At 62.7% G+C, this 106040-nt stretch overlaps 4 protein-coding genes across 7 annotated transcripts; 2 read left to right on the forward strand and 2 right to left on the reverse strand.

The window, feature by feature from the left end:
- Window positions 1–2376: 2376 nt before the first annotated feature.
- On the reverse strand, window positions 2377–16855 carry FAM76A (family with sequence similarity 76 member A). The gene is made up of 9 exons (XM_054292338.1): window positions 16774–16855; window positions 15679–15743; window positions 14829–14883; window positions 14125–14277; window positions 13056–13213; window positions 12570–12656; window positions 6429–6564; window positions 5871–5972; window positions 2377–4544 (listed from the first exon to the last, which is right to left on the reverse strand). The coding sequence occupies exons 1-9, from the start codon at window positions 16852–16854 to the stop codon at window positions 4458–4460; spliced, it is 924 nt and encodes a 307-aa protein (XP_054148313.1). The 5' UTR covers window position 16855; the 3' UTR covers window positions 2377–4457.
- A 5732-nt stretch (window positions 16856–22587) lies between these two features.
- On the reverse strand, window positions 22588–28208 carry LOC128947843 (digestive cysteine proteinase 1-like). Its single transcript, XM_054292334.1, has 11 exons — window positions 28134–28208; window positions 27043–27102; window positions 26702–26794; window positions 26453–26625; window positions 25516–25759; window positions 25203–25395; window positions 24919–25112; window positions 24264–24355; window positions 23989–24150; window positions 23225–23414; window positions 22588–22911 (listed from the first exon to the last, which is right to left on the reverse strand). Exons 1-11 carry the CDS (start codon window positions 28183–28185, stop codon window positions 22724–22726), a joined length of 1641 nt encoding a protein of 546 aa, XP_054148309.1. The 5' UTR covers window positions 28186–28208; the 3' UTR covers window positions 22588–22723.
- A 5349-nt stretch (window positions 28209–33557) lies between these two features.
- FGR (FGR proto-oncogene, Src family tyrosine kinase) lies at window positions 33558–39571 on the forward strand. Its single transcript, XM_054292335.1, has 12 exons — window positions 33558–33606; window positions 33842–34094; window positions 35177–35279; window positions 35549–35647; window positions 35786–35889; window positions 35959–36108; window positions 36585–36749; window positions 37661–37840; window positions 37924–38000; window positions 38073–38226; window positions 38738–38869; window positions 39096–39571. The coding sequence occupies exons 2-12, from the start codon at window positions 33854–33856 to the stop codon at window positions 39302–39304; spliced, it is 1614 nt and encodes a 537-aa protein (XP_054148310.1). The 5' UTR covers window positions 33558–33606; window positions 33842–33853; the 3' UTR covers window positions 39305–39571.
- Window positions 39572–45627: 6056 nt separating this feature from the next.
- AHDC1 (AT-hook DNA binding motif containing 1) lies at window positions 45628–96225 on the forward strand. Of its 4 annotated transcripts, none has more exons than XM_054292331.1 (7): window positions 45628–45756; window positions 46246–46366; window positions 88377–88539; window positions 89236–89276; window positions 89652–94712; window positions 94822–95421; window positions 96144–96225. In XM_054292331.1, the coding sequence occupies exon 5, from the start codon at window positions 89729–89731 to the stop codon at window positions 94667–94669; it is 4941 nt and encodes a 1646-aa protein (XP_054148306.1). In that variant the 5' UTR covers window positions 45628–45756; window positions 46246–46366; window positions 88377–88539; window positions 89236–89276; window positions 89652–89728; the 3' UTR covers window positions 94670–94712; window positions 94822–95421; window positions 96144–96225. The 4 variants fall into 4 exon arrangements, with proteins under 4 accessions (XP_054148306.1, XP_054148307.1, XP_054148305.1 ...); XM_054292332.1 differs by lacking the exon at window positions 45628–45756 and adding an exon at window positions 45902–45918; XM_054292330.1 differs by lacking the exon at window positions 45628–45756 and having other exon boundaries at window positions 46182–46366.
- The last annotated feature ends 9815 nt before the right edge of the window (window positions 96226–106040 follow it).

Consider the following 106040-nt stretch of genomic DNA (forward strand, 5'->3'; position numbering starts at 1 on the left):
GGAAAACTTAAGGCCCATTCCAGAGCCTAAAAGGGCTCCAGGAGAGCTGGAGAGGGACTTGGGACAAGGGCCTGAAGTGCCAGGACAAGGGGGAATGGCTTCCTGCTGCCAGAAGGGAGGGATAGATGGGATATTGGGAAGGAATCCTTCCCTGTGAGGGTGGGCAGGCCCTGGCACAGGTGCCCAGAGCAGCTGTGGCTGCCCCTGGATCCCTGGAAGTGTCCAAGGCCAGGCTGGACAGGGCTTGGAGCAGCCTGGGACGGTGGAAGGTGTCCTTGCCCATCAGAGGGGGGCAGAAAAAGATGAGCTTTAAGATCTCTTCCAATCAAAAAGGTCTGGGATTCTCTGACTCTTTTACTGGGTTTGGTGTTTCTCCTAAGGGACAGAAGAAAAAAGAAAACATGAAAAGAAGGCATAAAATCCCACCCTCACAACCATGGGCTGTCCCAGCCACAGCACTGGTGCTGCCTGACAGCCCAGCACACAGGAGTCACCGCACAAACAACTCAGGATTCTCCTGGCAACAGCCTCCTCTGGCTCCGGGCTGAGCTCCTGCCAGCAGGGGAACAGCAGAGCTCCCTGGCACTGCAGCGCCAGCCGCACAGCCCACGGCTGGAACAGCCACCCTCGGCACAGCCCACAGGCCCAGCCTCTGCATGCAGGAGGGCACGGCCACTTAGAAACGGCCCTGGGCATTGCTCCTTGTCCTTGTCCCTTCCTGGGGCTATTTTTAGGGTGTTTTGCAAACACGGCTCTGTGCTGAGGCTGTGGAGTCTGGGTGCCTCTGGCCACCTCAAGGTTTCCACTTCTGTCTTTCCATTTGTGTCATTTCAGAGGCACAATTTGGGGGCTTCATTTCACGTGATCCGAGGGACCGCGGCCCCTCACTGACCAGGGTCAGAGGTGCTGGTTTAGCCTCTGTCACCCTAGCCCAGCTCCGTCACCTGCTCCTTCAGCACTGTCACACCCACAGAGCTGCAGGACAGGGGCACAAGCAGAGGTGCTGCTGGTCACCAGCCAGCCCTGGGGCTGCCCAAAGAAGCTGTGGACAGGGCTTGGAGCAACCTGGGACAGTGGGAGCTGTCCCTGCCCATGGCGAGGGTGGAACAAGATGAGCTTCAAGGCCTCTTCTAACCCAAACCATTCCATGATGACTCTGCAGTTCCACCTGAGGCCATGAGCTCTGTGTTTGCTCTGGCTGAACACATCAGCCTGGAGGGGAAAACACATCTCTTCCTTTGCATCAGCAAAGACAACACGGAGCAAGCAAAGTAGGGGTGGCAGAGAGGGGGAGGCTGCCTCTGTTCTCCCCTTTCTGCTCCCCAAAAAGCTCTGGATATTAGAGGGACAGGGCTGTGGGTGTGCATCAGGCGATGATCCAGCTGGAGATGCTGCCAAATATTTAATATAAAAATATCTCATCAGAAGACACGAAGGGCTGTGCCAGGAGGACATTTGTCCCCCAGACAAGTCCTGCATGTCGAGCAGGGCTAGGAGGGGCCAAGCACCGCTGGGCTGGCACAGAACTCCAGGTTTTGGGGCAGCACGGGATCCCCCCTCTGTCCCTCACCCCTGGTCAGCCCACCCAGCAAGCACGAGGTTACCTGCAGCACTTTCCCCAGGTGGCTCCTGCTGGCTCGGGCTGTCAGCAGCATCTCCCTCCTGCCACAGCAGCCTCCCAGGCTGGGAGCCAGGAGCAGGCCATGCTGGCCAGTGCAAAACAGCTTCAGCACCCCATAGAATCATGGAATTGTTCTGTTCAGAAAGCTCTCTAAGACCACAGAGTTTAACTATTACCCCAGGATGGCCAAGGCCACCACTAACCCATGTCCCCAAGTGCCACCTCTGCATGGCTTTTAAATCTCTCCAGGGACATAAAAACAAGCAAGGGTGGGTAATTATTTTGGGACTGACAGTGCTCTGGTTACCATCCTGCTGACTGGAAAAGTCTGGTGCTCCAGGAAAGCTGAACAGCAAGGGAAGGCCGATTGCTCAAGGTGTGTTACCTTGGAGGGAGTTGGCTGGGGACAACTCCTGCTTTTTTCAGCAGCTGGTGGCTTTGGGCAGCCCAGATTCTGAGAAGAAAGGGAAGCAGCAGAGACCATACAGGGACACTGAGGGAACACCTGGGGCAGGTAGACATGGAAGATTGTTTCAGTGTCTCCTTTCCTTACATGCTCTGCTCAAAGATCAGCATGCTCCATGTGTGCCAGGAGACTGGATATGAATAAGGAAAACAGTCAAAGCTAAAACCCCTTTAGACTCCCAGACCTCTGGAGATGTCCTTGGAAAAAGATGAGAGGCAGCCAAATTTTCTTCATGGAAATCTCATGGGAAAAGGGAAAGCCTCCATGCCAAAGGAGCAGGTCCCTCTGTCTGTGCCAGTTGTATCCCCTTGCCAAGATCAGGAATACATCTCGTCAGATACAGCCTGAAGGGCCCAGGGAAGCTGGATGTAACCAAGTAACCAGGATCCTAGCAACAGGCTTGATGGGAGGATTTAAAGATGATAGAAAAAAAAGTAGGAGCAAAGCAAACAACAGGAAAATATTGTCTCATTCCCCAGACTCCCAACCCTAGAGCAGGAGATAAATCAGCTCCAGGCAGGGTGAGGTACTTTGGTTGTTTTGGTTCTTTCCCTTTTCAAAGCAAACAAAGTATCAGTCACAGATGAGGATTTTTTTAAACCACTTTTACAGGTGTCATTTGTACAAATCAAAGCATCCCTTGAAAATCTCATAATTACAAACATACAAAGAAACGATGTTGGTGCTACAAATCAGCTATGCAACGGCAGGAGCAATTTATCACGATTAAAAACCCTACCGAACAGTATTTACAGGGCCTTTCTCCCTCTTTTTATTTCTTTATGTTGAGGGAAGGAAAAAAGCAAAGCCCACAGTTAAAAAAACTCCCACCAATGCACTTCATTTTCTAAAAGTATAAAACTGGGTGAGTTTTGCCACACCAGGCAAAGTGTAACAATTTCTGGTTTTGCTTGTTTTCACATTAAAAGTCTCTTATAAAAACCAAAAACAAACCCATGGCAGTGTCCGATGAAATGTGCTCCTTCCGTGCCAGAAGCCAACATCATCCCAAAAAAGTGCCTTTGAGTAAAATCAACTTTAGTAACAAATAAGAAACAAAAGGATGAAAAAAGTAATCACAAGCTCTAGTTAAAAGCTTCATCAAAGCCCTGACGGAGCAGCCGCCCTGCAGCAAAAGCGTGAGTTCTCTTACCTACCTCCAGCCCCTGCCGGGGGTCACCAAGCCCTGAGATGTTTCTCCGCTCCCTGGCTGGCGCTCGGGATGTCGAGGAGCTCCTGCCAGCCCGGAGCTGTGTGGTGCTCCCCCTCCAAGTGCTGTTTGTCCACCACCATCACCCCAAAAGAGGCGCCTGGGGGGGACCCAGCCCAGCTGGTCTGGCTGTAAGGGTCAGTGGCAGCCGTGCTGTTTTGGGGCAGCACATCCCTGGTACAGGGAACTCTCATAGCCCTTTGATCCTGCTGGTTTGGAATCAGCAGTGAGAAAAATCCCTGGAGTGCCCCAAAAAACACTCCCTGGCTTGGGTTGCTGCCTGAGTAAGTGCTTTCCTGGAGCCAACCTGGCCCCTGCATCTGGAAGGGGCAGGGAAAGGGGGAAGAGAGGGAATATCCGAGCCTTGAACTCTCTGTGTAAAGAAATGGAGTAAGAGACACTTGATCGCACCAAGCTGCAGAAATCATCAAAATCCCAGAGGTCACCACATAACCAGGGCACTGGGCGGGTGGGGGAATTCTAGGTGGGTTGGGGGCTGTATCATTCCACTTTGGCTCCCAACCCAAAAGCTCTGATCAGAAAAACAAGGAAACACAAAACCAGGCAGTTTGGTTTGCCAGGTTGACAGAGAAAATAAGAAAAAGCCCAAAACAAAACACAAAAATCTTCCAAGATAAATACATGGCCCCCATTTTGGAAGCATCTTCAAAAAGCTGGATCAACTGTTGTCAGCAGTGGCACAACCTTCCAGGAATACCTGTTGGGCTGGTGAGTTCTCAGCTCTCTTTTGAAGAAGGAACAGTTCAAGGGAAAAAAAATTCAGCTCCCACCACACGCAGCTCCCATTTTATCTGCAGAACAACTGGCCATGGCAATTCCCTCACAGCAGCAGCCTGGGAACCAGCAAGGAGCCACTAATGCAGCAGGTTCCTGTTTGCTCATGGAAAGGGCTGGCAGTGGTAGCAACTGGTTAGGAAAAGATTTCTTCCAGAAAACAGTACTTCAGGGGGGATTTAGGAAAGCTGGGACCTCTCCCCATGGACTGAAACTGGCCACACTCAAGCATGCTGTCAGAAGGTAACACGCACCAGGAATCCCATGGAGTCCACAAGACAGAGGTTTGGGCTTCCAGCCATCCTGCAGGCCTCCCACACTCCTCGGCTAGTGCAGGGGAAAGCTCCCAGGCTGGGGGCTTGGCTTTAAGGGGAGGTTATTGCTCCTGACTTCTCAGGCTTTTTGCCTTTTGACAGGGCAGCTGCTTGCTTCAGGAGTTCTCTGTTCTTGGCCTGGAAATGGGGAAATGGGTATTTAGTGGCATGGATCATCATTAGCATTGGGATCCCTGTGCAGAAGCTGCTGACATCCTGCATACAGCTGGAAAGGGGGCACAGATGTTGAGCTCACCTCTAACCTCCTAGAGAGGACTCTCCCATCCCAGCCCCACAGGAAAAGACAACTACAAAATGATAGAACCCACGAGACCGTTCAAAAATTAATCATATGAACAGTTCAAAGTACCTACAATACACTGAGAGGATCTGAACTTTGATTTTGCAGCCATTGAAAAAGATTCCCAGAGACTCAACCAATAGCAGCAGAAACAAAACATCTGGACACCAGAGAGTTCAGGGCAGTCCCAGCATGAGCTGAGCACAGACATGGAAAGCCCCAAGAGAGGGAAGTGGCTGGGGCACATCTGCTCCTGGATCTGATCTCCTTTACCTTCAGAAACAGCACACCCAGCCCTCTCCACACCACATCCCAGCACTCCACATGCCCTGTGAAGGGATTCTGGCAGGCACCAGCTCTCTGACAGCAGCTGGGGGCCTCCAGCCTGCCTTCCACTGGGATACTTCCCCAGAGTGGGTGTGGATGGAGGAGGGGCTGTTTCCTCAGGGGCAACAGAAGCCTTTTGTCTCATCCCCTCCCAGCTCTCATTGCTGGGGCTTTAGATCTTTGTATATCCAAAGTAATTAAACGGCGCAAAGTTCATTTCTGGGTCTGATTTCTTCCCCTTTGACCTGATCCCTTCGGTGGCTCAAGCTATTCATACTGATAGTCTGCTGTGTTTCCACAGCCATGACAAGAATCTTGCTCTCCCTGCTTCCATCAGCTCAGGGACTTCTTTATTTGGACTAGAGATACAGGGTGAAAAGAGCTGCCAATTGTTCCTTTGTTCTCTCTGGTTACTGCTCACACAAATCACAGGGAGGTGATTTAGAGGCTCAGGGAGCTGACAAAGGTTCTGCAGACTGGAGAAACAGGTTCAAACCTGATTTTGGCAATAAGTAAAATGAGTCCGATGGCTCCTGTCTAGTCCATAAGGGACACAACATAGCACTTTAAACACAATAAGTGTGAGCCTGAGTAGAGAGCAGCAAGGTAGGTGTAAAATGGTGGTTGGGATGCAATGCAGAGCTGAGGAGGGGCTTGCCTGGCAGCACAGAGGCTGTAGGACACGGCTGAGAAACATTAGCAGAGCTCTGTGCGCAGTAGCTCACAGGGTGTCCTGATCAGGAGTGTCCTCAGTCCCTCCTGGACACAGCTCAGGAATGTCCTCAGTCACTCCTGGATACAACACAGCTCAGCAGTTAAACTGACAATGCTGTCACCTGTAACTGCTCCATGACCTCCTTGTGTGTCTTCTCCATTTGGTTCATCTTTGCCCTCATCTGTGATTCCTGGTACTGCAGGTCAGCTTTCAGCTCCGTGATCTGTGTAGAAACCAGGAAGGAGCAAGTGAGCTGGAAGAGGCAACAGCTGCCCTCCCCACAGACCCCTCTGCTGTGGAAAGTGTCTCTACAGAAGGCGTGTGAGACTGGCTGAGGTGACAGACATGCTGGCAGTGCTGAGGGACTGCAATGAGACCAGAACTGTGTCACTGAGAGCACAGAGCAACTGCAAGGGCCAGCACTGCATTTCTCCAAGCAGCAGCATGTTTATTCCCAGTCTTGCCCACACACAGAGGTCTCCAAGAAAGTGGTCAGGAAATGACCCTTTATGAAATGAGATCCCCTGGGTGGGTCCAGAGGGCCTCTTTGGCTTTGGAAAGGAGGCAGCCTGGAAACAGCCAGACATGTTAACTCCAAGATAAAAAGCCAGGCTGTGTCAGAGTGTGATCTGTGAGAACATGTCAGCCTGCTGGGGGGGAAGCAAGCCAAGGACTGTACCTTCTTCTCCTTCTCCAAAATCATCTGATCCTTCTGGTGAAGCATCTTTTTTAAAGTAGCCACTTCCTCCTTCAGCTGGGCAATGATGACAAAGTGGTCGGTGCCAGGGGAGTCCAGGGCGAGGTCCGGAGAAAAACTGCAGCAAAGAACAGGGAGAGGCCCTCAACAAAACTCTCCTCTTCACCAGGCAGGGAAACTCCCACGGATGCTCTCAAAGGAGAGTGGGAATCATTTCATGATCATTCATGATCCTTTTTGAAACCAGAGAGCTGAAGACAGCAATCAGAGAGATAATTAAAATTTATGCTTCCCTTTGGAAATCTCTTTGCTCACAAGCAGTCCTTGGATGCACTGCAGAACTTCCCACTGAATGTAAACAAATATTCTGGCAAGGAGGGGACATGAAAGAGAAACAAATAACCTCCAAGTTCAACAAACAGAGCAAAAGGAAACAGCTAAATTTTTCTGAGCAAGGAAAAGGGGTAAAAAACATACTGGACCTCGTAATATGATTCTGCCATGATAAAGCAATTTAGGGAGAAGCTTAATTATTCCAGAGTAGGAAAAACTCTCCAGGAAGACAGAGAACTAGCTGAGCACATCACCTGTACACCACCAGGTACTCTAAATCTGAGCAACCATCAGCAGAGCTATCTGTGCACGAGTCACTGCTGCACTGGTAAATCACAAACCTCCCTAGGAGACACCAGTGACCCAGGCAGGCACATGCAGTCCTGTGCTATGGGAATATGCAGACCATAAGATACAACAAGCTGCAGCCACAAGACCCAGGGAGCCCACCTGATTTTTCCCTGCCTTCCGTTCCATCCCTAAAGCTGATTTTTGTCTCCTCATGCTAAGTGGGCAGCACACTCCCAGCCACTTGCACCTGAAATTGCCATATAAAAATTGAACAGCAATAAGACAACAAAGCTCCGCCTAGAAGATTACTTCAAGTCTGGCTGTTATCAGAGAAATAGAAATAAATCATCAGGGTCACCCAAAGCCTGACTTTCTTTCAAAAGCCTCCAGAGTAGGTCAACACTCAGCTTTAAAGCTGGGAGCTGCAGCAGAGTGGGACAAGCATGGTCTCAACCCAAAATTCTGCCTCTCTCCAGGATGCTTCTACCTCTGAGCTTCCAGTCCCCAAGGACCCTACCCTAAGGCAGAGAGTACTTGCGGCTCACTTCACACGGGGTCTCCACCAGCACCTGGAAATGATCCATTTTCTAATTAAAAGCACTACAGTCTGCTGTGACAGGACTCGTTAGTAAGGATGTGGCAGGGGAAAAGGCTCGCTCCCCACTGTGCTGGGGATCTGCAGAGGGAAACAAAGCAGAGGCAGCTTCCCAGATCTGAGAGCCAGAGGATGGCCCTGAGGCACTGGGAGAGAAAACCTGGCAGAGGAAAACTCAGAACTGAGGGTCTGCAGGAGACAGCCCGGAGCAGAGGAGCCCTGCATGGCTAAAACAGCAGAGTCCACACTAAGATGTGGCAGCTCTCTGGGCACACTGGATACAGCTCTGGGCTAGGCAGAGAGGTTCATACCCACACACTAGCACAGAACAACTCCCATTTTAAAGCTTTCCCAATAGTTTTCCCAAGTGGAGGCTGTGCAAGATGATGCTGTGTGCTCCAGCACCTTTCTATGTGCAAGCACATTATTAACAGCAGCTTTAATTTCCCACTCACTGCAAATATGCTGGGGAGGAGAGAAATAAATTTTAAAAAATAACAACAACAGTAACCAACAGCACAGAGAAAAGAGGCTTCCTCACTAATTCCCTCTGGCTGAAAACAATCCCTAGACACACCATTCCTTTGCCCAGGCACGCTTCCCTCCTGCCATGCCCTGGGGTGATAAAGAGTGCCAGGGGATGCCCACACTTCCCTGATCAGCTCCAGCATGAAAAATTCCCTGCCCAGCAACTGCTGCTGCCCAGCAAAGCCAGGAAGGCGAGAGCCAGCCCTGCCACCCAGTGGGGAGAAGGAAGGGACAGGAGGGCCACCAGCCTGCACAGAGCACCATCCTGGGGCTTCTGCATCCACCAGAGGGGAACTTGAGCCAGCTCGAGACCTCCTCCTGGATGGGTATAAAACACCAGACTGGTATTTTCCTGTCCAGCTGCTGCAAAATGCCCCTTCAAATGTGTTAAGGTGCTAAATAAAGAAGCAGATTTTTTTTTCCTCTTCCTTGGTATTTTTTTAAAGGCTGACAAGATAGTAATGAAAGGTTCCTCAGTCTTAAACCCCATGTTACAGAAGCAGCCTGAGACTCCAAAATTTGAAGGAAAACTGCCATACACAAGTCTGTCTTTTCCTTTAACAAACAGATCAAGAATTAAAACAACCAACCAAAAAAAAAAAGCCATTTCCTCTACAAATAAACTCAAGATCCAGCCCCTTGGGATAGGTCAGGGGGACATGAGCTCTCCATGTCTGAACAGCCTAAAAGGCACACCGCTAATTAAAGGGAAATTATGAGCTCCTGTTGTTTCCAGCAGAGACAGAAGACAAAAATGGAGTTGTTCCCAAGGCACCTGCCTCTCTCTATTGATTGGAACAGAAACCAAATCAATTGCCTTAAACTCCACACCTGTTAAATGGCAGAAATTAGGCAAGGCAAATGCCAAGATTAAAGATTTTGCTATTCAAGTCAGGCTGGCATGAAGAGGCAAAGACCAGGCACTAAACCAGCATCCACATTTCACCTTAGACAAAAAGCACCTGCAGAGCTGCCTCCAGCTCTGAGCCCTCAACATCAAAAGGATGTGGAACTGCTGGAACAAGCCCAGAGGAGGCCATGGAGATGTTCCAAGAGCTGGGAGAGCTGAAGGTGTTCAGCCTGGAGAAGAGAAGGCTTTGGGGAAACCTTAGAGCCCATTCCAAAGCCTAAAGGGGATCCAGGAGAGCTGGAGAGGAACTGGGGACAAGGGCCTGAAGTGCCAGAACAAGGGGGAATGGCTTCCTGCTGCCAGAAGGGAGGGACAGATTCCTTGGGAAGGAATTCTTCCCTGTGAGGGTGGTGAAGCCCTGGCAGAGTTTACGCAGAGCAGCTGTGGCTGCCCCTGGATCCCTGCAAGGGTCTAAGGTCAGGTTGGAGGGGCCTTGGAGCAACCTGGGATGGTGGAAGATGTCCCTGCCCATGGCAAGGGGCAGAATGAGATGAGCTTTAAGGTCCCTTCCAACCCAAACCATTCTGGGATTCTATGAAAAAACATCCTCCGCTCAGTGCAGTACAGCCCAAGTCACAGAGCTTTAAACTACGCCAGGACTTTCCTATGCAAATAAGAATCTTCTACAAATGAACTTCACTGCTGAGCATCCTGAGGCACTGCTGCCCTCCCCCTGCCAGCAGTGCTGTCACTGCCTGGTGTTACAAGCACAATTTAGCACCTTGTCTGCAGTGACAGGAGAAGGGACTGCAGTGTGCTCATCTGCAGAGTCTGCAGCATAAAAACACTTTGCCAGCATTAGCACAGATGATGGGGACACCGAGACTGCCCCAGTTAGGACCAGCAGAGCTGCAGGGGCTGGAGGTGAAGCCGGTGTGCTGGGCACTGGCACATGGGGCACTGGCAGCACAGGATTAGTAAGACCAAGTCTGCTGCAAGATGTGCTGCGAGTCACTGGGAGAGAAAACTACTCCCAGTGCAGCCGCAACAGAGCTGTTTGCTCCTCCCAGAACTCACCCAGAACAAACCATTCAATACCCTTTAAATGACTGCTGGAAATCACCCTGTCCACATATCATAGCTATTGTGAGCAACAATCGTGCTGAAATATGTAAACAGAGGGAATTCAGTACGGCACAGTAAAGGAATTTCTACCATATCCAAAAAGAAGCAGTAATTTCAGAGAAACTGGACCCTAACTGAAGGTGTTGCCAAGTCAACTGAGCTTAAACATGCCCAAATTTTGCCCAGTTGAGGGCTACACCAGAGGTTTGGCTGGAGCTGGGGTACAGGATGTTGGGGCTGATCTCAGCAGGGAGGAGGTGCTGGTTGAGTCAGTTTACTCCAGACTCTGCTGCTGCAAACACCCTTGTGCTGCAGCAGACCTTAACTCCCTGCTCAGGCTGTGCCCCACACACCAGTGTGACTCTGGGAGGGACAATCTGGTAGTTGTATAAAGGGGAGGGATTTGGGGGCTCACTCTCATAAAAGAACCCTCAGCCACTCCAAACCCACATTAAGGAACCCCCATTATTACTCCTCTCAGGACGTGCAGCCATTTGTCTATTTAAGGCAGCTGCAGCTTGCCTTTTCTCCTGCATGTCGCTGAAGCTCTTCAGTTGCTAAATTTACACTTGGTTTGTTACTGGAACTCATCAAAAAAAGCCTGTGGCAAGGCCTACAGCCTTGGCAGGAGCCAGACTGACAATATCTGACACGAGAGCAAAAGGAAGGCCCTTGATTGCTTCAATACATGCTCCTGCTTTCCAAACACACGGCTGACCAACCAGAGCACAGGTCATTTTGCTTTTTGGGTATTTTCAAGCCAGTAGGGCTGTTACAATGAGTTGTGAGATCTCAGCCCAGGATCTAATGAGGAGATAAAAACAGCTGATGCTGTCCTACAGCCCAGAGCAGCGGTCTCTGTGACGGGCTGCACCAGTTCTACCAGGGCCCTGTTTCCATTCTCTCCTCAGGCTCCACCAGCACTGAAGGCAATGGAATTCTAACTCCTCCACACTCAGCCGCCACGGCTCCTAAATCACAATTAGTCCTTAAATTTTTCCAGCTTTTAACTGAAAATGCTGTTCAGATGATAAAAGGTATTTCACACCTCTCCGTGGGTGCCACTGCCCTATAAAATTATTAAAGTTCTATTTCACAGAATCATAGAATCCCAGAATGGTTTGGGTCAAAGGGACCTTAAAGCTCATCTCGTTCTGCCCCCTCCCACAGGCAGTGTCATCTTCCCCTAGATGAGGCTGCCCTAAGCCCCATCCAATCTGGCCATGAACACTTCCAGGAAGGGCATTTCCCACGGGAGCATTTTACAGTGACAAGGTGTCAACAGTACCTATAGGAGAGATCTGTGATCTCAGAGACACTGAAGGCAGGTAGTGATTAATTAATTACCAGTGTCTTTAACAAACCCTTTGGCACCAACTGTGCTCTGGTCCATGCTCCCAAATCCCTGCTGTTCAGAAAGAGATCTGTTGAGAGGGACAGTTCCCGTGTAGGAGGCAGTTCCCAGGGAGGGAGGGGAGAAAACAATAGGTGATCTCACTTCAGGATGTCAATGCCTTGAGCAACAGGACAATGGTGGGCCCCGAGAGTCTGTTGGGAAGCAGCCCACTGCGCCAACGTGGACGGGGCCCTCTGGATAAGGGGGCAAAGCATCTCGGGAGAGGAAGGAACGCTGAGAATCAGAGAGGAAAGGCAGGAATGAAAATATGCATGCACAAGACCATAAAAATACAAATCCATCTCAATCTCCTGTTTCTGCTATTGACTCCCATTCTGCTGCACAGGCGGCCGGCATCAACATGATCCAGCATCAAGTGTGACAACAGAATGGGGTGGATGCTTTGCTAGAATCAGAGAACCATGGAATGGTTTGGGCTGGAACGAATCCTAAAGAGCATCTTGTTCCATAGCCTTGCCATGGGAAGGGACACCTTCCACTAGACCAAGCTGCTCCATGACCCATCCCACCTGGCCTGGAACACCGCCAGGATGGGGACTCCACAACCTTTCAAGCAAAGCTGTTTGATTGCTTGTCTCTCCCCCAAAAGCAGGAGGGGACATAGGAAGTGGGTCTGGATCTCCTCCTGTCCTCTGAGGCTCTCCCTGCAGATCAGTCTGACAGACCTCAAAGCACAAAACCTGCAGACCTCACCAGCCCCTCTCTCGCTGCAGTTTTCCTGACTGTTGGGGAGCTCAGCCAACACCACCTCGGTCCTGCTCCATCCAAGCAGGTACAGCTGCTCAGTATTCTCTTCCTCTTCAAATCTATGTCTAGGTTCCAGGTAGCACTGCCTTGCCAGGTTCTAGGACAACCCCTCGAGGTCTTAAAGCCCAAGGCCTCTGCTCTAGCATAAGGGCTTCCTGTTATTCACACACAACTCTGCCTTACATAAACTCAGCAAACAAACCACCCGCCCACAATTTCCCCATGTAACAGGCTCACCTGTCACCATTGGCAGATATGGCATCAAACTTGGCTTTCTTCTTTGGGATTTCATTCTGAATGGAAGACGTGGATAAGGTTTTCTGGCTAGAAAAAGGAGGAAATTGTATGTCAGAACCTGAATGACTTTCAGTCTAAGACAGAGAGGCAGATAAATATTCCCACCCACTTTGATCCTATTAAAACAGTATTTCCCATCGCTAAAACGATAAAAAAATCATTCCTTGAAGAGTAGCTGGAGACTAAAAATAAACAGAAAACAATGAGTCAGAGCAGTATGTAGGTGAAGAACTCCTGCTTAAAATCCGCATTTTAATCATTAAATTTTACAAATGCAACTTTGCTCTCACAGTGTACAAGTTCAGTAAGTTGGATCACTAAGAAGCACAAGGCTGTACCAGCACAGTGAGGTTTGCAAACAAGCAAAGCATGACTTAGCCAGACTGTCCTGAGCTCAGACCATGCCCAAACCCCTCCTAAGGTTACCTGTTATAGTGGCTGCCACTGCTGAGCCTACTGAACTGCTCCTTCTCCTGCAGGCTGCCTCGGGAAGAACTGCTCAGGTGTTTGCACTGCTCTTTGGTCTTCTGCAGGACTCGTTTATAGGACAGTGTGCACAACCAGCACAGCAGCTTTCCATCCACCTGGAACGGGAGACAGAAAGAAGCTTTGGTCTTTTTTCTGCCCACAAAGCAAATACAGAAAAGACAAGAAGCACTTTCAAGCTTAGGGTTACATATGAACAAGCAGGGACTCAAAAAGAATCCTCTGAATGGACAGGCAGTCACTGGAGACCAAAACAGCAAGGGTGTCTGCTCCAGGAGGCTCAGCAGGGCACCCTTTATGGCTGCAGCACTCCAAACAACACATCAACAGATGTTTACAGTTTGCCTCGAGAAGACACACCTCCTACACAGCACTCAGGGTGTTTGAGCAAAGGGTGTACAGAAACCATGAAGGGGTTTCCTGGTGGAGGTATGACACTTGTAGGTCCTCAGGCTATGGAACAAATATCATTCTCCATCCCTCTCCTCACAGCCTCACACTTCATTCAGAGGTCTCTGCTTCTCTGCCAGCTCTTGGGCCAAATTCAAGAGATCTTTCTTAGAAGATCTGGCAGAGGCACACAGCGGTTCAAAGATTAAACAGCTCTAAACCAGAGCAAAGCTCAACTCTAGAAAACACTTTATAACCAAGAGATATGGATCATGGAATGGTTTGGGTTGAAAGCAACCTTAAACCCCACCCAGTCCCCCCTGCCATGGCAGGGACACCTTCCACTGTCCCAGGCTGCTCCCAGCCCTGTCCAGCCTGGCCTGGGCACTGCCAGGGATCCAGGGGCAGCCACAGCTGCTCTGGGCACCTGTGCCAGGGCCTGCCCACCCTCTCAGGGAGGAATTTCCTCCCAGTATTCCATCTAACCCTGCCATCTGGCAGTGGGAAGCCTTTGCCCATGTCCTGTCAGAAATGCTGCAGAAGATGTAAAGAAGATGGAGAGAGGATCAATGTGATCAGCCCTTTTACCTTTTTAGTCTTCTTTAACACAAATACTGACCTTCTTCCTGTCATCCTTCCGGTCGAAGGCGCACTGCTGCTTGCACTGCTCACACGAGTGAGGAGGGCCGTACTTCTTCTCTGAGTTGGTGCAACGCTGGCACTTGTTTCCAATAAAAGCTGCTATGATGTTGCAGTACTGGCAGGGTTTTGGCTTTAAAAAATAAGAACAACTGCTACAGCCTTCTAACTACAGTAGTACACTGCTCGTTCCCATTCTCCCCATAATTTCAAACTTTTATTTCCTTATTCTACACAGAGTATAATGCCGATCCAGGAGACAAAACTTCATTTGGATCCCTGGTCTCCAGCTAAGTGTATTTAGCCATGGCACTCAGACCATTTATCAAGTGCTGTGAAACCTTTACAAAAAACAACAAAACAGAACCAATGAAAATCTCTATTTCAGATTTCAGACAAGCAGGAAATAAAGATTTAACACTGCTTCCTGCAGCAATCTCAGTCTGTGTAAGCACAGTCTTGTTTCTACTGGGTGTCAAACAGAATTTCCTGGCCTCAAACCATGCAAAGCTCTTTTTTGTGCCAAAAGAATAGAAAAAGTAAAAGCCATTTGAGTGACCCGTATTATTGATCAGTCAGGCTCTTACAGCTGAGCCAGGCCATAAACTGCTCTGAGATTTCAGCAGGACAAAGACAAGAGAGATGAAAGGAAGAGAGGCTGCGGAGGCTGAGCCCCTCACTTACTGTGCCATAGAGCTTCACGTTCTGAGCACACTTCTTGCATATCGTGTTGGTTTTGCTGTGAAAAAGGACAGATCATTCTATCAACACATTCCAACAGAAATGAAACCTCTGTGTTTAGGGTGCCTGGCTCAGATCCCAGGATCCCTGCTTAGGCTCCCAGCCTCCCCTCAGCTCTGCCTCTGGTGATGAGGCCGGATTCAACCTCTCTAGCGACTCAGATACCAAAATGCTTTTCCCATCCCCATCTGGCTGAGGATAAATGGCCAAAAATTACAAAGGAGGTGTCTTTTAATTAAGGCATCTCCAGATGACACCCGGTTTTTGTCCATCCAAACACAGGATTTGATCACTGACTAATTTGCAGCATGAGTGATTCAGCATCAGGGCAGGCTCTACTCTGGAGGTCATGGCAGGAGAGGGCAGAGGTATATTTGTCCAACAAACACAGGAAGGAACACCTCACACAACGGCCACACACAGCCCTGGGATTTACCAATCCTCCTTCTGACAGCTTCACAACTTGTCAAAATACAAAAAAACACGAGTCCAGCTGGAGGACACACAGCAGGAAATAAATGTTAGATACCAGACATCAGACAAGAGGAAAACTCATGGAAAAATGTATCTGAGCTCTGACTGAAAAAAAACCCCAAGCAAAAGGTGCGATCCAAGTGCACTACAGACACTGCAACTCGCCCAGCAGATCTTTGGAGGTGGCCAAAGGTCTCCCAAATTCTCCACAGCAACAATCTACAGGTTAAGGCTCAGTCACTGAAGGTGTGGAGCATTACAGTTCCCAAGGTGTGATCATTCTACCTGAAACCTGGATCTCCCCAGCTCAAGCATTTACCTTTCCTGCTGGAATTCAGTCCTGCAGTAAGTGCATTTAACAATGGGATGAGCAATCCGGCACTCCTGCAACAACAGAGGTGTTTCATGAGCTGCAGTGCTGCTCCCCAAGCCCCAGATCTCCTGCTGCCCTCCACTCCCACCACATCCACACACTTGCAAGCATTCCCTCCCTGTACAGTCATGCTGAGAGAAGAGGAAGGGTGCTGGGAATGCCGTGTGTCACAGGGAAGCCAGGTGTGCCTCACACCCACAGAGCAGGGTCACGGGGCAGCCCGGCTCCAGGGGCAGGAACACACAGCTCTGCCTCAGTTATTCGCCAGTTCCCTGTACATCTGGCTGTGCCCTCCTCTCATCCCAGCTTCCCCAGATTCCCCCACGTTCACCTGCCTTGTCCCAGCCTCAGCGGTCCCAGGCTACTCCAGTTCCTGTTCCGTGTTCCCTATTTCACCCAATCTTGTTCTTCCCCACCCTGTCAGGCTGTCTCCAAAACCCACCTTACTCCTTTCAGGACACCATCAAACCTCCTAGAGAGGTCTCCAGATCCCTTCAGGCCTTTGCTCAGGAACAGCTCCCACCTCCCCTCTGTTCCCCACGCCAGCCCCATGACTTCCACTGCAGCACCTCCAAACTGCCTTCGGTGCCCCCAGACCCCCGGGCAATCAGCTCCCCTAAAGAGCCCTTCAACACAACCCCCTAGTAGGTTCAGGGCTTCAGCCCCATGCTCCAGCCCCTCAAAACCTCCCCAAAGCTCCCCGGCCCTCACACACACTCTCCCACTGCTACCCCACAGACCCCAAACACACACCTCAAGGCCCCACTCTTCATAAATACTCCCAGAATCTCCCCACAAACAGCCCCTCAGTTCCTCTAAGACTGCAGACCCCTTAAAAACATTCCGTTGTTGCTCTCCCTCACAAACAAGCTCCAGGAGGCCCTTTACCCCTCAGACCCCTCAAAGCCTCTCACAGACCACCCCCCTCAAATCCCCTCACAGATCGCCCCCCACTTCCCTCAGACTCCTCTCCCATCAGCCTCCTCCCACATTAGCCCCCATACGCCCCCTCGCAGCGCGCCCCCAGCCCCTCTCCTGGACCTTGCAGAGCTGCTGGCCCTGGCTGAGCGCCTCGAAGGGGAAGCGCTGGTGGCACTTGGTGCAGGCGTACAGCGCCGCCATCCCGCCGCCCCGCTGACAGGCGCGGCGCGGCCCGCCCGCCCTCCCGCCCGGCCCGCGCGGCGCCGCCTCCGACCGCCGCCCATTGGCCGCGCGCCGCATCATTCACGCCTTGACCGCTTCGCATTGGCGAGCGTGCCGTCACTCACAGCCGCGGGGCGGGGCACGCCGGGGAAGCGTTAACGTCACGGGGAGCGCCGTGACGCAGCCTCTCGGTCCCGCGTGACGCGACGCGCGGGGGAGGTCGCGCGAGATCGCGAGTGGAGAAGGGGGCGGGGATTTGGGTAAGGGGCGGGGCTGGGGCGGGGCCGGGGAGGCGGGACCGGACATGGCCGGGATGGACTTGGACAGAGAGCCCGGGATGGACGGGGCTGGACGTGGACAGGGAGCCCGGGATGGACAGGGCTGGACGTGGACAGAGAGCCCGGGATGGACAGGGCTGGACGTGGACAGAGAGCCTGGGGTGGACAGGGCTGGACATGGACAGAGAGCCCGGGATGGACAGGGCCGGACGTGGACAGAGAGCCTGGGGTGGACAGGGCTGGACGTGGACAGAGAGCCTGGGGTGGACAGGACTGGACGTGGCCGGAGAGCCCGGGATGGACAGGGCCGGACATGGACAGAGAGCCTGGGGTGGACAGGGCTGGACGTGGACAGAGAGCCTGGGGTGGACAGGGCTGGACATGGACAGAGAGCCTGGGGTGGACAGGACTGGACGTGGCCGGAGAGCCCGGGATGGACAGGACTGGACGTGGCCGGAGAGCCCGGGATGGACAGGGCCGGACATGGACAGAGAGCCTGGGGTGGACAGGGCTGGACGTGGACAGAGAGCCTGGGGTGGACAGGGCTGGATGTGGACAGAGAGCCTGGGGTGGACAGGACTGGACGTGGCCAGAGAGCCCGGGATGGACAGGGCTGGACATGGAGAAAGAGCGCTTGGGATGGACAGAGAGCCTGGGGTGGACAGGGCCGGGGAACAGGCTGGGCTGGGCTGAAGTGGGCTAAGGCTGGGAAAAGAGGCTGAGCTCAGCTGGGCTAGGCCAGGGTCGGGTGGGGCTGACCTGAGCCTGGACAGTGCTGGGAGAAAGGGCTGAGCCGAGCTGGGCTAAGCAGGGCTGGGTGGGCTGAGCCAAGTTGGGCTAAGCAGGCACAGCCTGGCTGATTGCACAGCTGGACCTGCCCTCGTGGGCAGCAGGACAGAGCAAACTGCAGCTCCCCGTGCTCACACCGCAGACTGGGAGAGCTCCAGGCGGGAACAGGGAGGAGATTTGGCCCCGTTCCATTCTGGGAGTGAGGCTGGACCCAAGCTGCTGCAGCAAGGGCAGATCATACACTGCACATGTGAAATAACTGTTCTTTTTTTCGTCAAGTAGTTGTCATTTTGTACAACGTGACACAGAACAGGTGCTTTGAGGAATGGGGGAAATTAAGGCATTTTGGTGTTAAAAGTTCATTCTGAATCCAAGATGGAATGAGCAGAAGGCAGCAACTGCTCACAGTTGTGTGATCTGCTCCATTTGCTGGATGTTCCTGTGCTCCTACACCCTTCTCTCTTTCTCACACCTTAAGGGATACCTTAAACCTTTGGGAAACTTCTGTCCTTACCTTTTTCCTACACCAGATGACAGAGCATTCCCGGTCCTGGCTGGTGCAAGCGCTGGAGCTGAAATCCGAGCTGCTCAGGCTTTCCCAAGAAGGGCTGGGGGAGTGTCTTGGGCTTTTAGCTTGGCTGCGTGGGTGTGCATAATGAACCGGAATTCTGCTGTGCTTGGCTACCTCGGGGACTCGTTTTAATCACCGGGCAAATGTGCTGCGTGTAGGAGAAATCCTTAATTTCATGACAGGAGCTGCATTGTGCTGGATGCCGGGCCGCGATTGGGAAACGTCCGTCGGTGGGAAGCGGGAGGCAGAGCCGGGGTGCGGGAGCGATCCCGCCTCGCTGCTCGGAGCGCCCCGGGGGCGGCTCTGCGGGGCGAGGAGGAGGAGGAGGGCTGGGGCTGCTCGGGTTCGGGGCTCGGACAGCGCACCTGGAGAGGGCAGCGCCGCCCGCGCTCTGCCACAGCGAACCACGGGCTCCCGAGATGGTTTGGGTGCGAAGGGACCTGAAAGAGCGCCCAGCGCCACCCCTGCCGGGGCAGGGACACCTCAAACTGTCCCAGGGACACCTGCCACCGTCCCACATCGCTCCCAGCCCCGTCCGACCCGGCCCGGGACACCTGCAGGGGTCAGGCAGCCCCAGCTGCTCTGGGCACCCGTGCCAGGGCCTCAACACCATCACAGCGAAGAATTTCTTCCTAAAATAAAATCTAACCCTCCCCTTTCTTAGTTTGGATCCATTCCCCCTTATCCTGTCAATTAAAACCTAAAGATCAGGGAGGGGGGTACGGAGCGATGAGTAGCTGGGGCTGAAGGAGAAGGAATGGTTTGGGAATGTGAATAACAAACCTGCCAGAGCAGCCACGGGTGCCAAGGGAGAAGCATTTGGCTGAGGAAGGGAGTTTGTAAAGCTGCTACTGAAGGAAGTGTGAGAAGAAACGCTTGGAAAGGCTCTGCCTCGGTGATTTTCCAGCAGAGCCACACTGGCAGCAAGGCAGCTCCAAGCCCTCAGAGTTTAGGAGGCTGCTCTGATCCGTCAGATGCACCCTTTCGCCGTGGAATGGTTTGGGCTGGAGGGAATTGTAAAGATTATCTCTCTCTAATGCCCTGCCACGGACAGGGACATCTATTTGTTCCCCAAAAAATCTCTGGTCACTGTGTGAGACAGCAAAAGTCTCCCCTGGATCGTGGTCTTTGCCATCCTGAGATGTCAGGGCTTTATGTAAAGCACATCCTTCCCCTTTATGGAGCACCTGGGCAGACAGAGACCCCCAGGGCCCCTTCCCCTGGCACAGGAGCACTGTGTGAGCTCTCCATCAGCCCCTCTGGGTCGCCTGGAGCATTTGGGAGCCACGAGGTTGCCAAAGCAAGTTTGGTTCAGCTGCTGTTCCTTGACACCGTCTGTGGCTCCCTGTAAATCACTAACAGATAATAATTTCATACTCTGGCTCTGCGTATCCCCCGCCTGCTGAATAATTACCTTGTTTTGTGCGAGCCGTGAGAGGTTTTCACAGATAATTCATCCAGCAGGGAAAGGCAGCCAGATTTTGGGCTGGAGCACATTTTCTGGCCACCTGGCATTGCTGCACAGAGGTCTGCAGCTGCCTCCGGGGGGAAATGCTGTATCCAGGACAGGCAGGGCAGGGCGAGAAACCAAACCCAGATGAAATCCCAGCCGCCCTTCCTCGGAGAATAATTCAGCTTGGCAAACTCAGCCCACCCTGGGTTTCTGCATGTGTGGACAGATTGATCCCACAGATCTGGATGCTCTCTCTCACAGAGGAGCTGTTTCACTGGAAACAGAGTGGAAACAGAGCTCCTCCCCAGAGCTGCTTGTGGTGGTGACCTCGGTCTTGCCTCACTCCCCATGTCCTGCCTGGCCAGGGCTGGAGCCCAGCACAGAGCTGAGATCACCCCCAGGCTGCCATCCCCATCCCAGGGTTGGGGCCCAGATGGAGCTGAGATCACCCCAAAGCTGCCATCCCCATCCCAGGGCTGGAGCCCAGCACAGTTCATCTCAGCAGCTCCCAAACCACCCCACAGACTAAGGAGGAGATGGCGTTCTCAAGGTGGGTCCCAAATCCTCTCAGCTTCCACTCTGAACACTGCTCACTCCATTAAACACCAGCCTCAGCTGATATTTCCCCACCAATTCATCAGATTTGGGGAGTTTCCTGCAAGGTGCCTCTCCCAAAGGAAACCTTAAATGCAGAGCTTGGCTTCCAATGAATAGCAGGGTTCAGAGTGCCTGTGCTTTGCTGTGCTCTGCAAAACGTGGAGCCACTCTGAGGTTTGGGTGTCCAGGGAAGTCTGGAGGTCACAGCTCAGCTGGGCTGGGAGCCAGAACCTACATCTGGCTCTGCAAACAGCAAACCTCCCTTCAGGTATGCACTTTCTTATTTTTTCCTTTTTCAAACATAATAAATAGATAGTTTTTTAAGTTCCCAGCCATCTGAACTACCCACGCTCAGGACTGTGATATGCCTAATGCCATGAATGCAGAATTTCAGTAAATGCTTCCTGGGGATACAAAACTTGCAGCTCTGTGTTCAGCAGCAAATTCAGGACATCACCTATCCAAGGGGAGCCTGAAAGTCACGGTTCCCTGAAAGTCAAAGCATGTTTTATTGACTGCAGTCAAGAGAATCAAAGGCCTGGAGACCTGGACTCCCACGGCATAAACCACATTATTCCTGTGCAGTGATCATTCCTCTCCCAGACACGAATTCCAGCCAGCCTCCCTGCTGGGAATGATTAAAGACCCTTCAACAATCAGCAAATTGTCAAATAAGCAGGTGAGCAAGTGAAAGAAAACAAGGGAATACGGTGACCTGCCATAGTGATGAGAGCAGCTGTGTCACCTGGAGGGGAGTGCAGCCTGCGGTTTGCTGTACAAAATTGGGGCGCAGCCATGGGGATGCCCCTTCTCACCTATCAAAGCCCCATTTGGGGGAAGGTAGAGCCTGTGCAGATGCAGCTACAAGTCAGGGATGGCATTTCCCTTCTTCAAGGTTCCCTTCCCAGCCGCCTGCTGTACCTGGGCTCTTGAGCTGGGGAGCAGAGCCTGGCAGTGCCGGCAGCTCTCACCGGGCTGCCCACTGCAGCTGCCAACCCAGCCCCTTGCCCAGGGTGGGCATTGCCAGAACGGCACCAGAACCCCCAAACTGACCCTTCAGAACTGTGCTGACCTGTGGCCTGGACACCCCAAAAACAGCACCATACCCTCGGCTCGGGGTGAGGCTTCTCCATGGCTGTGAGGTTTTGGGGTGAAGCTCTGAAGCAAGAACAGATGGAAGGAGCGTGACAGCTCTGGAGCACCCCAACGTTGCCACCATATTTCAAAAGCTCTCATACCTTCTCAGCAATGTCTCATGGGCAGCTCCATGCAGCACTGACTCCTTCTTCACAGCACAGCCAAGAACGGCAGCTCTCTGGACCAGCTAACCCACTCCTTTATAGCACCCTTCCTTACTAGTCACAGGTGTGGCCTGTTAAGGGCAGGCCTGTTCCTAATCCTTGGTAGTTAGTACAGCTGCAACTCCTCAGGGGCAAGATTGCCTTCTGCACCATCTTTATTTTCTTACATTCTATCCCTCCACACCCCAAAACCCCCTGTGCACCCCACACACAAAAGGGTGGGAGACTACCAGGATCAGGCAGGGAGAATTGCCCAGCCTCTATCCCTGTGCTCTGATCCTGCTCCCAGGATGGCTGGAGCCCAGAATGGGAGCCCAGCTGAGCCACAGCCAGGGTGCAAAGGGAGCAGCCCCAGCAGTGAAGGGGCCAGGCTGGTGGCACTGGCAAACCCCGGTGACAAAGATCCCACCGCAGCCACAGCCGGCACTCGGGCAGTGGGGCACAGGGTGGAGGAGCCTTCCCCCACGCCAGGAATTCCTCATCTCAGCAGAAATCCCCGGGGCTGTTTGTGCTCCACCTCGGAGCGGGAAGAGCCGCTCCCCTGGCCCCGGGTGTCTGGCACTGGCTCTGCCAGGTGGGACTGTCCCTGCCCAGGAGCCCCTGGGCTCCCACAGGACCCAGGAACCCAGGCTGGGGACAGGGTCTGTGTCCCTGGGGCACAGGGGCACAGCTGCAATCGAATCCCTCCTGTAGAAGCCATCCGGTATTTTTCCAGCATCTTTATTGGCGAGCCCAGTGCTGAGTCCCCGTCCTGCCCTGCGTCCAGCACTGAATGGGGCTGTCCCAATGTGTCCCAGCTCCCTGATGGTTCCACGGAGGGGCCTGGTGCGGGGCTGAGCGCTGAGCATGCCGGGGTGGCTCAGGCCAGGATGGGGTAGGTGGCCTCAGTGGCCACCCCGCAGTTGTTGTCCTTCATGGCCATGAGGATGTAGCCGTCGTTGCCCCAGTATGTGGACCAGGAGTTCTTGATGAGCCAGTAGGTCTCTCCCTGCAGGACCCCGTAGCCCACGGCCAGCACGGCGTGGTCCAGAGATCCTGGAGTGTTGTCTGCAGGGAAGGACACAGGAGGGGTCACTGAAGAGCCCCCCTGTCTCGGGATGTCTGTCTGGGGAGCATCCTTGTCCAGGGAGACTCCCTTTACAGAGACCATTCCTTTCTGGAGACATCCCTGCCTGGACAAGATCCCTGCCCAGTAATCCCAGTCCAGACAGCATCCCTGCTCCCAGGGCTACCCCCAGCACTACAGAGGACTTCAGGGCTCCTCCTCTCCACCCCTCCCTTGACCAAAAGGGGTTCCCAGGTGCTGTGGCATCTCCCTGGGCACCCAGGGCCTGCCCTGCCCGAGTGCTGCCTGTCTCACCGCACTTGGGCTCGTAGTAGATGCCGTTGGAGTAGAAGGAGAAGCTCTTGTGCGAGGCGTCGATGCTGACGGCCACGGGACCGTGCTTGTAGATGGCAGCTTTGACTGCTGTGATGTTGCCCGAGGTGACGTTGACGTAGCCCGTGATCTTGGCCAGCATCTCGGACTGGTTGTAGTGGCACAGGCCGTTCTGCGCAGCCAGGGGACACGCGGTGTCACCAGGACCCCCAGGACCCCTCGCTGGGACCCTGCCCCCGGCCTGACCCTGCGGATGCAGGCAGTGATCTGGAATTTGGGCTGCGAGAGCACCCTGGCTCTGACCCCGCTGTCCTCCCAAGCCCAGGGTGCTGGGGCTGTTTTCCCAGTTGCTCAAGGACACAGGGTGGGGAGCTGGCTCTGCACCCAAAGCCCCAGAGGGCTGTTGCCTGCACCTTGCTGCCACGTCCCCATCCCCAGGCAGCTTTGCTCCGTCCCTGGTACCCCGGGGCACGGAGTGACTCATGGCACCACGCACAGGTGGAGGAGCCTTGTCCCCGTTTTGCAAGAAGAGAAACTGAGGAACACAGTGACAAAACAGCCTGGATGAGCCCCGGGGCTTGGCTTTGACAGTACTGTGAACCACAGAAGCCTGGCGCCTTAGGGACGAGGTGACATCTTCATCTCAAGAGCCTGTTAGTGCCTCTGACTCACATCCAGGTGGGTCCCACCATGGCTTTAAAGCCCCAAGATGCTGGCAAGGCCACCAGGGACAAGGGCCTCCTCACCTGGCCCTTGTAGGTACCGTAGGACTCGGTGCTGGCAATGCCCCCGTGCTTCTTGATCCACTCGTAGGCTCGCCACTCCTCACCCCCATCGCAGGCGAAGTTCCCAAAGCCCCAGGAGCAGTCAATGAGGACTTGCTGGGACAGGGGGGTCAGCACGCCGGTCTGCAGGGGGGACACAGCCCAGGGATGGGGACAGGCCCCCTGCAGGCTCCCCTCCACACCGGGGGGCTCAGCCCCGCTCCCATCCACACCGTGGGGCTCAGCCCCGCTCCCACCTTGAGGAAGAGGGCTCCTTCCATGGCTCCCGTTGTGGCAAAGCTCCAGCACGACCCACAGACAGCCTGATCCTTCACGGGGGTGACAGCACCTGGGGCAGGGCAGGAGAAACTGAGCTGGCACCGAGGGATGGAGGCAGGTGGAAGGGAAACTGAGGCAGGAGTTGAGGTCCAGAGGCAGCACAGCCAGATCTCAGTGCTAACTGAGAAGGGAGGAAATGCACTAGCAAACCTGGGACCCCCACCCCTGGCTAGGGGCAAGCTCTAGGGGTGTCACTCCCAGCTGAAGGGGACATGGGTGAAGGCAGATGTTGCTTCAGATGTCACATCTGTCTCTAGGGCACCAGAGTGAATTCAGGGCCAAGCGCTGACCCAGCTGCCTTTAGCCTTAGAAACACAGAATGGTTTCAGTCGGAAGGGACCTCAAACACCATCTGGTTCCACCCCTGCCATGGGCACAGACACCTTCCACTGTCCCAGGCTGGCCTTGGACATCCTGGCCTTGGGCAGCCCTGGTTTCTCTGCACAGCCTGCTCCAGTGCCTCGCCAGCCTCACAGGGTGCACCCCAAGGGACAGCCCAGTCCCACAGGCTCTCAGTGCAGTGATGGGGAGCAGGGGGCTCCGTGGCCCCGGTGTCCCCTGACCCACACGTACCGTACATGCGCCAGTCCAGGCTCTCGGGGAGGATGATGCCGGCGTAGAGCTCGGTGGGGAAGGGCAGCCCGCGGTTGGGGGTCCCGCTGCGGCGGCGGCCCCGCAGCGCTGCCAGCTCCTGCGGCGTGCGGTCGGCCAGGTGGTTCAGGGACAGCGAGTAGGAGAGCGCGGCGCGGTTCCGCGCGTGCACAAACCTGCGCGCGGTGGGGACAGCGCCAGCTGGGCCTGCCGCCGCCCCTCAGAGTGACAGCACCCCCAGAGGGTCCCTATCCCCCCAGCCGTACCTCATGTTGTGCACGAAGATGCTCTGCCGGTGCTCCAGCTCCCGCGCGGAGCCGTAGCGCCGCCCCAGCCGCCGCCGGTACTCGTGGAAAACGCGGTGAGCCCAGGGCTGGTGCTGGCCCACCAGGTCCTCCATGGGGTTTGCCAGCACGCGGTGCTCCGCCACCGAACCCGGCAGCACGCCACACTTGGTCTCTGGGGACCAAGGAGAGGGCCCTGTCAGCCCGAGCCCCACAGACGGGACGGGGGGACCAAGGAGAGGGCCCTGTCAGCCCGAGCCCCACAGACGGGACGGGGAGCCCCTCCCTGGCTCACCATTGACGGGGAGGTCAAAGACGGAAGGCGGGTAGCTGTTGTCGAAGTCGGTGTAGGCAATTTCATACTTGTCGTAGTGGGAGCCCAGCAGGCTGTTGTACCCCCGCATCTCATAGTGCACGGGGGCCACCCCGCAGCTGGAGTTGGTCACCCACAGGGTGTAGACGTTCTTCTTCTGCGCCCAGCGGGTGACGTTCTGCCACACGGCGCAGTACCGGCCCTCGTAGTACTCCTCCCGCAGGAACTGGGGGGACATGGCCTCAGGGAGGGGACCCCAGCCTCCCCCAGGCCGCCAGCCAGCCCCTTTGCACAGCCCAGTGCTCTCTGGCAGGATCCAGCGGCTCCATGGCCATTGGCACACAGCCATGCGTGGGATGGAAACTGGGGGAAGGATATGGGGTGCAACACAGGGCAGACCCCCCCGTCTGGCTCAGCGGTGCCCTGGGGACACTCCACTGTGCACAGCAATCTGTGCACCCACAGCAGCGAGTCTGGCTGCACCATTTCTCCAAAAACCTGAAGAGATTTCAGGTTTTTCCTGCGTGTTTCCAAGCTCTCGCCATGCAGGCATGTGTCCAGCTCAGCGACAAGCTGCTGTCCCCGCTGCTCACGTGCTGTGCCCAGCCCTGACGCAGGCTGGGGCCGGCAGGAGCTGAGCTGCCGTGCAGAGGCTTGCCCAAACCATGCTGAAATGCCAGCGTTTGTGTGGGATGGGACACGTCCCAACACGGCTGCTGGGGCTGGGAAAGGAGCCAGGAGTGCGGCCCCGATGCGGGTGGGGAAGCGACCCTCCCTGCACCCCGGGCTGTGGGGACAGGTCCTGGCCAGCCCCAGCATCCTGCGGGCCTTGGACAGAGAGGAGCTCTCCCAGCACCTCCTCCCACAGCCCAGAGGTGCTTTGGGAGGCAGGGCAGCTCTGGGCTCTGAGGATTCCCACCTTAAAGCCCCTCATGTTGGGGAAGACGCTCTGAGCAGTGACCACGTCCTCCTTGGAGCCGGGCAGCTGGAAGCACTTCCTGGTGTTCACCTCCTTCTCGGTCGTCTCTGGCGTGATCTTGTACCTCATCCCATAGGGCTTCACCGCTGCCAGCTGGTAGGTTATCACCTGCCCTGTGCCAGGCAAGGGGAAACTGAGGCACAGAGCCGTGCTGGTGCAGGGTGGGCGCAGCTGGGTGCCACCTCCTACCTCCGTAGTACTGGATCCGGCTCTTGTTCCCCGTCAGGTTGTACCAGGCTTCAAAGGGCTCCTCGATCTCGGCGTAGGGCAGCTTAATGACCCCTGCACAGGAGCCCCCGGCACAGGACACAGGTCAGCCCGAGCCTCAGCACCCTGGCATCCCTCCCTGAGCCCCACAGCTGACCGAGACAGTGCCCCAGGGGTGATAGGGCAGGAAGAGCACCCGGCTGGGGCAGGCTGCCCCGGTTTGGCACTGGGACAGCCCAAGGTCTGACCCGTGCTAAGCATCCTCTGCTCCCCCCCAGGGCTGGGGGTCCCCACCTTATGGGGAGGTAATGGGGTCCCCTTACCTCGGACATGGTAGATGGAGCCGAACTGAGGGGGTGGGCGGGAGAGCCCATGGTCCTGTCCTGAAAGGCAGAGAGGGCAGGGTGAGGGGGCCCTGTGTGTGTCCCCCAGCTGAGATGGGGATGGGAGGCTGCCAGGACAGTGCCCCCCTTCGCTGCAGCCGGGGGCTTCCCTCCTTGGCCAAAAGAGCTTCCTGAGCTCATCCAAAGGCACATCCAAGGGACGCTGAGGCACGGACACCCTCCAGGGTCAGCGCCATGCCACAGCCTGCCGTGCCACTGCAGCAAACTCTGCACTGCTGCACCCCCAGGGAACCCCAGCTCCTGCGTGACTCTTGGGGTGACGCCCCAGTGTCACCCCCAACACTGGTGGCCCTGGCCTGGAATATTTCCACGGTGGGACCCAGCCAAGCTGTCTCCCCACACAGGGCGTGTTTGAGGGGTGCCAGGGACCTTACCGGTCCTGCCTGGCGTCTTCCAGCGACCTCCCCAGCCTCCCCCCGGGCTCCCGGCTTGTGCAACCCGACGCCAACACAAGTGCTGGGAACGGGCCCTTCCCTCCCTCAGCATCTTCTCCCTCCCTCCTCGCCGGGAGCGAGCGGCAGCACCTGCCCGGACCCAGAGCAGCCCTGCCCCCGGCCCTGGGGAGGCGGGGATGGACAGACCCCCGGCTGTGCCATGGTGCCCACCACACGCCGTCCCGGGGCACCCACAGGCAGCAGCGGCTGCAGCCGCCTCCCAGCCCTGCTGGGCTTTATCAGCACCCAGAAAGGGGGGGGTTCCACGGGGACACGGTCGCCCCGCCACCTCTGTCCCCTCACACCTGCCTGTCCTGCCTGGTTGGGTTAAACCCCTTGGGTTAAAGCCTTAAATTAGTTTTATTTTCACTCCCCCAGCCCCACCAAGCCCTCAAGGCACCTGCCCTCTTTGCCGCCCGTCTCAGCTGCGTCTTGGAGGAACTGCAAATTTTGGGGCCCAACCAACGAGCAGTAAAACCACTTCCCCAGACTCCAACCTGCCCTGCAGCGCAGCGGGAGCGATCCGGTGGGGTCCCCCCGCCTCCCTCCCCAGCGCCGGGCTGGGGTCCCACTCACCCCGGACGGCGATGCAGAGAGCCGAGAGCAGGAGCCAGCGGAGCGCCCCCATGCCGGCCCCGGCAGAGACCCCGATCCAGCGGAGCGCTCCCGTCCCGATGCCGGCTCCCCGGCGGCTTTAAGCGAAACCCGCGGAGCCAATGCGGCGGCCGGGCCCTCCCCGGGGAGGGAAGGAGCCGGCACCGGGTGGTGCCTGCCTGCGGGGGACGGGCACCCCGGGCTCGGCGTGTCCCGGCAGCGCCCCGCGGACGGGGATGGAGCAACGCGGGCGCGGGGGGTGCGGGATGAGCCCCAGAGCGCCCCGAGCCGCATTCGGGGTGGGTGCAGGGATGGAACTGTGGGGCACCCCCAAGCCGGGATCAGCCCGGCTTCCTTCCCTCTCAGGATGAGTCAGGAGGTGACAAGTTGAGGGCCAGCGACAGGACAAGGAGCAGGAGGAGGAGGAGGAAGGCTCTGGAGAGATGGGAAGGATCCCACTCCAGCTGTGAGGGAGGACAGCGTGGCAGAGCCGGGACAAAGCCAGCTCCAGGGGGCTCAGGCAGGGCTGGGGAGGCTCTGACAGGATGCAGGGGGATCACACAGGATGGGGAGGGGCTCAAACAGGGTGCAGGGGGATCACTCCGGGTGCGGGGGGCTCAGACAGGGCTGGGGAGGCTCTGTCAGGGGGCACGGGGATCACACAGGGTGCGGGGGGCTCAGGGGAGGTGCAGGGGCACTCAGAGGTCTGCATGGTTTACCTCAATCCCAGAGCTCACTGAAGTTTGTGGCTTGGTGTGACCGATGCCAAATCCTGGGGTCATCCCACCAGCAACTTTATGAGGACAAGGGGTAAATGAGGAGTTTGATGTCTAGGAGGCAATCCACGGACACAGGACTGGCTTGAGCCACATAGGAGCTGCACCCCATCTTGGGGGGACGTGTGGGATGCCCCTGGAACACAACCCAGAGCTACCTGCCATTCCCTAGGCATGGTGGGCTGCTCACTGCCCCCGAGAGCCTGTGCCAGCAGGACGGGTGGCTCTGTGCGTGTCCTGCCACCAGACGGGCCCCTTGCTCCTGTCCTTGCAGGGCCACAGCGCTCTGTGCTCAGTTTGATGTCCCTTTGTTGTGCCCTGCCGGGGGCGCTCCTTCGGGGGTCTCGGGGAGGCTGTGCCCGGTTTTGGGGACGGGTGCGGGCGGCCCCGCCGCGGCGCGGGCTGGACCCGCACGTCCCCCGTGAATCCCCGCAGGCAGAGCCCGGCAATCCCCGCCGGTGTCTCCCGGTGCTGCTGGAGACCCCAGAGCCCCTGCCGCTGCTCCTGCCGTGGCTGCGGTGCCCGCGGCGGCCCGGGGGTGACCCGGAGGGCGATCCGCAGCGGCGGGGCCGGCTGGTACAATGAACCATTGCTGCGAGCGCGGGGAGGAAGGGGGGGCGAGGGGAGGGGAAGCTCTTGCTCGGCTGCCAGAGCCGAGCAGAGACAGGGGAAGCTCTCGGCCGGGCGCTCCCGCTCTCCCACGGCCGCCGCCCCCGCAGTCCCGGCGCGGCCCGAGCGGGGCTGCCCGGTGGTCCCGGAGGGAGCCCCGTGCGAGGGGAGGGGTCCATGCCGGCCGGACAGGAGCGCTGACGGCAGGAGGTACGTGCGCGCTGTGAGGGGCAGGGTGCGGGGCTCAGCCCTGGCACAGCGCGGGGGTCTCGGTCCCCTGGCCCTGCGCTGCTGGGAGATGCCCCCTCCGTGTGCGGGGGTCCCGGGGGAGGCGGCCCCTGAGCTGGGGGACAGAGCCCCGCGACACTGGTGGGGACTGCTGGGGGGCTGCTCTCACTGTGCCCTCCCTGCTTCCCTGGGAATGCCCGGGGGTGGGAGGAGACCCTCGTCCTCACCATCCCGGGGGGCAGCAGGTCAGTGTGTGAAGGTCTGGGGGCTGCGGGGTGTGTGTGAAGATCCGGCGCACCCACCAGCTCCAACTCACCATCCCGGGGGGCAGCAGGTCAGTGTGTGAAGGTCTGGGGGCTGCGGGGTGTGTGTGAAGGTCCGGGGCACCCACCAGCTCCAACTCACCATCCCGGGGGGCAGCAGGTCAGTGTGTGAAGGTCTGGGGGCTGCGGGGTGTGTGTGAAGGTCCGGGGCACCCACCAGCTCCAGCTCACCATCCCGGCACTAACTGGGATTAACACCACGTCGGGGAGCCTGCAGAGCACATGGAGCCCTCACCGTGCGGGACCCGCAGGCTGGGGAGAGGACAGGACACACGCACACCTGTGCCCTCCGTCCCCGCAGGTGCCCGTGGGCTCCCAGCCCCGCCAGCGCTTTATTGCAGGCTGAGCTCTCGTGGCTGAGGCTCGGGGAGCTGCAGGGGCTCAGGCCCTGGCCGGGGCGGATGCTCCCCCCGGTCCCTGCAGCTCTGCTTCGTCCCTGATCCTTCGTGTGTCCCAAGGAGGGACAGGAACTCGCTGCTTCCTGCCCTGCACAATTCCCTCCCCACCCCGCTCCTCCCGGGACATTGTATTTGGAGCCCTGGCCGGCTCCCTCCCTCCGCCCCTGCAGCCCCTTGGATCCGGGAATTGCTCTTCTTCCAGCGGAAATCCTGCTTTCCCAGCCAGCGATGGGGCTGGAAGCCTGGGCAAGGGGGGCTCCCTCTCCACTGAGCATCTTGAGCCAGGGAGGGGGGCAGGGGACCCCTCTGCCGTGGGCCCTGTGGCTGACAGGTGGCCTTGCAGAGAAGATCGCTTTGGGGGATGGCAAGTCCTTCAATTTTCATCCCAGGGAATAGCCCTGCTTGTGGGCATGCAGGGGATGGGGGCCATCTCTCCGCGCACCCCTTGTTCTGGAGGAGCCTGCTCCCACCGGGAGCCACAGGGGGCTCGCCAGGCACTGGGTGAACTGCGAGGGCTGGAGCTGGAGCAGGGCTCCACTCCAGGTATCATCGGGGTGGCCCTGGGGCTGGGGGCAGTGGGGAAGGCGCAGGGACACGCCACCACCAGCCACAGAGCTGGAACAAGGAGCAGATGTGGGCTCCTGTCCCCTCCCCAGGTCTGTGGGGTCCTGGGCATGGGACGGTGACACAGCTCCAGGTGCTGTGTCCCAGTGATCCACCTTCCCCTTCTGCCCTGCAGCTGCCTCATGCCCAGGTTTTCCTGCTGGGCCCAGGGAGCTCCAGAGCCACAGGGGGACAGAGGAACCTCGGTGGCACCAGGCTGGGTTGTGCAGCCCTCTCGGTTCCTCTTCCCAGGGAGCAGGAGCCGGGTCTGCACGGAGCAATGCAGGGTGTCAGTGTGGGATCCAGGACAGCCAGGGGGCTGCAGCCCTGCTGTCCTCCCTGCTGCCACCATCCCCAGGGCACCAGGTCCTGCCCGTCCTGTGGGCCCTTCTGGCCACAGCACCATCCTCTTCCTCCCCCCAGCCCACACCGTGCTCCTGCTGCTTCCTCTTCCCACTGCCTGGCTGCTGTGTGAGTTCCTCTGGCAGCCACCTCCTGCCCAGGGCGCCGTGGGCCCCTCAGCCCGGCAAATGCCACCACGGCTGTCCCCACGGCACGGGGTGTGACATTCCCAGCACCCCACATGGCTCCGTGTGGCTGCATCCCCCCAGAGCCTGACTTACCCCACGGTGCAGGGCAGGCAGGTGACCCCAGGGGTACCTCAGCACTGTGGGGGGCATGTGGGGTGACAATGGGGTGCGCAAGGGACATTGTGCCCTGCCTAGCAGCTGGGGATGGGGCTGAGCTGCCCCGTGTCCCAGGGGCCCGGGGAGCAGATGGAGGGGCAGCCGGGGCTGTGGCTGCTCCGTGCCCAGCCCTGCCCGGCGGGACAGGGGTGAGGAATTGGCCGGGGCTCAGCGCGGGCGGGACCTGGCAGCTCGGGAAGGGCTCAGCTGCCATCTGCTCCTTTTGGGGAGAGCCGGAGCCAGACACCGCCGTGCAGCCGTCGGACACGGCACCCGCTGCGTCCCCTCCCCGTGGGCAGCGAGGGGACGGAGCTGCCCCGGGGTGAGCTCGGGGGCTCTGGGGTGTGCAGGGAAGGGGAAGCCTGGGTGCCATGCTGCTGCACATCACCTAAACCCTCCATGGGGCACAGGGGGTTCCACTTGACTGGAAGGTGCTCCTTGCCATCCCTGTCCCTGCTGGCACCTGTGGCAGCTCCACTGCTTGGTCAGCGCTGAAATTCTGCAAAATGGGAAGTTTCTGAATGTGTAGAGGAGATGATTCCCACCCAGGGGGGACAGGGTTTGTGAGAGCCAGGGTTGTTCATCAGTTTAAATAGCCACTAATTATCAGGAATAAAACCCCCAACCAGCCGAGTTTCCTCAGATTTGGCAACGCTGCCCTGTTGGCAACGGCTGCAGCCTTGCCACACCACCAGTGTGGAAAGCAGAGATGGAAGGGGAGAGCTGGGCTCTTTCCACCCCTACTGAGAGAGAAGAAAGGGAATCAATAACCATGATTGGGAAAACCTGCCTGAAACATCTCATCCACCGCAAACCTTTGTCTCCTCCTGCTCCTGGAGTGCAGAGGGCAGGACACCTTCCTGCTGCTTCCCTCTGCTCTCAGCTGGAGACAGAGCCATGCTGCAGACTGGCGTGGGTGGTTGTCCAGCAGCCAGGGCAATAACAGGGCTGGGGATGGACGTCTCCATACAGCCATGACAGGAGAGGTCTGATTTCCCCCTCCTCCTCTGTGACACCTTCTCTCTCACCACATGTGGCCGGAAGAGCCTGTGCTGACCACAGCGATGTGAGCGGGGACCTCGCTCCCTAAAACACCCACACCCACCAAGCAGAGGCTGTGGGGATGGGGACGCTTTGGGGTCTGGCTCCCCTTCAGCCTTGGGACACACATGGCCTGAAAGGACGTGAGCAGTGTGGTGAGGACGCAGTGAGAGAAAAACCCACTGGAGGATGTGGTTTCAGCCCACACCGGGGTGTTGCAGCCCTCGGAGGAATGCTGCAGCTTTGTGGGGGTGTTGCAGATCATGCAGATCATTTTAGCTCATGCAGGGGGGTTGCAGCCTGTGAAGGGCTGTTGTAGCCCATGCAGGGGTATTGTGGCTCGTGCAGGGGTATCACAGCCTGTGCACGGCGCTTCGGTCTGTGCAAGGTGTGGTAACTCAGGCAGGGGTGTTACAGCCATGCAAGGGGTGTTGCAGCCCGTGCCGTTGGTGTTGCACTCCGTGTAGAGGTGTTGTAGCCCATAGCAGGGGTGTTGCATCCTGTCATGGGGTGTTTCAATCTATTCAGGGGTATTTTAGCCCTTGGTAGAAGTGTTTCAGCATGTGCAGGGGTGCAGCAGCCCTGGAAGAGGTGCTTCAGCCCATGCAGAGGTGTTGCAGCCTGTACAGGGGGATTTTATCCCATGGAGGGGTGTTACAGCCCATGGAGAGAGTGTTTGAACCCCTGCAAGGGTGTTGCCCCCACCTGATGCCCTCCCTGGTGTCCACAGGCGACTCTTCTCCTCCCTGGAGTGCCATGGAGCAGCTGGAGTGACCAGAGGAGCCGTCGCAGTGAGTGGGGCCGCCGTGGAGCACCCACGGGTGCCGGGGGACATCGTGGGGTCCCCCGGGCAGCACAGCCCTCCTGCAGCAGCGCCACTGGCCCACGGGGACCCCGTGTCCCCCTGCTGTCCGGTGTGCGAGCTGGGGGGTGGCAGGGCGCCCCAGGGCCTCTCCATGTGTGCGCTGGCCCCGTGTGTGCCCCCCGCCAGGGGGGCGCGGGGCTCACGGACCCTCTGTCCCACAGGCGGTGCCCAGGATGGGCTGCGTGCCCTGCAAAGAGAGGGGGGCTGGCAAGGGGCAGGCGGGGGGCGAGGGGGGCTCCCTGCAGCCCCCTGCCTCCCAGTACGACCCCGACCCCACGCAGCCGGGGGCCATCTTCACCCGCATCCCCGACTTCAACAACTTCCAGGGGCCGGCGCTGCCCTCGGGCCCGTCCTTGGCGGAGCCCGGGGCCTTGCCCTCCGGCGGGCTGCCGGCGCGGAGCGGGCCGCTCTCAGGTCAGCGGGCGGCTCGGGGCGGGGAGGCAGGCAGGGAGGGAGGCAGGCAGGGAGGCAGGGAGGGAGGGAGGCAGGCAGGGAGGCGGGGAGGGAGGCAGGGAGGGAAGCAGGGAGGCAGGGAGGCAGGGAGGCAGGGAGGCGGGGAGGGAGGCAGGGAGGCAGGCAGGGAGGCAGGGAGGCAGGGAGGCAGGGAGGGAGGCAGGCAGGGAGGGAGGCAGGCAGGGAGGCAGGGAGGCAGGCAGGGAGGCAGGGAGGGAGGCAGGGAGGGAGGCAGGCAGGGAGGCAGGGAGGCAGGCAGGGAGGCAGGGAGGCAGGGAGGGAGGCAGGCAGGGAGGGAGGCAGGGAGGCAGGGAGGGAGGCAGGCAGGGAGGGAGGCAGGGAGGGAGGCAGGGAGGCAGGCAGGGAGGCAGGCAGGGAGGGAGGCAGGCAGGGAGGCAGGCAGGCAGGCAGGGAGGCAGGCAGGCAGGGAGGCAGGCAGGCAGGCAGGCAGGGAGGCAGGGAGGGAGGGAGGCAGGGAGGCAGGGAGGCAGGCAGGGAGGGAGGCAGGCAGGCAGGCAGGGAGGCAGGCAGGGAGGGAGGCAGGCAGGGAGGCAGGGAGGGAGGCAGGCAGGCAGGGAGGCAGGGAGGCAGGCAGGGAGGGAAGCAGGGAGGGAGGCAGGCAGGCAGGGAGGCAGGGAGGCAGGCAGGGAGGGAAGCAGGGAGGGAGGCAGGCAGGCAGGGAGGCAGGGAGGCAGGCAGGGAGGCAGGGAGGCAGGGAGGGAAGCAGGGAGGGAGGCAGGCAGGGAGGCAGGCAGGCAGGGAGGGAAGCAGGGAGGGAGGCAGGCAGGCAGGGAGGCAGGGAGGGAAGCAGGCAGGGAGGGAAGCAGGGAGGGAGGCAGGCAGGCAGGCAGGCAGGGAGGGAAGCAGGGAGGGAGGCAGGGAGGCAGGCAGGCAGGGAGGGAGGCAGGGAGGGAGGCAGGGAGGGAAGCAGGGAGGGAGGCAGGCAGGCAGGCAGGCAGGGAGGGAAGCAGGGAGGGAGGCAGGCAGGCAGGCAGGCAGGCAGCCCTGCCCGGGCTCACCGCCGTCCCCTCCGTGTGCCGCAGGCGGGGGGGTGACGCTCTTCATCGCCCTGTACGACTACGAGGCCAGGACGGAGGATGACTTGACATTCCAGAAAGGGGAGAAATTCCACATCATCAACAACACGTGAGCCCCCAGCGCCCCCATGCCACCCCGGAGAGGGGCCTTGGTGCCTCGGGTAGCCCCCCAGGAGCCAGGCTGGGGACCCAAGCTCTGTCTGGGCTCCATCACTCAGCGCCGGGGCCAGGGCCGTGAGCTGGGTGGGGGAGAGCAGGGTCCGGGGTGCTGCGTGCAGGGTGGGGACGCGCACGGTGGCGGGTCTGTCTGTTTGTCTGTCCGTCTGTCTTTCTGTCTGTCTGTCCCTCCTCCTCCACGTTCTCTGTTTCCCTGCCCAGGGAGGGGGACTGGTGGGAGGCCAGGTCGCTGAGCTCAGGAGCCACGGGCTACATCCCCAGCAACTACGTGGCCCCTGTGGACTCCATCCAGGCGGAAGAGTGAGTAGTGGGGACAAGGGAGGGAGACACACCCCAACCCCACCTGCCTCGGGTGTCCCTGTGAGCCCCGGCAGTGCTCAGTGCTGGCACGGGGGTTCCGTGGTCCCCTCCTGGCACTGAGGCCCCTCACTGTGGCAGGTGGTACTTTGGGAAGATCGGGCGCAAGGACGCGGAGCGGCAGCTGCTGTGCCACGGCAACTCCAGGGGCACCTTCCTCATCCGGGAGAGCGAGACCACCAAAGGTACGGGCGCAGGGCTGGGGGCACCAGGAGCTGTGCCCCACGTCCCTCCCTGACCCCTGTCCCACGCAGGTGCCTACTCCCTCTCCATCCGGGACTGGGATGAGGCCAAGGGAGACCACGTCAAGCACTATAAGATTCGGAAGCTGGACAGTGGGGGGTACTACATCACCACCCGTGCCCAGTTCAGCACCGTCCAGCAGCTGGTCCAGCACTATATAGGTAGGGCGGGGTGAGGGGCGCAAGCGGGGCAATAGGAGGGGTAGGGAAAGCTCAGAAAACCCTTTGATAAGAGATGGGGCTGAGGGGGTTGAGCTGGGGAAGGAGGGGGCTGTTCTGTTGGTGGCATTAGGGGGCTCCCTGAGTGCCCCTTTTCCATGCCCAGGGTGCAGGGAGTTCCCGTTGTCTCTGGTGGGTGGGCATGACCCCGGGTGCAGCTGGGGGGACGGGGGGTCCAGCCCAGCCGAGGGGGTGCAGAGCTGTCCCTGGGGCAGGTGGAGGGGGTGCATTTCTGTGCTGGGGGTGAGTGGGTGACACAGGAGCCTCGGTGGTGCTGGGGCAGTGGGAGGGGAGCAGAGGGCTGGGGGTGAGTGGGTGACACAGGAGCCTTGGTGATGCTGGGGCAGTGGGAGGGGATCAGAGGGTGGGGGCTCCGTGCCCACTCTGACTCCTGTCCCCTCCCTGCTCCCGTGCTGCAGAGCGGGCGGCTGGGCTGTGCTGCCGCCTGGCTGTGCCGTGCCACAAGGGAACCCCCAAACTGGCCGACCTCTCAGTCAAAACCAAAGACGTGTGGGAGATCCCCCGCGAGTCCCTCCAGCTCCTCAAGAAGCTGGGGAATGGGCAGTTCGGGGAAGTCTGGATGGGTAGGGCCTGGTGGGCAAGCCAGGCAAGAGGCAGGGGGGACATGGGGGTACCCCCAGGCCTGGTGGCCCACTGGGAAAAGCTCGTGCCTGCCAGGACAGGCTGAGAGACACCGATTTGCTGGCATGAGGAATTATCCCATGTCCTGCTCTGGGTTCACATGGGTCCCCCAGGATGCCCCATGGCACCTCTGCATGGGCAAGCAGACCCCCACTGCAGATGGGACCACAGCACCAGGCCAGGGGGTCCCACCTTCGTCATCCTCTTCCTCTGGCATCATCTGCTTCCTCCACTCATGCATGCTGCCTTCATCCCATCACATCCCCTCCCTCCTCTTCCCTGCCTGCCCCCCGTCCCCTGCAGAGTACAATGACGGGTTGTGCCATCTGCTCACCCACCCGTGCCCTGCCGTGAAGCCCCAGACCCTGGGATTAGCTAAGGATGCCTGGGAGATAGCTCGGGAATCCGTCACCCTGGACAGGAAACTTGGCATGGGATGTTTCGGAGACGTGTGGATGGGTAAGGCTGGCCCGCCTGGCCAGGGCTGGGGAGCACAGCGGGCAGGAGAAGCTTCCTTCTGTCCTGGCAGGGAGCACCACAGGATGCCAGGAGGTACCTGCTTGTGTGGGGGAGATTGAAACTGGCACAGAATCCACGAAGGGTTTGGGAATGGGGTGAGGTTGGCACGGGGGTGAGGGGAACTCCTTGTCCTGGGTGGGATGCAGTGGGATCACAATCCCTGCCCAGGGATCCCTGCCTTGCCCTGCCCTGATTCCTCATCCATCCATCATTCATCCATCCATCCATCCATCCACTCACACAGGCATGCATGCACACACCTCTCCATCACACAGCCCTCTGTCCTGGGCTGGCTGTCCCCTGGGCTCATGGTGACTCTGCGTCCCCAATGCAGGGACATGGAATGGCACCACCAAGGTGGCAGTGAAGACGCTGAAGCCGGGGACCATGTCCCCCGAGGCCTTCCTGGAGGAGGCCCAGATCATGAAGCGGCTGCGGCACGACAAGCTGGTGCAGCTCTATGCCGTGGTGTCGGAGGAGCCCATCTACATCGTCACCGAGTTCATGAGCCAGGGTCAGCGGGGGCACTGCCCGGAGGGCTCACAGGGAGGGCACCCGTGGGTTTGGGGGTCTTTGACAGACTCCTTCTGCCTGCAGGCAGCTTGTTGGATTTCCTCAAGGACGGGGACGGGCGCTACCTGAAGCTGCCCCAGCTGGTGGACATGGCTGCCCAGGTAAGGGGGGCTGGTGCGGGGTGGGGGGCGCCCCGGGGTGTCCTGGGGTCTCCAGCGCTCCGTCCCCCCCAGATTGCGGCGGGCATGGCGTACATCGAGCGCATGAACTACATCCACCGGGACCTGCGTGCTGCCAACATCCTGGTGGGAGACAACCTCGTCTGCAAGATCGCTGACTTCGGCCTCGCGCGCCTCATCGAGGACGATGAGTACACGGCTCGGCAGGGTGGGAGCGCCCACAGTGTCCCCTAGCCTGGAGATGGCCCTCCCGGGGCTGGGTGACCGGGGCTTGGATGCCCCAAGTTATGGTGTGCCAGGGAATGGGGTGATGGACACCCCAAATTTATGGGTATTTGAGGTGATGGATGCCTTGGGTCACCCCAGGGTATGGGTGCCCCAGGGAATGGGTACCCCCAGGTCCAGGTGCCCAGGGTGTGGGTATTTTGGATGATGGATGTCCCAGGTGATGGGTACCCCAGGGGCGGGGTATCCCCAGTGCCTTGGGTGCTGGGTGTTCCATGTGTGAGCTGCCCCAGGCAGGGGGTGCCCCTAGTGCAGGGTGCCCCCCGTTCAGGGTACCCCGGGGGCAGGACACCCTCAGCAGGGGCAGTTCAGGCGATGGCGCCTCTGGTGTGGCATGTCCAGGTGTGGGCTGTCGCCAGAGGTGAGTGCACCAGGTGCAGGGTGCTCTGGGTGCAGGTGCAGCCCAGCCATGGCTCACCTGTGTCCCATTGCAGGTGCCAAGTTCCCCATCAAGTGGACGGCTCCGGAGGCTGCGCTTTTTGGGAGGTTCACCATCAAGTCGGATGTCTGGTCCTTTGGCATCCTCCTGACGGAGCTGGTGACCAAAGGCCGCGTGCCCTATCCAGGTGCGGCCCCTGGGGCAGGTGCACCCCCGGGGTGGGCCGGGCAGGGCACAGACAGGGGCTGACCTCCTCAGCCGTGCCTCAGTTTCCCCCTCAGAGGGACCAGTGCTGAACTGGGCTCCCACCCAAACCGCAGGGCAGTGCCACTGTGTGCCTCAGTTTCCCCCTCAGTTCTGGCGCGTCCGAGGCACAGGGTGCTGTCCCTGAGCACAGGGTCCCTGTCCCGCAGGGATGAACAACCGCGAGGTGCTGGAGCAGGTGGAGCGGGGGTACCGCATGCAGTGCCCGGGGAGCTGCCCCCCTTCCCTGCACGAGCTGATGGTGCAGTGCTGGCGCAGGGAGCCCGAGGAGCGCCCCACCTTCGAGTACCTCCAGTCCTTCCTCGAGGACTATTTCACTGCCACCGAGCCCCAGTACCAGCCCGGGGACAACCAGTGACCCGCTGCTGGCGCTGCCGGGAGCCTCCGGGGTGGCTTTGGGGGAATCTCCTTATTTCTCTAGAGGCGGTTGCTTCCTTTGTCTGTGCTCAGGGCGGGCACAGGGCTTTGCACAAGGATGCTGGACTCAGAGAGAAGACAAACCTGTGTGCCCCAGCCCCCCTACCCCAGCCCCTTTATTGCCTTCACACCCAGCTTGGAACCTGAGAAGGGCTTTGGCTGCAGGGGGGACTGTGGGGAGCCCTGTGAACCCCCCGGACACCCCCAGACCCACATATAGCAGAGGGCTTGGCGGGGGGCTCCCCCTGCCAGCCCCAATCTCTTCTGGGCGCACAGCTGGGGGGTTCAGCCCCCCAAAGTCCCGGCACTGACCTGTGGGAGGTCATCTCAACCCTCCTTCCCCTGGTGTCTCCTTTAATTTATGAGATTTTATATGCCTCCCCCAAGCAGCCATCGACCCCCCCCAAGGGCTCCCAGTGCTCAGGGGACCCCCTTGTCCCCCCCTTATCTCCTCTGCTTTGCGGTAGAGCCACGTCCTGAAAGCCAAACGCCCACCGTTCCTGCCCTGGGGCCGGGGGGACACGGGGAGTGCTGGGGGGCCCAGGCAGGCGGGGGGCAGCTCCTCCTGCCCCGCGGGGCAGACGAGGGTACGGCATGGGGCAGCCCATGTGCTTGGCCTGTGTCCCCCCAGCTCGGCTCGGCCCTCTGCAGCAGGAATCGCGGCGTCTGGGGGTGTCGGTGTGAATGGAGGGTGCCCCCCGCCCGCTGCCCCTCCGCGCACCCGCGTTTGGAGTCCTGTGCCCCGTGGCCAGTAACGCCCCCCACCCCCAGGGCAGGGCTGTGGGTGGGCAGTGCCGTGGGGAGAGGGAAGGGCAGGGATTTGTTGTTTATTTTTTTTAATGAAGTCTGTAAATACAGAGAAATAAAACCTTTCTAACAAACCGGGGGCAGCCCGGGTCCTTCCGCCCCTGCCCCACGAGGGCAAAAGCCCTGGGGGTGCTCAGAGCTGGGGGCAAGGCTGAGTTACAGGGTTTGGGGTGGGAACGCCCATCCCGGGGCAGGGGGGCTCCCAGGAGCCAAGCCAGGACTGAGGGATGCCCCCTCGCCCCCTCCAGCCCCAGGGCACAGGTCTGGGGGGCTCCTCCACGGGGGGAGCAGAGAAATCCCCCTGCCCCAAGGGCCATGTGGGGAGGGGACACACCAGCTTCCCTTGTGAATAAAAGCCTGGAGACGCTGGATGGGGAAACATTGGCGTTTGCAAAGCTGCCCCCATGCAGGAGGGGACTGTCTCTCCTGCCAGCTGTGGCAGGGAGTGCTCCTGTGCCGGCAGCCTGGGGAGGAAGGGGTTAATTTTCCTTGCAGCTTGGCCTCCCCAGCAGGGCCCAGCTGTGCCGGTAATGAATTCCTCAGCACCGATGGGGAGGAGGGACTGGCCCCCACCCCAGCCAGGGGGCTCAGGCTATGGGGAAAATGCATATGGGGAGGGGGGCAGGGTCTGGGGACATAGCAGGGGCTGCGGGGATATGCTGAAGGGTCTGGGGATGTACCAGGAGTCTTGGGGCATGCCACCATCCCTGGGTACCGCCAGGCATCTTCACACCCCCTACAAGGGCGTTGGATGCACATGGTGGTGGAGAGGAGCAGGGCTGGACGTGCCCCTGCTACCCGAGCCCAGGGGAAGGGCCAGGCCCAGCCAGGAGGGTGGCAGGCTGCCCGGGGCTGGGGACAGGGCAGATGGCGCGGCAGGGACAGGAGGGGCCTGGCTGCCACCAGCAGCCCCAGCTCCATCCCTGCTCCTGCCCCTTGCCACCTGCTCACGCCCTCAGAGGGGCTGATCCCACCATTCTCTGTCCAGCCCAACCTGAAGCGATGCCACCCTCCCATGTCCCAGCCAAGCCCCTTGTCCCCAGCAGTGCCAGCAGCAGGAATGGGTCAGGACCCGGGTGGATGTGTCACAGTAACCCCTGTGCCACCACGGCCATGTCACCAGAGCGTGTCCCCATTTTGCCGTCACTGCTGTGGAGGCTCTTGGGGATGTGGGGCCTGAGATTGCAGGCGCCTGTGTGAGGGGGCTGAAGGGGGGACCCCCGTCCTGGTCCCCATCCTCTCATCCTCCTCCTCCCCCAGCAGGAGGGTGAGGGGCTTAGAGGATTTTGCTGCAGGGTGACCCCAGGCTGGGCAGGGGGGGGCATCGATCTTATGTTAATGCTGAGCAGTATTGATTGGGGTGGAGGGGCAGCTGTGGGTGGGCACAGCCCGGGCTCGCCCTTCACAGAGCTCCTGCGGCTCCCAGCGGGGCCCACCCTGTGGCCAGCAGCCATGGGCAGGTGGGCAGGGAGGCCAGGACCCTCCGAAGGTGCTGCAGGCTTGGTTTGCTTCAGAGCTTGCTGGGGGCTCGAGGGGGAGAGCAGAGCACAGCTCAGAGCTGGGGGCTCGTCGTGGTTTGACAATGGCACATTGCCAGTGCCCCCATGAAAATACCCTCTCCACCAAAGGGCTGGAGGGGCAGAGCACAGCCCAGAGCTGGGGGCTCGAGGGGCAGAGCAGAGCTCAGAGCTGGGGCTGCGCTCCGGCCCCTTCCCCTCCCGGCTGGCCGGTCCCTGCCCAGCTCCAGAGGGGACAGAGAGCAGCCCAGCCCCGTTCCCCGGCGCTGCCCTGCCCCCGAGGGTCCCTCCAGCGCCCCCAGGTCCCCCCAGTGCTCTGGGACCCCCGTGGCCATCATGCCGACCCCTCTCGCCCCATTCCTGCCCGCACACCTGCCCGGCCCAGGTGGCCCGGCTGTGCCTGGCTGCTCTGCCAGCACGGGGGGGTCTGGAGGCAGTGAGCCCCCCTGGTGCCAGGGCACAGTGTGGGGATGCTGCAGATGGCTGGCGCTGCAGAGCCTGGCACGGGCAGCACCAGTGCCACCCTCCCTCTGCGCCCCCGGTGCTGCTGGGGACCCCCGGGACCCCCAAGGACCACCCCCACCCGCAGCAGGGCGGGGGCTCAGCCCTGTGCCCCCGGCCCCCAGGGACTGGCAGAGCCCGCAGAGCCCTGGGCCGTGGAGCAGAGCCACGTCGCAGCAGCAACAGTGGCCAGACAACAGTGGAAAATGGCCAAAAATGTGGGTTTAGGCTTGACCAGGCTTGAGCCTGCCGGCCCAGGCCTGCAGGCACTGTCCCCTCAGAGGGGAAACTGAGGCACAGATGGATTTATCTGCAGTCGCCCAGCAGCCCAGCAGCAGGCACTGTGAGGGGACACCTTTTTCCACGGAAAAACAACAGATAATTGGGAAGAGCTGTGCACTGACAACAGCAGCATCTGCGACAGCAGTCTGTGGATTTGGGATGGAGGTTTCCTGGGCGTGGGAATGGTCAGGTGGCAGAGCAAACACGGGAGATGGGGAGGGGCACAGTGGAGCCTTGCTCTGCTGGCCTCAGGGCTGCTCGGAAATGGTTTTATTGGGAGAAACTGGGAAAGGTTTTGCTGCTGCTCCAGGGCTGCCTGGTGCTGGAATTCAGGCACGAATTGGGCTTTTCTGCCGCAGTTACCTTCATGGAGACAAAACCTGGCTGGCCACAACTCTCACAGACCTTGGAAGGTCAGGACCCCCCCCCCCCCCCCCCCGGCCCCATCAGGGTCTCTGGACAGTGCTCCCTACAAGGGCAGCTCCTGTGTCCCAGCACAGCATCAAACCCTTCCCCTGTCTCCTCGCCCTCCATCCCCGCGCCCCAGCTCTCCCCACAGCCCCCCAGCGCCTCCTGCCCCCTGCTCCCAGCCCGGGCTGGTGCCTTTGGGGGTGACCCGGCCCGGCTCAGCCTCGGGGCCCGGCCCGGCTCGGGGCGGCTCGGGGGCGGTGCGGGGTCGGGCCGGGCCGGCGGCGGAGCAGCCGCTAGATGGTAGCGTTAGCTCACGCCAACGCTGCTGACACAGCACCGGCGGGGAGCGCGCCCGCTGACCCGGGCGGCCCCGGGGACCCGCCCGAAGGGAAATCCCGGCAGGGCTGCGCCCCGCGGAGCGCGACACGGGTGGCGCGGGCACCGCTCACCCGCCCGGTGCCCGCTGCCGCGGCCGGAGCCGCCTGTGCCCGCGGGGACGAGTGCGGGACACCCCTGCCAGCCCACCTCTGCTCCAAACTCAGACCCCGAACACCCCCAAACCGCACAGGGCACGAGCAGGGATCAAACCAGGCGTGGGCACGAGCAGGGTGACCCACCCAGCCCAGTGTGGGGTGCTGGGCACCCACGGGAGCCCGGCAGGGCCGGTGGGGGCGTCCCTCCCACTGCAAAGCCCCCCACTCAACTCCTCGTCCTCCTCCAGCCCTGCCCGGGGCTCCATGCCAGACCGGTATATATATTTTATGATAACTATAGAGATGCACTTCAAACCTGACAAAGGACTTTGACAGTTTTAAGCATCTCTTTGATTAATACATGACCTTTTAATGCTTTGGATTAAATTAATAAATCTTTTACATTCTAACCCATTCTGCTTGCAATGTCATGGGTTTTGCACGACCTCTCTCTCTTCCCTGCCCTGTCCCTCTGTCCCTCTCCCCCCGTCCCTGCACAGGTACAGTAATCCACAGCCTTGCAATATTCATGGGGCACAGAGCCCTGCAAAGCCAGAAGGGAGGGGATACTCCTCGGTGTTTTTTTTTTTTGAACCATCCCTAAAAATAGCAAGAAAATTCAAAGCTGACATTCAGGGCGAGGGGACGAGGAAGCCTGCAAAGTTGCTCACTCAGCCACCAGCAATTGCAGCGATCCTGTCTGCGTGTGCAGATTCCTCTGCTGACCGGGCTGGAGCCCAGGCCTGCACTCTGCTTGGCTCCCAGGAGCAGCGCAGCCTGCTCCCCATGCCTGCCCTGGTGTGCAGAGCCCAGCCAGCCCCAAACCCGGCCACGCTGATACTGCTGGGGCGCACCAAGGGGATGCAGCTGCACCTTTCCAGTTGCAGTAGGTCCCAGCTGGAGGACAGCTCCCAAGCTCACCAGTTCATCCCAGTTTAGCAGTGAAGCTGGGGTGAGCAGTGTGTCTGGAGCTCAGATTCCCTCCTCGCTGCCTGTTGATCCAAAAACACGTGTGAAACCCCAGCGTGCCCCACACTGGCGAGGCAAAGGGCTGCTGTAAAGCCAGGTGCTGTGTCTCTCCCTGCACCCATGTGTTATTCCATCGATGACTCACGTGTTATTTGCAGCCAAGCAATATTCCCAATTCCCTGGAGTTAACCCTTCACTCGTCACTCACAAAACCACGATGTCATAACAAACATCACTGGTATTATCTACTTTAATTGTATTGTATCTACCCAGCTCTGGGAACATTAACAGCGTCGGGACTTGGTGCTGGGGAGATGCTCCGTGGAGCTGTGGGGAGGGAGGTTATGGGGCGCTCAGGAAGTTGGGATACAGCCTCCTGCTCTGCCACCACTGTCCCGAGGGGCCTTGCTCACCACCTTTCCACCTGGCATTCCCTTATCACATGGCCAAGAGGGGACACAAAAAAACTGGAGGAGCGGGGTGTTAGCTAACAGCGGGGATATTGCTAGGATTCAGAGAGAGCTTTTGATTAAAAAAAAAAAAAAAAAAAAAAAAAAAAAAGAGTTAAAAGTTGGGGAGGCGGGGGAAAAGGAAAAACGGATGTGGTTGGCTCAATGGGCACACTGGGCTCCGTGGGCACACTGGGCACACTGGGCTGCATGTGCACACTGGGCTCCACGGGCACACTGGGCACACTGGGCTCCATGGGCACACTGAGCTCCGTGGGCACACTCAGTTCCATGGGTACACTGGGCTCCGTGGGCACGCTCAGTTCCACGGGCACACTGGGCACACTGAGCTCCATGGGCACCCTGGGCACCCCGGGCACACTCAGCTCCGTGGGGTGCACGAGGGCGCAGGGGTGCTGCCCTGCAGACAGCCACGAACCCGCGCTCCCCAGGTTGTGGGGAGGGGGCTGCAGAGAGCCCTGTGCGTGCGCCCAAGCCCTGCCTCCCCGAGGAGGGGGCGCGCAGTGCGGGCGCACCCCGGGAGAGGGCAGCAATGCCCCGCGCATCCCGGCGGGACCGCGGCGAGCGGGGGCAGCCCGGGGGGGTGGCCCTGCCCCGGGTGTCCCCCCAAAGTGTCCCCGCTCTGCAAGGAGCCCCCTCCCAGGGCGGCGCTCGGCGGCCGCGCGCCCGTCTGCGCCCCTCCCTGCGCGCCTCGCAGCGACTGGGAGGAGAAAAAGGTGGGGGAAGGAAGGAGGGGAAAAAAAGAGGGGGGGGAAAGGAAGGACTACAAGGCCCGGCATGCCCCGGCGGTGCTGCACGGCTCCCCGGGGTGCCGGATGCTGGCCGTGCCGCTGACAGCGGAGCGGAGCCGAGCCGCGGTCCCCGCCGCGCACCGAGAGAGGAGCGAGGGGCTGGGCGCGCCTGGCCGCCGGCTCTGCTCCCCCCCTTTTATCCCAGCCCCCACAAAGCCGGGAGCGGCAGAAGGCAAGAGAGAGGGAGGAGGTGGTGGTGGAGGAGGAGGAGGAGGGAGGAGGAGGAGGAGGAGGAGGAGGAGGAAGGGGGGAGGCAGCGGCAAGCCAGGGCTCTGCTGCGCTGTGTCTTTCTTTGCTTTCCGCAGGCGGCGAGCGGCGGAGGCGCAGAGGGGAGGTCGGTTCCCCTCCGCCTCCCGCTCCGCTGCCTTTTGTGTGTGTGTGAGAGGCGAAGGGGGGGGGGGGAGAAAAAAAGAGGAGGAAAAAAAGGGGGAAAAAAAGGTGAAAAAAAGGGGGAGAAAAAAAAAAGGAAAAAAAAGGGGAAAAAAATAAGCTAAGCGGTAGAGGGGAGAGAAAATCCCGGAAAAAATAAAATAGAGGGGTGGAGGGGGGGAGAGGGAAGGAGGAAAGAGCAGGCAGGGGACGGAGGAGGGGGCGGGCTGGCAGGAGCGGAGTTGCCTGGGGAGAATGTGAGCAGGAGGCGCTGGAAATGCTCTCGTTGAAGGTGGCGAGCGGTGCCGAGGGCTCCGGGACCCCCGCGGCCGGCCAGGACGCAGCCCCGGCGGGCGGCAGGAGCCTCCCCAAGCGGGCGGGCTCCGAGGGGCGCGGAGCGCAGGAGCCGGCGGGTGAGTACCGGGGACCCCCGCCTTTGTGCGGGGCTGCGAGGGGGGCAGGACGCTCGGGACACCCCCTTCGGGCAGAGCGGGGGGGGGAGGAGGCGGCGTGTCGCGTGCATGTGTCCCCCCCCGCGCCGTCCCCTCCGCCGAAGTTGCGCGGCGAGTTGGTGCCAAATTGCCGGAGTTTAATGGCACTTGCGGTGGGGAGGGGCGCGGGGCGCGGGGGGCCCGGGGCGAGCCCCCCACGGCGCGGGGGCTCCGCGGCCGCGGGCTCGGCCGCTCCCCCCGGACACCCCCGGCCGTGCCCCCCCGGGCGCGAGCGGTGAGTGACAGCTGTCAGAGCCGGCTCCGGCCGCTAGAAGGCAGAGCCCGTCGGCAGCGCGGGGGGCTCGGGGGGCTCCCCGGAGCGCGGGGGCACCCCCAGGGCGCAGCCTCGCGGCGCCGTGCCCGGGCGGGCCGGCCCGGGGGAGCGGGGCTGCCCGCGGGGGCGCTCCCCGGAGGCTGCGGGGCCCGGGGCGTGCGGGAGGCTCCCCCAGCCCCGCCGGTGAAGTTGCGCGGTCCGCGGCGCGGGGCTCGGCGAGCGGTTGTTACTCCCGTGCCCGTCATCCCCCTCTGATTTGTTTTTATCGATCAGCTGATTTACCCCCCCGCCCCCCCGCGCGGCCCCTCGCTGCTGGCGACAGGGACCACGGGGGACCGCGGTGGCTTCGGCGGGGGCCGGAGTCGCCCCGCAGGGTCGCGCTGACGCCAGACCCTCCGCGCTTGGTGTTCCCAAGGCCGGCGCAGGTGGAGACACCTGAGTCCCCGCTTGTTTATGTGCTGGGGGGACGACGTGGCCGTGCCCACGACCGGGTGGCCTCGTGCGTGCAGCGCGCCCGGCCGCGGCTGCCGGGAGAGCCCCCCAAAAGCGGCGGGGTGAGCTCATTGTGTGCCACAGCGCGCGGTGGAGTCGCTCCAGATTTATCCTGGCGTGACAGAGAGCAGAAGCGAACCCCCGGGGCGCCGGGCACGGATCCTGCCCCGCTCTCCTTCCCACCCTGTTCTGCCGGCGTGCTCTGGGTCGGGGGCGCGTGGTCCAAACCGGGGCCCCGTGGTCTGAATCGAGGCCCCCCTCCCAAGCCTCTCCCCCTTTGCTCGCCCCCCCAGGTGTCCCCTTACACTGGCTTCTCCTGCTGGGCTGTGGAATTTGCAGGGGAGGGTGGTGGTGGTGGTGGGGAGCGGGGGGTGGAAGAGGAGGGCGGAGGGGGGGGCTGGAGAAGGGATGGCGCGGCGCCAAATTCCGCTCTGCCATGTCTCTGTAACCTGAATAGGCCAACTCCATCCCCGGTGCGAGTCCCCCGGGGCTCTGCCGCGCTCCGATGCAGTCAGGCGGGAGGTGGCTCTCGCTCGGCAGCCCCGGCCCGCTTCCCTCCCGGAGGTGCTTTGGGGGAGCGGGGTTGGCGCCGTGGCGGCCGCGGGGTAGCCAAGGACATCCCCGAGCGGGGCGGCCGGCGGAGGAGAAGCCATGGAAGCCCATGGAAGGTTACGGGAAGCCTGGGGGGGCTGGCGCTGCCCTGGCCTCCTTAGAGGAGGCAGCAGAGACCCGGGGCAGGCTATTTCTGCTGAGATCCCGAGGAAAGCTCTGGGAGAATTGTGGGCTTCTATAAATAGTGTGTGTCAGCCGAGTGGAAACAGGGCCTTGAAATGCTCCTGCTATTCTCCCGAGTGCTTGGAACCAGCTCTTGGTAAACAGGGCAGCGGTGGGGAGGGCTGTTTCCTTCTTCCGGGCTCGGTAACAGGAGCGGGAGGGATGCGGGGGGGATTTTTGCCTGGTGATATGGCAGCGTTCCCCCCTGGGGCCGGCCGGCTGGATGCCGGGCTGTGGCCGGGCGGCCCGGATGCGGGATGGCCCCCGAATGCGTCGCAGATGTGTGTCCTCCCCCCCCGCCGTCCCCTCCCCGCCCCGCTGCCCGCCAAACTTCGGGGCCGGGATGCGCCCTGCGCTCCGGCCGCGCTCCCGGGGGAGCCGGGGGTGCCGGGGGAGCTTTTGGGGATGAGAGGGCTCAGCCGGCCTGGAGATGCTCCGCACAGCCCCTGCTCTGCCGGCGCTGGGGTGCACGGGGTCACAGCCTGGTTCCCTCTCTCCCATCCGTGTCCGTCCGTCTGTCCCGGCTGGAGTTGTTCCCGCTCTGCCTCGGGGCGCATGCTGAGCCGAGCCTTGGCCCTGTGCTGGAGGGCAGGGATTTGATCCCGTGGGGCCTCCCCAGGCATGTCGGGACGCCCGGGGTGCTGGGGACCTTGCTCCTCTGCGTGCGGTGGGGACACGGGGACGCGTTCCCAGGGTGTTTGCTTGGCTCTGGGGCACATCCTGGCAGGCGCAGTGCTGTGGTGAGCGTTCAGCTTCCCACGAGGACCTGGCATCGTGCTCGCTTGTCACCACCCCTCGCACCCACACCCCAATATTCACCTTGTGCTGCAGACAGTGGCTCGAAAAATGCCTTGTTATTATTTTCCTTTAAAATAACACAAAAGGGAAATAACTGGGCTGTGCTTAGCTCCCCACTGGGAGTTTTTAGGGTGATGTACAGTGGGCTGAGCAGTGGGAGGGATCCAGCGCACTTCTGGTGGGATTTGGTGCTGGATTCGGAGTTCACCAGGGTGTCACAGGGCTGGGGGGCCCAGCCCATCCCTGTGTGCTGCCTGCCCGGTGCTCAGCGCTGGCACAGCCGAGCGCGTTCATGGCGTGGGTGGGAAGGGGCGAGCGCCAGTCCGGTGGGGTTTTTTTTCCCTTCTCCATCTTTCTTTCTTTTTTTTTTTTTTTTCCTCCTTTTTTCTTTTTTTTTTTTTTTCCCTCCCTCTCTGTGGGTTGAGCGTTGGGGCGACAGACAGGGAAAGTCTGAGCAATGGTCTCCGTGCTGGTGCTGTCTTCAATCACCGCGTCCCAGAATCCCTCGCTCTGGGCCTTCTAGGCACAAGGGCTTACAGCGAAAATCGGCAGCTGCAGCTGCGAGTGAAAGCACAAGAGCCCGGCTGGGTCTTTGGCATCGGCAGGAGAGCAAAAAAAAGCTGGGGGAGGCGAGGAGGGAAGGGAAAAGGCGGGGGGAAATGTGCCCTGTGGTTTTTTTCCAGGCTTGCCACCGAGGGTTGTGTTTCAGAGCATCGGTTCCCGGGCGCGGGAAGAGGCGGGAGGACGGGGGGTGCGGAGCGATGCCTCCGGGGAGCTCATTAAAATCTGCCGGCTCCCCCCTTTCGCCGGCCGAGAGAGGCTGCATGCGGAGGGAAGGAGGGAGGGACGTGCTGGAAGGAACACGCCGGCAGAGCGGCTGCCCTGCCCGGTGGGGACAGTTGCCGGCCCGGGCAGGAACGCCGCCCCGGGGGCTCACCTGTCGGAGCACGTCGGCCGCGGCTGCCAGCGGGGCCGGGACAGGGCTGGCGTGTGCCGGGGACTCCCTCGGCCGGGAGAGGGCTCGGGGGCCATGGGCTGCCCTGGCGCTGCCAGGTGATGCCCGGTGCCGCAGGTGATGGTGTTTGGGGCGATGCCGGGGGTCAGGGGGTGCGGCGGGAAGGGGAGTGCGAGTGGGAGCTGTCAGCACGTGCATGGGCAGCGTCGGCGGTGCTGGCTGTGCAGGCAGGGTTTGGTGTGCAGGGAGGGCTTGGTGTGCAGGTGGGGCGTGTGGACAGGGTTTGGTGCGCAGGCAAACACTGGCTGTGCAGGCAGGGCTTGGTGTGCAGTGGTGGCCTGGCAGGGTTTGCCGTGCAGGTAATTTGGTGTACAAGGCAGGCGGTGCAGGCAGGGATAGGTGTGCATGGGCAGAGGTTAGTTTGCAGGCAGGGTTTGGTACAGAGGAAGGTATTGATGTGCACAGGGAGGGTTTGGTGTGCATGCAAAGATTGATGTGCAGGGATGAGGCTGGCTTGGAGATCCTGGGTGCTAAGGTGGGTCTGGGCAGGTGTTTGCAGGAGACCACCCTGGCAAAAGCATCTCCTTCTCCTGCCCAGTGAAGGGCACTGACAGTGTTGGGCATCCCTCTTCCCATTCCAAATCCCATGACATGCTGGGAGCAGCCTGGCCTGGCACAATGCGGGGAGACAGAGGAGAGGCAGAATCTGGTATTGATCCTCTCAGAGGGAGACGGAAGCAGTTCTGGCATCCTCCAGCTCCAATCCTCTGCCCTTGCCACCGCTAAACCACCTTCAGGCAGAGGGAGCACCATGCTGTGCCATGCCATGCCATGCCATGCCATCCCATCCCATCCCATCCCATCCCACCCCACCCCTCAGCTGCTGCCTCCAGGGCCTCGAGCCCCACGCACACTCTCCCTTCTTCTCTCTTCTTCCCTCTTTCCTCTTCCCTCTTCGCCTCCTGCTGACTTCAGCGCATCGGCTTGGGCTCAGCGCCTGAACATTCCTTGCAAAACCTGGGCCTAAAATATCTGGAGGAGGATGGAGCGCCTTGGGCGAGGGAGATGAGCTCCTCAGCTGCAGGAAAGAGGGAGGCTGCTGGGCTGGAGGCAGCAGGGACGCTCTGCTCCCTGCCAGCTGCCAGCCCCGCTGGCCCCCCGGGAAAACGCCAGGAATAAATTTTGCCTGGTGAAGTCGGCAGCTTGGTTTGGTTTGGTTTGGTTGGTTTGGTTTGGTTTGGTTTGGTTTGGTTTGGTCTGGATGTGCCCAGCAGAAGCAGGGGCACGAGCACCCTGTGGAGCACCAGATGAGTGGCACAGGGAGTGGGGATGGCATTGGGAGAGGGGTGACAGAAGGGCAGGGTTGCATGGAGTGTGGTGACAACAAAACAGGGGAACAGGGTGGCAGGGTCACAGGGGAACAGGGTGGCAGGGTGACAGTGGATCAGGGTGGCAAGGAATGAGATGAAAGGGGAGCAGGAGAACAGGGTGCCGTGGGAGAGGAGTGGCAGAGAGCAGGGTATCAGGGAGCTAGGATGGCAGTGGAGCAGGGTGACAGGGGAGGAGGGTGACAGAGGAGCAAGGTGACAGAGGAGCAAGGAGGCAGTGAAACAGGATGGAAGGGTGACAAGAGAGCAGGGTGGCAGGAGAGTGAGCTGGGTTGGGGTGGCTGAGGAGGGACAATAACTGCTAGGAGGGAGGTGCTAGGCGGGAGCTGTGTGAGAACCAGTTTGCGAGGTCCAGATTGGCAGCAGATCCTGAACCAGGAGGAGCTGAGCATCCATACGGCCCCTGCCGAGATCAGACGCGACGACAGCGACTCGGTTTGGGGGAAGAAATTGGAGGCGGGGGAAGCTTTTTTGCTGAAATGAAATTTGAACCCCAAAGTGGGAGGGAAGTGGAGGTGGGGGGCACGGCTCTCTCCACATGGTTATTACTGCTGTTTTCCACCCAGCTGAAAGGAGAATGTAGCTTAATATGGACCCGCGGGGAGGAGAAACACTCGGGAGCGGGGATTTGGCAGGAGGGAGCTGGGAAACAGCGAGAGGAACGTAGAGGTGAGAGTGGCCAGCGCTTTGCCCGGGGAGGAGAGGACGGAGCCGGGCTGGAACAAGGCGCTATTGTTCTTGGCGAGCAGGGGGCCAGCCGCGGCCCCCCCAGACCCGCAGAGCTGGCGCGGATGTGGGGAAGGTTTTTGGGACCGGTTTTTCCCGGCGGATTGCTGGCTGGGAGTGAGAAGAGCTCGCTGTGCTGGGGTGCACCAAAGGGAGCTCACGAAACGCCCGGAGAGGCGAGGGGAGACTGGCGTTTGGCGGGGAGGCGATGGCAGGTGAGAGGACAGGGGTGAGCAGGGGGAATCTCGGATCAGTGAGCGGGAGGGCGGGTGGTGGGGCAGAGCTCGGTGGCCGGAGGACGATGTGGGAATGGGGCAAAACCCAGCGTCCCTCGTTCTGCCAGCACAGCGGAATGTGCTGATCCTTGATGTGTGTGTGGGGTGGGAGAGGCCAAAACGGAGAGTCTGGGGACCTTGCTGGCCTGGGGACCTCTGTCACCCCATGATTCACGTCCTGCCATGATCCCCTCTTGGCTGCTGGCACCTCGGCAGTGGTCCCCATCAAGCCCTGCTATCCCTCGTGTCCCCTTGGTCCCTTGCCCCAGCACTGACATCGCTTCCCTCGGCACTTCACCGCTGCTGTGGATGTCACGTGCCGCGTTGCCAGAGCCACCAGCTGTCCCTTGGGCCATGACAGTGCTTGGGGACACCCGAGGGTGCCAGTGAGCAGGAATGTGGGAACCAGCGAGGCTTATGGGGCTGGAGGAAGAGGAGGAGGAGGAGAATGGAGGGATGTGCAGTCCCATGGGCTGTGGGAGCTGTGGCCAGGGAGGGGGCAGTGAGGCAGGGGCCAGGCACAGGGCGAAGCTGAGCTTAGCCCAGCCTTTCCTGGGCTGCCGTGCCTTGGCCCTCCCAGCACAGCTGGAAGAGAAAGACCCCCCTGCAGCACATCCCTGGCATTTGCTCCCCATCCCCCAGTTCCCACCTCTCTGATGCTTCCAACGCAGCGATGCCCTAAAGGCAGCAGAAGCACCTTTGCAAGTGCACACTAAATATTTGAACACGCTTGGGTGGCTCTGGCACCACTGCTGCTCTCACCCTTCCCCATCCTCTTCCCCGGCCTCTCTGGACTCCCCAGATTTAGTGGGTACCCCTCCTTTCCTTTGGTGGGCGCTCCTCCTTTCCTTCCAGAGAGGGGTGTGACGTTTGCTCAGCAGCTCTTGCCCAGCATTATTTACTCCAGCCGAGGCAGTGCCTGGCATGGCCGTGTCACCCCGGGTGCGTGTCACCCCGGGTGTGTGTCACCCCGGGTGTGTGTCACCGCGCGTCCCCCCTCCCTCCGCAGCCCACCCGCTGCCAGCCCCGCCGCACGTGGTGGGACCGCGGCATCCGCGCGACGCCCGCCTCCCCATCCTTCATCCCTCCTCTTCCTCCAGCCCCAGCACCCTGCAGCCGGGCTGGGCGCCCAGCGGGGCGGGAAGGCGGGGAGCAGCGTTCCCCTCCCCTCCCCGGCATTCCTTGGGAGTGAAACACAAGAGCTGGCAGGGCACTCCTGCTTTCTCTGGCCTCCGCTCCTCCGGTGCCTGAACAAAGCCCTCCTGCCTCTCCCAGGAACCTGGGGTTTGAAGCAGGAGAGAGGGCTGGTGCTGCGTGGCAATGCCCTCCTCAGGCATATTTTGGGTTCTGTGGTGGGTGGGGGACAGAGGTGGGCACAGTCCCCACGGGGGGCAGCTCTGGACAGGGTACCCCAGGGTACCCACGAGCGCTATGCCTGCCTCAAGAACTGTTGGCATCCTCCCCAACCTGGGTTTTGCATCCCCACCATCTCGCTGCCATCACATTGCCATGGAAACTGAGCCCTGAAGAGTACCAGTTCAATTCCAGTTTGCCCCTAGTTTGATCGCAGTTTGGCCCCGGCTCTCTCGTGACAACACGGGCTGGTGTATCCTCCACCCCATGATCCAGGATGATGCATCCCACAGGGAATGTGCGCTCCGTCCCCCTTCCCAATGTCCAACACCCCCTTCCTCAGCACACAAAGCCCCCCCACCCTCCCCACCACCCCCGGTGAAACAGGCCCCTGTCGGAGCTCAGTCCCCGACAGCGAAGGTTATTTTAATGGATGCATTACTTTAAACGAACCCTCCGCCATCTGTTCCACCCCCTAATTACGCATGCAAAAAAAAGCCCATCTCACAGCCAGCGCAGGAGAAAGTAAAGATATAAGTGATTTAAATGCATGTATCCGCAGCTCCGCCAGCAGCTGGGCTGGGCTGCGCTCCTCAGCTGCCTGGTGAGCCGGGCAACTTGGAGGCAGGAAGGCAGAAGGGATGGTTCTCCTGGACCCAGCGCCTCGGGAGGGCGGGTGGTGGGTGCAGCAGGCCTGGAGCTCGGTGGCCGTATCCATCCGTCCCTCAGCCGTGGCTCTCCCCATCACCCCTGAAGGTTAGCTCTGCCCGCCGGCTGCCAGCTCGGTGTGGCTGAGCCTTCAGAGCGGGGACACGCCACCGTCCCCGGGCTGCCGCGGTGCATGGTGGGGGCCAGGGGGGGACAGCCCCCAGCGTGGCCGGGCTCCTTGTCCTGAGCGGGCAGGGCGTCCCACGGGGATGGGGACGGGCGTGGGTGACACTGAGGGACGCTGGGTGCTTGTCCTCTGGCTGAGGACAGGAGATTTTCCCCCACGCTGCTTTTGCCGAGCAGCAGCTCTGTTTCTAATGAGCCATCCCAAGATCCAGGGAATCTTGGGCCCTGAGTGCTCCCAGAGGATGTTCGACCCTGGGAGTCTGTCCTTTGGGACAGCGGAAGGTAAGAGTGGGCTGGGGGGCTGAATGAGACCTGCTTGGAGAGGCAGAGCTCGTAGGTGATGGAAAACCCCATTTTTACATCAATCTCCTGCTTTGGGGAGTCCCAGCAGGGACAGGGAGGTGATAACAGTTCAGGGGGCTGTGTCCATCACCTGTCTAGGGGGAAACCCTGCAGCCAGGGCTGCCCCACTCCGACTCAGTTTCCCCCATCCCCAGTACAAGCCACCCACAGGGATGGGATGGGTGACTGGCATGGCTTTGGGTGACCCCACGGTGACAAGGCAGGACCACGACCACCAAGGCAGGGCCACCGCCTGGCGCCGGAGCCGGCGGCGGTGCTGGGTGCCCGTCGTCCCCCAGTCCCCCCCTCTCCCTCCGTCTCCTTCTCTCCGTGCCTGACTGCAGCAGATGCGCCAGCTCTGCAGGAAGAGGGAATTAAGTTGGGCTGGAGGAATTTTAAAGATTGCTGCAGGCCTGAGGGTCTTAGATCCCCCCGCGGAGATGGGCAGTCATGCAGAATTAATCCTATCGGCAGCCTGGCTCGGCTTCAGCCGGTGCAGAGCTCCGGGAGAGCGCGCGGGAGCGCGGGGGGCGATGCTGGGGGCGGCTCAGCGAGCCCCGGTGCCTCTCGGCGTCGATGGGAAATTAATAATGAAAAATTAAAAGCCCCAATTCAGCCTTTCACCCCCCTCCTTCCTTCTCCCCATCAGCCTGGAGGTGGGACTCGTAGGGGGGGGAGGAGGTGGGTGGATTCTGCAAAGCTTAAGGAAAACCTGTTTGTCGTAGCCAACAGAGCCCGTGGTGGGGGAAAATGCTGGGGCCACATCCTCCTGGCAGTGCTCGCCCGTGTGCCCGGGGGGCTGGCACGGGGACGCCCCTTGCTGCCATCACCCAGCTCCATCTGCAGCCAGGCCATGCAGGGGCAGCAGCAGGCTGGGGGGACAGCGGGCTGGGGCGGGTTGGGGGCAAGAAGGACGTTGAGGTGGCAAGAGGGAGGTCGTGACAGGAGCAGGCTGGGGTGGCAGTGGGAAGGTTGGAGTGGCAGGAGGCAGGCTGGGGTGGCTCAGAGCAGGTTGGGGTGGCAGGAGGCAGGCTGGGGTGGCAGGAGGCAGGCTGGGGTGGCAGTGGGAAGGTTGGAGTGGCAGGAGGCAGGCTGGGGTGGCTCAGAGCAGGTTGGGGTGGCAGGAGGCAGGCTGGGGTGGCAGTGGGAAGGTTGGAGTGGCAGGAGGCAGGTTGGAGTGGCAGGAGGCTGGCTGGGGTGGCTCAGAGCAGGTTGCAGTGGCAGGAGGCAGGTTGGGGTGCTGTGCCAGCGCAGGGGACACAGGGACACACCAGGCATCCCCACGTGCTGCCCCAGCCGCCCTCAATGTCCAAGGGGACGCTAGGGTGACATCTAGGTGCCCCGTGGCTCTGCCAGCCCCACAGGGAGCCTTGTCCCTGCCGTCCCTCCTGGCTGCAGGGGCTGCGGTGCCACCGTGCCAGTGGGCTCGGTGGCAGCGTGACGCCGGGCAGGGTGGCCCGCAAGGGCTCTGCAGCTGCTGCCGAGCCCTCTGCTCTCCAGTTTATAAATAATGCAGCACCGAGGCGTGTTGGCAGTGCCCGCGCCCGCCCGCAGCCCCGGCGTGGCGGCGGCGCTCTGGGATGAGCGGCGGGCGCTGTCACCGGGCAGGGTGGCACCGAGCCGCGCCATCCCGCGGGGAGGGGGGAGCCCTGCCGTGTCCCCGCCGTGTCCCCCGGCCCCCGTGCCCGGGCCGTGGTGGGTGCCCGCGGTGACCCCACGCGCGGGGCCGTCCCCGAGCCCACGGCGGCGGCGCGGACGGCGGCGCGCAGCTTGCAGCGTTGCCATGGCGATGTGCTGGCGCTAACGAGCCCGAGTAAACATTAACGAGGGAGAGCCCCACGCGGGTGGGTGCGAGCGTGGGGACCCTGCAGGGCCGGGGACGCTCCGTGCCCGTGCGGGTGCCCCCGGAGATCCCGCCGGCGGTGCCCTCGGGGTGCTGTGGGAGGCTGTGGTTTCATGGTTGTACTGCGGGCTCTGGGTGCTGGTGAGGCCCGTGGGGACAGGATGTCATTCCCTTCTCAGTCTGGGGACAGGGTGTCAGTCCCCTGCTCAGTTTGGGGGCACCCCGAGTGGGAAGGTGCCCACCCTGAGGTTCCAGAGGTGCTGCGGTGCCGGGCGCTGCCGTCCCGCTCTGGCCACGGTCACCCCTCTGTGCAGGGCCCGTGGGTGCTGGCTTGGAGAGGGCTGAGTCCCCGGGGTGTCGCTCGGCGCTGTGGGGAGCTCGGGGTGTCCCTGGCAGCAGCTGCCACCGCCGCTGCGGTTGTCACCGTGGCTCAGCGCCCCGCGTTCCTCCTCTCCCACGGCCACCCCGCTTTGGGTGGGGGTCAGCGTGGGGGCAGCCCCCGCACCAGCACCCCCACCGTGCCCGAGGTCCCCTCCAACATTTAATGGTGCTGCAGCTCATTAAACCGAGGTGCAGGTGCCCCCGGTACCTTCATCCTCCCGGAGGGCTCTTAATGAGCGGCTGCTAACGAGCGCCCGCGCTCCCCGTGCAGAGCCTGATTGGCGACAGGCACCGGCAGCCACGCGCGGGCTCCTTTCGGGGCCTTCCCGGGGCCCAGCGACCCCTGTGCCGCGCTGGAGACGTGCCCGAGGGTCCCCCGCCACCGAAACTGCAGCAGTGTCACACCAGTCGCCGGTGCCGCTGCAGCTTCTCCAGCTTCAGTGTGTGCACCGTGGGCACCGGGTGCCCTGTGCCTCAGTTTCCCCCTTCAGCTCAGGGACACAGGGCCCTGGGGACGGGCACCAGTGTTCACAGGCATGCAGAGCTGGGGCTTGAGGCTCCCCTTGGTCTTCCCAGCCCCACTGTTGTCCCCAGAGTCACAAAGGCACCCAGCCCCCGGCAGGGTGACCTGCTTGGGCCTGCCTGCATGGGGGACTGCAGGGGTTTGGCACAGGGGCTGTGAGGGTCCCGTGCACCCCAAAAATCCGAGTGGCACTGATGCTGGGCAGGGCACAGGGCAGTGGGTGCCCAGAGCAGATCAGCTGGAGCGTGCCTGGCTCAGAGGGGCTCTTACGCTCGTGCCCCTCTTTTGGGGGCTGTAGTGGGGAGACCCCATCCTGCAAAGAGCCATCGGCCCCCGCCAGGGCTGGATCCCCTCCGAAGGGAGCCCTAATCCTCGTGACACGGTGCCCAGCTCCACGGTGGCTAATTGCAGTGTCCCCAGCTGAGGATTACAGTCTAAAGCAGGAAAGGAGCAGCAGGAGCAGATGAGCTCCTGAGCAACAAAGCTCCTGTTCCCCTGCAAAACGACTTTTATTAGGGGTATGATTAAAAGCTGACAGGAGGCGAAAATCATGGGGATGGTCAGGGTGAGGGATGAAGCCACCTGAAGGTCCCTGTGTCCCCCCAGGTGTCCCACCCGCCTGCCTCCCCCTCTGACCGCAGCCCTGCTGGCAGGGCAGGAGGAGCGAGGTGCTGGGCTGGCAGAGGAAATCCAAACTCAGCCCCTATGAAAGGGGCTTTGTGTGCCCGAGAAGGAGCAGCCCTCCTCCTCCTCCTCCTCCTCCTCCTTCTCCTCCTCCTCCTTCTCCTCCTCCTCTTCCTCCTCCTCTTCTACTGGCCACTGCGGGGCCACTTTCCTGCCTGGGGGTGGCCTCAGTGTGGGTGCCAGAGGGAAAACAAGGCACAGAGCAGCATGGCAACCCTGTGGCCTCCTGCCCTGCCCACACTCCTGAGATTTTCCCCTTTACTTGTACCCCTGGCTGCGGATGAGGCAGTCCTTAGGGTTGTGCTGGGGTCACCCATGAGTGCCCCAGCTGGTGCCATCCCTGCAGAGTCCCTGGGATGGGCTCTCTGTACCAGGCCTGGCCAAGGCACTTGCAGTAGAGAAGGAGCAGCAGGGACAGACAGACACAAGGACAGAGGGACATCTTCCCCTGTCCCCTTTGTGCCACCTGGATGGCCCCTTCCCAAAACCGCTGCCTGCCTCAGTTTCCCTTTCCCTTTCATGAGTGCTATGTCTGCCCTCCGGCAGGACAGAACCCCAGTTCACCCTGAGGGAGCTCAGCCCTCCTTGGTGACCCCAGCTGCCCCCAGATGTGGCTGATGTCCCCTGGGAAGGGAACACTTTGGGGCACCCAGTGCTTGGCACCTTTGTGGGTTTGCGCTCAGGAACATCACTGCGGTGCCAGTGTGGGCCCGTGGCAAGGCAGAGGGTGGCACAGGCAGGGACTCCCGGCTGGGCACTGCCCACCTTGGCCTGGCCCAGCCCCAGCCCCAGCGGGCAGTGGAGGGCTTGTTCTCTGCCTGGACAGGAAGACGAATGAATTCCATTATGGGATCGCGATTTTATTCCACGTGTCAGGGAGCCTGAGATTAACTTGCTCACCGGGCTGTGACAGACCCAGACACCCACGTGCACGCGCTCCAGCAAGGGGGCTCCGCACGCAGCCGGGCACGGAGCTGCCGAGGGCCTGCCGTGCCCACCCGGGGCGAGCAGGGCTGCGCTCACCCGCCCCGGCTCCAGCAGGAGCCCTCCAGCAGCGGGGAGGTGGCAAAGAGCGAGGCCAGGGCTCTGGCACTGCCACCGTGCTGTCCCGTGTCCTAAAGGTCCTTTGGCCACCCAGGGACCCGTGTCTGGCAGGCAGGCGAGGGCAAAGCACGATCCCAGCAGGGCTCTGGGAGGCCACGTGCTGCCAAAAACCAGGCTTGGAGGAAGGGAGGAAGTGGGACATGGGGGCCTGGGGACCTTGACGAGAGCTGATGGCACTGGGGACTTGACAAGACCAATGGGCTGCTCTTATCTCAGCTCAGCCAGGTGGCTGCCCACGTTGGGCGGGCATCGGGGCTGTGCAGTTGTGTCAGGGCTGTGCCATGCTGTGCTGTGCCGTGCTGTGCCGTGCTGTGCCGTGCTGTGCCGCGCCGTGCTGTGCCGTGCTGTGCCGTGCCGTGCTGTGCCGTGCTGTGCCGTGCTGTGCCGCGCCGTGCTGTGCCGTGCTGTGCCGTGCTGTGCCGTGCTGTGCTGTGCCGTGCTGTGCCGTGCTGTGCCGCGCCGTGCTGTGCCGTGCTGTGCCGTGCTGTGCCGTGCCGGGGCCGGCTGCTCTCCCCTCACCGCCCCCCCTGCGCGGGCGCAGGCAGCTGGCTCTGTTTGCTGGAGGCTTTGCGCATTCCAGTTCGTGGGTCACTCGCCTTCGAAACCTCTCCGGGGACAGAGGCAGTTGGGAGCCGTGACAAACAACCCAAGGGCTCCGGTGACGCCCGCGCCCGGCGCTGCCTGCCAGCTCTGCGGTGGGGGGGCTTGGAGAGGGCCCCTGCTCCCCGGGGAGCTCCGGGGTGCTGCTGGGGGGTCCCAGTACAATAACCAGGACATGCCGAGCAGGTTTTCGTGCAGGAGGCGGGAGTGATCCCTTTCTGGGGAGCAGGGAAGGGTGCAGGAGGAATGCTGTGGTCACTTGTGCATTGGGGACAGGGTACAGAGAGGGGCACTGGCAGGGTTGTCATCCATGATCCATATGGGAAGGGGTGGTGGAGCTGGCCAGGCACGGTACGGGCAAGGGGACAACGTGGGCAGCAAGCATGAGGTGGCTCGGTGTCCCGGTGTCCTGGAATGTGGGTCGGAGCCGTCCCGAGGAGTTCTTGGGTCCGGTGGGTGCTGGGGGAGTGGTGGGAGCGCAGCGCGGCTTGGGGAGGCTGGGCGGTGCAGGGAAGGTCAGCCTTGGCCAGATGCAGCCACTCCACCCTCCTCCAGTGCTTTGCACATTAATGCAAATGCACTGGCCTGAGTGGTTCATTAGCAGCATGTGGAATGGAATAATGCATCCGCATCCCATTAGCCTAATGAAAAAAAGGGAGCCGGCACCTGGAACAAAGCTGCCGACTCTTGGCTAGTGCTCTGGCTCGGCCATGCTGGGCCGTGGGGGCCTCCCCCTCCCTCCCTTCCCCTCCCTCCCTTCCCCTCCCTTCCCCTCCCTCCCTTCCCCTCCCTTCCCCGTGCCGCCCCAGCCCTCTGAGCATCCCTGCGCCCAGCGCTGCCAAGGGACCCCGTCCCCAGGGTGTCACCACAGATCCCATTCCCAGGGTGTCGCCGCGGCAGGGTGCAGCCCCTGGAGGATTCAGGGTGGTCCCAGCGTCACCCCTCAGCATCCCAGGGTGGGAGAGGGATCCGAGCCACGGCGCCACAGAGGCACCCGGGGTGTTGAGATGTCTCCGTGTCCCTGGGGCTGGAGTGCAGAGCCTTGGAGGATTCGGGGGCACCCCGGGGTGGGCAGAGCCGGTCGCAGCATCATCCATCTGCATCCGCGAGTGGGAGGGGGTCCAAGCTGGGAGTGCCGCAGTGGCGCTGGCCGGGTGTCGAGATGTCCCCATGTCCCTGGGGCCGGGAGCGCGGAGCCTGAAGGATTAGAGGAAACATTGCCAAACAAACCAGGCTGTGCCGGAACCAATTAGCCTCCAGCAGGCAGAGTTTCAGATGCTGTTATTTCTGCCTCTTCTCTTTTCTCTCCCTCCTTCTGTCTCCCCCTTTCCCCCTCCCCGGCCCTCCCCAGCCCCTCCTGCCCGCCCCCAGCATCCCTGCTCTCGCCATTCCTCTCCGTGTCGGAGCTTGTTTTGGGCACTGGCTTTGGAGTGAGTCATGCCGCGCGTAGGGGATTTTAAAAGCTTTCTGCTGTCGCTGGGAAGCCGGTTTGGGCTGCTCCGACACTGGGGGTGGAGCGCCATGCCTCGCAGACAACCCTCGTCTGGGGAACCCAAAAAAATCCCCCACCCCGATGCCCCGAACCCCTGGGATCCCAGCCCCCCCCCCCCACACACACTTTGCGGGGTCGGCTCCGTCACCCCAGCCAGCGGTTGAGTCACAAGCGAAACTTTCGGGCCGTTGGCGCTTCCTCCGGCGGGCCCCTCTCCGAGGAAGTGGTCTGCCGGGGCGGCGGGCCCGCCGGGGCGGGTGCCCGGTCCCGGTGGGTGCAGCACGCAGGCGCGGGCGGCCGGCGCTGGAGCTCGAAGCGTGGGAGAGTTTTTTTTTCCACCCCCCCTTTCCCTCCCTCCTTCCCTCCACCGCCGCCTCCGCCGGCCCTGCTGCCAAACCCGGGGTGGGGGCCCTCCGGCGCGACCCTCCCGCCGGTCCGCAGCTGGCCGCGGTCCCCCCTTCATCCTCCTCCTCCTCCTCCTTGCCTTGAGCTGTGCTGCTGAGGGACTGCAGCTCCCGTGGATCAGGAGGAGATTTAGGTCAAGCGCTCGACTGAGTCGAAACAGCCATCTGTGTGCGGAGGAAACCGGCCACCCAGAGCCCCCGGCGCGGCTGGCCCGGCTCCGCCGCGGGGTCCCGGCACCGCCGGCGCCCCCGGACCCCGCGCCGGGCACACGGCCCTCCTTTGTCTCCGGCAAGGGAAAAAACCCACCCAACGAATAAACAAATGGGGAAAAATCCCCCTTGCTGCCGACCCGTCACCCCCGGCCGTGCCGTGGGCATCGCCGCGGAGTCTGGCACGGAGCGGCCGCGGCCGCGCTCCAAGGTCGCCCTGACACGCGGTGGGAAGGTGTGTGCCGGCGGGAACCGGGCAGGGACGCGGAGCCGGGGCCCGGGCCGGGCCGGGGCAGGCAGGGCGGGCCGGGCAGCGGGAGGGAGGCCCTGGCCGCCTGCCCGGAGCCCGGACTCCTGGGTTCCTGCAGGAACAGGGTGGAGCGGAGGAGGATGGGGAGCTGGTGTCATCCCGGCCGCGGCGTGGGGGGAGCGGATCCCTGCCCGGGAGAGCCGGGGGGGCTCCGCGTGAAGCTGCGGCCGCCGTGCCTCAGTTTCCCCGGACGGTGAAGTAGAGCGGCCCAGCGGTGGCAGCGCAGCGGGCACCCCGGCGAGGTGGGGACCCCCAGGTGCCCCTCGGCACCCCGCACCGGGGCGGAGGTGACCGCGGCCCCTGCTGCTCTCCACCTGCCAGCTTAGCGTTGCCTTCTCCATTTCCTTCCGGAGCCTTTTCTCGCCCGCCGGTGCCGGTGCCGCCGCGCTGCGCGCACGCTGGGCGCAGGGAGAGGAAACGCGCCCGGGCCGTGGGAGGGCTGGCGCCGGATGGGCCCCCCGGCCCCGGGCGGTTTGGCACAGCCCGGCCAGCCCGGGTGCCGAGCCGTGCCGGGCGTGGGCCGGAGCCCGGCGGGCGCGGGGATGCGCCCCGGCCCCTCGGCCCGTCCGCCCGGCCCCCCGCGCTCTGCCCGCCGAGCCTGGTAAGGAGCTTTGTCCGGCCGGTTCGCACGGTAATCCCGCCTGGGCCGGGGGATTACGCGTGGGGAGAGCTGTGGGGGGCCCGGGGCACCCAGCAGACGGGGTTTGGAGGTCAAGGTTTCCCTCGGTGCAGCGGGCTCTGGCCAGGAGGGTGACGGGGACATCCTTGAGCGTGAGGGTCACACAGAGACCGCAACGTTTGCGCCCCCAGCCCCCGGGCAAAGCCGGCAGGAGCTCGGTGCCCCTGCAGGGCCCTGTGTCCAGCCAAGGCAGAGCTGGGGCCGGTGCTTCCCTCTGGGATGGTGTGGAGCATCCCTGCATCCCTCGGCGTCCTTCCTCCCGGTGTGGCAGCAGCAGGCATGTGCAGCTCTGCGAGGCAGGAGCTGCCAGGAGTGCGGGTCACATCCTGGGTCCCTTCCCTGGGTCCCGTTCCGGGTCCCATCCCGGCTTCCCCGCAGCCCTGCGTCCCTGGGCGGGCTCGGAGGGGGCTGGTGGATGCTGGGAGCTCGGCGGTTCTTTATGGTCTCAGAGGGCTCCATTAATTCTTTAAATATCCAGCCTTTCCAGGTGGGTTTTGTTGAAAATTAATTTCCGGAGCTATTTTAATTTTGCTGTATTTAATTTGCTGTTTATTTTAATTAATTAACGTCGGGAAAATCTCTTCTCCCCAGCATCCTGCAGCCGTCTGGGGTGGCTGCACCCGGGAGGTGAGAGCAAGGGGGTGCCATGGGTGTGAGGGGCACTGGCAGGGAGGGTGCCCAGCCCCCACGGCGCCCACCTGGCTGCATCCCACCTGCCCCAGGTGGCAGGGTTGGCGTGGGGAGGCAGCGAGCTGGGTCTCTTCCGACCATCCCTGCTCCAGGGCTCATCACAGGGCGTGCTGCTGGCTCCATGGGACGTTTGTCCCATCTCCGGGTGGGGGATGGCTCAGGCAGCGCTCGCAGCCACCTTCCTCCTCCTCCTCCCGGCGATGGCTGGGGGCCTGAGGGCGTGCACCCATGAGGATCCCGTGCCATGCCGCGCCATGCCGTGCTCAGCAGGAGGGTCCCGGTTTGACAGCCCGCACGGAGCTCTTGCAGCCACACCCGCACGGAGGGATGGATGCTCGGCCCGGCCCCGCTCCCTCCCGGCGCTCCGTGCTCGGTGCTGGCCAGAGCCGGCCCGGGGGTCCCTGCGGGGCGGCGGGCAGGGGCTGGGGGAAGGGATGGAGCCGCCTTCCTCCGGATCAAGGCCTCTGGTCTCTCACATGTCTAGACGCTGCCACACACACCTAATGTGGTTCTTGGCAGGAGCCGCGGCTGCTCTCTTGAGGTTAATTGCTGCACACGGAGCTCTGCAGACAGATAACCCGGCTCCACGCTGCCCAGGAGCCCGCCTCACCCAGCCCTGCTGGGCTGCCGCCCCCAGGGATGGAGGAGCAGGGCAGTGATGCTGTGACACTGTGATGCTGTGACGCTGTGATGCTGTGACGCTGTGATGCTGTGCGTGGTTCGGGGCGCAGCACTGACCAGTGAGGGGGCTCTCCCGGTTTTGGGGACAGGCAGGGGTGGAGGAGAGGTGCTGGCAGTGCTGAGCAGGGTGACATGGCCGCAGGGCTCTGGGGCAGGAGCAGGAGCAGGAGAGAAGGGCCCCAGCAGGCCGGGCTGCCGCCATGGCGGCCGGGCTGGACCTGATAAGGGCAGCGCGGTGGGGAGGGGGCCGCACAAAGGCTCGGCCTGGCTGAGCCTGCCTGGCGGATCCAGGCTCCGGAACGGGAGCTGGAGGGAGATGCAGCGGGGACCGGGGTGGGAAGAGCTGTTCCATCCTCCAGCCCCAACATCTGGTGGGAAGAGGGGATGGGAGGAGAGAATGCTGGGCAGGCTGCAGGGGTGAGCCCAGGGCTTGGCCACATCCGGACTCCCTGGGATGGGCTGGATGAGGCCTTTCCCAGCAACTGCTCTTGCAAAGCGCCTTCCTGGGAGCAAACACTGCTCTAATGATGTGCTTGGAGCCACTGGCACCCCAATCCCAGCCCCTGCTTGGCCCCATCCATAGGGACCAGTTTCCCTTTGGACAAATCTGTGCTTTGTCAGGCCTGGTGCTGGCTGCCAGGTGCCATCACCAAGGCAGGGTGGTGCAGACCAGGGCTGGGAAGTGGTACATTCCAAGGCTGGAATTACATCGGGTCCCTGGAGGGATCCCCAAGGCACAACATGCCCTCACCTCCCACAGGGCTGGGGCTGGCCATGAGGTCTGGGCTCGGTCCCGTGTCCCAGCGCTGTGTGGGGGTGATCCCAGCCCTGGGACCAGCCCCACATGGGATCCGCGGGGAATCGGGTGAAGGTTTCAGTCCAAGCTGTGTTTTGGTTTGGGGTTTCGTCATGATTTCATGGCAGGGAATTTCCGTTCGTAACCAAAGACAAGAACAAAAAAAAAGGAAAAAGCCGAAACCAAAGAAAAAAACCCCAACCCTGCCTTGAATTTTTGCCAACAAAATGGGATGTTTCCATTCTTGTTTTGGCTTTTGGCAGCCCCAAACTGCAGCCAGTGGAAGAAAATATCCATGTGGAAAGGCTGCCGGCCTCCTCCAGCAGTGCAGTGGCCGGGCTGGAGCTCCTGCCCCGCAGCCGTGCCGTGCTGGGGGGGACAAGGAGCACGGCCCCTGCAGAGCGTGTCACCGTGCTCCCCTCCCCGCGCTCTTTGGAGAGGACATTGCCATGAGAACGGGCTTGTTGTTTGTGGGGAGCATGGAGACAGAGCAGGCGAGCGTTTGCAAGGACACCGGTGGCACGCCGAGCTCGCGCTTCCCACTTGTCCTTGCAGCGGGTCGCTCTCTCCTCCCCAGCTGGCAGCACAGCCCTGCTCAGCTCCAGCGTGTGCCGTGCCACGCCAGCCTCCCTCGGGGCATTGCCTTCCCTCCTGGCATCATCCCCGGCCTCTCCCCGCTTCACCTCTCAGGTTTTGGGGGACCCTCTGTGGGGCTGCGATGCTGGGGATGCTGGGGAAAGGAGGAGCAGCCACTGCAATGCTTAAATGAGGTTGGGTTTTTTTCCACACATCCCCCCCTCCATCCATGCTAGGAAGAATTACAGTCGCCCAGGCATCTGTTCTGGCAGAGTCGAGCTAAAGAGCTTGTCCTGGGCTTGGCAAACCAGCCGGCGCAGCCGACAGCTTTTCCAAGGGCAGCCTTGGATGTGGAGCAGCAGGTTGACATTGCAGGGAGAGGAGCCTTGTGCTGCAGGCACCAGTGCTGTGCCCCTCAGCTCCTGACTGGATGGGATTTGGCAGGGACTTCTGCAGGCAAGATGCTGCAATCCCCCTTCCCAAAAAGCAGTATCCTCTAGTAGGTCTTTGGAGCCAGGATGAGGGCAAATGGTGCTAGCACATCCCAAGGTCCTTGTCCTTGCACAGAGAGGACAGCAAGTGTCACCCTGCAAGGGACTACTGCCAAAAACAGCCCTGCTAAATTCTCCTTGAAGCTGGAGAGGCTCCTCTGTGCCCCCGGGCTGTGCAGCATCCCTGTCACTGCCACATCTCCGCATTGGCCGTGCCACGGTTGTCACCCCCAGCCCTCCAGAGCACGGTGGAAGGGTGCAGTGGTGGCACCAGGGGACGCCAGGAGCAGGGCTGCCCCCCGTGCCAGCAGCACCGTGCACGGGCCCTGTGCCGTCAGCAGCCAGGCAGGGGGAGGCGAGTTGGAGCGGCTTGGCAGGGAGGTGTGGGAGCCCTGCCGGAATGCTGGGCTCGGAGCTGGAGCGTGTCAGGCGCAGATGGGATCGTTAGTGGTGGTAAAAATTATCCAGCCCCTCTTAAAAACCCAGGCGCAGCAACCTGACCCCGCAGCTCCAGGGGTGGCAGTTCCCACCGGAGCGGGGCTGGTGTTTGCTCCCCTGCCATCGCCGTCCATCCCTGGCATCTGCGGCCACAGCTGCCCGTCACACGCCACGCGTTCCCCTCTGCAGTGCCAGGGTGAGGGGTCTCTCTCTGCCCCCTGCCCCAACACCCGCCCCAGTGCCACCGCCGCCGGGCAAACCCCGTCCCTGCGGGTGCTGCCACCCTTGGTGCCGTTTCCTATTTCTTTTTTAATGCACCCAGGTCTCCTGTTTGCTTTTTTGACTGCAGTAACCACAAGAGGGAAGTTTCAGAGCGGCTCGAGCCCGTCTCGGCGAGGAAGGGAGAGGCAGCAGCTCTGTGCCCATCCGCAGCGCCGTGCCCGGGGCTCCGCCGCCATGGTCCAGCGCCTGGTGGCTCTTGTGCTTTCCATCCCCCTCTTCCTGCCGCTCATCCCCAGCTCCTTTTCTCTTGGAAGTGAGGAATTTGAGGCTGGTCTGGCGTTGCCAAAGGGCCTCAGGCCCCCCCAGCGCCGATCGATCGCTCTGCGCGCTCCTGCTCCCTGTTTTTTCTGTTTGTTTGCAGCCGCTTGAGGGCTCTTGTGATGAATCCAGCCTGGACAGAATTCAACAACAGCTGAAACGCAGCCCGGGGTGGGGGTGGGAGTGAGAGGGCAGCGGGGCCGGCCCACACTGGAATGCGAAATGGGGCAGCGGGCAGTGCTGGGACGGAGGGATGGGATGGTGCCAGATCCCAGTCCAGGGGTGCGGAGGGATGGGGAGCACCGCCCCAAACTGCGGGTGCTCCAGGGTGGCAGCGTGGGGACCTGCTGGGGTGAGCGTTTGGGGCATCTCCCTGCTGCCCTTGGCTGCTGCTGGGAGCTGGGCAGCAGGGGAAGGGCTGGCTCCACTGGCCGGGCTCAGGGTCACAGCTGCAGGGCACAGGGGACAGGGGACAGGGTCTGTGCCCTCCCCGCCGTGCCAGGTGCCGTCCATCCCTGAGCATCCACAGGGGCCTACCTGCCGTCCCTGCAAAATGGCGGATTTCAATTAGAAAGGAAACATTCCCCAAAACCCCAGTGCAGGGAGGGGGTACGCGCCTCCCTGTGCCCCCAGCCTGCAGCTGCCAGCTTTGCCAGGGGGCCATGGGGCAAAGCGGGGCGCACGGGGGGCACAGGAGGGGTCTCGGGGGATGCTCCCCAGGCAGGGCAGTGCCTGCTGGCTGGCGTGGCTGCCTGGTGCTCGGTGCTGGGGCTGGCTCTGATGCTGCAGCTGTGGCTCCGGGAGGGAGCAGGACGCGGCTGCGCCGGCGTGCGAGGGTGCGCGCAGGCGGGAGGGATAATTAGTTCCTACTATAGCACTTCTCAGTCAAAGTGCTTTTTAAAAGCCTCCATTCATTAGTCTTCACGGCTCCCCCGAGGTGTCGTGTCCTGGTTCTCTTCCCCCCTCCAACTCCCCACCTTCCCTGGAGCAACTGGGGATCCTGAGCTGGGGAAGGGGAGGATGATGTTCCTCTTGAGGCTGGGTCCTTGTAAAACCCCCAAATGGGGTGGCAGTAGTGGGACAGTCCCAGTGTCCCTGTCCCAGTGGGGCTGCTGGGGTGCCATGGCCACATGAGCATTGTTGGGATGTTTCCATGGAGGCTGAGCTGTGCCATGTTTGGAGCACAGGGAAGGGAGTGGGAGGGCGGGGAAGGGCTGTGGGTCCGGTGGGTGCCAATGGCAACTCGCCACCCTGACCAGCACACCAGGGAGCAGTGTGGTGGCTTCAGTTCCCCAGTTACCCAGTGCCTGCCGGGCTCCCAGGGGTCACCTGGGAGGACGGAGGGTGCTGGAAGATGCCAGGGGGTGTCGGTGTGGCTCAGCCCCCAGACCTGGGCATCGTGTGGGTGCAGGCATGGGGGTACCCGGGCGTGTGCCCCGGTGAGAGGCAGGGCGCAGAGGCAGGCAGGCTGGCAGTGGGCCTCCACTGCAAACCCTAACCTTATTTTCCCAGGTCCGACGCCAGTTTCCATGGAAACAGCCGGGAGCAGAAACGGGAACCAGAATCCAGAAATGTGAAGCTTTGAGCTCCAGTTCGCCTTCCTGGATTCCTGCTCCCCGTGACCCCAGCTGGGTGCTGGCACCCACGCTGCTCCCGCTGTGTGCAGGGGGCAGGGCTGCCCTGCCTGGGCACACCCTGGGCTTGGGGTGCTCCTCTGTCCCTGCACGCTGCAGCACCCTGGGCATGGTGTGTGGGCATGGGCACGGTGTGCCAGCAGGGATGTGGGGGTACTGTGGGAATGGGACCCTGCAGGCAGGGACACTGCAGGCTGGGGACACTGCTGGTTGGAGACACTGCTGGCTGGGGACACTGCAGGCTGGGGACATTGGTGCCTGGGGACACTGCAGGCTGGGGACACTGCTGGTTGGAGACACTGCAGGCTGGGGACATTGGTGCCTGGGGACATTGCAGGCTGGGGACATTGGTGCCTGGGGCCGCTGCTGGCAGCCCCACAGTCAAACAGCACCTGCACACACCCACCCACATGCAGGGTGGGTGGGATGTACCTGCCCGTGTGCCCTTGCAGGCACATCTGCTGTATAGGTGTCATGGGGTGTAGGCACAGTATGGATCAATGTGTGGTCTCTCTGTTACTGGCTATCCCTGGGAGGATCCCAGTCCCGGGCTGTTTACCTGCCCTGTCTCCATGCCCAGGATGCAGAGCCTGGAGAGGGGCAGCCCCAGCTGTCATCGCGTGCAGGGCCTGCGTGCTGCCCCAGTTCTGGGTGTACGTGTGTGACCTGGGGAGAGCCTGCTCAGCCCCTGGACTCCTCTGGGCATCTCCTCCAAAGTGGAGCCTCTTGGGACTCACCTGTGTCCTGCAAAGCCAAGCTCTGGGCTCTGGGCTGTGTCCATCCATCCAGCCCATGCCATGTGTCTGTCCTGCACCTTCCCTGCTGCCCACCGGCCTCTGCAGTCCCTCGGGTGTGCAGTGACCTTTCCTTTGTGAGCCCATGGCAGCCAGCCTCAGTGCCCACAGCGTGGGACATGGGTGTCCCCCGGCACCTCCTGGCCGGTGGCAGGGATCTCTCGGTGCCATCCCAGTGCCATCCCAGTGCCAGCTGGCCCCATCCTCCCCGCACACCCCGCTGCTCCCCACATGCCCGTTTCACCGAGCTGCCAGCAGCCTGGGACACACCGGCGCTGCTCGGGGCTAGATTCCACCCCCATCCCTCTGTCCTGTCCCCATCCCCATGGCACACCTCGGGGATGGCGGTGGCACTGCCACCATGCCTGTCCCCCCTCGGATCACTCTGTCCTGTCCCCATCCCCTTGCCACACCTCAGGGGTGATGGTGGCACTGCCACCACGCCGGTCCCCTATCCCCGTGCCACACCTCGGGGATGGCGGTGGCACTGCCACCACGCCTGTCCCCCCTCGGATCCCTCTGTCCTGTCCCCCATGGCCATGGCACACCTCGGGGGTGATGGTGGCACTGCCACCACGCCTGTCCCCCCTCGGTGGCACACGGAGCCAAGGGCGGGAGCGCTCCGTGATACATCATTTACCCACGGACAGGTATTAGGATACATTATGGATAACTCACGGAGAGAGACGCTATTAATAATACAGACACATACAGAGGGAAGAAAGTGCACACTTGATTTCCATGTTGCTACCAGGAGTTGTGAGGCTGGCTCTGGCTGCCTCTTCCCACACGTGACTGCAACACAGTGGGTAGCTGACAGCCCAGAGAGCCTGGCTTGGGGCCAGGAAAAAGCAGAAAACACAATGTCTGTGCATATCCTCTCTCTTAAAATAACACTCCAACACCGTCTGAGACGAATTAAAATAAGATCAGGAGCGGTCTCGCGAAGAGAGGAAGACGAGGAGGGAAAAGCCAGGCAGGGGAATGGCCGGAGCTGGGCGGCTTCAGCCCCCGGCGCAGATGGAGAGGGGGAGTTGTGCAGGGTCGGGGTTGAGAATAATTGAGGGGGAAAAGCCCGGGGAGAAGGAGCAGGCGAGGCGAGAGCGTGGCCGGAGGGAGGGTGGCGGCAGAGCTGGGCTGGCTGTCCGGCACATGGCTGGCTGTCCTCTGGAGGGGAGCCGGGCAGGGCGGGGGATGCGAGCACAGCCTGCATGATGGAGAGCATCAGGAATTTCCTGCAGCTGAGGAACACACCAAATACCAGAATGCAAGAGCGAGCGGAGGAGAGCAGGGTGCCGGGAGGGAGCGGGAGGAGGAGGAGGAGGAGGGGGGATGCAGAGGGCTGGAAATAACCGGCGGGGAGAGCAGCGAGGGCAGGGGGCAGCGTGCGGGGGTGACCTGGGGCTCTGGGGCTTTTTCCAGCTGTTTCCATGGATTTTTTTTTTTTCTTTTGCTGCTTTTCTACACCTCATGGTGCCTCATGTGCCTGAATGGGGGTTTGAGATATTTTGTGAGTTTTGTGTCTTTCGTCCCTTCTTTCCTCCCTCTTCCCCCTGGTTATCTGTGATCAGTGGTAGCCACAGGGGTCCCTGGGGCAGGATCCGGGCTTGGGGAGGCAGGAGCAGCCTGGGGACTGAGCCCATCCCTGCAGAACGGTGTCCCAAGGAGAGCAGGGGCCCTTTTGGGGGACCCTCCGTGTGGCCAGCGAGGTCAAAGGCTGCCCCAGGAACCTCCCACACGGGCAGCGGGTTTGCCAGGCTCCCTCTGACCATGCTCCTGCTTTTCCCTGGGCCAGGCTGGATTAAACACAACAACCCAGGCCTCCTGAGGCTGGTCTTGCATCCAGGTGCAGCCCGACCTCTCCCTCCTCCTCCTCCTCGGCCACCCCTGGCTTCCCCCTGCATCCCGCTCCTGGCTGCATCCAGCCCTGGCTCCCCGGGGATGCTGGGGGGCCGGAGGGGAGGGGGGATCACAGAGGGCATCTTGCAGTGCCGGATCCAGGTAGCCAGAAGGTCGCTCTGAAAATCTGGAAGTGGAGTTTGGAGCTCAGCAGAGCGGTGAAATCCGCCTGGCTTTAGGGCAGAGAGGAGAAGGGGGAAGGTGGGAGATGCAGTGGGGGCAGCAGGAGGGAGAGGGGCTGCGTCCCCTCCTCCGGGGGTGTGCCCAGCTTGGTGCCGTGTCCCCCTGGGGCTGTGCCAGCATCACTGGGGGTGTTTGGGAGGCTGAGGGTGAGGAGGGGGAGGCAGAGGAGCCCGAGCCGGTGCCGGAGCCCATCCCGCCGATGCCGGAGGCTCTGCAGCCCCTCAGCAGGCGCCTCCCGTTCCCAGCACTCCGCACCACCGAGTCCCCGAGCGCTGCCCCTCACCTGCCGGGGCCACCGGCCCGGGGCTCGGAGCTCATTAGCGGCTCCCAGCGCCCCGCACAGGGGCTCAGGGGAGAGGCTGGAGGGGCTTTGTGCGGGCTGGCAACCCCCTCATCTGCTCAGTGGGCCCCAGAGCCGTTCCAGCCCCCGGGCTCTGGGGGTGCAGCACTGACAGAGGGATCTGACAGAGACTGCTGGGGGCTCCCCCCACCCACCCAGTGCTGCACCCGCTGGGTTTGTTCCTTCCCCTCCCCACCAATCACCCCACTGCTTTCCCTGCAGACCGGGAGCCTTGTTCTGGGTGAGGGGGTGCCTTGTTCTGGGTGTGGGGATTTCTGTGCAATGACCCTTGTTCTGGGTGTGGGGGTGCCCATCCAATGACCCTTGTTCTGGGTGCAGGGGTGCCCATCCAATGAGCCTTGTTCTGGGTGCAGGGGTGCCCATCCAATGAGCCTTGTTCTGGGTGTGGGGGTGCCCATCCAATGAGCCTTGTTCTGGGTGTAGGGGTGCCTGTGCAATGAGCCTTGTTCTGGGTGTGGGGGTGCCCATCCAATGAGCCTTGTTCTGGGTATGGGGGTGCCTGTGCAATGAGCCTTGTTCTGGGTGAGGGGATTTCTGTGCAATGACCCTTGTTCTGGGTGCAGGGGTGCCCATCCAATGAGCCTTGTTCTGGGTGCAGGGGTGCCTGTCCCCTGCCGCTGCCCTGTCCCTCCCTGCCCACCTGCAGCCGGGTTTGTGCCAGGAATCCCTCCAGCATCCCTTTGATCTCCAGCCTGGAGGGGTCAGAGGGCACAGGGATCCTGCCGAGGGGCAGAGGGACAGGACTGCAGCTGGGGAGGGGTCTGGCACCTGGGACCCCTCCTGGGCAGTGAACCAGGGGACAAGGGGCTGCCCTGCCCAGTGTCAGCCTGCCTGGGTGGGAGGTGCGAGCCTGTGTTCCCCCCAAAATTGGGCCATTTCTCTTTAGGCATCAGCTAATTGCCCTCTGTGCAATCAGGGTGCTGGGGGGCGATCCTTTCCCCAGATGTGTCCCCCACACCTTCCAGCTGTGCCTGCCTGGCACGGGGCAGGGTCCCCATCGCTTTGAGTGGGTGCTCACGTGGCACCTTGGCTGGCACCCCGGGGTCCCGGCTTGGGGATCCGGGGCTCCCAGTGTGCCCTGGCAAGGGACACTCACGGTGCTGGTGCCCCAGGATGGGGACAGGGGGGCATTTCCCCCCCAGCAGATGGCAGCGTGCCCCACCTGCCCCTGCCCAGCCTCCCCCCGCAGATGCCTTTGCGTGGGGGCTGGAGCAGGAGGAGGGGGTGGGAATACTGGCTGGAGCGAGTCTGAACCTGGCATCTGTCGAATGTCACCTTACCCAGACAGTCTGTGCTTCCCTGTCTCCATATCAACCGTTCTGCTCCAGCCACCTGCGGGGGGGCGGCAGGGGCGTCTTTGGGAGGAGCCGCTCTCGCTGCTCCCCTCGCTCCCCGCAGCCCCCCGGGTGCAGACCCGGGCTGTAAATCACGGCCGATGCTCCTCCAGCCTGGGAGCCGGGGTGACCCCGGTGCCCGCGGCCTCGTGACCCCACCAAAGCACTGCCTGCCTCAGTTTCCCTTCCCCGGCGCAGCTGTGGCGCACGAGGGCTGCTGGGGCTCCTTCCACCCCAGCCGAGGCAGCGAGGGCCTCTTCCAGGAGCTCGGCATTTTTCCCTGGACTTGTCCCTCTTCCCTGCGACCAGATGTTCTCACCCTCCTCCCTGCAGCGGGGTCCCAGCCCAGCCGAGCAGCAGCAGCAGCAGCAGCAGCAGCAGGCTGCCCTGCACCTGGACAGTGCTGGGGGACAGGGACAAGGGGCACTGCATGGCCGGGGGACAGGGACAAGGGACAAGGGGCATTGCACACCCTGGGGGACAGGGACAAGGGGCACTGCATGGCCGGGGGACAGGGACCAGGGACACTGCACAGCGTCCTCCCATGACTGTGTCCCAGCTCCCAGGGCCCAGCTGGGAGGGAGAGCCCAGCCCTTCCCACCCCAGCTGGGCTGTGGCGGCACCAAAGGCAGGGAGGAGCTGAGCCCAGCGTGGGGCAGGGGGTGGTGGCATCAGGGCTTGGTGTTGTGGGGGTGCCGGAGCCTTTTGGGGAGATGCTGGGGGGCTTTTGGGGAGATGCTGGAGTGTTTGGGGAGATGCTGGAGCATTTACAGAGACACTGGAGCGTTTTTCATGGGGCGCTGGAGTACATGGGGGGATGCTGGAATGCTGGAGGGATGTTGGAGTACCTGGGGTGGGGATACTGAAGCGTTGGATGGATGCTGGAGGACTTGGAGAAGTGCAGGAGCACTGAGGAGACTCAGTTTGGAGCATGGGGGCAGCGCTGGAGCATTTTAGGGGGTGCTGGGGCATTTGGGGAGGTGCCGGAGGACGTGGGGAGGTGCTGGGGCACTGAGGTCGGGACTGGGCACCTGTGGGCATAGGACGGGCAGCTGGGATCCGTGGGTGGCGCTCGTGGGGCTGCCCTGGGGCTCGGGGGTGCTGCTGGCGGTCGGGGTGCCTTGGGAAGGCTCGGGACGGACACACGGACAGCCAGGACAGACTCTCCCTCTGCTCCCCGCCGTGCAGCGGCTCCTGCGAGTGTGTAATTTCACCACAGTGCCTAAACCAGGGACAGAAGTAAATTGACCTTTTCACCCGTTTTCCTACCAGGGGGATTATAGCCTGTTTCCTGTTAAATCTCTCCAAGAACTGGCTCCATCCTGCTCGTGGTGTGGGGCGGGGAGGGGGGACAGGCACCCACCCCAAGTGGGGGCTTCAGTTTCCCTCCTCATCCCCCTGCACGGCGCCTTTCCCACCCCATCCCATCGCTCCGCCACCCCTCAGCTCATTAAAGTCTTGGGGGTGATTTCACCAACCCCGGGCAAAACCAACGTGGAAAAAATTGCTGGGAGGAAGGAACCGAAGGCGGAGAGTGATAAATATTGAAAGGGTGGGATTTCGATGTAGGCTGCAACAGCTGTGCCGGTTACAGTGTCACACTATCTCTCCACAGGTTTACTGACCCATTTCCATTCACACGGCTGCCAGTATCTTAGCAACTGCAACAGTCCCCCAAGAACAGGCATATTGCCTGCTATTAGTGACTGCTGCAACTGTGTCAAGGTTAGCTCTCTCCCTCCAAGCCCTGCCGGGTTTGTTTTTTGCCCAGAGCCAGCGCAGTCTGTTCGGTGACATGTCCCCCGGCAGCCATCCTGGGTGCTGGGTGCTCATCTCTGCGTGGAGAACGCCAGTGGGGATGGATGGAAGGCTGCTGGGATGGCTGGGATGAGGGTTTAGGGGATGGGATGCTTCAGGGTGTGGGTTTGGGCGGTGGGATGGAGCAGGATGTGGGGTGGGTGCCCTGGGAGGTGCTGTGGGGTTTGGTGATGGGGTGGGGTGCAAAGTGCGTCCCCAAAAATAGGACCGTTGCCATCTAGTTGGGTGTCACTGTCACTCCTGAGCAACTCTGAGCCCTGAGAGCCTGGAGAGGGCTGGGGGCTGTGCTCATCCCACTTGGGTGCTGGGTGTTCATCTTTCCATGAGAAATGCCAGCAGGGCCTGAGAGGTTGGCAGGATGGTGATGGATGGGATGTGGGGTTGTGTGGTGGGATGGTGCAGGATGCAGGATGAGGTGGTGGGATGGTGCAGGATGCAGGATGAGGTGGTGGGATGGTGCAGGATGCAGGATTAGATGGTGGGATGGTGCAGGATGCAGGATGAGGTGGTGGGATGGTGCAGGATGCAGGATTAGGTGGTGGGATGGTGCAGGATGCAGGATGAGGTGGTGGGATGGTGCAGGATGCAGGATGAGGTGGTGGAATGGTGCAGGATGCAGGATGAGGCGGTGGGATGAAGGAGGATGCAGGATGAGGCGGTGGGATGAAGGAGGATGCAGGATGAGGTGGTGGGATGGTGCAGGATGCAGGATGAGGTGGTGGGATGGTGCAGGATGCAGGATTAGATGGTGGGATGGTGCAGGATGCAGGATTAGGTGGTGGGATGGTGCAGGATGCAGGATGAGGTGGTGGGATGGTGCAGGATGCAGGATGAGGCGGTGGGATGAAGGAGGATGCAGGATGAGGTGGTGGGATGGTGCAGGATGCAGGATGAGGCGGTGGGATGAAGGAGGATGCAGGATGAGGTGGTGGGATGGTGCAGGATGCAGGATGAGGTGGTGGGATGGTGCAGGATGCAGGATGAGGTGGTGGAATGGTGCAGGATGCAGGATTAGGTGGTGGGATGGTGCAGGATGCAGGATGAGGTGGTGGAATGGTGCAGGATGCAGGATTAGGTGGTGGGATGGTGCAGGATGCAGGATGAGGCGGTGGGATGGTGCAGGATGCAGGATGAGGTGGTGGGATGAAGGAGGATGCAGGATGAGGTGGTGGGATGATGCAGGGTTGAGTGGTGCAGTGGGTGGGATGCACCTCGGCTGGCAGGATGGGTGGGGATGCAGTGCTGGATGGTGGGATGGAGCAGGAGGGTGCACTGGGAGATGCCGCAGGGTGCTCAGGAGGTGTGGGGTATGAAATGTGACCCCAAAATAGGAGTGTTGTCATCCAGCTGGGTGCCAGCATCATCCCAGCCTCAGCAAATGACCTGGGCTGGGCCTGCCCTGATCCCAGTTGGGTGCCACAGCTGGACTGGCCTCTCCCTGTGCCCTCGGGGGCTCGGCTCTCTCTGGGCATGGCAGGGGACGGATGGCATGTGTCCCTGGGTCCATGTGGCACCAGGGGCGTGGAGGACAGGGCACGTCTGTCCAGGCACCCCCACACACCAGGGACAGCAGAGCCACACGGGTGACACCCACTGTCACCATCTCTGTCCCCACAGCACCTGGCCCTGAGGCGAGGAGAAGTGAGAGAAGGGACCGGTGCTCCCTCAGTGTCCCCAAAAACTGCGATGTTGGGGTGACTGAACACACAGCAGGGAGCAGGCGAGCAGCTGCTGCATCCCCAAAACACCCACGCAGGGAGGGAAACTGAGGCATGGGGCCCCTTGCCCGGCAGGCAGAGCCCCCCTCCGGCAGCTCCTGGGGCTGAGGGGCAGTGGGGTGGGCTGGGGTGGGTTTTGTGTCCTGAGTGCCCCAGAGGAGCAGCGGGATGGGCTGGGGTGTGTCCTGAGTGCCCCAGAGGGGCAGTGGGGTGGTGCTGGGGTGGGTTTTGTGTTCCAAGTGCCCTAGAGGAGCAGCAGGGTGGCTGCTGGGGTGGGCTGGGTGAATCCTACCGGCCCCAGAGTGGCATCAGGGTGGGCTGGGGTGGCTGCTGGGGTGGGCTTTGTGTCCCGAGTGCCCCAGAGGGGCATCAGGGTGGCTGCCGGGGTGTGTCCTGAGTGCCCCATCCCAGCCACGGCCCCGGCAGCGCTGCAGACAGCAGGCTCCACACCAGCACGGCCGCGGGGACGGCTGCGAGGGAAGCCACAAAAATGATTTAAGGGGCTGGCGGGATTGATTTATTAAGAACAATTAAAAGCGCTAAATACGCTTAGCTCAGCCAGACACCGAGCAGGGAGCCTGGGGGGAGAGACCTGTCTGCGGATCCGGAGGGCGCGGCTGGCAGCAGAGGCTGTGGCAGTGCTGGGGACAGAGCCACAGGGGCTGGGCCGGGGCAGGAGAGGAGAGCTGCTGGAACGGCGCTGCAATGGGTGCAGCACCCTGGCGCTGGATCTGGGCCCAGGGATGAGTTTGCATCCAGGGATAAATTATCACTCGGGGATGGATTTTCACCCAGGTGTGCCTTTGCACCCTGTAGTGGGATGAATTTTCACCCAGGGATGTGTTTGCATCCAGGGATGAACAGCTGAACCCAGGGATGGGTTTGTGTCTAGGGGCGGGTTTGTATCTGGAGGTGGATTTGTATCCAGGGGAGGGGTTCACCCAGCCATGGGTTTGCGCCCTGCAGAGGGATGAATTTGCATCCAGGGGAGTGTTTGCACTGCAGCTGGGAGGGATGGAAGGAATGCCAGGGAGCAGGAGGCCCCCAGCCAGGGCTGCACTGAGGAGCTGTTGGGAGGCAGTGCCAGCTGCAGGATGCCCCGCAGGAGCAGTGAGCCGTGCTGGGCAGGGTGCTGCTGTCCCATCTCACAGTGCTGCCCTGGCAAAAGCGCTCCCCACCAATGGGCACCCACGGGGCTGACACGAGTGTGGGTCCAAGGAGCTCACGGAGCAGAAATCCCGGAGCGTTGTGACATCTGCAGACCCGCGTCCCTCACAGGAAATCCCAGCCCAAAGTCCTTGGCGGCTGGGAGAGTCCTTGGCCGTGTCCAGACCTGCGCAGCCCGGCTCCTCCCCGGCACCGGGGCCGCTCGGGGGGAGCTGGGCTCTCTCCTGGGGTCCCGGTGCTGTTCCTGTGTGCAGGGTGGGCTTCAGCCCGCACTTCTGTGTCCCTGCGTGCTGCTGCCTGCTGGGGTACCAGCAAGGGGGGCACAGGACTGTGCCTGCATTTTTCCAGTCCCAGTGGCTGCCTGCAGTGGGAGCACTGGTTTTGTACACATTTTCTGCTGCCGTGGAGGATCCATCCCCTTCCCTGAGCTCACCAGGCTGGCTGTACTTTGGAACGGGCTCCCTGGGATGCTGAGCCGTGCTACCTTCCTCCCCTTCACCCCGCCAGGGCTGTCAGGGAAGTGAGGCTCAGGTTTTTAGGGTTGGGTTCAGATCCCCCACTCGGAGCCCCCACAGCCTCCTACAGCCGCCTCACCTCGGGGCTGGATGTGCCCAGTCCCCTTCACCATTTGGGCCCCTGTGCCCACTGGGCACATCCTGCCCACCAAACCCCACAGGAGCGGAGGGGCCCCTGCCCTGGCCCCCGTCAGGAGCCCCGGGAGCAGGAGGCGCTGGGGAAGGTGCGGGATGGGAGCAGAAGCTCCGCGGAGCGGCGGGCAGGGCCGAGCGGGGGCGGAGGCGTTCTGCTGACCCCGGCCCGGCCCCGGGTCCCCCCGCCGCCCCCGGCAGCGCTTCCAGGGCTACCTGGGGCTGCTTGGGTTGGAAAAGCCATTCCCGCCTCTGGCCCGGTGCGTGCGCCTGTGCCAGCCCCGGCCGAGCTCCCGGGGCAGGGTGGGCACTCACGCCTTGTGCCCGAGCTCCCCGCGGCTCCTGGGGCCTTTTCCGTGGGGATGGAGCCGGGGCGGGGCGTGCAGTGTGCTGTGAGGCGGGAGGGGGCCACGGTGCGTGCCCGGCACCCTCTGCACCCCCTGAGCTCGCTGGGTGTGCCCGTGGGGACACGGCTGGGAACAGAGATGGACGGAGGTGAACAGGGATGGCAGTGCCCGGGGATGGAGGTGACCCTGCTCAGTGGCCCTGGCACAGCCTCTGTGCTCCTGCTTGCCCAAGGGCGGCACGGCCACAGCAACGGGGACAAAGGCAGAGCCCATGGGACAAGGGGGCTGCCCACGGCCACCGGCGGGGACACGCTGCTGTCCCAGCAGGACGCTGGGGCCGGGTGTGTGCAGTGACCGTCCCAGGGCCGTGCGAGGGGGCGGTGGCAGGGCTGGGGCGGCCCCAGGACCCTCGGCCGTGGGTGCCCGGGCGCCCCCGGCCCTGCCAGCGCTCCCGCCGCCGGCTGCCCAAGGGTTAACGAGAGTTTGCTGCTCCTGCAGACAATTAGTGACATCTTTGCTGACAACGCCACACTGAGCCTCTGCCGCCTCCCCGGCAGCACCAGCCCGGCCGCCCCCGCGGCCCCTCTCTGCCGCCTGCCCTCGGCACCGCGGTCCGGCCGGCACCGCACCCGGCACCGCACCCGGCACCGCACCCCGCACCCGCACCGCGCCCGGCACCGCGCCCCGACACCTCGCCCGGCGGCGCTCGGCAGCCGCGGCAGCATTGCAATCCCAAGCGGAGCAGCCGGCTCCCCTCGCTGCCCTCTGACCCGCTGTTGCTGTGGAAACTGCATCCCACGTAGGATTATGGAGCCGGAATCTGCAGGCTCCAAACCCCTCCAAATCCAGAGGGTCACCGGGGTCCCCCCGCCCGCGGCGCCTGCGGGGAGCCCGCGGGGTGCCTGATGTCCCCCTGGGGTGGCATCTGCTCCTGGAGGAGGCGGCAGCGGCGCTCCCGCGTCCCCTGGTTTGCACCCACTGGCTGGTGACATGCTGGAGATGTCACGGTGTCACCACGAGGCCACCAGTGACCCCTGGCCCATCTGCTCCCTTGTGCCATCGCCCCGGTATCCTCTCCCTGCGTGCCATCCCTGCGCCTCAGGGGGACAGGCTGGTGGGCGAGCAGGACCCTCACCCAGGGAATGTGGCTCCACGCCAAGGAGCCATCCCCAGCGCCTCTGGGGCAGCAGCAGGAGCTGGACGCCGACCAGAGACCCCCACACCCGCAGGGACCCGTCCCCAGCGGGGAAGGGGGGCACAGGGGAGAGCAGAGCCCGTTTGGGGAGCTCTGTGGGCTGCGCTTGTGTCTCAGCATCTCTCCTGCCACCCGAGGAGGTAGGAGCTGAATTAATCGCGATCAATTAGTGCTGCTTGCAGTCCCCGGCTCCCTCCCTGCACCAGCTTTGTGCACCCAGCGAGGGGGGCCCCGGTGTCCCCCCGTGTGCCATCAGGGACTGCAGCCCCTCCGGACCTCCAGATGGGGACAGGGGACAAGTGGGGTATCCCCCGGCCCGTGTGGCCACGAGAAACGTTCCTGCTGTCGGATTTGGTGGCGGGGATGAGGAGGGGGCTGCAGGAGCCCCTCGAGGTCCCCGTGCCAGGCTGGAGCAGGGCGCTGGGGTGTCCGGAGCCGGTGTCCGGATCCTGCAGGATACTGCAGCAAATGCCCTGCAATCTGCAGCCGGATGAATCCCACCTTCCTTCCCCCGCAACGTGCTGCCCTGGGCTACAGCTAATCTATTGTGCGCTGGGCTGCAGCCAGCACAAGCTGCAATACAGTAAATCCTTCTGCAGTATCCTGCAAGGGGACCGAGCCCAGCCGCAGCCGCCCGCCGCCGCCAGACAAAGAGGGGGCCCCCGTGGGGATGGGGTGCAGGGGACAGGGCACCCGCGGGTGGCAGGACCCCGGCGCCGTGCCGGCCAGCATGGGAGAATGAAGCCCTTGAGCAGGGTGGGAAGTTCTCCAGGGAGTTCTGGGTGGTGCTGTGCATTCTCCTGGCCCCCCAGATCTGCGGGTAGGGAGATGCTCAGTCCCCTGAGTTTGGGTTTTCCCTGAATGTTGTCAGCACCGTGTTCCCCTTCAGGGTCCCGATGCGATGCAGGGCTTTCCGTGCCCACCCTTTCCACTTGCGTGGTGCATCCTTCCCTGTGCCTCAGTTTCCCCACCAGTCAGGGCCACCGAGCCCCTCAGCCCCCTCCCTCAAGCAGAATCCATCACATGCGAGTCCCGCTGCCCTTTTCTGGGGGATTTTGCGTGGATACTGTCATTATGGTTATTATTACTATTATTATTATTATTGGGATGTTGGTGGGGCTCTGCGGCTCTGCCGGACCCGTCTTTGGCGAGCGAGGCATCCTTCAAAGGGAAGGCGCTCCGTCACCGCCCCACAGCAGCTGCGTTCTCCTCAATTAGAAGAGGTAATGAAGCAATTTATGGGCATCTACAAAGTGATGTGTGAGTGACAGGCTGTGTACGATCCGCGCCGGGGCTCTGCCGGCAAGTTGTGTTCTTCCAATTTTAATGGAGAGCTCCCCGGCGAGGGGGGAGAGCAAACATTGGTGTGTCTGTGGGTGTGTGTGCTCGGGGGGCTGGCTCGGGGGTGCCGGTGTGGGTGGGTGGGTGCAGAGAGACCCGGCTGCTCCAATGCCCCTCCCTGGGGAGCCTGAGCTGTGCTGTAACCGGAGATGGGGGCAGCTGGGTGGGAGCCCAGCCCGGGGCTGGGGCACCACAGGACCTCTGGAATAGTTGGCTGCAGCTCCCTGTTCCCATCGGCGCCCGGGCGCTGCCCACCCTGCTCCTGCCTCAGTTTCCCTTTCGCTATCCATGTCCCCGCTGCGTGGCACTGGCAGGCCCCTTCTTCTCACCCCCGGGTTTTGGGGCACCACCGTGGTCTCTCAAGGGGGGAGGGTGAATTTTGTTTAGGGGTCAAACCCGAGAGGCTTCCCCTGCCTGCACCGGGGTGTGGGATGGGGATGTGCAGTGCTGTCCTGGTGTTCTGGGTGCCTGGGGGTCCCTGCAGCTCGTGTGTGCTGCCATGGGGTGTTGTACCTCCAAGCAGAGGTGATCCTGTGTACAGAGGTGGGTGCTGCACCTCCAGGGGCTGGCACACCTGTCTGTGTACCTGTAACACAGGTGTGCACCCATAGTGTGTCACCAGAGCCTGTGCATGTTCCTGGACCTGTCTGTGTGTACCTGTACATGCTTGGCACATGTGTGACCCACCCGTGTGCCCGTTGGTTCCTCATGTGTTCTGTACCTGTGTGTGCCCACAGTGCTGTGGGTGTGTGTGGTGCACCTGTGCAAGGCCTGTCTGCACACGCGTGTGCAAATCCTCCCCTGTGTGTGTACCTGTGCACACACCTGCATGTGCCCAACCATCTTGTGCACATTCAGGCCTGTTAGTGGGTGCACCCCCTCCGTACCCGCATATTGTGGGGTGCCACCCCCTCCATACCCGCATAGTTTGGGGTGCCCGGCCGCCGGTGCGATGGGGCAGGGGCTGCCCCCGCCTCCCCACAGCCCTGCCCCGTCCCGCCGGGGCCGGCATCGTCCCCAGCGGCTCCCACACCCCGGCTCGGCCCCAGCCGGCCGCATCTCCCAGGAAACAGGATCCACAGCCAGGAGTTTCCGCTCAACTCGTGTGTGCCTCCCACAAAAAAAAAAAAAAAAAAAAAAAAAAAAAAAAAAAAAAAAGAAAAAACCCACCCTGACACCAGCACGGCCGTTAATCCTGCCCGGCTCATTCTGCTTTTCTTGTCTAGCCAGTTTCTAAAATTGGCCCAGGGAGGCAACTGGCTGCTCTCCCCCCATCCAGACCCCCCCTCGGTCCCCACCTGGTCCCCCCGGCGCGGTGTCAGCACCTGGAGCGGTCACCCCACGGCCGGCCCGCGGGATGGGGCCGGGCCGGGCGGCTCCGGTGCCCGCCGTGGGCTGTGCGTGGGCACCGGCGGGCCCGGTGGGCACTGTCAGCAGCCTCCCCTCTCGGCGGGCGCCCCTGCGCTGCCCGGGCAGCCCCCAGCCCCGGCCGGGGGAGCGCGGCTGTGCCGAGCGCGCTTTCGGCACGGGCACGCGTCCATCTGGCGCCTCGCAAATGTTACTGGCCTCGCAGGATCCCGGCTCGCTCGGCGTTAACCCGCGGCGCCCCGGCGGGCAGCGGGGAGCGGGGGGCACGGCGGCCGGGCTCCCGGGGCTGCGGTGGGGCGCGGGGGGCTCCGAGCCGCCGGGGGGCCGGGGCCGGGCCGGGGGAGCTCCGGAGCCCCCTCCGCGGCCCGGGTGTTACATGACCCGGCGCTGGGCAGGGACGCAGCGGGGCCGTGACTCATGCTGTGGCTATAACAGGGAGCGGGGCAGGGGGGCCGCGGCCATCTGCGCGGCCTCGGGGCTGCCAGCGCGCTGCGGGGCCCCGGGGTGCGCTCCCCGCCCGGGCACGGCCCCCGGGGCACGGCGGGCGCGCCGGAACCGCGGGCAGGCCCGGCCGGAGCGCCCGGTGCCCGAGCCCGCACCCCGAGGGAGCGGCGCCGGTGCGCCCCGAACCCTCCCGCGGGCACGGAGAGGGCAGAGCGGGGGGCCCGGGGCCGCTCGGCTCCCGCTCCGGCTCCGCGGGGCGGGGGAACAAAGCTGGCACCGAGGGAAGAGCTAAATTTAGCCCGCTCCCTGCTAGCTCCGAGCTGCGGCGCTGGGCTCCAGCCGGCCGAGGTGCCACCAGCGCTGCCGTCCATCTGTCAGCGCTCCCGAGCCCCCCCGGCCCCCCGGGCAGGGCGCTCAGACCCCTCCGCCGCCCGGGGAGCCGGGGCTGCAGCCACGCTGGGCGGGGGCACGGGGGTCACCGGAGCGCCCCCGGCACCCGCGGGCAGCGGGCACCCACCTTTGGGGAGCGATGAGGGGTCCTTGCCCCGCGGAACGGGCTCCTGACCGATGGGATGGATGATTGCTGGGAGAGGTGGTCGCTGGAGGGGGGTTGGCTGTTGTGGGGAGATGGTTTATTGTGGGGAGATGGGCATTACAGGGAGATGGTCCTTGAGGGGTTACAGTCCTTGGAGGGGAATGGTCATTAGGGGGAGATGGTCCTTGCAGGGGACACAATTTCTCGTGGGGGAGATGATCGCTGCAGGGGAGGGGGTTGTGGCAGGAGGGATGGTCCTTGTGGGGAAGATGGTGCTTGAAGGCCACGTGGTTCCTGCAGGGGAGAGTCCTTGCAGGGCAGATGGCTCCTGGGGAAATGGCCATTGCAGGAGAAATGGTCCTTGCAGGGAGATGGTTTCTCCTGAAGGAGAAGGTCCTTGCAGGGAGATGGTTTCTTGCAGCAGCAGGAACAGGAGCCTGGCCAGGCCTGCCCACCTCAAGGGCACCGTGCCACATTCTGAGGGTGGAGCCCATCCAGGGTGCCACAGCTCCAGGAGCCCCAGGCCTGGGGATGCCACCAGCCAAGGGTGGGTGGGCTCCAGGAGACCCCAATGGCACACCCAGCGCCAGAAGGGCCATGTCCCTGACTCAGCACCGTCGCCAGCAGCATGGGGGTGTCCCTGGGGTCGTGTAGCCAGGGCCACGGCGATTGCAGGGAAATGAACCCCCCAGCTCCCTTCCTGCAGCTCTGGGTTATGAGGAGATGTCAAGACCTTTGGCACCCGTTGCTCATAGCCCTGGACCCTCCTCCCAGTGCCGGTGTCTGAGCCTGCCCTGGGGGTGTCGCACCCTGGGATGATGTGAGGGCAGAAGCCAGGGATGTGTGCCCCCATGCCAGCCCATCCCCTCTGGCACTGGGGTCCCTGCAGCCTCCCCGCGGTGCGTTGGAGGCACAGGGCCCCTCAGCAGCTCCCTGCTCAGGGGGCACCCCAAAAAAGCCTTTCCAGCCCCACAAAGGGAACTGGCGGCCAAGCAGCTCGTCTGGACCCGTTACCTAAGATGAAACCCAGGCGCCATCTGCTCCATCTCCTAATTAAGAGCATGGCAGAGGAGTCAGGGCAGCGGGAGGACGTGGTGACGGCAGGGGGGATGTGACAGCGGGGCTCCGGCCGCGGGGTGACAGCTGAAGGGAGGGTCAGGGCTGCCTGCAGGCGCCGTGTGCCCCAGCACCCATCTGTGCCCACCCTTCCGAACCCCCGGTCCTGCCCTGCTCCCAACCCAGGGTGGGCGGTGGGTCCCATGGGTGGGTGGGGGCTCTGGGAGCTGCCAGCGGTACCCGGAGAGGACCCCGAGCACCCCTGGCACCGATGGGTGCCCCACTGGAGAGGAGGGCAGGGACGAGGGAGAGAGGAGGAGGAGGGAGCAGGGCCCGCGTGCTCTGGGGTCCGCAATGCTGAACTGGGGGGGATGCGAGGGTCGGCGCGCAGGGGGGGAAGCCGAGGGACCCCCCGCGCGGCGCGGGGAGGCGGTGGCCGTGGGGCTGGCGGGGAACACGGAAACCCTCGGCGCGCCCTGCCAGGAAGCTGTCACTGGAGGGGATTTTCCATTGGTGTCAGCAGCGCAGGACGGGCCGGGGGAGCTGCTGGGGCGGGGGCTGGGGGGCCGGGGAGGGGCCCGGGGGGTGCGAGGGACGGGGCGGGGAGGGGACAGGCTCCCCAGTGCCCCGGGGTGGGGGGGTTGGTGTGCGGGGGAGCTGCACCCCCGTGGATGGGGAGGAAAGCCACCCTGGTGTGTGAGCGTGACCACGGTGTGTGAGTGTGAGCGTGCGAGGGACAGGCACCGCCACGGCGTCCCCGCGTGCCACACGAGTGGGACACCCCCGTGCCGCTCTGGGGGCAGGTACCCCACCCCTGCGGGGGAATGCCAGCTGTGCCCGCGGACACGGGTGACAGCGGGACCGGACACGGCCCCACGCCCGTGCGGGGGTACTTGAGGCCCCCCCAAAGCGTGGCGGCGCCCGGAGAGCCCCGAGGCTCGGGGGCGGCGGGGAGGACGCCCCGTCCCCAGCGCTGCGGCCGCGGGCACGGCGCCCGGGGGGCGGGAGGCGGCGGGCCGGCGTGTCCCCATCTGTGTGGCGGCTGTGTCCCTGCCGCCTGCCTGGCTCCCGGTGGCATCTCCGGCCCCACCCTGACGTCTGGGTGGCCTCGGAGCCGGGCACCGAACCGCGTCCGTGTCCTGCGGGGCCGTCCCTCCATCCCCCCGCCGCCGCGCCGGTGCCAAGGCGCTCCCTCCGTGCCCGCCCTGTGCCAGCGCTGCGGGCCGGGGCTGGGTGCCAGCGGCCTCGGGGGGCTCAGGGGGGCTCGGGGCGCCCGCAGCCCCCTGCACGCTCTGCTGCCACCCCACGGCACCTTTCCAGCAAAGGGGAGCCCGGTGTGGGTGGGGCGGGGGCGGTGGGAGGACATCCTGCCGGCTCGGAGCAGCCTGCTCCGGTGGAAGGTGTCCCTGCCCTGGCGGGCGGCTGGAAGGCGATGAGCTTTAAGGTCCCTTCCAACCCAAACCATTCCATGATTCCGATTCCTCTCGCCGCCAACCTCCGTCAAGCCTGAAACCGTTAAACTAATTAAAGCTTTGCAGCAGCAGGATTAAGCCCGGGCAGGGGAGGTGGGAGCCCAGGTAGTCGATTAGTTCACCAGGCGAGGATATTGGATTTCTGCGAGGCGAGTCAGCAGTCTTCGGGGGCTGTTATCTTTGCAGGGCTGCGGGGTCAGGAGGTGGGAAGCGGAGGTGACTGCAATCTCGCCCGCTTCATCCCCCCGCTCTTCATCCTCACCCCCCCCCGCCCCGCCGCAGCGCCCGGTCTGGCCGGCTCCCCCCGCCCGCGGCGCCCATCTCTATCTCCCCTTCTCCCTCCGTCCCTCCTCGCTTGTGTGGTCTCGGCTGGTGTTTTGTAACCAGGGAGGAGAAAAAAAAAATTAAAAGAAATTAAAAAAAAAAAAAAGGGGGAAATAAAAAAATAAGGAAAAAGGCCCTACCCCTGGCGAGGAAGCCAGGAATGGCGAGGTCCGGAGAGCCTAATGGGAAACATGTGGCGGCTGCCTGGGGCTGAGCGGGGAGGTGAAAGTGAGCGCGGCGGCGCGGCGAGCATCCCGGTGCGCCCCCCCGGACGCCGCGGAGCCCCCTCCCCACGCCGCTCCCACCTGCGCCGCGCCCCGCGCTGGGCGGGTGGGTGGGGGCTCGGGGGGTGCAGGTGGTCCCCGCGATGGGGGCGCTTTGCATGGGGCGGGGTCCCGGCGCACGGAGCGTCCCCTGCGTGTCACGGGACACGTGTGGCCCCGGCGGGACCGGAGCCGGACCGGACACCGGGGCTGTGGGGTCAGGGCCGCGACCCGAGCCTGCGGCATCCGCTGCACACCGGGGATGAACGTGGGCAGCGGGGACCGTGCGAGCGCGGGCGATGCCGTGTCCAGAGACCCCCACACCCGGGGGGGACCCTCGGGCGTCCCGCAGCGTTTGCTGAAGCGGCCGCAGCTCTGTGCGGACACAGCGGGGGACGGCGGCGCAGAGCCGGGGGGGGGGGCATCCCGACACCCCCGGCACCCCCGAACACCCCCGACACCCCGAAGCTGCCCTGGAGCCGCGCTGCCTGCGCAGCGGGGACCAGCTCCCGGCGGCTGCTCTGGAAAGCCTCCCGTTTGTTTCCTTCCTGCCGCCTCCCCTCCGACAGCTCCCTGGGCACACCAGCAGCCTCAGCAGAGACGAGACCGGTCTTTCTAGCACATATTTTCCTGCTCCACATAGCCCTCGGTGTAACTTTACACCGAGGTGCCCGCAGCTCCGCGGTGCCAGCGCTGCGCCCAAAGGCTGGCGGGGAGACGGGGAAAGGGGGGGATGCGGATGGACTGACAGGTTTGAATTCTCTTTCCCTGCCTTGTTGATAAGTTGTCACGCTAATCCAGACACCGGGAAGAGCCTGGATCACGCCGAGCGGCTGCGTGTGTGTGTCTGCGGGTGTGTGCTGGAGGAGGGAGCCAACCGGCAGGGATTCACACGCGGCGCTGGGGAGGGAAAGCAGGCGGACGTGCTGGCACGGGGGGCTTGCGAGGGGCTCGGGGGCTCCACCGTGCCCCCCTGTGCCGCGCTGGCAGCGGCTGGGGGTGCCTCTGCAGGAGAGCGGGGGGGCAGAGCGTTCTGCACACGCCTGTGCAAATGTGCACATCCACGGCGATGAGCGCGCGTGTGCCCACAGCCTGGTGGGAGATGCTGTGGGTATCTCATATGGGCAGCCCCCTGCTCGAGGCAGGGACACAGTGGGGAGGAAAGGGTTGTCCTGCCCCAAAACGCCACCCTGGGCATCCCGTGATGGGGCCAAGGGCACAATCCCGTGGGTGTCCCCGTGGGCCGTGGCTCGAGGGGAGGCGTCAACGGGCGGCGCGCGGTGTGCCCGGCCCCTGGGCACCACCCAGGGCAGCCGGGGCGAGGGGCGCTCCCGGGGCAGGGGGCGGCTGGGCTGATGTGCGGGGTCTCTCTCGCGCAGATGGGAGCTCGGTCGCCTGCCAGCCCCTCGCACTGGAGAACGGTGCCAGCCCGCCAGCCGAGTGGTTCGCGTGTGCCCAGGGCTCCGGCCCCCGCCAGCCCGGCAGCGACGGCGACAGCAGGAGCTTCCGAGTGAACCTGCACTGCAAACACCCCCGGAACAGGTACCTGGGGGCTCACCCCACACATGGGGTGCGGCACCAGGGGGGTCGGTGGCCCATCTTGCTGCCCATGTTCTGTCCATCCCTACCTGGGTGAGGGGGGATCCCCGGCTCTGCACAGCCTCCCGGCTTGGGATTCTGGGGTGAACAGAGGGGCTGCAGCCCCTGTGCAGTGAGCACGTGGTGTCCGGCACCCACCCGTGAGTGCCCGAGCCACCCCAGCACAACCCTCGCTGTACCCCCTTCCCAAGAGGGGAAACTGAGGCAGGCGCCACCGAGGGGCGTCCCGGCGAGGGGAGGGCGGCCCCGGGCAGTGTCCCCGCGGGCGGGGGCTGCAGCTGCGCTCGGGGGGAGTGGGAGCCGGGGGGATGCGGGGTGGGAGGTGCTGAGCGAACCTCGGGGGAAGCCCCCCCGCGTGTCCGGAGCGCGGCTCGCCGGGGACACCTAGTGGCAGCGCCACCGAAGGACCCCCGCCCCACGGAGGGGCTGCTGGGCGCGGGAGAGGGGCGCAAACCCGGCCCCTCTGTCCCCCAGAGGAGAGGCAGCCTCCCTTGTTTGCCCGTGCCCCGATGATGGGCCGTGGCAGCTCGGGGGGATCAGCCCCTGGTTCGGCCCGTGCAGGGACTGGCACAGGGGTGGGGGGCGCTTAAGTGAGCCCCTCCCGCGTGGGGCTGACCCTGCACACCCCTTCCTTTGCAGAGAGCTCAAGTGCAACAGCAGGAGCAGCAGCAAAGCCGAGGGTAAGTTCCAGCCCCAGCTCTCCCCTCAGACTCCCAAACTCTGCCCCTGGGGTGGGAAAACCCAGACCCTCACCCCTCTTCATGTGGGAGCGGGAGTGTGCCGGAGTTCCTGCTGTGGGGAGGACATCCAGCCCCCTGCTCCTGAGCTGGGGAAGGCACACAGGTCCCCCAGGGCCCTGTTTTCCCAGCTGTGAGCAGGGCTGTCACATTCCCGCGGTGCCAGTCGGGTCATGGCTGCTGACAGGGCGGAGGGAGCTGGGGGATGGCTGTGGGCACCTCATCCCTGGGAACAGGGGGTTGGAGTGAGGCTCTGCTGGCTGTTCGTGGCCGGCAGCGCCTGCGGAGCCTCACTGTGCCCCTCTCTGCCGCCCGTAGGTCCTGGTGTCACCTTCCCCGACCCCCATGTCAGCAACTGCTCGGCCAAGCGGCACGCGGGGGAGGAGGAGGTCAGGATGCGCGTGAAGCCCCCGGGCCCAGTGGTAACGACCAGCGTTGTGCGCGGCTCGCCCGACTACGTCCGAGAGCCCAAGTTCTACCCGCCGGGACACCCGGTGCAGCGGCCGCCCGCCTGCCCGGCCGAGAAGGCGCTGTCCTGCAGCGTGCTCAGCTTCCCTGAGGGCTCGTGCCCCGCGCTCGGCCGGGAGCACCAGCCAGGCTCGCTGCTGCACGGCGACCCGGCCGACCGCTGCCAGAGCGTCCACGGGGGCACCAAGGCGGCCGAGGAGCTGCTGGGCTGCGCCGGGGAGCCCCGGATCCTGGGGGGCAGCGCAGAGGAGGCCTCTGCCCGCGACCGGGCGCCCAAAACCTTCCCCAACGCGACGCTGGCCTCGGGCCGCTGCAACGTAGACGGCATCCTCGCCTTGCTCCGCAGCAAGTGCGGCAACGGGCACATCAACCTCCACCCTGTGGTGCAGCTCATCGACATCATGAAGGACCTCAACCGCCTCTCTGAGGACCTCAAGAACAGCGGGGTGCACCTGGACTGCGGCAGCCTCCGTGGCGGCGGCGGGGCCCACGAGGACAGCCGCCTCCTGCCCGCTGACCGGGACCTGCAGTACAGCTTCTTCTCCTCGCCCTCCCTGGCCAACAGCATCCGCAGCCCCGAGGAGCGGGGGGTGCTCCTCAAATCCGACCCGTCGCGGCACCCCCGGCCCCCGGCCCGTGACGGAGAGCCCGAGGGAGGCGGGGGGAGCGCCCCGCAGCCCCCAGGACACGCTGTGGGTGTGGGCGACGTCTCCAAAGCCCCGGCGGACGAAGCCGGCTGCTCCCAGCCCGACGCCAGCGATTACTCGGAACTGGCCGAGGCGGACATCCTGAACGAGCTGGCTTCCCTGGCTTGCCCGGGGACGCAGCTGCTGGAGTCGCAGGCGATGGAGCCGCAGCCCCAGTTGCTGCCAGCCCAAGAGCTGGACTCCCAATCCCGGCTGTTGGATTCCCAGTCCCTGGAGTCACAGCCCCAGCTGCTTGATTCGCAGAGCCTGGAGCCGCTGCCAGAGTCGCTGGAGCTGCAAAACCTGGAGCCGTTGGGGCTGCAGTCGCTGGAGCCGCTCTCCGAGTCGCTGGAGCTGCAGTCGCTGGAGCCTCTGTCCGAGTCGCTGGAGCTGCAGTCGCTGGAGCCACTGGCGGAGCCTCTGGGGCTGCAGACCCTGGAGCCGCTGCCCGGAGCGCTGGAGCCCCCGCTGCTGCCCACCGAGCCCTCGCTGCTGGAGCCGCAGCCGCTGGGCACCGTCTCGGAGCTGCTGGAGGCGCAGCCGGGCGCCGGGGACCCTCTGCGGCCCCACGGGCTGCAGCCCCGGCTCGGGGGGTGTCCCCCGAGCACCATGGTGAAGCGGGGTCCCTGCGGGGGCCGGGGGGCCGGGCGGTGCGGCGAGGACCACCGCAAGTACGCCCTGCGCCGGACCGATAAGCCAAAGATGCTGTGCCGCCGGAGGAGGGCGGGCCGAGGGCGCCGGGTGGACATCGCCCCCGAGAGCCACGTGCTGTCCCCCCTCACCCTGCCCGCCGAGCTGCCCCCCGGGCCCGAGGAGCCTGAGCCTGACACGCCGGTGCTGAGCCCCCCGCCGCCACCGCCTCCCACCACGCTGGACCCCAACGAGATGCCCAAAGCCCCCGCGGCAGGGAAGAAGAGCAAGTGCCGGGGGGTGAGGAAGATGGTGGTGAAGATGGCCAAGATCCCCGTGTCCCTGGGGAGGAGGAACAAGACAACCTACAAGGTGTCATCGCTCAGCAGCAACCTGAACCTGGAGGGGAAGGAGCTGGCAACCAGCAGCTCCATGGAGCCCACGCCGCTGCTCAAGATGAAGAACAATGGGCGCAACGTGGTCGTGGTGTTCCCCCCTGGCGAGATGCCTATCATCCTGAAGCGCAAGCGGGGCCGGCCTCCCAAAAACCTGCTGCTGGGCCAAGCCAAGCCCAAGGAGCCCACCCCAGAAGTGAAGAAGAGGAGGAGGAGGAAGCAGAAGCTGGCCTCGCCCCAGCCCTCCTACATCGCGGACACCAATGACAGCAAGGCCGACTACTCGGACGTGTTGGCCAAGCTGGCCTTCCTGAACCGACAGAGCCAGTGCTCGGGGCGCTGCTCGCCGCCCCGCTGCTGGACCCCCAGCGAGCCCGAGTCCATCCACCAAGCGCCCGACACCCAGAGCATCTCCCACTTCCTGCACCGTGTCCAGGGCTTCCGCCGGCGCGGCGGCAAGGCCGGGGGCTTCGGTGGGCGCGGGGGCGGCCACGCCGCCCGCGCCGCACGCTGCTCCTTCAGCGACTTCTTCGAGGGCATCGGGAAGAAGAAGAAAGCGCCCACGGCCCTCCACGCTGACCCCGTGCACCCCCGCAAGCGCGGCCGGCTGGAGCCCGACCCCGTGGGCAAGCCCAAGCGGAAGCGACGGGCGCGCAAGAACGGGGCCCTGTTCCCCGAGCCCAACTCCGGGCAGAGCTTCGGGGACGGCCCGGCCGCAGAGTGGGGCGGGGGCGAGAAGGGCAGCCCCTGGGCCCCCCACCACGGCCACCCCGGCGGCCAGCCCGGGCGCAACGGTGGCTACCAAGGGGCCGAGGCAAGGCCCTTCCACGCTGCGGGGCTGGAGTCGGGCTCCTCCGGCCGCGCTGGTTTCTATGCTGGCAGCGCACCGTCCTCGCAGACAGAGGCCGGCCCGGAGCGGCACAGCCTCTTCACCGGCTACTTTCGCTCCTTGCTGGACTCCGATGATTCCTCCGACCTGCTGGACTTCGCCCTCTCCGCGTCCCGCTCCGAGTCCCGCAAATCGGCGGCCGCCTACTCGGCGCCCCCGGCCGCGCTGCCCGGCCAGCGGGGCATGGCCGCCTACGCCGCCCGCGGCGGCAAAGTGCCGGCGGCCAGCCCCGGCGCCGAGGCCTTCCACGCGGCCATGCAGGGCCGGCCGGCGTTCCCGCCCGGCCGCGCCTCCAGCGCCTACGGGGTGACCCAAGGCTCCTCCGAGTGCCGGGGCACCGAGTCCTTCCCCAAACTGGCCCCGCCATCGGCCGTGTCCCGGTCGCCCACGGCTCATCCAGCAGCCAGTGGCACCCCCGGCTACTCCCCGTACGGCAGCTACGGCAGCGCCGGGCAGAGCGTGGCACCCGCCAGCGTGTTCCCGCCAGGAAAGCAGTACCCATCAGCACAGGACTGCCCCAACAGCAAGGACTGCAGCTTCGCCTACGGCAGCGGCAGCAGCCTCCCGTCCTCGCCCAGCAGTGCCCACAGTGCCGGCTACGCGCCGCCGACGGCTGGTCCCAGTTTGCCGCTGGGAAAAGCCGCCTTCTTCAACAGCGCCGAGCAGGGGGGGCAGTTCTCCAGCGCCGCGCACACGCCCCTGCGCTGCGACAGCCGCGCCAGCACTGTCTCGCCCGGCGGCTACATGGTGCCCAAGGGGTCAGCGTCCTTCCAGGCCTCCCCTGAAAACTGCCGGCAGTTCCCCAGCTCCGCGCCGTGGGCCTTCCGGCAGGGCTACGGAGGGTTGGACTGGAGCTCAGAAGCCTTCAGCCAGCTCTACAACCCGGGCTTCGAGTGCCACCTCAATGAACCCAACGTCATCCTGGACATCTCCAACTACACCCCGCAGAAAGCCAAGCAGCAGACGGTCTCCGAGACCTTCTCGGAGTCCTCCTCTGACAGTACCCAGTTCAACCAGCCGGCTGGTTACCGGCGTGCCAACAGCGAGGCGTCCTCCAGCGAGGGCCAGTCGAGCCTCTCCAGCCTGGAGAAGCTGATGATGGACTGGAATGAGGCATCCTCCGCCCCTGGCTACAACTGGAACCAGAGCGTCCTCTTCCAGAGCAACTCCAAGCCCGGTCGAGGCCGACGGAAGAAGGTGGATATGTTCGACACCTCTCACCTGAGTTTCTCCTCCTCTTCCTCATCTTCCTCCGTGTACCCCTCCAAGAGGAACACGGGACCCCGGCAGCCCCGGGGCTCCCGAGGGGCCTGTGCCTCCAAGAAGGAGAGGGGGACGGGCAAAGCCAAGTTCCCCACCAAGTCGCAGGCGGTGAACCCCCTGTTCCAGGACAGCACGGACCTGGGCTTGGACTACTACAGCGGGGACAGCAGCATGTCCCCCCTGCCCTCGCAGTCCCGGGGCTTCGGGGTGGGCGAGCGGGACCCCTGCGACTACAGCGGCCCCTACTCCATGAACCCCTCCACCCCCTCGGATGGGACCTTTGTGCAGGGGTTCCAGAGCGACTCCCCCGGGTTGGGGCAGCCGGATTTGGAGAGCAAGCACTTCCCCGCCCTCCCGCACCAGCTGGCGGCCCCCGGCCAGCAGACTGTGTTCGAGGCCGGTTTGCAGAAAGCCTTCTCGCCCAACTGCTCCCCGACCCTGGCCTTCAAGGAGGACCTGCGGGCAGGCAGCATGCGGAAGCTGCCCGCCTGCGACTCGCTCAAACACAGCATGCAGGGGGGGGCCCTGCCCCACGCCCCGCACCTGGCCTGCCGCGACCTCCCCATGCCTCAAGCGCACTATGACTCCCCCAGCTGCAAAAACCCCCCGTACTGGTATTCCCCCAACGCTAGCACCCGCAGCCCTTCCTACGACAGCAAAGCGGGGGCCGGCATGCTGGTGGACTTCATGGGCAGGACGGACCCCCCGTGTCTGAACCCCCACTTGGGCAGCCCGAGCAGCACCCACCCCTCCAAGGGCGAGAAGGAGCCCTTGGAGATGTCCCGGGCCCACCACCGGGGACCCTACGCTTGTCCCTTGATCAATGACTTGAACATCTCCCCTGTACCGAGAGACTCAATGTTGCAGCTGCAGGACAACTACAGGTACCCCAGTTTTGCACCCCAAGGGCACCCCGTCATGGCCCCCAGCCAGAAGAGCGGGTTTTTGGGACCCATGGTAGAGCAACAGCACCCTGAGGACACTTTTACGGTCACCTCATTGTAGTGTCTGCTGACGTGCCAACGGGACAACGAGGTTTTGTTACAGGGTAGGTGGGGGAGAACCTGGGAGCGAGGGTGGCAGGAGGGGACACAGGGGACCCTCAGGGCCCTTCTCATCGTGTCCCCCTCTCTCTCCATGTTGTGTTTCTCTTTCAGAGGTAATTTAGCCAGCACTTTTTTCTGGAACACTTTTCAAGTTCTGTATTTAACTGGGATTGGAACCGTTTGTTTGTTTTCTTAAAAAAAAAAAAAAAAAAAGGAAAAAAAAAAGAAAGAAAAAAGGAGAAAAAAGGAAAAAAAAAGGAGAAAAAAAAGATAAAAAAGATGAAAAATAAGCGAAACAAAAGGAAAAAATTAATAATAATGGATGAAGAGAGAAACCCCCCGTTTTTCCCCCTCCGCACTCAAACCCGCTCCGCCTGCCAAGCTCCGGCTCTGCTTCCCGAACTGCCGCCCCCCCGCCCCGCAGCAGGACAATCGGACGGATGGACGGACAGAGCGCAGGCCCGGCGCAGGCAGGGAGGGCAGGGGGGCTCTGGGGGCCAGCGCTGGGTGCCCCCTGCCCGCAGCCCGGCCGGGGCCCCTCGGCCGCCCCGGGGAGGCTGTTTGGGGATTCTTTTCTGTTCTGGTCCCTCCCCGCCCGCTGCCGCCTGGGGCTGCTCCCGCCGGACGGACAGCGATGGGTGCTGCTGAAGCGCTGAGCCCTCCAGCTCTGGCAGCGTCGCCAGCGGGGCTCGGAGACGCCACCGTCACCAGGTGAGTGCCAGCCGTGCCCCTAGCCAGGCTGTGCCAGCTGTGCCAGCTGTGCCCCCCGGCCAGGCTGTGCCAGCTGTGCCCCCCGGCCAGGCTCTGCCGCGTGCTCTGTGCCCCGCTGGGCTCCCTGACCCACCTGCACCCACCCACAGGGTGCCCCCGGCCCTGCTGGGCTGTGAGCCCTTGGGTGTTGTCCCACCAAGCACCAAACCGGGGACCCTGCGGGCTGCGGTGCCTGGGGGTGTCTGTGGGGTGCAAGAGCCAGGGTGAGGGGTGTGGGGTGCCCCAGAGCCCTGTTCGGGTGCCACATGGGCCGGCAGGACCCGAGAACCCTGGGTACGTGGGTGCCAGACAAGAATGAGCAGGAATCCAGAGTGCAGGGCTGGATGGGAAGGACACCGATCCCCTGGGACATGGGTGCCACATCGGGGTGAATGGGACCCCCAGATCCCCTGGGTGTTGGGGTGCCAGATGAAGGAGGTAGGCACGTCCCCAGTCCCCGGGTGTGTGGGTGCCAGATTTGGGGTACCGGTCCCCGGGCATGTGAGTGATGCCAGATTTGAGGAGCAGGACCCGTCCCCCGGGTTTGGGGGTGCCGTATGGGGGCACAGCACCCATTCCCCGGGTTTGGGGGTGCCAGGCCTCCGCTCCGCAGGTGCTGGGGGGCCGGGGGCGGGCAGGCAGCCCAGGGTGGGACCCTCACCCCTCTTTCCCTCTGCCCCCAGCCCCAGCACCGCCAGCGCTGCGCCCCCCGCCCGCCGCGGCCGCCGGAGCGGAGCAGAGGAGATGGAAGGAGATGGAGAGGAGGGGGCGCCTCCGGAGGGGACCCCGCCCGCCGCCCCCGCTTCGCCCCCGGCCCCGCCTCGGCCGTGGCGCCGGCGCCGCGTTCTCTCTCTCCTCCCAGCCAGAAGCAGCAGAGGGACTCTTTAAGTTTTATTTTTTATTTGATTAATTTTCATTTTCTGCACAAAACCAGCAATTGTAAATACTTTTGAAGAAAAGAAGTTAAAAAAAATGTTTAAGGATAAAAAAAAAAAAATTAAAAAGCTGAAAAATCACAAAAAAAAAAAAAAAGAGATAGAGAGAATCATGCACCGGAGGGAGAATCCAAAAATGATGGAGAACTGGCCTAAAGCATCCAAGAGGTGAATATGCAGCAGAAAAGAGCAAAACCCCCCAGTATGCACTGAGAAAAAATTTATTTACAGATCGAGCAACAAAAAAAAAAAAAAAAAAGAAAAAAAAGAAAAAAGTGACAATAACCTATTTATTGTATATAATGTTTTATTATAAATCGTGTCTTGTATATTGCATTCTGTACATCTGCTGTGGTTTTGTGGTGTGCAACTTCCGCATGGGTTCCTTGGGTTTCCGTTGCCTTTTTTTTAATGATTCAATGATGATTTGAGTTTTATTTTTATTATTATTCTGAAGAACGAAGGCGGGTTTTTGATTTTTTTTTGTTGGGTTTTTTGGTTGTTTTTTTTTTTTTTTTTGGCAGTACACACCCAAAGATCCAAATTTGTATAAAAACAAAAAGGAGTTTCAAAAAAAAAAAAAAAAAGAGAAGAAAAAAAAACTTTAAAAAAAAAAGGAAAAAAAAAATAAGGACTAAATCAATCACAGACCCTCTTGGTGGGGAGGGGGAATGGGGGGCTGGGGTGAAGGGGGTCCCTTTCCCAGGGTCCCCGGGGCGGTGGCGGTGACGAGCTCAGGGTGTGGGTGCGTGTGTGGGTGCCAGGTGGGCTTTGGGGTCCTCTCCTCCCACAAATTCCCTGTGTGTCCCCCCCTCCTCACGGGTTTGGCAATCTCTGTGCAGCTTTGTGGGTTGTGCAAAAAAAGAGAAAACACACACACACACACACACACACACAAAGAGAAGAAAACCATCCTGAAATGGATAAAAAAGGCAAAATTCACAAAAAAGGAAAAAAAATAAAAGGGAGAACTACCCAAATTTGGTCGAAATGCCCCCTCCTTCCCCCGCCCCCCCAGCTGCCCTGTGCAGTGCTTGTGCTGCCCTGGCCAGAGGGGCCCCGTGAGCCCCCGGCCCCCGCTTTGCCCCTCAAACGGTCTTTTTGTGTTATTTAGGAAGGAATTTTTAATAGGCACTTTTTTTATATTAAAAAGAAACCTATATATTGAGCGATGCCCGCTGCTTTCTTGCTTCTCTTTTTTGGGGGAGCACGGCCTGGCTGTGCCGGGGGCGGGTGTTGGAGGGACCCTGACCCTCCCTGGATTTCGGGGGCGGAATTGCACCAAAAAAGCTGAATTTTGGCACAAACAGGGACGCGGTGCCACCCGAGGGCGCAGGGGACAGTGCCAGGGCCCGGTGGCACTGTGGGGACACACGGGGGGCTCTGCAGGCAGGAGGGGCTTTGCCCACCTGGCACCGCCGGGGGAAGGGGCACAGGAGATGGATTGGAGAAGCGTCACCGCCAGAAAGGAGCAGAGAGAGGAGGAAAATAAGGACAGAACAAATGAAATTCAGAAATGCACCAGCCTCCAGCCTGGGAAGGCGAAGGCAGCAGCTTCTGGGAGAGGAGAGGGGGGTCCGGGGTTGGGGGGCACAGCTACCTGTGGGGGGGAGAGGGGAGAGGGGCCAGGGTGGGAGAGGGGAGCAGCGACACGGTGGGACAGGTGAGCAGTGCCAGGCTGGGGAGGTGAGCAGTGCCATGCTAGGACCGGTGAGCGGTGCCAGGAGAGAGGAGCGGTGCCAGGGTGGGAGCTGAGCAGTGACACAGTGCGACAGGTGGGCAGTGCCCAGGTTAAGGAGGTGAGCGGTGCCAGCGGGGTCAGGGCTGCCGAGGAGCTCTGGGGGGGACAGGTGAGCGGTGCCAGGCAGGTGAGCAGTGCCCAGGTAGGAGGGGACAGGTGAGCGGTGCCAGGCAGGTGAGCAGTGCCCAGGTAGGAGGGGACAGGTGAACGGTGCCAGGCAGGTGAGCAGTGCCCAGGTAGGAGGGGACAGGTGAGCGGTGCCAGGCAGGTCGGGGCTGTGGAGGAGCCCTGTGGGGCCGGGATCAGGGGTTGCTATGGAGAGGAACACGCGGCGCATTCTGATGGATGGGGGAGCGGGGGGTCGGGCCTGCAGCGCCCCCCAGCCCGCGGGGATGCTGAGGGGGGGGATGCTGAAGGGCTGGGGTGATGCTGAGGGGCTGGGCGGATGCCCAGGGACCCCTCTGTGCTGGGCGGATGCCCAGGGACCCCTCTGTGCTGGGGGTGCTGGGGAGGGTGGGCTGAGGGCTGCAGCCCCTCCTTCCCACCGTGCTCACACAGAGGACAGGGCTGGGGGGAGCGGGACCCACCGGGGGCACCCCCGTGTTGTGCTTCCAGCCTGGTGGGCACCAATGTCCCCTGGCTGTGACACAACGGGGGAAACTGAGGCACGGGAGCAGCCTGGGGGCTCCAGCCACCCGTGGTGCCGTGCCTGCGTCCAGCGCCCATGCCAAGGTGCTGAACCCCCCTCTGGCCCCTCCGTGGCCCCTCCTGCCTGGTCCCATGACCCTTCCTTCCCAGCTTGCCTCCAATATGATGCTTCCCACCAGCATCAAATTTGCTCTCTCCCGCCCCATTTTCCCTCACAAGCAGCCCTGAAAGGTGATGAAATTCCCCCCAGTGGGTAAATCCCACCAGGAAGCATCACCTGGCACACCAGAGCCTCGCTGGGTACAACTGGCTGCTTGGACCACAGCTGGATTTCACTTATTTTATTATTTTTTGTCTTTTTTTAAAGCCTCAATTATATCTCTCAAGCAGCATGAGCCACTCTGGAGCCTGAAAAACCTCGTGATGGGGCTGATTGTTGGGGATTGATCAGCACAGCCCAGCACTGCCTGGGTTTGCTGGGGGAAAGGAGGAAAAAGCTCAAAATTTGGGGGGAAATTATTGTTTCGCTATTTCTTAATTTGTTTAGCATGGATTTTTGAAGGTTTCTGGGAGCTGCGTTTGAGAGCACCCAGGGTGAGCCCGGCACGGCCACGCGGTGCGCAGGGATGTGGGGTGAGCCGGGCCCTGGTGCCTGGCCGTGCCTCGGGATGGAAATGATGGTTTTAATTAAGCAGCTCTGCTGGGAGGAGGGCTCTGGCCTCTCAGGATGCTGCAGCACGGAGACAGGGATGCTGCAGGGCCGGGGATCGGGGATGGTGCAGGGCCGTGGGATCGGGGATGTGGGATCGGGGATGCTGCACTCAGAGGGGCCCAGGGCTGGGCCAGCACGGAGCCAGAGCGCTGCATCCATGGGGAGAAGGATGTGGGGAGGCTCAGAGGGCTGTGCCAGGATCCAGCTCCCACCTGGCAAAGGCGGCTCTGCCTCCATTTCCAGGGCCACCATCCCTTGGAAACACGGCCGGAATTTGCCCCCTGCCCCTGCCTTCCCCCTGCCCATCCCCTGGAGCCGGAGCGGGGGCAATTCCCCATTCGCGGGGCTGTGCGGGCTCGGGATGGTGAGCGCGGGGTGGATGCACACGTGTTGCACACTGGTGTGCCCCAATCCTGGCACGGGGAGCACACGGATGGATACACACGTGTTGCACACTCGTGTGCCCCAGTCCTGGCATGGGGAGCACACGGGATGCCGGTGCCGGTGCCGGGGTCCCCCGGGCCGTGTCCCCCTCGCCAGGCAGGGCAGCAGCCGAGCCGCCCTCGCCCCGCAGGGCTGGAGCTGCCGGCAGCTTTGGACACCCCCTTCTCCTTCAAATTAATGGCTGTGCCGCGAAGAAAATTGAAGCCATTATTCTTCGCTCGCATCCTTTATACCCACCAACTTCAAGCACTTGACATGCTAATCACAGCTAACGAGGGAGGGAGGCGATTTCCCACGTCAGACCCGCAATCCAGCGGAGCCGGCTGGGGAGCGGCTCCGTGTCGGGGGCCCGGGCACCCCCGGAGCGGCCCCTGCGCCCGGCCGGCCCTTCCCGCAGCGGGGCCAGCGGGGCCAGCGGGGCCAGCGGGGCCAGCGGGGACAGCGGGGACAGCGGGGACAGCGGGGACAGCCCCTCCTGCAGCCCCTCCTGCAGCCCGTCCTGCCGCCCCCACGGCGGTGCCAGCCCGCATTCTCCGCTCCCATCGCAGCCGGGATGGGGATGCGGGTGCCGGCGGTGCCAGCGGTGCCAGCCCCTCCTGCAGCCCCTCCTGCAGCCCCTCCTGCCGCCCCACGGCGGTGCCAGCCCGGACCGCTCCGGTCCCATCGCAGCCGGGATGGGGATGCGGGTGCCGGCGGTGCCAGCCCGCCCGTGCAGTGCCAGCCCGGCCGAGCCCAGCCGGGGCACCAGACCAGCCCTGCCTTCCCCAGAGCAGCGGCCGGGCCCGGGCAAGCTCCCCCGAGCCCCGCGGGTCCGTCCCCGCCGCCCTGGCGGGTCCAGCCGCGCTCCCGCAGCCGCCTGCCCATGCAGGGCTGGATCCGGCCCAGCCGCCAGCCGGGCAGAAAGCTCTGGAGTCCATTAACATTCCCCGGAGCGATCTAATCCCCCTCTCTGCCCTGGCTCTGGCTTTCACTTGGGTTTTAATCAAGCCCAGGCTGGCGCCTCTGCAATCAGGGGGGCGGATGGCACCCAGCTCCGGGTGGCACATGGGTGCTGCTGGCCCCGGAGGGTGCCAGGGACGAGGGGGCAGAGGGGCAGCGTGCTCGCAGGGGTCTCCACTCTCTGGTAATTTTAAAAGGCATTTTGGAGCCAGAGGAGCTGAGCTCAGCAGAGCCGGGGCCAGCAAAGCCAGGGAATAAAAGCACAGGCGGCTGCAGGGTTGTTATTAATATTTGCTGGATGGTGGTGGAGGGAGGGCTCGGCACCGGGGGGAATAGCAGGCTGGGGTCCCTGGGAAGGGAGGGGGGTTCGGCAGCTGGGTGTTCCTTCCCAGCACCCCAGTGATGGGTGGGGGGTGCAGGACCTGTGCCAGCACTCCTGGGGACTCAACGGGGGCAGGAGTGGGGCTCCCCACACCAACAGCCCTGAAACACAGCACTGGGGCTCAGCTGGGGCAGGGGTGATGCTCCCCGCACCAACATCCCCAAAGCAAAGCACTGGGGCTCAGCAGGGGCATCAAGGAGGACTGCAGGACCAAGGAGGGTGCAGGGGGGCACCCCTGGCATTGTCCCTGGGCAGCAGAAGGCACAGGGGCGCTTGAGGTGCCAAGCTGAGCTTCCTGGTGCTTTGCCACTTCCCTGCTGCAGAGGAAGAAGGAGCTGGGAGGGCAGAGCCTCCATGGGGGTCCTGCATGGGCCCCCTTTGGCTGAGTCTGGGGGCTCTGCAGGGCCGTGATGGCCTTGCTGGGAGGGAAGGAACCAGGAGTGGGGCTGGATCCCCCAGGATGGCAGTGGGGCTGGATGGGGCTCTGGGATGTGGCGAGGGGCAGGCACAGGGCAGCACATGGAGTTTTGGGGGGTAACATGAGAGCCGTGGTTTGTTTTTGTGGGGCCCGGGTGTGAGTTATCAGCAGCGGCAGAAGCGCGGTGCTTCCCGGCCGGGAGTTCATGCCGGCTCCTCGGGGAGGGATTAAGGGGATTATATTATTATTTGTTATCGCTGAGGGGGGGAGGAAGGAGAAGAAACCTCCGTGGCTGGGAACTGTGCCTAATCTGTGCACAGATTAGCTGCCTGCCTGCGACCGGCCGGGCCGGGCTCCCCTGCGCCCGTCCCGCTGCACTGGGAGCCCGTGGGTGACACGGGGTCACGGGCAGGGACACTCTGCCCCAGGGTGATAGGAGCCACCCCAAGGCTCTCAGTGTGCTGAGCTCATGGCCACGGCCAAGGTTTCCATCTCCTCTGGCCGTGGTGAGGGGACCTTGGATGGTCTGGGGGGATCTGGGCGGGCTCAGAGGGATCTGGGGCTCAGCTGGGCAGCACAGGCAGGGATTTGTGCCTCCCTCAGCAGTGGGACGAGCCCCCAGTGACCCCCCAGCATCCCCAGGGGATGGGGACAAGCTCAGCCCTGCTGGGTCTGCGCTGCTCCCTGCACATCCTGAGCCTCCCCTGCCCGTGGGTCTCTAGTGGGCTGGGGATGGAGATGCCCCTGGACGCCTGGCACAGAGGGGTCCCTTGTCCTGCTCCAAGGGTGCAGAGCGCCACACCGCAAGGCAGAGGAGCTGTGGGACCACCCTGGGTGCTCTGGGAGCTGGTGCACTCATCTCAGGAGACCCAGCTATTTATTGGCCCCTCTTTACGCCTCCATCTCTATCTGCAGGGCCAGGAGTCCCCCCAGAACAGCCTCACACACGCGCATGTTGAATTTTCCTTCCCCAAACCCCCGGTTCCCAGCAAGCAGGGGCCGAGCCAGGCTCACACACGGGGTGCAGGCGCTGGGAGAGCCCCTCTGCAATTTTCCCTTGCCTGGAGCCTGCAGCCGGCAGCCCACTGCAGAGAGCCCATCATTAGAGCCCCTTCCACACACCCCATCCGCTGATGGACCCACGATTTCCTTTAGTCTTTTATTTACACTTTATTGCTCTTGTTTTTGCACTGGCAAAGCGCTGCTGGAGAGCACAGAAATCCTTCAGATCTCGGCTGGCAGCAGAGCTCTGCCTAATCATAGTCATTATCTGGAAGCAGGTAATGGGCATCTTTCCCATGTTAATTTGAAAACAGAATCAGCGAGAGCAGGACACCGGGGACGGAGCCTGTTCCCAGCACCAGCCGCTCCCTCTGGAGGGTTTTGGGGCGGCTCCGTGGGCGTTGGGGTGCGGGTTTGGGATGGGGGAGCACAGAAAGCCGGGCAGCGCCACATGCCAAGCCTCGCGGCTCAATAAATCAGGCAGGAAAGGGGCTGCTGGCCGGAATCCCGCACGAACGGAGCCCGTCCTCGCTGCCACGGCAATAAAATCCCCCGGCCTTGTGTTTTTGGCGGCGAGGAGGATGATGGTGGCTCTCCCTCCTCCCCGCGCCGCCGTCAGAACTTGCCCCCGTGGCCGGGTCCCTCGCTAACAAGGACTCGTCCCTTTCATCCCCGGCGGCAGGAGGGGACGGGCATGGAGGTGAGAGGCGAGGATTTCTCCCGGGGCCGGCAGGGGAAGGCTGGGTGGCGTTGGAGTTTCTTTTGCCGAGATACCATTAACGAGTGAGCAAAGGTTGCGGAGTCTCCATGGAGACAAGACAGCGAGAGAAGGGAGCGGGTGTGCGCTGGGTGAGAGCTGATTAGTAAATGTCAGCGGCACAGCCACTGCCCGCGCCACGCTGGCGGGGCCGCGCCGGGCACCTGCGAGGGCACCTGCGAGGGCACCGGGCACAGCGGGCACCCCCCGGGCACAGCGGGCACCCCGCGCCGGGCACCCCGCGCCGGGCACCTGCGAGGGCACCGGGCACAGCGGGCACCCCCCGGGCACCTGCGAGGGCACCGGGCACAGCGGGCACCTCCGAGCGTCCCGGGCACAGCGGGCACCTCCCGGGCACAGCGGGCACCTCCGAGTGTCCCGGGCACCTCCGAGCGTCCCGGGCACATCGGGCACATCCCGGGCACCTCTGAGAGTCCCGGGCACACCGGGCATCTGCCGAGCATCCCGGGCACACTGGGCACATCCCGGGCACCTCCTGAGGGTCCCGGGCATCTTGGACACCCCAGGCACTTCCTGAGCGTCCCAGGCACACCTGGCACCTCCCGGGCACCTCCCGAGTGTCCCAGACACCCTGGGCACCTCTTCTGCATCCTGGGCACACTGGGCATCTCCTCTGCATCCTGCCTAGCCCAGGCACCTCCCATGTGTCCCAGACATCCTGGACACCTCCTGAGGGTCCTGGGCACCCCGGGCACCTCCTGTGTGTCCCAGACACACCAGGCATCTCTTGAGCATGCTGGACACCCCAGGACACCCCACGCATCTCATCCGTCCTGTGTGCCGCCCGGGTATCCCACGCACCCCTTCCATGCCAGGTGTCCTGTGCAGCACAGGTACCCGTGTGTGCATGCCAGGCACCCCGGGCACGCTGTGCACCCCAGGCACGCTGTGCACCCTGCGAGCCCCGTTCCACCCCCGGTGTGCCGCGAGTCCTTGCGCACCCCAGGTCCGTGGGAGTCGGGGATGCAGGAGAAGAGCTGGGAGCACGTTCCCAAAGCCTCCTCGCAGCTCTGCTGCTCCCAGCCCTGGCTCCTTTCCCGCAGGGAGCAGGGATGCAGCTGTGCCTGCTGGGAGAGGGGCAGTTGGCCAGGGAAGAGACATCCAAGGCTTCAACAAGCTGCCATCTCCTCCCTCCCGCGGAGAACGTCCCCTCTCCCAGCGCCTGCAGCACGGAGAGAGGACGAGGCTGGGCCTCCTGGATCCCACCTGGCTCTCGGCAGAGCCCAAGCCCACGCTGAGGGAAGCAGGGCTGGGACGAGGCGCTGCTTTGTGCCAGGGTCTGCCTGGGCTTATCAAGGGCTTGGACACGGCTGGAGCCCCCCGGGAGGGAGGTGGGCGGCAGGAGCAGCCTGGCTGCCCTTCCCCGTGCCCTGGAGCACCATTTACCTCCAGCAGGACACAGGAAAGCACCTGGCAGGCAAGAGCACCGGGGAAAAACTGTCGGGGGCACGGCGGTGGGGGGGCTGGATCCTGCAGTTTAGCAGCTTTTATTCAGCAGCTCTAAACAGAGCAGGAGAGATAAAGGTTGCAGTGCAGATACAGATTAGGTAGGTCCCTTGAGGCTGTGACACCTTGAGATAGAGGCAGATCTTCAAGGGAACGGCTCGCTGGCAGCTTGGAAAACACGGAGCTGAGCGGCCTCCAGCAGCACCTCAGCCCCTGGCCCAGCCCACAGGGGAGAGCTGGGGCTGCCAGGGCAGGGTGGGGCGCTGGGGCAGTGTCCCAGGTACCCCAGTGCACCCACTGTGCCCCACTGCATCCCAGGCACCCTGGACATGCCAGGTGTCCTGTGCATCCCAGGTTCCACATGCACCCTGTGCATCCCATGTAACCCACATGTCCTGTGCATCCCAGGTACCCCCTGTCCGCCCTGTGCACCCCGTGTGCCCCATCCCACCCTGCCAGGACACACACAGGGCAGCAGGGAGCACCAGGAAGCGCTGACCATGCTGCAGAGGTGGGGACTCATGGAGGAAAGCGATGCAAAAACAGGCAAGAAATGGCTGTTTGGGTAGGTCTGTGTGTCCATCTCTCCCAGCAGGACCCCGGGCAGGCACAGGCGGTGCCACAGGAGGCACGGACACGAGGGACAGGCACGGCTCGCAGCAGTGACCCTGGCTGCTGGCTCTGCCGTGGGTTTGTTTGCTGCCTGGCAGGAGCACCGGTGATTTACTCCCTGTGGTTTGGTTTGAAGCAGGAGCACAGGAGCAGGGAGGAGATGGATGTCTGTGCCATGCCCTTCATCCCGCTTCCTCTTCCCCATCGAGCCCACAGGCTCGGTTTGATCAGGCAGGGAGGCAGGATTTAATGTCCAGGTGCACCAGCAGAAACATGGAATGTCATGTGGGCGAATTTCTCATCAGATCTCTGCTCCTGCAGTTTCTGGAGGGCATCAGCATCACCCCGGCTCTGCAGAGGACAGGATGGGCTGCAGGACGCTGGCCCCAGTTCAATGCCACACCTGGACAGGGCTCACAGCAAAGCATGAGTTTTAAGACCCCTTCCAGCCCAAGCCATGCCAGGACTCTGCTGCCTCTCTGCTGTGCTGCAGACTGGGCAGGAGCAGGGCTGTGACCCCCAC

The sequence above is a fragment of the Melozone crissalis genome, unplaced genomic scaffold (assembly GCF_028551555.1).
Source record: "Melozone crissalis strain CALT ecotype California unplaced genomic scaffold, PUWL_Pcris_2 ptg000108l_1, whole genome shotgun sequence".
Classification (NCBI taxonomy): Eukaryota; Metazoa; Chordata; class Aves; order Passeriformes; family Passerellidae; genus Melozone; species Melozone crissalis.

Bases quoted from the DNA above. Each gene is read 5' to 3' on its own strand.
- AHDC1 (XM_054292330.1), top strand. From the start codon at position 46,231: ATGCTCTCGTTGAAGGTGGCGAGCGGTGCCGAGGGCTCCGGGACCCCC. The intron at 46,367-88,376 runs GTGAGTACCGGG...TCTCTCGCGCAG, and splicing joins CGGAGCGCAGGAGCCGGCGG to ATGGGAGCTCGGTCGCCTGC. The intron at 89,277-89,651 runs GTAAGTTCCAGC...TGCCGCCCGTAG, and splicing joins GAGCAGCAGCAAAGCCGAGG to GTCCTGGTGTCACCTTCCCC.
- FGR (XM_054292335.1), top strand. From the start codon at position 33,854: ATGGGCTGCGTGCCCTGCAAAGAGAGGGGGGCTGGCAAGGGGCAGGCG. The intron at 36,109-36,584 runs GTAGGGCGGGGT...CCCGTGCTGCAG, and splicing joins GCTGGTCCAGCACTATATAG to AGCGGGCGGCTGGGCTGTGC. The intron at 37,841-37,923 runs GTCAGCGGGGGC...TTCTGCCTGCAG, and splicing joins CACCGAGTTCATGAGCCAGG to GCAGCTTGTTGGATTTCCTC.
- FAM76A (XM_054292338.1), bottom strand. From the start codon at position 16,854: ATGGCGGCGCTGTACGCCTGCACCAAGTGCCACCAGCGCTTCCCCTTC. The intron at 13,214-14,124 runs GTCAGTATTTGT...CTCCCGTTCCAG, and splicing joins GGAAGGATGACAGGAAGAAG to GTGGATGGAAAGCTGCTGTG. The intron at 12,657-13,055 runs GTAACCTTAGGA...TCCTTTTTCTAG, and splicing joins AGTGGCAGCCACTATAACAG to CCAGAAAACCTTATCCACGT.
- LOC128947843 (XM_054292334.1), bottom strand. From the start codon at position 28,185: ATGGGGGCGCTCCGCTGGCTCCTGCTCTCGGCTCTCTGCATCGCCGTC. The intron at 27,103-28,133 runs GTGAGTGGGACC...TCTGCCTTTCAG, and splicing joins TCTCTGCATCGCCGTCCGGG to GACAGGACCATGGGCTCTCC. The intron at 26,626-26,701 runs GTAGGAGGTGGC...TGCCTGGCACAG, and splicing joins CCGGATCCAGTACTACGGAG to GGCAGGTGATAACCTACCAG.